The 109,083-nt window shown below is 47.8% G+C and overlaps 1 protein-coding gene and 1 long non-coding RNA gene across 6 annotated transcripts; both read right to left on the reverse strand.

Annotated features, from left to right (window-relative positions):
• Nucleotides 1-21,167: 21,167 nt before the first annotated feature.
• LOC133214072 (uncharacterized) lies at nucleotides 21,168-22,214 on the reverse strand. The gene is made up of 2 exons (XR_009725974.1): nucleotides 22,170-22,214; nucleotides 21,168-22,131 (listed from the first exon to the last, which is right to left on the reverse strand). It is a non-coding gene; the product is annotated as an uncharacterized LOC133214072 (long non-coding RNA).
• Nucleotides 22,215-28,892: 6,678 nt separating this feature from the next.
• On the reverse strand, nucleotides 28,893-92,771 carry GABRA3 (gamma-aminobutyric acid type A receptor subunit alpha3). Of its 5 annotated transcripts, none has more exons than XM_061356748.1 (10): nucleotides 92,621-92,771; nucleotides 83,405-83,533; nucleotides 79,572-79,693; nucleotides 54,870-54,937; nucleotides 51,128-51,348; nucleotides 44,994-45,076; nucleotides 41,139-41,282; nucleotides 39,381-39,533; nucleotides 36,923-37,134; nucleotides 28,893-29,389 (listed from the first exon to the last, which is right to left on the reverse strand). In XM_061356748.1, the coding sequence occupies exons 2-10, from the start codon at nucleotides 83,491-83,493 to the stop codon at nucleotides 29,060-29,062; spliced, it is 1,422 nt and encodes a 473-aa protein (XP_061212732.1). In that variant the 5' UTR covers nucleotides 83,494-83,533; nucleotides 92,621-92,771; the 3' UTR covers nucleotides 28,893-29,059. The 5 variants fall into 5 exon arrangements, with proteins under 5 accessions (XP_061212732.1, XP_061212733.1, XP_061212735.1 ...); XM_061356749.1 differs by lacking the exon at nucleotides 92,621-92,771 and adding an exon at nucleotides 88,474-88,492; XM_061356751.1 differs by lacking the exons at nucleotides 79,572-79,693; nucleotides 83,405-83,533; nucleotides 92,621-92,771 and adding an exon at nucleotides 66,688-66,825.
• Between the last annotated feature and the right edge of the window lie 16,312 nt (nucleotides 92,772-109,083).

Genomic DNA, 109,083 nt, shown 5'->3' on the forward strand with positions numbered 1-109,083 from the left:
AGTGAACTTGTGGTGCTGACAGATAAAAAAAGTGTTTGAAGCCTGAACAAGCATGATGTGAACATTTCCCAAGGAGAATGAAGGGTGTGGGAGGACAGCATGGGCCGCAGCAAGAGCTGGTGCAAACTGTCCCAGAGGGTGACAAGAACACTGACAGGAGCAAGAGCTTTACTTTCATCCTCTGCTGCTACATCAGGCCAGGCCTGAAGGAGTCTCCACATCCCTTCCACTGTGGACAGTCTCTCTTCAGAAGTAGTTGATTGCTGGGAAGGGATCACCAAGCTGATAGGTGAGCTGACCCTGCATGTCAGGGTGGTTCTCCTGTCATCCTGGGTATGGGAAAGATGCCATTTCCCATGTTTTTATGGTTCTGCTCTTCTGGCGCTTTCCCTAGGTCAGGGTTTAACATTTAATATTCCTCCTAAGGAACAATACATGAAAAAAGAAAACATACACAGGGACTGTAATGATAGGACGGGGGTAATGGGTTAATTTTAAACAGGGGAAGTTCAGATTGGATATAAGGAGGAAGTTCTTTACTGTGAGGGTGGTGAGGCACTGGAATGGGTTGCCCAGGGACGTTGTGAATGCTCCATCCCTGGCAGTGCTCAAGGCCAGGTTGGACAGAGCCTTGGGTGCCCTGGTTTAGCGTGAGATGCCCCTGCCCATGGCAGGGGGTTGGAACTGGATGATCTTAAGGTCCTTTCCAACCCAAACCGCTCAATGGTTCTATGATTCTATGAAAAGGTTGGGGAGGGGAAGAGAATTAGCAGCATTTGACAAAAAAAAATGGGAAAATCTCAGCAAATTGAGCTCCAGGTGTTTCAATACTATTTCAAATGGAATTCACAGCTATGCCATCTGATGTCATCCACCCAGTACAGGACCATGAGCTGGCAGTTTGGTGTGTCATCCCCAGAATAACTCCCAGGCAGTACATCCATATTTTAAATACCATTTAACTGCTGACACAAACTTTGGGGACATGCAGCTGCGGGAACAGGAGCAGCTGCTTCTCTTCACTGTAGAAATGTGGCTGCTTCTGGATGGAGATGCACTAGCTCCTCATCAACCCACGCCACGGTGGTTCATGGGAGAGGGAAAGGAGACAGGAAGGTCATGGAGGCAACAAAAGCTGTCATTGGGCTGCAAACTGTATTTCAAACAGTGATTCCTCCCAGAGGTGATCAATAGCTTGGAAAAATGGTCTTGGGGCTCTCTAGAGGACCCGCAGGATTCAGAGCAGGGCCTACACCTACAGAAGGTGGTGCTCACAGCCAAAAACCCCATGATGGACCTGCCTCACCCTTTCCATACTGCAGCTCTGAATGCACAGATGAAGGCACATCACCACCCACTGGCCTCCCTAGCAGGATGTAAGAGACTGAGAGAGAGAGGCACAGTTGCCTTGTACTGTTATACCCATAGGCATTTTTGTCCAGAGGTGTGGGGCTGCTCTCTACACTGGCTGGGGAATGTTTATACACCAGTACATAATGGCAACTGCCCATCTGTGGCCACGTTTAGCTGTTGCAATTACAACTGTTTCTAGTAGCTGATCTGCACCCTTCTTGTCCCAACTGAGGTTTGCCTGATGGTTTGGTGTTTGTCTGCCTGCAGATAACATAGAGCAGTTGACAAGTGGAGAAACCTATGAAAGATGCTTTCCTCCCACAGCATCCCTCCTGTGGCAGGTACCAGATGATCTGGGATTACACAAACTGTGTTGTTTTTCTGCTATGGGACTGACTCCGAAGCCCCAGGACAGGTACCTGCAGCAAGCCCATATTCTCACACCTCCTTCCTTCTTGGAAGCTATAAGGCATTTCCAGGGTCTCTGCTTTTCTCCCCTGTGAAGCTCTGGTGTGCCCCCACCCTTCTCGCTCAAGTGCCTGAACTCAAGGGGGCACATTTTGGAGGGGCTGGGTTTTGCTGTGTTTTAGGGAGGCAGTGCCACCCCAACAGGGCTACATTAGCAAAAGCTCACTGGGGAGGTGAACAGGCTTGGCACATCTTTATGTGCCTGGAGCAGCTCATCAGCTCCTCTTCCACCTCTGGCCCAAAGCATCATTCATTCAGGGGAAAGAGAGCACCCTCTGTGCTGCTATTACCCAGTCCCAAATGAGGGGATGCCTCTTCTTCCATATCTTCTTGGCCCAGATGGGACACAGCAGGGCAGTTGGCCCCCATGGCAGCTCTGAGAGCCCCCCATGGTCATGTCACCAGGACCCCCTCAAGTCCATCGCCGAGCAGAGCTGCTCTCCCAGTGCAGCAGCCAGCTGCTCTCTGCTGCTGGCACTGCCATTTGCACCCTTTCCACCTCCACAACCTTGTGAGCACCAATGATGCCTCTGTTTGCATGTGTGGAGAAATGCCAGCACTTCCTCAGCTCCAGGATCTCCCATGAAACACTGACCTAGATCAACCCTGTGCTGCATACACACAAGCTTGGGCTGTGCTGCTGTGGCTGCTAGGCATGGTGAGCCCCACTCAGGTACCCCCCCTCGGGATTGCACTTTCCAACTGAACAGTTCTGACACCTCATTGAATGGAAAACCAGCCCCTGACCAGGAACACAGCCGGTGCCACAGTGCCCAGCATCCACCATCACCCTCCGTTTTCTCCCTCCTCATCCAGCCCCTCCGGTTGCCGAAAGCAATCAGTGGCAGCTGAAGTGCAAAGAAGCCGACACTGTGAGCTGAGGTTCGCACTCGGTGCCCTCCAGCTTCTGTGCTCCCAAAGTCATCAGAGCAGAAATGCCTGCACACACAGCGTCCCTCTGGAAGAGAGATGCTGGCACTAGGATCTGGTGATTGCCAGCGCATCAGGAATGAGAGATCTCCTAATACTCACTAAGCTCCAACCTTAATCTTGTTTGTCACTGTTAAATCTCAGAGAAGTTGGGCTGATGCATTGAAAGGAGGTAAAATAAAAAGAGGCGGATGAAGTCTCTTCGGAAAACTGAAGAGAAATAATCTTCAAAGGTTCCCACGAGCCTTCACGCCCCGGTCTGGAAGAGAGGAACAGATAAACACTGAGAACAGCAGCGGGAGCCTTGCTGGACTTGTTTTTTAGTCTGCTATTTCGTGAGAGGACAGAGGAGTTAAAGCCGGAATATCAGAAAGCAGTTCTAGGGGTTGGCCCCTTCCCATGGGACCCCATCCTTTGTGGGCTTAGGTCCCCAGGACAAAGCCCATTCCCATTTCCCTACTGGGCGACATCCAGGCAGGGTGTTTGCTGCCCATCATCCTGGACTGTCAGGGTAAGGAGCCAGGGCAACACAGCACCTTGCTCCCACCACCCAGCCTGCGGCTGCCTCACCCCTTCTGCATCCGATTGCCTTGCAGCATCCCTGCAGACAGCCCCGTGCCAGCATACTCTCACCCTCGTACAAGGGACATGCATGGAGGTATCTCCCCTCTCCTTGTATCCTCCCCTGAGGCCTGGGGCGTTCCTGCAGTGGAAGCTGCTTCCGGACTGTGTACTTGTCTCTGCTGCTGAATCCCTTCCTTCAGCTTACAGGTGCTTTCAGCCTCTCTGACAGCCCAAGGCAGCACATGCTGCCATTAAAGAAGTCCCAGTGATGTAAGGTGCTGCTCTTTCACTTTGTAAAAGGATGTGTGTGTGTGTAAGAGACCAAGAATCCCCCCTGGATACTCCAAATGCACCCAACACAGCACACAGAGCACGCACACCTTCACCCCACGCTCTGCAGAGGGATGTGCCGAGCCCAGGCTGTTTGCAGAAGGGATTACAACGCAGAGATGTAGATAAACTGAACCAGATTGTGTCCATGTAAGCAGTGTGGGATCTAATGGGGGTCCTGCACAGTGGGGGCGGCCTGTCTGCAGGCTCTCAGCTCCAGGCTCTGCAGCAAATTCTGCCTTTGTCGTTGTCCATACGTTTGGTGGTCAGAGGACTCCTGTCTTCTAGGAGGCTGGTAGAAAACGCATTTCTACAGCAGCCAAATTCAGCCCCCCCCTCAAAGAGCAAGCCATAATTACACCCACACAGCTCTCCACCCTGTGCTAAGCTTCACTCCACTGTCAGAAATGCACCCGCACCAATAGAGTGGATATGTTGATTAAAAGTCCCCCCAAATGAATAGATCAAGAGAAATCTGCCATACCCCTGCAGCAGGGGTGAAGTGCTTTTTAATTAAGGACAAAGAGATGCAAATGTCCTGAATCATCACAAGCAAATAGCAAAATAGCACCTGTCAGAGTATGAAAAAACAAGCACTCAGCGTTCTCTTGTGATCAGCCTCGAGACGGCCTTGAATGTGGAAAAAATGGAATTCCACCGAGGGCTGGGAAATGGAATAGTCTGGGAGCAAGGAAAATGGCTCGGCAAAACCAAGCTCGGATTACTCGCTGGTGATTCTGGCATGGGAATGTGCCAGTGCAGCTGATGCTCTGAGTCCAGAGCATCCCTGGTCCCACTCTGAACCATGCAGGCAGCACTGACCTGCTCATCCTGGCTATGGGCTCCTTCCCATGACAGCAAACCCCCGCTCCTCCCAGGTGCAACATCCCTGTGGAGACCCTACAAAGCCGGTAATCAGGAGCACTCAGATAGCACCAGTCAGCTGGGAAGAAACGACTTAATGCACACTGAAGTGCTCTGCTGGAGGATCAGCCTCGGGGGCTGCTCCATACCCACCCCCTCGCCGCTGTCAGACCTGCCCATGCTGAAGGAGAGGGGGATTTAAGTCTTTCTGGGTAATGAAGGCAACAGGGTTACATGTCTGAGCCATACAAGATGACCCCAGAAGCTGTTCTCCTTCTTGTTGTGCATCTGTGAGGCAGCCTGGAACACGCAGGAAGGGTCCTGTATGTGCCCAAGAGCTTTATTATTAAGATTGATTACAGGAGAAACTGGCTGGAACGGATGCCTGGGTGCTGATGCTGCTGGGCAGAGCAGCAAGGCATTCGCAGGCTGATCAGGGCAGGCAATCATTTTCTCAGAATAAAAGGATTCAATGGGGAAGTTTGGGAGATTCTTTTGCATTTTGGAGGTTTTCACTGCTTGCTTTCACTTAAAAACGCTTGTGTTCAGGTTAAAACATCAGACATGGAAGGTCCATGCATGCAGCCCCCCTCTGGCCTGCAGCTGCTGGGATGCACCCCAAAAGGGTGGCCTTAAGCACCCCCCAGCTTAATAACAGGGCTGAAGCCACTGCTGTCCCCACTGCTGTACTGGAGCCAGAGGGGGATGAGGGCCAGGAAAGGCAATGAAAGGAGCAAGTGTTGGGAAGCATGGCAAGTGCTCGTGCAGCCCAGAAGCAGTGACAAAGGGCCAGGGCTGTGAAAGGAAGGCAGAGTGCAAGGGAAATGCCTGGAATAATAAGTGCTGGACGGATGCCTTTGAAGGAGACTTGGATCTTGGGTCTCCCGTGTGACCTACTTAAAACTGGCGTAATCTGATGGAGGAGCATCCTCTGGCTCTAAATATAAACTTCACTCCTCTTCGTTTAAATTCCTTCCCTCTGCCACCCAAAGGCAGGACTTTGGTCAACAACTGGGTGCAAGACACTGTATGCATTCCATGGGTCCCAGAGTCCTGCAGAAGGGATTCCCCCTGCCTCAGGAGGCATTGGGAACCCAAAGAGACTGCTGGGCTCTTTTCCTGGGAGAATGGGCCAGGCAGCAGCACAGGGGCTAGCACAGAGCCCAGAGGGACAGCACTGGCACTGCAGGGTTTCCAGGCAGCCTATTTACAAACAGGAGCAAGCTGTAGTCCATTGGGGATTGCCTATAGGGGAGTTCCAGCACGCACTGCTGCCAGGTAGCCATTCCTAGTGCTAGCTGCAGTAAACTGCACATCAGCACCCAAAAGTCAGGGTTCTCCTTGTTTATGTGTGATTTGGAGTCAAAGGATTCTCATTTTAAATGAGCCACAAATCCGATACGCAACAGCCTGAGGCATCTAAACCACTGGCAAATTTGGGCAGCATTTGGCAATTAGTTTAAGCGAGAAGGAAACCAAAGCCAAAGCCACACTCCAAGGAAGGACAGCCACAACCCAAGCACTTTTTTTTCCAGCCTGTTTTGAAATAAAATGCTTTGCTTAAGAATTCCAAATGTTTCATCGATCCATTTTCTAAATTAAATGCTTCAAGTTTTTCCATATCAGCACACCATTGTTCGTTTAAAGCTTGACTTCCTTTAAATAGAAAGGGTAGAAAAAGAGCCCTTGCTTTGGTCTGAACAACACACTGGGATGACAAGATGAATCTTTTTCATTTTTACCATTTCACTGGAAAGCCATATTAAAATAAATAAATAAATAATAAAAAGATGTTTTGATTCAATCTGAACCAAGTTTAATACATTCCTCACTCTGCTCCACAGCAATTTCCATATTGCACTGTGTACTCCCTGGAGAGCTGCTCTCGCTGAAACCCCAGCCCCATGCGCTTCCAGAGCTGGCATGAAGGGGCTCAAGCCGCTGCTTCAAGCCATTGCTCAAGCAATTCAGCAGTGATGAAGTATCCAGCATGGAGAGAGCTTTGAGAGGGAAATAATGACAGTGGTGGTAAAACTCCAGCACGAATTAAGATCCCTGAGCAGTGAGATGGCCAAGGGCAGAGTGGGAGCAGTGGGCATCCCAGCCCCACTCCCATGGGAGGCTCAGCACATCCCTGGCTGAGATGGGGACACTTTGCTGTCCCCAAGCAAGAGCAGCTGCCACCATCCCAGACTGTTGGGCTATAACCAGGGATGCCACATCTCTGCTCTTATCCTTCCTGCAAGAACTATAAAGCCAGGGACTTCTGGAGCTCCAGGTCTTCCTACTGCCACACTGTGAGCAAGGCAGGTTTGGTGATTATTCCCAGCAGATCAGGCTAAGACTCATAATATTGTTTTACCAAGGGCTGTTATCAAGCCCTTACAGCTCCCTAAGGATATAAAATTTCCAGCTCCCAGGCTCTGGGACTGTATGAGCCATTTAGGTACCTTCAGATGCTTTATTCAACTTCCTTGCTTTGGTGGCAAAAAATGTACGTGGGATTAGAAAGGAAAAACAATTAAATTAAAACCCAAGTCATTACAGCAAGCCAGCAAGCTGCACGTCTCAGTACCACCATCAGAACAAGACGAGCTTCTTCCCTTTGTGGAGATAGGCCCCGTTAATTTTCTTGGCAGGATCTCCCATGTTAAAAGCAACAAGGCAAATGTTTGCTTTGACTTTCCAACAGTGTTTGCGAATCCTGGGAAGCTCGGGGGAGGAGGGAGATAAACTCTCTTAATCTGAAATGCTACACACGTTAATTCTTGCAAAGCTCAAATTCGGGGTCAAATCTGAACTGAGTCTTCTTGAAGCAGGAGGAGGAGGAGCGGAAGATATTTGGTGAAGAGAAGAAAGAGGAGACAGGCAAAGTGGATTTTTCTTTAAGCTTGCAGGGAGATACTAAGCTCAATAATCAGACAAGAAAGGCAATGAGCAGCTATCAAAGCAGCAGCCGTTTTAAGAGCTGTGCTCATCTGAAAGCGACTCTTAGTTCTTGTGAAAACTGCCACCTTAACAGCTGTCCCAATTAGAGCCAGCCGGAAATTTCCCAATAAACCAGCGCTTTTTTGTGTGTCAGAAGATAATTCGCTGAGTCTGGAACGCCCCGAGTTGGCTGAACTCTTGTTGAATCCAAAAGCAGGGCTCCAGCCGGGCCCCACGCTCAGCTGCCAGGTTTGCGCTAGGAGCGGCGGCACTGACGGAAAAGTCAATTTTGCTGAGCAGCTGCAGGCGCCAGGAAGCGCCCGGTTCCCATCATTTGTGTTTGGGATTTGGTTTGAGCTAAAAAGGCAACCGAGTTCCTTATGAGCTTGAACTCGAGCCAGCTCGAATTTGCTCATGCCATGATCCCATATGCCTGACCTGCTTTAGGAGCTGCGAGAAGGAGAACGCCCAACTCACAGTGCTGTGGGAAGTCCAATCATAGAATATTTAGGGTTGGAAAGGACCTTAAGATCATCTGGTTCCAATCCCCCTGCCATGGGCAGGGACACCTCACACTAAACCATCTCACCCAAGGCTCTCTCCAACCTGGCCTTGAACACTGCCAGGGATGGAGCATTCACAGCTTCCCTGGGCAACCCATTCCAGTGCCTCACCACCCTCACAGTAAAGAACTTCCTCCTCACATCCAATCTAAACTTCCCCTGTTTAAGTTTGAACTCATCACCCCTTGTCCTGTCACTACAGTCCCTAATGAAGAGTCCCTCCCCCAGCATCCAAGTCCAGTGCTAGAATTGGCATCACCAGGAAGAGACCTCATGGCTCTGCCCATGTCTGCATGACCCTAAGACCAGCAGGGTATCTCCTTCCCTAGCGTGGCCCTAACAGAAGCGTCCCAATTCCACCTTCCTTCTCTTCTATTTTATAAGGATAGTGAAAGCAGTGACTACAGTTATTAGTTTTTTCCAGCTACATCTTTGAAAACTGTTGTGTTACCACTGAATTTTTCTCCAGATGGATCTGGAAAACTTCTAAAAGAAGGAAAAAGTTGGTAAGACTTAGTCTAGGAGACCCTGTACAAAGCTTTGCACAAGCATGGAGAGACTTTAGCTAGCTGTATTTAAATTGTATTTAAAGAACTAAAAAGCCACCAGGTAGAGCAACCAAGACTCCCCCCAACCACCTTCCAAGGGTCTGCCAGGCTCTGAGGCAGCTGCTGCGAGTAGATGAGTCCCTGGCCCAAACTGGAGCTGTGTTTGCAGGGGAAAAAAAGAGCTGTTAATGCTCCGTGCACCTCCTGACCAGCAGGGAAAAGTCTTTCTGTGAGCGGTGATGATTAATTACTAACGATAATTAACCTACAACAACAGTGGCACTGAGAAACTAGAGCAAAGGCACATGTCCCATCACATGCAGCTCTGAATGAAAACAGAGCCTCTGCCCCAAAGGGATTTCTTTTTAAAAGCTCCTAGAAATGATGACTGACACAACTGGAGCTTCTCCCCATGCGAGCTCTCCCCAGGGGCGGTTTGCAGGGCACGGAGCCTGCTTGGAGGTAGCAGCCTCCCTTCCCACGCTGCCGGTTGTTGCTTATGGAGAGGCTCTGCTGCTTCATTGGGTGGCTCTGCAGGTCACCAGTGCACCAAGGCTCCCTGTGCCCTAGGGAGAGGTGCTTCATCAGGGCCCCACTGCCTCCCCATCACCAGTCCCATCTGGTGCCCATCACTCCCTGGCTCCATCACCATGATACTAACGCTGCCCATTGTGCTGCCACTTACAACAGGAGAAAAAGGTAAGAGTATGGGGCTGGAGATAGAAATCATCCCCTTTTGGTTCACTGAAGCAATGCTAAAGGCTTCTTGCAAAGGGCTCTCTGAAGCTAGAAAAAAAATAAAAGGCATCTGCCACATTCTTCATTTCATCTTGCAAGCTGTGAGATCCCACCCCTCTCACTGACTATCCCTGCTGACATCCCTGCTTCCTACAGAGCAAATGGGCTTGAAACTCTGCAATCAAAGTCATCTGCATTGACTTCCATGGCCTGGTTTCTCTGCCTGGATTCTCCCCATCCCTGTAGCTCCCCTGCCTCTTTGGAGTGGGAGCACCAGTGCTTCACCTAGTCTGGGGGGTTGCTGAATCTGTTTCCTTCCCAGAGGAAGAAACCAGAACACCAACACTGGATGCCAGTGTTCACCTGCAGTTTAGCAGCACACACACCCCCAGAGCTGCTTTTACTTGACCCAGCCTCAAGGCAGAGGTGGATGTTTCCCCACACACTGTTTCACATCTCTGTTCCATTGCAGGTCTCATCAGCAGCTTGCCTGTCCATGGGCTCTCTATTTCCTACCAGACTGGCTCACACAGCAGCCCCTCTTCATGTGCCCTAACCAACCTCTCAAAGAGCTCGGACCCCAGTGTTCTTTCCTGTAGGGCCAGTTGCTCCAGTGGTTGGAAGAAAGTGACCCTAACCCAGACACTCTGGAAAGGGATGCCCCTGATTTGTGTCCTGCTTGGAAAAGGACCACAACAGCATCTCTTGCTCTCGAAGAAAAGGTCTCCATGGCAGCTAGAAACAGCACTAGCGTGACAGTAAGTAAGACTTGATTTTCTCTGTGCAAGAACTTGATTTTTTTTTCTCTTAGAGAAAATGCTTCTATTTTTGACAAAAGGCCTTTTTGAGGTATGAAAACCTCTTATGAAACTTCTCCCACATCAGTGCTTTACATAAACTATTTTTCTGTAGTTGTGTTATTCATTGCACACATTTTACACCAGCATGAACTAGTTTATCTCCAGAGAACAGAGCCAGGCTATGGGGCAGGGCATTCTGCAAGCCACATCCTCTGCAGGTCACCTTGTCCAAGCCATGCCTATCCCAAACAACACTCCAGCCTAGTGCGATTCCTCCAAACAGGGCAGAGACATGCTACAGAGAGAGAAAAGGGTCACACCAGCATAAGCATCACCTCTAGCTGTGCAGGCAGAGTGTAAACAGACCAGGAAACATCACATGGATGAACCCTGAGCCACAGCCTGTGCTGGCAAGAGCTGCAAAGGTAAATGGTGTGATGCTGACATACTCCAAAAGAGCCCATGGCCCCAGAGCCCATGCAGAAAGCAGACAGCTACACCCTCACAAGGACTAGCAGTGTGAAGAGTCATCGCATTAGTATCTCAGCTTTTCCTTTCCTCCGAGCCTGAGGTGTCAGGGCTGATAGCAGATAGTTTGTTTCACAGTAGATATACAGCGATAGGTCAGGGGAACAACTGAAAATGCCACCTCTGAGGGGAATTAGATCATTAAAATGTCACAGTAGTACCTTGGGAAGTCAAGCAGAGAGTCCAGGCACAGCTCCTTGCTCCCTCTGCTAGAAGTAAATAACACCTGCCAAGCGAGACCAGGCCTTTCTTCTCTAGAGATTACTATTTCTTTCGTATCACCATTGTTTCACACCACTCCTCCAGCAAGGGAGTTGTGATCTCATTTTCCATTGACACAAAGTCTGGTTTTAGGGGAGTAAAAGCTTTCCCTCTGGCCTGGACTAGAGGCAGAAGGGAGCGCTCTAGGGACAGTAGAGCAGAAGGGAAACCTCTACACCCAAGCTCCCATCACACCTGATGAACATCACATTAACATCAGGGCTATACTCAGGTTATTCCCTTCTCTACCTTCACACCCTCAGTGCTATTTTCCCAGCAGTGATGTGGCTTTGTGGGTTTTTGTTTCTGCTCCCACATCCACACTGCTAGTTCTCATCATTTGAGTGCCCTAGAGACCTGCCTCCCATCATGTGAAACAGTGCTGTCCACTGAAAAATATTATGGCTTGGAGCTGTTTGCAGCTCTAAAGCTGTTGTGGTTGGAGCCTCAGGGATTTCTTGGTGCTGAGCTCCCCAGTGGTGTAATAGAAGAAATAATCCTTATCTTTAGCACATGGCCTTAGCACTGAGGGACACTGTGCTGCTATCATCGACCACTGTCCTCGTTAGAAATTTTCTTTCCAAGTATATATAGGAGACCTGCACAGTAATAGCACATTTAAGAAGAGGCCACAGTAGGAAATGCCAAGTCCTCAATGTGCCTCATGTCCCATCTCCCAGTGGCTGCCCAGAGGAGATGCTAAGGAAAGGAGCAGACATACAGACCCTTCCTGCCTTTCCAGGACCCTCCATGTTTCAGCAAGTCACTTCGCATGAGTTGCCATTGTCTTCTTGTCTCCTTGTCTTTCCAGGCTCCCGCTCCCCCCTCTCCCTTAGCAGGGCTGGGAACTTCTTCCCACACCAGATCAGGATGGAAGTGGAGTCAAAGAATGACTTTGACTGCCTTTGTCAGGCTTCCTTATCTAGATAGCCAGGCACAGGATGGCAGCAATGCCACTACTCCTGGCTTTTCTCTCCTGCTTCCCCTCCAGAGGGCCAGCTCCACAAACACTCCCAAACCTCAGAGCACTCAGCTCCTCCAAGTGCTCTCCCTTTTGCTCTCCCCCTACACAATGCCTCAGCGCCTAATTGCTCTAACAGTTTTGCAAAGGCTTCATTCATCTTCTGCCATAATTCAAGCCTTTGTTCCCTGCTGGGTTGCAGAGGGAATAAAGCATCGTGAGGACAATGGGAAATTAGACACCGAGGGGCAGATGACTGCTTCCCTTTGACCGAGCACACAAGGACTATCAAAGCTACCTGGGTTTTTGTTTGTCAACACCAATCTGCTCCAGGCAAGATAATAACCACAAATGCACAGGGCTGGGGTGCAGAGAATGGGAAGGGAGCACACTATTGTGCCTGCCTGAATGGTTCGACTGTTGGCAAAGCAGAGACTTTTGTCCACTGATTATTTTTTCCTTGCAGATTACTTCATTGGTTACCTTTTGTGTTCCCCCTTCTCTCTTCACAAGCATCATTTTACTCAGTTTGGAGGGTATTTGAGTTTAGGTGTGAACGGGATGGTGCAATTCAAAGCAAGGATCACTAATCCGAATCCCGGCTTCTAAAGGAGGCATCAGCTCTGTCCCAGTGTCTGACTGCAGCAGTAGAATTCAAGTTTTTGGCCTTTTGTTTGCATTGGTTATTTTTAATGAGCCATTTTCAGCTTGTCAGGCACAGATTGACTATTGGGTTCCTCTGTCTACAAAGTGATGTCTGTGCCATGGATCAGCCCGTGAAGCACCAGCTTGTCCTTTCCTGTCTTTGATTGGATGATGGGAAGATTTTTTTAATTTGAAGAATCACAGATAGAAAGTAAATGAAAAGTTTAAACCCCTCACCAAATTCCTATTGATTTATGCTAAAATTCATTGTCCTTTCTGTTTGCAAAATATCTGAGCATCAGGAGGATTGTGGCTGTTTCACAGTTCTCTGACCAGCTCTATCGCCAAGTACAAGAAATAACCTGGAAAGACCTGGAGTCACACCACACAAGCAGGTTCAAGGCAGGGAGACAAACAGAATATATTCACAACTGAGGCTTTGATTCTCCAGTCCTTCTGCTGTTTACAAGGATAGGGAGAGAAGCATTATTTAACTTTGAAACTCCAAAACAGCCTTGGTGTCCACAATGGTTTTAGAGAGTGGATCAAACACGGCAGGAGCCAGGGATTAAGCTCTAAATCCATGTTTTGTACCTGAAAATCTGTCCTGATCACTAATAAAGTGAATTCTGTGCTCTCAAGAAATATTTATTTACATCATGCCCAGCAATAGCAGAGAGCTTTAATGACTGGCAGTTAGCAGGCAGGAGCAAAGCCTAAGCAGCCCTTCAGCTTGAGCTTGAAGCACCCCTGCTGTGCAGAGCAAGGGCAAAGAGAGGGCTGGAATAACTAAGGGATGCTGACTAGGACAGAGGTGCCTCCTCAGAACCACGACAGCAGGGAAGCTGGGGTCAGGGCAGAGGGAGGCTCAGAGCCATCATCCCCATGCTGTCCCTGAGGGAGACATAAGTGGGGGCTGCTGCCCCATTTATGCGAACCTCATTTACCTCAAATGCTGCAGAGGGGAGAGCTGTGCTGTGCAACACTCACTCACCCGGCTCCGGCTAAAGAGACTCTGCTCTTCTCTAACTCCTACAAAGAGGTGGGTACCCCTCAAGTGCAACAAGTTGTGACTGCAGCCTGTAAGACCAAGGGTAGAGGTGATGCCTGCCCAGGGGGAGGGCGACAGTCAGCTCCTGCTACTGAAATTTTGGCTGGGAAGCTACTTTACACAACTGGTGTGAAAACTACAACCTGGACAAGATTATTGGAGAGCTGCAGCCCTTACAGGCAGTAGGAAAGCAATGGAGAAAGGGGAGCAAGCCTGTATGCCACGAGGAGTCATGGCATGTTCTGGGTTTCCCAGGCTGATGTGAACCCATTTAAGTGCTGTTGTAGAAACCACCCTTTGGTGTGCTGCTGCATATTCCAGTGGCCACAGGGAGACCCTGGCATATGGGCTTTGCTTGGAGGAAACATCACCAAAGGCATTCAAAGATGTCCTGTGTCAGGCACCAAGCAGCAGGCACTGAGATATTTAAGATGGGATGTAGTGCATAAAGTTCAAGTGTATAATTGTGAAACAGGCAGAGAATGGACAGGGACCATTCTCTTCTAATGCAAGCACACAAGGAGACATCAAATAGAAGAGGAAAATCATAGCCCCAAACCTAAATGAAGTGGTTCTTTATACCACAATTGAACCAGGAAACTCCTTTCTGCAGGGCACTGTGGACACAGGTGGTATGAATTCAAGGAGCAGTCGGACCGACTCATAGAACAACCACCACCATCAGGAGTTATTAGAATAGATTATTTTCAATTAGAAGTAGTTGGACCTACAATAAGCATCTAATCCAACTGCCCAACTTCATTGCTGGCTGAAAACTAAAGCAAATTAAGGGCATTGTCCAAATGACCCTTTACCAATGACAGGCTTGGGGCATCACCCACCTCTCTAGGAACCCTGTTCCAGTGTTTGACCACCCTCTTGGTAAAGCAGGCTTCCTAATGTCCATTCTAAACCTCCCCTGGCACACGTTTGAACCATTCCCACACATCATATCACTGGGTAACAGGGAGAAGAGGTCAGCACCTCCCTCTCTACTTCTCTTACTTAGGAAGTTACAGAGAGCAATGAGGTCACTCCTCAGCCTCCTTAACATAAGGATAACAGTTAAGCATAAGCATGTGGCTTTTACAGGCAAGTCCCTGAGACACAGATTGCTGGAGGCTGGGAGAGCACCCGGGTGAAGCTCTGCAAGATGTGTGAGAGTGAAAGAGAGCCTAAGATTATAGGAAGCTTCTGCTGCTCGACAGCTATCAGAAATCGGACAGTGTTTAGACAAGGCTTTGGGCTCTCCCGGTATAGCAGCTCTTCTGTGCCTGCAGATTGTGAGCCCAGCAAACACCTGCACTAATGCTGGGTTAATTTTAGGAATATCTGCCTTGTCTCTTGCATGTAGCTGGGCAATATTTTTTAAGTAAACAACTTTGCTTTAAATAAATGCAATTTTGAGGCATACAAAGTGATGCAAAAATTCAGGTCAAATTCCCTGAATAGCTTCCACCACCACAAAAAACAACAGACACTCTGAAAGGTTGAGGAAATCACACGGAAAAGGTTTGAAGTCCTTCAGAAACACTCCTTTTTCACTATCTCCTAAATGCTTCTATTTCTAGCACTTCCCATGTACAGTAGGGATGAGTTCCTTGTGAGCCCGAGAAGCACAGACCCAATTTGCCTCTCCCCTGGGATTACATCCCCCTAAGAGCTCCCTCCTCACCACCACACTCCATCCTGCTGTGGTGATCTGCTGGCACCCTGGAGGGCTGGTGCAAGTCACAGGAGCTGGATCAGGACCTTGAACTGGCACAAGAATTCCCATTCCAGATGAGTTTCATCTCATTATCCTCCTTCCTCCCCAAATCACCAGCTGTACCTGAGCTGAAACACCTTCATTTCCCACATGTCTTGAAGAAACTTGCATTTTCTATGCAGGAACATAGTGTCAAGGGATTATTTTAACTTTGGCAGAAAGCTGCCCCAAATGGCCACCCTAATCCAGGCAAAGGAAGAGACACAGCATTTCAGAGGGTATAAAGGATGCTGAAGAGGCTTTGGTCAAACACTAAAGAGCCTGGTAACAGCAATGCACCAAGTTCTCCTTTAACACTATGATCTGACCAAACAGCTACACTGACTCAACCCTGGATGTCCCCTTGGAGACCATTTACAAGGCTACACAATCAAAGACCCCAACCAAGGTGTTGGCAGGTTTCAGATGCCAAATGGTGCCTTTTGTGGCATGCCTTTGGGTTTGGGCTGATTTTCACTTTGAAAGGGACTCAGCACTGTACAGCTTCTGCAGTTTTTAACAGTTTCTCCAGCCTGGGAACCTCCCTTCGGAAGCCCAGGGTTTCCAGCAGGAAAGGTCTCCCTACAACCCCAGTTCATACTAACTCATCCCCAGAGGGGCTGACATCATCCTGGTTTGATTTGGAGGGAAACCACAAGCATCCATAATCAGATTTCTGACTAAGCATGTAGATACCTAGGTCTGAGTGAGAATCCTGGCTTCCGGAGTATTTTGACTAATCCAGTACTCATTGACCCAAATTTTGGAAACCAAGATGCTTATTCATTCAGACTGGGTAAAACACAACACACTTGGGATGCATTTGAAGCCTGTTCAAGGTTGCTCCCACCAGACCTGCTTTTGTCCTTCTTCATAACGCCCTAGCACCTAGGTCTCCTTACTGGGCTTATCCCTGAGGGCCACTGTTCTATCTCCTCTTGCAGGGAAAGGATCTCTTCTCTCCAGAGCTAAGTTTTGGGGAAAAGGCAGCATTAACGCATTCCAATTGTGTTTAACTCCCATTATTTTTGTAGAGTGCCTCATGAAACCTCAGTTCCTCTAAAAGTGTTTTCTTCAACTAAATTCCCCTCCATTTTCTTCAGACAATAAACAAATTTTGTTTACAAAGTACTTCAACATGACTTGAAATTTCATTTATGGAAAATGGGCCTCAGCCTTCCAAGGCACTTGAAACCATGCTGAAACATGGCAATTTCAAGCACTTACCTGTCTCCTTCCTGCAAGTCTCCAAATCAAAGGTTCCCATGACAACAAAGCCCACTCTCGGTCCAGCAGGATGAATTGTTTGTACCTGGTGTCACCATTAGCCAGGACCCAGCAAAATCACACAAATGAGATCCCCAGACAGCAGGGCTGCAGAGAGCCCCAACAAGCAGCACAACAATTACACTCTAAATTTACCAAAGGAAGGGAAATGTCATCCAACTCCCCTTTAAAGCAACAGAGCAAAAGGACGACCTCCCTGGTTACACCTGCAGGGCTACAGGGGCAGGCCAACTCTGCCCTATCACAAGCTGGTCTTGATTTCCACCCTGGGAGGTGGCATAGTTGCCATCACATCCCAGCAGACAGCCACTGATGGTCCCAGTAGGGATGCTGACTCCCCAAATGGTCCCAGGAAGCTGGTTTACATTAAACTGTCTACATGGAAACCCAAAGAGAAAGAGGTGTTGCTGTTTTGGGTGAAATGCAGCTTCTCACCACCTTGAGCTCCCCATGCCCTCTACATGATGCACTCAGAGCTCCTTTTCCTCAGCACCTGAAGCATCTTTACCCCACATAAAGGAGCTCTCTGCATCTCAGCTCCTTATCCAGACAACCACCACACCAATATAAACTTCCCTAACCAGTTGCTTTGGGATACTTCTCTTTATAATCATGTGCAGTGGATCCAATCTTCTCCTCCCAGTGAGGATGTGAATGAGGTCCTCTGATCCTAGTCAACTGAGGGTTCACACTTGAAAATGAGTGTATTCAGGCAGCAGCTGCTCTCCAGAGGGATGAGGGGGAGCCACTCAGCAATGAATTGCTACAGATGGTCAGTCAAGTGTAATAAATCCTCCTTATCAGCCCTGTCTTGTTACCCCTCATAACTTAAGCTGGGTGTAATAAGGCAGTATGAAGGTAAAGGCTAGCTTTACAGCCAAAGTGGGGATTACAGCCTGGCACAGATATTTAAAGATTCACAATAGCAGAAAGCAATTGTAAGAGGAGCCTAAACAGTTTCCCTTGAATGCCAAGAGGTGGGCTCATGAGTTATGGTCACTTCCTAGGCTAATGTATATCAGAGTTGGGGTCAGACCAGAGATTTGCTGCTCCTGGGTTTCTTGAGCAAGAGTAACACCTGCATGTGCTGAAAAAAACATGTTTCTGTCTACATTATACACATGTTTATATTTTTAACCCAGATCGCTGCATGCTTTTCTTCCTGTCTCTGGATAAACTCAGCAATACCATTTTGTCTCCTGTTCTCTTTAATTCTTCACAAAAGCCCAAGAAGCATCTTTCCCCTTACAAGCATCTTGCCACCCTGTGCAGGAGCCTTTGCTTTCTGATTGCCTCATTAACAAAGCTGGCCCAAAACAGTCCTTCCCAGACCTGAAGCTGATGGCACCATGAAGGGGAGTTTGCAGGTGTGAAAACTTGGCTTCTTTTCCCCAGCTGTAATTAAAAAATTAAAATCTGGGTAATTAAAAATACTGCTTTTTCCTACCAGCCTTGCCTCACTTATATCCTGCATCCATCGTAGGGTGACCTAAATCCTACCTGTGGTACCCATCCCCTGGAGCAGGAGCCACAGCAATGCACTTGCTCTGCTGCTAACACTGCAGGGCTGTCCAAGAATGAGACCCAAGGAGCCTTGCGGTTCCAACACTGGAGATGTCTCCCCTGTTCTGGAGTCAGAGCAGGGCTGGAGCAGGCTCCTCCTGCTTCCCCTGACCAGGGGTGCAGGGAGGCATTCCCTGATGCTGTGGGGTGAAGGAGCTTTGATGTGGTTGCCACTCGCTGCTCCAGGGTGTCATTGCCTGGTCCCCATTGCTTGCGCCCTCCTTAGGGGTGGAAGAGGACAGCTTCATCCCCATGAAGAACACTGAGGGTGTGCAGAAGGTGTTGAGCACATCCATGCTGGCAAAGCAGCCCCCCTTGCTGCTCTAGCTGTTGTTATCACATCACCCATTGTGGAAAGGAAAGGTGGAGGGGGCAGGAGGAAAGTCACAGCCACTTTCTCTGACCTCTGATTGCAGTGAATGCATGCTTGTGGCAGCGAAGCCTGGGATCCCCTGCAAGGGCCCTGCAGCCTGCCAACGTGTGAAAGTGTAAGGGAGAATGAATCCCAGCAAGCCACAAATGTGCCAAGCGAGGGTGTTCTCCATGGAGTAGGGCAACAGCAAAGTCTCAAACCATGCTCCTACTGACAAGCTGCTGATGGATGAGTTCAATCAGGAGGAGCTGCATTTTGCAGAAGAAAGCACTGTTTGCTTACAAAGCATCCTGCATGGATGGTCCTGGGAAGAGCCCTGCCAATGGGAGCACTGGACCTACTCTTCTTAGAGGGTGAAGGAACCACATAAGAGAGGTCCTCCCTCAGAGGGAACCATGCCCTGATGCTGGGGGTTTCTGCTCCTAGCACCCAAATGATGAAGGCTACCTTAGGGCTGGTTTTGGGGCACCTCATGAGGAGGCGGTTTTGCATAAGAGGTTTCTGGAACAACCACTCTGAAGGCAGATGACCACTGTGCCCCAGTGGATCCTTCCCTTCATGGGGCTGTGGGGCTGAGCTGCCCTCACATTACAGCCTGGCATAGGGGACACATTTACCTGTTCTCCATCTTCTGGCACCTCGGGAGCCACACATCAGCAGTGCCCCCTTGCCACTCCAACTCCATCCCCTGCCTGCTCCGACCACTGCTGTAGAACAAGCACCTAATAATAAAACCCGGCTATTGCGTTCCTAAGACACCTGTCAGCCTGAGCACTAAGTGCTGGAGTAATAAATACTTGCTCAGCTCTGCCTCTTCTCTGCCAATTCTCCTGGCTCTGCCTGTTTTCATTAGTATTTCTTTTTCTGTGGACACTGCAATTACACTCTGTTCCTCTTCAGGGCCCTTGTTCCAGGTTCAAATAGAGAAGTGATAATGCAGGGAAGCTTTTCACATCGCTGTTTATTTTTGTCTTCTGAGTCAGGAAGATCTTTTCAGGCTGGGACCAACCCTGTGCAGTTTTGATTGAGGAAGGACTCGAGTGGCGAAAGGGGTGAAAACTTCAGGTTCCAGCTTTTATAGTTTAAACAAGTGGTGGGCTCCTTCCTTGCCTGCTCTTGCTGGGGTCACAAGCTATGCTTCTTCCTTGGGAAAGCATAAGTCTGCAGCCTACACTGCTAAGACCCATGGTAACTCTCCATCTGCCACAGCAGCTGTGAGCCCCGGCACTCCCAAGCCTCTTCTGCCATCCGAATCTCCGAGCAAGGAGGATTCAGCTGAATGCAGCAAATTCAAATGAGTAACTTTTTTTTCAAGGTTGCAATATGTTTGGAGATATTGTCCCGACAGCAAATCCCTGGTGCAGCATCCAGATGGTGCTCAGGGAATCCGGGAAAAGGGGGGAGGGCGTTTCGTTCCTTCTTCAGGCATGGAAAATAACCAGTGATGTCACTGGAGTTATTTGCTTCTCTTGCTATTTCCCATGGTAATTGGGGTGTGAAAGTCCACACTGAATATGGGGGATTTGGCTAAATTATCAATATCTTTAAGTAAAAAATAGTCAAAAAACCGCAGGAAAAAGTCCCAGGGGAGCATAGGCTGTTTGAAACTTAGTGCAATGGGAAAAACTTCAGCATTTGTTGCAGGTGATTTTTCTTCTACTTTTGCATTTGAAGAGGTTTACTTCATTTCAGATCTTTCTACCCACTGAGAAAAAACTTTCTATTAGTTGCTAAATATAACTTTTTGTGCATCCAAGGAAGTGTCCAAATGAAGCTCCTACACCTTGCACTTCCTTGCAGCAGAACACAGAGTCACCCGGACATGTCACGCGTGTCCATCACACTGTGATGTGACATGGCCAGCTACGTGCTATTTGATCTCCAAAACTGGGATAGCCCCAACCAAAACTGCCTTCAGCAAAGGTCTCTGGACCATGGTACATCCCAAGTCATGACTGGAACCTGTTTGGGTGGACCAAAGTGACAGTGGAGTTCATTGTAACAGATGAACAGCTCAGCAGGGTGGGTTGAACTGCCCACAACCTTACCTTGGCACACATTCAATTCACCACGTCCGAAGACATTTGAGCTAAGGGCCTCCATGTCCTTCTCACCACCAGGGTCTCTTTAAGGCACGATTCAACTGGAGAAGCGTATGTGGTGGCTTAGATAAAGCAGCTTCTTGGCCAAGGCCTCTTCTGATTGCCCCATAGAGCAGCAGAAAGCTTGATTCATGTTGTACGTAAAGAATTGCCAAAGACCTCTACAGGAAAAGCAAAGCCTAACCATGGGCCACACACTGCAGAGAAAAAACACACCTCAGTGTCTCCTTCTTACTCACCCATCCCAACACCACCATCCCATCTTTGAATTGGTTCCCAAACTCCCTATCTACCCACCTGCCTTGAACATATGTAGTGTCCTCCACTCCTCTGCCACTGGAAGGGAAAACATTTTAAACGTGACACAATGAGAGCTCAAGCTCTTCTATTTCCCCCTGGAATATCTATTTCTTCATGGGTAGCTTGTCTGCTCATCACTGGGACAATCCCCCGAGCTGTGCAGGTAGCCTGAAGCCCCGAGGACCGGCTCCCCAGGCTCCCCATCCCTTTGTATGTCAACATAATTCAGCTTTGACTGGTTTGGGACAAAACAGTGACACAGATTCTCTTTTTTAATATGAATTTTAATTTGTTTTGATCGGAGTTCGATAGAGTGGGCAGAGTGGAAAAGCGGAGTGATTTCATTCAGTGAAGAGGTCTTGTCCTGCCTTGTGTGTTAGTTAGTAGGTGGTCAGGAGAGTCCTCCTCCATTTGCTGATCTTATTCATGTAGTTCTTGTTTCTGATGGTTTCTGATCTCTCTTCAGAACTTCACTGTGATTTTTGGAGACACTTTTCTTTTGCTTTAACTTATGAAAAAGCTCAAAGCTGAAAAAAACTGCAGGACCCAAAATCCTGCCAATTAGAATGGGCACGTTTTCTTTTTTTTTTTTCCCTTTTCTGGCAAAGGTTGAAAAATACGGTTCAAAAATACAAACAGGCATTGAACATTGCACCAAAAAGCATTTGAAACACAAATCTCAGAAAGAGAAATTGAGAGAGAGAGAGAGAGAGAAGAAAGGTCACAGTTTCCATGAGAAATTCCTTAAGAAAGTGGCTACCAGCTAGTCACTAGAGAAAATAAAACTGACAAAAATAATAATTAAAAAAAACCCCACATTTTCTCTAGTTGTTAATTATTTACAGCTGTAATAACAGGATTGTCATGCATTAAAATGCTGCCAGCTAGATTCTTTCCCATAGTGGAGTAAAGAAAGTCTCACAAGACGGAAAACAAAGCAGAAGACATACTGGGGCACAGGGTGAACCTGAGGCAGTGAAAATGGGCATGTTCTCTGGTGATCTGTTGTAGTGTGCTCTTTCCCATGATGGGCTGCCCTAGCATGATGCTAACGTAACTTCTCCTAGGCATTAGGGCACTAGGGCTGCAGCTAATGAAGCAGCAGGTACCATCACCTTCAGATAGGACATTTGCCTGTGGCCATCCCCAGGTCAGTCAACAGTGGAAATCAAGTTGATGAAGAATACTTGTGGCCACCTGACTAGATTTAGTCAGGTCAGAAATTCCCTTATGACAACTGAGAGGAGCCCTTCAACTCCAACCACAGGCTGGCAAAGGCAATGTGACAAAGACCCAGGTTTCCCAACTCTCAATGTATGATTGCTGTTATTTTTGCTGGGTTCCCAGGAGAAATCCATAGATTTGTCAGGGGAAGCAGAGAGCTGCTTGCAGTATAACAGGAGCCAATGGACTTAAGAAGTTGACAGGAATTTCAAGCTGCAGTGAAGAGAAAAGCCAAGAGCCTTCAAAGACTGTGGGAGCATTCTGGCTTATATAGCTTACATAGCAAACCTGGGAACAGGCTTCCCTCTCTAGGCAGATGGAAGCATTAAAGCAGAAGAGATGTGCACTGGTGTGGACCAGGACAGTGAGGATGAGCAAAGAGTCACTAGAACATCATATTTTGTCCTAGAGCTTCAAGAGCAAAAACCAGCATAAACCCACTTGTGGTGAAGGATGGCAGGTCAAATGTTAGGACTAATCCAAGCCTAAGGCTCTCTGCTGTTTGAAGCAGCACAGATCCTCATGGTGGGAAGCAGGCATAGATGCAGAAAGAACCAGCTTTGTTTGCTTATGGGTGCTAATATCCTTCATCCTTGTGGCTGGGACATTACAATGCAGTGGTGCCACTGACCGCAGCCTTTCTCCAGCAGCAGAGGAATATAGGAGCTACAAATGCTGCTGCAGGATCACTGCCCAAACGTTTCTTCTAAGACAGGGGGAGACAAAAGGCTGACACTGAGGGCACCTGATGCTGGGTACCACTGCAAGGGGCTGCACATTGACCACTTGCCTTGGGCTGCCCAGCATCTGTCTTTGGTCCTGCTTGTGCTGGGGTCCAGGATACAGCAGCAGCAAAGGCTTATGTTTTGCTGACCCCTCCCACAATTAGCACATAATCATCCCACCTGGGATAAAAAATGGCACATATCATCACATCCCACCTGGATGAGCAGCAAGCAGTGGCCAAGTGCCAGCGCTTCCCTTTGCAGAAGAGCCCAAGCTGAAGCACAGCCACTACCTGCAGTGCTCCTCTGGTCAGGCACATCTGGAACGGATCCCACCAGGCTTTGTGCTCCCTCCCGAAGCAGGTTCAGGGTGAAAACCTCACATCCCTTTGCAAAGCTCACCTATATGTTCCCTGGTTGTGCTATGGAGTGAGGACTAATTGCTTACAGCATTCAGCTTTTAAAGAGCCATGCTGCCTTTAACACATCCTAGAGTATGGAACAGGACAAAAGCTGCCTGGGGAAGTTGTGGTATCTGGGGTTAACTTCTCCTGATCTGTGCTGGGCAGTGCTGCCAGCAGTGACCTTGGTCCAGGCAATCCTGCATTGAGACCCCAGGGCAGAGCAAGGCTCTCCTCCCTTTCTTCCTTTGTTCCCTGTGCCTCTCAAAGCCATCTGAGGACCAGCAGAGAGGGATGCACATCCTTCCAGAAGATTTAGCAAAGACAGTGAGAAGGAAGTAAAACAACTGAAGGTGGCCATTTTCTCCTTCAAAGAGAAAGAGGTTTGACTTTTAGATACGAAGAGGTTGTGAGCATAAATATACACACACGCGCATATATATATATGTAAAAACCTTTGGCTGACTGAACAATAACAAGGTCAAACAGTAAATATTTATACCTGGAAGCCATCAATCTCATCTGTGCTGTGGCCTCTTGCCAAAAATGCCTTCAGGAGCAGTTTAGCTTGATATGGAGAGAGGATTGGTGAATTGTTTGAGGTTTTTTTTCCCTGCTTTGACATTAATAGAGCATTTAGATTCTCATGAACGTGCCTCTCACCCTGGCTGAGCCCTCCCCAGCCCCAGCAGCCACCAGGGAGTCAGGGAAATGGTATTTCTTTCCAGTCTGCAATATCCACATGGATATTTCATCGTGTAGGTTAAAGTGTGGCCCCAGAAGCATACTGTTTGTGGGAGAGGGCTTGGGGTAAGGCCTGGCCTGATGCTGCATGGTGTAACAACCCAGTCCCACAGACCCACACTGGCTCTCCACCACCCAAGCATGTGGTAGGAGGGGTACTAGCATGTCCCTCATGTGAGCCCATTGAGACTGCCTGGTCCTCTCCTGTTCATGGCATGCCATGGAAAGCTGGGAGACCACAGTAGCTGTTCTCATAGCCGCTTGCATCTGACCATGATCCTTGCTTTAACAGCAGTGTGTGTTTAACTGCTCTATTCCTTCAGCAGCTGCTAAGAGGTGCTTCTGCAGCACCCTCTGGGAGAGGCAACAGCTCCAGGTTTCTGAAGGTCTCCACCAGGTTGTAGAGGAGCAAAGGGTCTTCCCATGCAAAGTGATCTGGAGCAAGAGAAATCCCTTCCTGCCATGTGATGCAACCCTATAATCCTCCCCAGGGCACGGCTGAAAGGAATCCAAGATATGGACAGAAGAACTTGAGGCAGTGGGTGAGGAAAGTATGCACCCTGTGTCCACAGGATAGATTTGCAGAAACAGGCTGGTTGTGACCTTGTTTGCGTGCACGGCTTATGTCTGGGAACAGCAAGCATGGGGTCTGCTTGCACAGGGGATGTCCTACAGCAAATGAGCTAGGTAGAACCCTGCCAGTGCCCTCGAGCTCGCAGAGATCAAGGTGCAGGTGAGCTGTGCTGGCCACAGCACCTGCCTGTAAAACCTAGGGAATACAAAGCCGGGTTTGCTTATGTTGAGTTTAGTGCACAGAGGAGAACCGGGAAGCTCTGTCTTGAGTGTGTCAGTCCTGCTGGATGATGTTCAAGTTCTCGAGGTGTTATATAGGGGTAACTCCATCAGCCCTTTGGAATGGGTGGCACCAAGGGACCACATGTCTCCTCTCCCTTGCATGTAACCCCACAGAAATGTCACAACACTGACATGGCACTTGCAGTTACCATGCTCTGCCTCTACTGCCGAACCAGCCCTCACCTCCCCAGGGCTTTGCCCATTTGTGTTGTCAGAGGAGACAATGGGCAAAGTTTAAGCGCCAAAATGTCCCTCTGATATTTTCAGGAGGAATGCCACTTCAGGCTTGGGCTGCAGTGTCTGTCCCAGGTGGTGTAAGCTACAGAACAGGAGCACAGACCAAACAGGTCACTTTTATCACTCTCAAAGACTTATAATTCCTACATAGGAGACTCTCATCAAGTCATGGAGGCTTCGGACCTTGCCAGAAGACAAAGAATATTGGAGTACTAAGGTTCACAGTGAAGTGAAGTGCCCATGCTGTGCACAAGTATGGATTAGACTATCAATGGCCACGTACAGATCTATTCCTATACCTGGCTAATTATAAAAACGAAGCCCTTAGACACTATCACAGCAAGCAGAGAACTCCAGTGACTGGTACTAGGTTAGCTCTGGTGTGCTCTTAGAGGAAGCTTCCTCCATCAGCAGCCTCGTGTTAGCTGGGAAGGAAATGTCCCAATTTGAGCCGCTGACAGATTCATAAAAAAAAGAACATTATCTTCTCTGTGATGTCTGCTGGCAGGAGATGCTAAACCACTTATTTATAACCATCTTCTCAAAATGCTTCCCTGCTTGGGAGCCAAACTACAAATCCTGTTTGGTTTGTTGTCTTTAACCAAAGGATGCTGGTATTTCTGCTTCCAGCTGGCAAAAAGATCCAGAGTCAGTGCCAGGCTTTGGTGGGAATAGACTTGGCTTTCAAGGCGTGTTAATGCAGATCCAGGAAGGCAGCCTTTTATCAGGCAGAGAGCAAAGTTTTAGAGTCAGGAAGAGCAAAGATGAGCCAGCAGAAGGGTGTCAGCAGCAAGCCAGATTGATGGGATGTGTCCTGGGGAGGGACAACAGCCTTGGTGTCGCAGGGAGGGAAAGACTGGGGGAAGATACAGGCAGGAGATACACCATGAGAGATCGGATCACCCACAAGAGGGAGGAAGCTCAGATGCTGTCCTGATGTTGTGCCCAGCACCACAGAGAGATCCAGCCCCAGCACCTTGAGCATCACCCTGCGGCACAAAGGCAGCGGCTGCTGAGGAGCAGTGGTAAGACCTGACTTCACGAAGAGCTCTGCAAAGCTGGCACCAAGAGACCAGGAACATGTAGCGGGTGATGCATGGTAGGATGTGGCCTTTGGGGTGAAGGGGACTTTGGGGAATGCCCAGGCTAGCAGGAGACCACCTGTGCGTCAGGGCCAACTTAAGTCAGCCAAGTCACTGATCCTGTATTTGAACTTGCCTTTGATGTAATTCTGTTTGTAAACACAATTACTCTTTGTTACCATTTTATTGTGTTTGGTTTGCCTTTTAAGTGTCTCTATTCCATTCACTTAGGCCTGAGTGTTATAGAGACATGAATGTTTTATGAGATATGCTTCATCCACCTTATTTAAGAAAATGACACCCGAGTAGTTTCCAAAACAGGCTCATGGCCGGTTGGTGTGGCACTTCCCAATGGAAAGCTCAAGGAGCAGAAGGGCAACACAAGAGCTAAAGGGGATGGTGGTGGTGTGGAGGGAGCACAGGGGTCTCGGTGGTGAGGGGTCTGGGGACACAGTGGGCCCTGCTGGGGAGGCCAGGCTGTCAGAACACAGTGGCTGCAGCAGCTGCAGGCCAGAGCCAGGGGGTGTGAAAGCATCAGGGATGTCCCCCTTGCCCAGCAGAAGGGCTGGGGATGGTGAACTCTCCCTGTGCTCCTCCAACCTGATGCTGGGTGCAAAGGGGAGAGCTCCCAAGCTTTCCTCTCCTTGCCACCCAGCAGGGAGCCCTTGGGGATGAAAGGCACTATCGGAATGTTTTGGGGTGCTGATGTTATGGGGGAGGACGGGGAGAGAACCAGTTTCTTTAGCATCAGCTTGAGGGGCATGCCTAATGCTGCCTGCTGGTGTGGATGTGCTTATGGACAGAACACACTGGGGGCTGAGACAAATGTCTTCAAGCTCTGCTCCTATTGCAGCTGTAGGCAGGGGGAGTGACTGCACTGCTGTTGAGCCAGCAAGTTTGGTAAGGGACAGGCAGGACATGCACCAATGCCACCCATATTGCAGGATAAAGTGCCCTGGCCTTCCCCACTCTGTCCTGTTGTCCCCATGGATATTCCAGGTGGGGCAAATCCTATGCCTTGTGCTCAACCCTGCTCCTGCATGGCAGGGGGAAACTAAGCTTGGCACAGCAGCTCAAAGCAATGCTGAAGACATCACCTTTAGGGTGATGAAGGCATCACTTTGGCCTGGCTGCCTGCACCCAGAACATGCTGGGGTAGCTCAGCCAGAGTGTAAGAGGGAGGTTCAGAAAAAATGGGATGTATCCCATCCTGGAAGCCGTGCTGCTGGCAGGATCAGTGCTCTCCATGGGCTGGGAAAGAGAACTTACCAGGCACAAGATGTCCTTTCTTGTGGCAGGACAGCGTGTCCATGGATCCAGGCGCCAGGGAGGGAAGACAAATGGCTTGGATACCACCATCCTGTGCTCCAGCTGAGAAGGGGACAACCATTGTTTCGGGTCCTTGACTATGGTGGCTGGGAAAGGAGAAAAAGCCTCTCTCCAAGGCACTGGAGGGCTTTCCTTGCAATAGTTAAGGATTGGTTGCTACCTCAATGGCTTTGTGAGATGGCACCTGGCTCACATGGCTCTCTGGGACAGCAGTAGCACCCTAATGTTTCAAAAAGCCCGTCTGCTGTTCTCCCTTGGTGCTGAGGATGCTCAGCAAGGCTCAACAGGGGCAGAGTGGTGCTTGGGAAATGGCCATCCCCTGGCTCACCCCCATAGCTGTCAGAGTGGCCTCTGGCGTGTCCCACAGGAACCAGCATCACTGCTGCTCTAATGCACTGCACGAGCTGGACTTGCCCAGGCTGTGCTCCTCCTTGTCAGTGTGCCTTACCTGAGAGGTAGGGGCTTCTCTGACTACATCAGCCCGTGAGCAGTGACATATTACTGGGGGCTGCTGAGTAGCCAAACAAAGATGAATGGGGAGCTGGAAGAAGGTGCTGTGAGAGAGAGGAGATGTCAGGAAGGGTAAGAGGAGGGGACTAAGAGAAAGCAATCTGAACCTATCTGAACATGAACTCTATGGCTTCCAGTCCTGATGCTGAATAGTAGCCTGTAGCTTCCAGTCCTGTAGCCTTACAGCCACTATCTCCTCCAAGGCTCCTGTCTTGACTTCCTGACTGACCCTGAGAAAAACTATTTCTCTGGTAGGAGCCATCCCACTTTCTAACATGAATTGCCCCAAGAGTGCACGGTGGCAGACAGACAAGACATTTCTCACCTGCTTTTGTCCGGGGAGAGACATGGAGGAAACCAGCAGCTGGGTTGGGTGAACACAGAGAAAGAAGCCAGAGGAAGATGTGGCCACCCTGTTCCACCCCTGCAATGGTTCCACAGACCACAGCAGTGGTGGGTTCACCACCAGCGTTGGGTTACAAGCTGGCCCCTGATGCACTGCTCACCTTCATCCACAGCCCAGGGAATACCACTGAACACAAAGCACCAGGCACTGAAGATGTGACTGATGCTGGAGGCCTCCGCATCCCTGAGCCCAGGCCACCATGAGCATCTGTCATGCTAGGGCAGTCCATCACAGAAGAGAAAGAAGGGAGTGGACCATGGCAGCAGCCCCCAGCAGAGTGGAGTGTGGAACAGTAGTGGCATGCAGACTGTGGGAATGGCAGGAGATGGAGGCAGGGAGAAGGAAGCACACGGTGACTCGGGCAGATGGGGGACATCAGACTCACGGTGTTAGAGGCACAACTTGTTATGATCCTTTTTTTTTTTCCTTTCATCATTAGAGACAAAGTAAAAGGAAATTAAAGCATAAGAGGGGGTGAAATTAAAATCACAGTTTTGTTTACATTATAAAAGAACAATCTAAGAGGAATAATAATAATAATGTCAAATAAACAATAATAATTAAGCTAAACAGGAAAGAAGAAAGCCCTGGAGAATTCCTGCCTGGATGGTGCTCACTGATGGAAGGTTTGTGTGACCAGCTTTATTGTTTGGGGATCATTCCCTTGATAGCTGACTCCCGGTTTACGTACGTGGCCCAGTAGACTAAGTTGAATATGGCAAAGAGGACTGGAAAGACGATGCGGGACATCTTGTCTACCTTGCTGACGCTGTTGTATGTCTTCTTACTCTCTGGGAGCTTCTCCTCTGTGCGGGGCATCTTGGGGGGTATGTTGGTGGCAGTAGCAGTGGCACCAGCACTCTTGGAGATGGTGGGCAGGCCAGGGTCCTTGGCAATGTTGAGGGCGTATGTGGTGCCAACAATGTTGTAGGTGTTGTTGGTTTTCTTCGCTAGTGCCACTGGCTCTTTTTTCTAGGGTAGGTGGAAGAAAAAAACATAATAGAGATGAAGTAACTGTAGAACTGCATGGACAACATTTTGTCCTCTGAATTTACCTGCTTGTCCAGATGAGGTGCGAGGAGCAAGAGACCAAGAAGACGGCATTGTGGAGGGGAGGGAAGATGTGGTGAGATGGCCAGAACTCATGACATCTGCCACTTGAGGGCTGCTGTAGCATACAGATGTGCTGGACTACAGTGGACCAGCTACTCCATGTAAGCCCAGCATATATCAAAGAGGTCCTGGGCTGGCAGCTATGTCCTGCTGCAAGCCAAATAACTGAAGCCACATAACTGGGTTTGTTGTCTCCTTGCAGTGGTATAAAAAGGTGTGTGCAGCTGCATTTGAGTAGCAGCTGCGCCAGACAGGTCACTCCTTGACTGACAGAGTGCTACCAGGTCCATTTCGTGTATTGCCAGGTCAGTGCAAGTGACTGCAGGCTCAAACTATACAGACTCTTTGCTTTCTCTCCCAGTTGGGCAATGTTTTCTGCTGCATGCAAGGTTCAGCCATGGAGAGACAATGCAGGAATGTAGTCTTTAGCAAAGAACAGTGCTCTGTCTGGCCATCGTGAGGGAAGAGCTTGATTTTCTGCTTTGCTGGCCTGCTGCCTGGGCCAGGTGAGAGGAGGAGACTTCACAGAAGATTATAGTTCTTGGGGGTTTTGTTGTAGAAATCCAGTGGCTTTAAGAATTTGGGTGATAGCATTGCAATATTTTGCACCATATTACAAGGCCATATAATACACTGCCTCAGCGCCCTGAATACCTCACAGGAATACTTCACAATTCAATATCATGATGTTCAAAACGCCTCTGGGACTCTTTAGAGCACCTCATGACCTACCCAAGGAAGATACAGAACAGATGGAAGGCACTTGCACTAGCCCTGGATTTCAGGATTGCTCAACATGGTACTATCGGGCAGAGGGAAGCCTTTCATCTTGTCTTTGTACCTAGGGGTTGCTGTAAATCAAAGGAGATAAGTGCACACCTCCCACAAGGCTCCAGGGACAGCCATGCTGTCCATGCTGAAGGACAGCTTGCATAGCAAATGTCACTTTTGTGTCAGACATGATGTACTGAAGGATGATGGAAGATGCTGAAGACAGTTCAGATGTTAACGAAGATAAGCAATCAGGAAGATGAAGCTAGGCAATCACGATAGGTGGTTTCATATCGTATCATATAAAGCAACCCAGGTCCATCAGGAGAAGCTTATTGAATGAAATCTGTTAATAAGCAGCCACCAGACACTCTACTCATCCTAGCACTCAGGTACTCCATACAGGTGTCCACTGTAATTACACCAAGAGCCATTATGAGACACAGTAATGACTCATGGTGGGAATCAAATATCTGAGCTCAGAACAAGGTGTGACTTTGGATCTCATTTTTAATTCAAAAGCAGCTGAGACACAAGGTAAGACTCATGCAGGCACTTCCCAGGGGTACTTGGCATGGTCTTGCATGTACATGTGAGGGGACCGTATACAAAGTGATCATCAGGAGAATGGAAGAGTCTGCAGCCAGCAGGACCTGTCCATCTCCCCACCCAAGTCTGGTTTGGGTAGCAGGCAACATCACTGGGTAGCTACTGGGACAGATCTGCCCAGCCTGCTCTGCAGAGATACTCCAAGGGCTCTAGCTTTCATTCGGTACTTCCATTTTTAATGTGCCCACAATCACCATGGATATTTCTAGTTACCTTAGGAAATGAATTTTCTACAGTGATTTTCAGAGGGACACTAAAAGCAGAGTTCTGTGCAATCATTAAGCCCCTCTTCAATATCATAACCAGGCCTGCAGCCTTGTAATAATGCCAGCAATTACAGAAATTAACTTGCTGGTAGAAGGAGGTCTAAATATCTTCAGATTGCAGACCAGACTAAGCCACTGATCAGACCATATTCATGGTCTTTTATGGGAGAGGGTGTTATGATCTTTGATGATTAACTAAGTGACTGATTTCTGCAATCATTAGAGACACGTTAACTTGTACCCCCTGCACAGCAGGTGAACTTTTCCTGCTAAAGAGCTGACAAGAAGCAAATAAAGGGCTAAAGAGGTTTCACCTCATAAAATATTTAAATATGCTTAAGTATGATTACTTATTAACACAGCTACGGGAGGTAATAAAGCAATTGATAATCAGTAATGAAATGAAAAAGATTGTTGTTCTAGAATGCAATCTGAAGTGCTCTGTGATTATTTTAGTATTAATCAGCCACGTTACTTGTTACAGGAATACGATTACTACAAGTGACATGGCATTTTCAACCTGGCTAGCTTTTCTGCCCCAGAGCGTGGAAAGTGGATCTGTCTTGCCTGATCAGAGGCATTAGGAAACAGCAGGCTGAAACAGAATAAATTCAGATGAATATGAATGCTGTGGGTTGTGATAGCAAGCTGCTGCTCCTATTAGTGTGATCCAGAGCCTTCAAGCATCAACCTGGGCTTCTCTGGACCTCAGATCAGGCTGTTCAGGTAGTGCAGAGGCTTGGGAGCCTACAGCCAGGGCCTTTTCTCCACCTGCCTATGGAGTATTCTGCCCTGGTCAGAGCTGGGAGCCTGGGAAGACTTTGGGAAACAACCAGAGCACCAACCAAAACACCAAGGCACGTGTGTGTGCTCTGGATGTGCTCTGCCCCTGAGACATCAGGAGAAATGGGTTCAGCCTGAAGTATACTGTGCTTTACAAGTAAGTGTTTCAGGCAAGATTTTGACAACCAGAGCAAAACGTGCTTATTGCTGTCAGTTGCGAAGTAGCCCCCAGCCTTCCCCCTGCACCTTCATCTGTGAGGAGCACCACGTCTTATTGAAACTGAAGGGAAGAGTGGAGGAACAGGAGGAAACCCCACATTTGCTTTGAAGACTCGTCCTATTTAAAACATCGATGTTGCAAAACAATGCCTGTGTTTATTGCCCAGTTTGGGCACAGGGAAATTGAATTGCTGCACAAAGCTGTCCCTGCACTGCTCTCCTGAGGCAAAAGCTGGTCTAGAGATCAATATGTTCCCTGGATCTTGCAGTCTGACAAGTTCTCCCACAAATGACGTTTTTGTTAAATATTCTTGCCTTCAAGCCTCGCTATTGAGGAGCTAATAACTGAACCTCTAAATTAGGGGAACTACAGGTTCTGCCTATGATCTGCTGGAGAATTACTTCTCTGCACTGCTCCTTGACAAGAAATTTGGGATGGAAGCACTGTTCCTCTGACAGGCCACTCTGAAGGTCACCATCAGTAATATGTGCAGTACTTGAGAAATGCAAGGTATCTACCACTTACCATTCTAGAGAAAAGTCACTTTAATGACCTCCAAACAGCTCTAGTTTCTGACATACTTGAATCCTATAATTCAACGCCCAGCAACTGCAGTTGCTGTTCCAGAAAACATGTCACTCCTTCCTCATGCCAGCCAAAGTTCCCCTCTGCAGTGTGCCAGAGACTTGATCCTATCAGAGAACAGCAGCAAAGTGTTTTACACTGTGATGCCTGTACCCTGAGCAGAGCCAAAGGCTCTGAACAATGCAATCTTGCATTAACAAACAGGCTGTATCAATGCCAGGTTGCTGTCAGCTGCTGGTGTAACCTTTGGCATCACTCATCCCTCCCACCTCTCCATTCAGGTTATGTGGGACTGAGCCCAATGATCTTATGCTCCCCGGATCACCATACAAAGACTCAGAGGTTGGACGGAGTCAGTAATCAGCCCAACATGTCACACAAATAGTGTTGAGAGAAAGAAGGTGAAACGTTGTTGATACATGGACTCCAGTGAAGATGCTGAGAACATAAATCACTTACAGTGCCGTGGAGGGCTACAGGTGCTTGCAGTTGCAGTAGGAGAAAGAATATATGGGCTGCAGAGCATGGTCAGAAAGGGAAAGTGCCAGCCAAAGCATATTTACTACAGTGAGGCAGGAAAAAAAAGAGATGAGCCTGAACCACCACATGAGTCTGTAAGACTTCAAACTGGTTGAAAATGGTGGCCTGTCAAGGCTGGTTCTAGTTCCTCTCTGTTGTCAAAGGGGATTGAATCAAAGATGCCACAACAGGAAAGAAACAAAGAAAGAAGAATTATCCCCTGAATCAAGGGCAAACTTTGGAATTGCTGAGGGTGGGTTGGACAAAAAGTTAGGCTTTAGTCAGTGGAGAAGGCACCTAGTGCAAATGATGAACATGTCTGTCACTTCCAAAATACAAGAAGAAGGTCACAATGATAATATCTACAGAAGCATTTGAAGGATGCTTTGTGGTGACTTTCTCTTAGCGAAAAGACATATGAAAAGTACATGAATAGCCTGGACCTAACCTTCTTGCCACGCACTACAGGATTGTTGTCTTAAGGATGAAAAGGATAAAGATCCAGGACTATTCCTCCATCTAATGTTTTCATGTGTCTGACTGCAGCTACCTGATTGCTTTTGTTGCTTTTTGCCACCCAGGATTTAGGGAAATGTCATACAAACACAGATACAGAGCTAAAGCAGATTTTATGCATAGACATGGCATTGCAGGCGGATTTAAGTAAGCATCTTCCAAAGATCCAAAGCATCTTCCATCCTGAGGAACAGACATTTTTCTTTGCAGGGAATTTCCTGGTAAATGTCATCCTTGGAGACTTCATGAGTTTCCCTTCCCAGTGTTGAAGTCACAATGCTAATAGTTGGCTCTCTGGATTCTCACTCTCACAGCCACTTAGAAAGTGACCTTGTTGGCTCCGTATGGTTGGGATCGGTGGGATTGATCTCACTCTGTTCAGACACAGCCCTTCTGTCCTGATGTGGATCTTTGTAACAGGCTATTTTGAGGATATTAGAGATAGGGAGCTTTGCTGGCTACTGAAATGCCTTTCAAAGCCTTTGGCCTCTCACTCTTCCCCAGCTAATGCCATCTCCCCCTTTCCTCCTGATGATGTTTTTAAAAATACCATCTTTACTAACAGGTTTTCCACATTGGATCCAGAAACCTCTCTCCCGGTTTGATCTGCTCCTCCAGGTTTGTTGCAGCATTCTGCTGCACGAAGAGAGAGGAAATCCTTCATCCACAATTAGTGATTGCTGATGGCTGACAGGAAAGGCTTGGAAAATCTTTGGGTCCAAGAAACGTCAGTAAAATCTCATCAGAGTGTGAGCTAGTGGGAGTTTTTTGTGACATTTATGGTGACATCTGCCTGCCTTTCAGTAGCTCCCAGAACCAGAACCCAGCTGTAGCTATAGCCAGAACATCATCGTGATCATTTATGATGCAGAGATCAGTAACTGATCAAGATGAGCCCATCATGTTAGATTCTACCTGAAAAAATGCTCCATTCCACCTAAATCAGTGGGTTGGCTGAAGGGGAGAAGGAAAGAATGGAACCAATCAGAGAGAGTGAACACACTAGGGGTACCTGTAGAAACCCTCAGCTTTTGCAGGGTAGTGATTTCTCTCCAAAGGGATGGGAAGCATTGCTGGTGCCTACATTTGAGCTGAGGGAAGGGCTGATGCTTATTGATTTACTTTTTTTCCATGCTCATGTAAGGAAACAATCAAACCTGGAGTGAGGATCCTTGCCATCACGTCAATGAAGAACATTCTTTTTGTCTGCAAGGAAGGCTTTCCAGAGACCAGGGCTCAGCCTGGGCTTGTCACGTAGTTTTACTTCTTGTACAAACACTTTAAAATGCCAATAGTTATTCTTCTGCCTCCTCTTTCTTTTGTGGTTTCAACCACCTGGCTTGTCAATCGCTTCAAGAAGAGCTAATTAAAGGCTGAAACTGAGCCAATAGGCATCTTCATTGCATAGCAATTTCATTGCTTGGAAATATTCAATTGAATAAAGATGAAAAGCAAATATGGTGACACATCATATTCCCAAGCTCCCTGAAATCCCACCACTCTTCAAGGAGCTCTCTGAGCTGTGGAGATTGGGAGTGGGTTAGCTTTCTAAGGTAAAGATCAGGGTTAGCTTGAAAAAGCATCCATGAATTCAGAGTCCTTCCTGATTCTCCAGCTTGACACCAATTGCAGCAACCTCACAGGGAACATCCCCTCTGAAACATTTCTGGTCCTGCTTTGTTTTCTTGTTTGATTACCATGTGAGCAAGCATTCTGCATGCTCTTATCCTATTGCTTCAGCACTATTAGCCTTGCAGTGCTGGGTCATTGAATAAATTAAGGAGCACACTGCTTCTGTGACAAACTGAAGCTTTTGAGCCTTTGCCGCTTTTCCAGCTGTGCCCAGTTCACATAATTGCTCAAAGCTGTGTGAATCCTGACTTTTTGCTGATTTGCCAATCCCTGAAAGTAACACGGTTGCTTTGAAGACCTGTTCTGATCCTTCACTCATGCCAGTGACCTGGGAAAGGCTTTTCTCATCTCTAGAGGCCAGATTAGTGTTATTGTTCCCAGTGGAAGTGGAAGACCATCAACTGGCCTCCTCTGGAGCCTTTTGCCATGAGTCTGTTTCTCAAACAACGGCTGAAAAAGCAAACAGATAGAGAGAGTCCAGGAAGCACAAGAGAGACATTCAGCACCCTGTGATGGCTGTGGTTCTCTGTAAGGCCTCTGTTTTCCTGCTTAGACCTCCATACCAGAGAGATGACGGGTTGGTTGTTGTCTTCTCAAAAGTTACTGCAATTCTGCCAGGTGTTTGCATACAGCCCCACCACAACTTTTAACAACACATTAAAATGCAAAGGAGAAAAATATAAAGGCTCCAGAACCAGGAACAAGGGCAAAGCTGATTTTCAAATTGATTCAATAAATATAAACAAGGAACAGCATGCTACAGTAAGCGATTTCTCTGTGCAGCCGGGACTAAATCACTTAGGAAGGAGGGTGCACGAGCAGGGGTAGCGGTGGCTGTCAGGAAGGAAGCTGCCAAAAAGGCTGATCCCAAGCAAGAAGGGAAAACGTGGGTGATGCCAGGCACTAATTTACTGCCAGTTGCTGTTTCTGATTGCTTGCTTCCCACTCACCCTCTTTGCCCGAGCTTACGAAGCAGCAGATGTGGGCAACAGCGGGAGCGTTAGACCTCCCCATCACTGCACCATGCTTGCCCATGTCAGAAGAGACCTACAGTCAGGGATACCAGCTACAGGGGACACAGCAGAGTGGAAACATCTCCATTGGTGAGGAGTGGCATATTTGAGTTTATGTGGCATGCTAGCAACATGAAGCAGGGCATTTATGGGTTGAAGGGAGAAGGCCACCAGCAGAGCAAGACCAATGCATGCACACATTCATGTTTCCACTGGCAAATAGTCATGCAGAGGACAAAGGGGAAAGTGGGCAGTCATGCCTGGATGATTTCCTCCAGCTAAGCACAGCAAACAGTCCTCCAAGCACCTCCTCCGTCAAGAACCGCTTCAGTTGAGACCTGAGCTGGGGACCCCAGTAAGTAGCATCCAGCCTCCGGAATAGCTTTGGTGCTGCATGTTACCCACTCCTGGCCCCGGCGCAGTTCTCTCATGCAGCGTTTCTTCACCACCCCTTTCTCCCCTTGGCCACAGGGCTGACCTTCATCTCTTGGGCCTCCAGCACCTTCTTGCCATCCCAAGCCCAGCTGCGCTTGGTGAAGTAGTTGACGGTGGCAAATTCGATCAGCGCAGAAAACACAAAGGCATAACAGACGGCTATGAACCAGTCCATGGCCGTCGCGTACGCCACTTTAGGTAACGAGTTTCTTGCGCTGATGCTTAGTGTGGTCATGGTGAGGACGGTGGTGACGCCTGTGGAAACACAGCAGGAGGCAAAGATGGTGTGAGATCATACACTTGTACCCACCCAGTTTCTTCTCAAACCACACAGCTGGCATTTCCATCATGTAGATTTGGGAGCTAAAGCCCAAGACATGTGGCTCATATTCTCCTTGTAATTTAGGGAGCCTTACCCAGCACAAGTCTGTGACGCAATTCAGAGAATAATATATAATACAATAACAGCTAGATGGTTGGGAACCTCATGGAAGACCAGAAACTAGCCACACATCCAATGTGGTATTCTTAACACTGTGGAAAGAGTGTCTCTTGACCTGCATGGATGAACACCTGGATCAGGGGTCCTGCCAGCACAGCCAGGACCCCATTAGTAGCCCAAGCTGCCAGAATCAGTGTCACAATGATTTATCTTTAAAAGATGATCTGTTGCAAAATGCCTTTTAAAGCTTTTTTCATTAAAGCAAGCAACCATTGCTATCCATTTTCCCCAATAATGTGCTTTTCAATTAAAAATGCATTAAAAACATTATAAAAATATTGACTAATTTTCACTTCCCTTAAGCCATACTCCTGGTAATTGAAGAGTTTCAATAACATTGTTGACAATACTTTCCGAGAGGCAAAAACCCAGGAATAAATAATTGGAGTTCTCATTATTCTCTTAATAGGAAAGCAAGGCAATTTGGGAGCAAAGACATTTTTCACAAAGGTAGGTTTTAATTTTTCAGCCATTGCTCACTCTGAGCGGCTGCTTGAGGAAACCTGCCTAATTGCAAATCTCAGACAAACATAGGAGGGAATCAAGTACCCCCAGAGAAGAGCTCTCCCCCAGTGTTGGGAGTGCAGGATACTCCAAAACTAATGCAGATGTAAGAGCCCACTGGGGGCATGGACAGACACGGGCTCTGGTGTGCAGTCTGTGGGGTTTAGTTGCAAGTGATTCACAGACAGATGAGTGAGGAAAGTCCATCAACGACTCTCTGTATGTCTGAGCTGGTCCTATTTTCCATGTGATTTCTCTCTGACTTTCCCTCTTTTCCATTCTGTTGGATGAAAACACCAAAAAGTAGGTGCTAAGGGGTTGTACGCTCTCTTCTTCACTGTTATTACTGTTCAATGCAGCTTTTGCATTCTGCATCATGCATAACAGCTTGGTCATACTAACTGCCTAGCTCCCTGGGGATTGCTGTAGGATTTGCCTCACCAGGGAACAGAAAGCAATCTGGTGCTAACAGGAGAAGCTGGGGTCAACTGTAAATTATAGAGCTTGTTCATGACCTGCATTTCACAAGCCCCATTAAACACAAAAAACATAATAATTCCCTTCTAGTTCGTTCAGGAGGGTGCAGAGCCACCCGTGACCCTCTCTGGATCACATTCCAGTCCATAGCAAGGGAACAAGGTCTTGTAGAGAGGGTCCAGAAAGGGAGACAGTAGCCTTGTGGGTTCATGGGAGTACTTCTATCATGACCCTTGCTACAAAGAAAATGCTTCATGATCTTTGAAGCCCTACCACTTTCTTCCTTATTCAGAACCAGAAGCAGGTGGCACCATGTATCCCCTCTCTGCCTGGTGATTTTCCTTCAATATACTCTCTGTTAAGTGGTATCTGCTGGGCACTGTTATTTCTAGGAAATACGAACCTACAGCATCACAGCTGGTCTGTGAACATGTGTGTGTAGATCCTAAGAGAAAGGTCTTGGCAGGAAAACATGAAGCGATTCTGTTATTAAATGTTTGTAAAAGCTATTAATGCATGAGCAATGCCAGCCTGACACCTTGCCTCAGAGAGAAGATCTGAAACCAGCAGCAGGAAATAATAACAATATATTTACCAAGCATTTCTACTGCCTCAGACCAGGAACTTGTTACATGGAGCTCTGACCAGGGGCATGCTAGCAATTTTAGAAGTAGAGCTTTAAATGCCTCCCCATGAATCTATCCTCTCCTCAACTCAGAAGCCAATATAGATAAGCAGACACAGCCAATTGCATATAATTACATGATCAATACCTTGATTACTGTTAATATTTATGGCTTGGCTTGTCGCAGAAACATGGACAAGAGTATTTTTTGCAGTGATTCAGTGGAAGCAGGGACACTGGGAAGACACTGAGAACTATTCTGGGGCATGGCAGCAGTTTCACTGATGCTGGTCAAGGCCTGGAGAAGACCAGCTCTGCTGCTCGCTGTATTTGCCATCATTTGTGGTGCCTTTCTCTCCAACCTGAGAGGGTGCCCCATGCTCCTGGACTCACCAAAAACTGTTCGGGCAGGGACAGACTCCCTGTTAAGCCAGAAGGAGACCTGGGACAGGATGACCGTCATAATGCAGGGTAGGTAGGTCTGGATCACAAAGTACCCGATCTTCCTCTTGAGGTGGAAATGTGTGGTCATGACGACATACTCCCCTGCGGAGACAGCCAGTTAGAGATGCTGAGCCACTGGTGCTTTCCAGGATGGGGCCAGCTGGCCACCAATCCATCTCTAAACCACTAAAGATCCATCTTGAACACGCTTGCAAGTTCTTAGATGAGATGTCAGTGTGTGTGTCCTGCTCCTGGTTGACATGCCCTGGTATTTTATGTTACTGCAGGCCACCCTAACAGCAGTGCAAAGGAAGGATGGATGCTGCAGCATGCTGTTGGCACTGACTCTGCACATCCTGCATACACAGCCAGGTGTGTGCCCCAGTGTAGCCTTAGTGACTACTACACAGCCTTTATCCTTTCAAAACACTTCTCTGGAGACTTCTTTAATTCACTACAAAATGGTTATGGGACAAAGGCAAATCAATGCCAATAAAAAACATGGCAAGAGGCTTTCCCTGTTTTATCCCTGGCACAAGACGCCTCTCCCAACCCAGTTCCCATTCCTTTTCTGCTCCAGCCCAGGGAGCTATGTTGTGGGTAAGATCCCTTGAGCCTAGAGAGATCCTAACAATGCTTCAGCAGAATTCCAGAGCAAAGGATTATGTTTTCTCTGACAATTCTGAAAATATTCCACCTATCCCAACTGTAACCATCTCAGAAATCAGGGGAAGCTCTGTTATTAAAGGTCGGGGCTGTAAATCAAAGAAGCAGCCATCCTTGTTTTCCTTCAGTGCCCTACTCCTCCACTCAAAGCTCTGGATATTTCGCTGGATTATTGTGCCTTTTTGTTGTGAGCGTGGTTTTGCTAAATCATTACACACAGGAGACTTTAGCAGCTTTCTTGCCACTTCAGGTTATTCGTCTGTACGTTTTACTACAATTTAAGCAGGGAGATCGGCCAGATATTATGACATTTAGTTCCCTGGACTCCCCACGTTTCCCCAAGGGAGATGCTATGAGTTGTTACAGACAGACACTATTAAAATCACATGCACCAGAGAGGAAATATCCTCAAATGAAAGAACTACTGATGCATACATAGGGGAAAATAAAAGAAAATAAAAGAAGAAAGATGAGAGACACACATGAGGTAACAGAGGCTGTCAGTACCTGGATTCAGAGGGGAAGGGAGGAGCAGCAGATGGGAGAGAAAGATGATTAATATTGGTCATTAATCAGAGAAAAAATTACTTTGGGATAATCTTTTATTAGCTATGATAATATTTGTGTGAGTGGATGTGGTGAAAATCCCACTGAATATTATTTTGCTTTCACCTCCACTGCCCGCAATGCTCTTCTGGGGGACTGGAATAGGATTCAAGACACATGAACCTGCAGTACCAAGAACCAGCTGGGCAAGGTGGGCAGGTTTTCCACACAACACACCATTCTTAGGTGCTTTAAATCCATTTTCTAGAGGATATGGGTAATAAGGCTCTTTCTAAAAGCTAAACCCTTTACTGCCTCTTAGTTACTGCTCCAGATGTCCCCCAGCCCTATTCTCCCAGAAGACATGGGTTGAGAAATACTTTGGTGCTCACTGCCCACAGGTACTGCCTCTATAATAGTGCCAAATCATGGCATTCAAAGCCCATGGGTCCTGGTGTGCTCAGCCCATGCGTTGCATTATGGTCCCACAAGTACCTGTGCTGGATCGAACCATCTCTGTCCCAACAACATGGCCCAGCAGGTCATACTGGTTCAGGCGAGATCCACCCTTTGCTACTTCCACTGATTTATCCTTCCCCAGTGTCCAGGTGTAGATCACCTCTGTCTTTGTGTAGGCATCTACGGAGGAGAATGAAGAATGAGGTTTGTGCTTCTGCTGACCTAAAATACACCAGAATTAGCCTGTAGCCAAATTAGCCTCTGCTGTGCATTCCTCAGAGCCACATGGCTGAGCACAGCCAAACATGGCCAGAAACCAGGGCTCTTCAGCAACTGTTAAATCAAATGAGCAAAAGGGAGCTTGGGCTTTTGGAAGGGAGCTGGAAGAGGGGGCAGAGCACGGTTGCTGAAAGACACGCGGTCCCCTTGTCATGCTGACTCTGCAAGGGCTGGCTCCAAGCAGAGGCAAGGTAGGAAGGCATCCAGACCAGCAGGCTGCTGGGGCAGCAGGACAGCCACAGTCCTGCCGTGCCAGGGATCCTGCAGCAGCTGGTGAGAAAAGCTAAACACAAATGGGGTTGAATTTTAGGTTAAAAAGTTACAAATCTCTACCCTCACTCAGAAGCAACCCCCCCACAAGCCCCTCAGCTTTGGAGGTGGCGTGCCCTCCCACCAAGATGCTTTTCCCCTGCATGACCCTGTGTTTGCCAGCCTCCAGGCCAAGCCACCAGGCAGCGAGGGAGGGCAGGGCTGAGAAAGCCTGTCCACACATCACAAAAGAGACAGCAGGCGAGTGCTGTGTAACTGCTGCTTAGGGTAGCACTGGGCTTGGGGCCAGGGCATCCTTCCAGGAGCCTGCGAGTTCTCCTCTCTACCCCACCTGCCCAACTCCCCATATGCAAACACCTCTCTAACTCACACCGTCACCATCACCTTCGCAAGCTCTTGTGACCAAACCCCTGCTTGTCCTCACAGCTCTCCCAACAGTGCCTGCATGCTCTTGACTTTGCCAGTCCTGTGGTATCCAGAAATTGAGTCTCTCCAGGCTCTACTAGGGAGCTCCTTGCCCCCATAATGCCCAAGCTTCCTGTCCATAACCACTCTGCACTGTCGCTTTTTGGCAAGAACAAAGTTCACTAAACCAATGTTTTAATTCATTTTTACCACCTGCTTCTCCTATTAGACATTAAGGAATTCTTTGGCTGGGGTCAGGTCAAGCAATGGATCAGGTCTACTACAGAAATGTCTCATCTGCTTTGTAGAAGATTGTGTCCTGAGACGACCAGATTTCTCTGATCTTTTTAAAACAACTACTGTTATCCCTGCACTGAAGGTTCTGGCAAACCTGTTAAATACTAAGCAGGTGCTGTGCAAAGTGAAGGGAGTGGCTTTGATGATCAGCCAGTGTTTCTCAGCACGCCAGCCACTGTCTAAGCGCTTCTGATGCAGGCTGGCTCCTCTCATCCAATGTGCAACATTCTGCTTTCCCAACCCCTCCTTCCAGCTCTCAGCATGCTCCTGGAGACCTCCATCCTCCTTCAGGCTTAGCTTTGTACAACTCTGGCAATGCTCTTATTCCTTGGTGGGCACCACCTTCTGCTCTAGCAGAAGGATTCACCCACCACCACTCAGTCTATGAAGGAAACCTGCCCACGGTTTCATTGCCGTCATCTCTGAAAACCCAGTTGTCTACATAGCTGGTCAGCTGGAGCAGTGTGTCTGGAGTCATGGAGGCATGGAATGGGTGCTCGCAACATATTTAATCCCATGAAGCTGTTTTGGTTCAGCTCAGTGCCTTTCTTGCAGTGCAATCCAGTCCAATCAAAACAAGGACAGCTCTTTGACATTTAGTGGAGCTGGTAACTTCAGCAACACCTCCCTCTAGCCTGGTCCCAGACAGCTGCTGTACAAATGTCCTATGGCTGGCTTAGAAACAGTTGTTCTTTGCTGCATACATCCATCTTCTAGGGAGCATGTGATAGGTAAAGCCATCGCCTTCACTGCACTGTGTCCAAGGAATGATGCATGTGGACTGCATCTGAAATGCCTGATGCCCTTACTTCTCTTGCAGCTCTCTGCCTTCCCATTGTGGGTGGTTACCATGGTGGCACAGGGACAGAAGACAACTGATGAGCCATTCAGCTTGTGGTGATCACTGGAAGATGGTCACTGAGGAGAATTTGTCTATCCTTTGAACAGCATGCATCTGGCCCTGGCATTGTCCTTCTACTTGCAAATCTGACTCACTCTAAGCTTCCTACAAATGAGCAGCTTCCAGCTGCCAATGGATTTTTGGTGCAAACACTAGTTTAATCCTACTCCAACACAGGAGAGGTGAGCTCAGATGGTTTGTGGATGGGTACTTCAGAAAGAGCCATGCTAATGTTAATCAGGGGCAGCTCTCTGAGCTGTTTGTGTCAAAACTCCCATCATTCAGAGGCCAAATCAGTAAGAACTCAGAAGAACCCCAAGGCATGTAGCAGAAATATGTACATTAATCTCTTTTGCTCACCAAGAAACATTATAAGCAATTAAATGTGGAGTAATCTGCCTTCCTGCAAGTCTTGTAATAATCCCAGAATTCAGGCCTGAGGTATGAGACTTTATATCCTTCCTCACAAGGTCAATTAACATTAATAATTCATTCTTCTCTAAGGCTTGCTATTTTACTGGCCTTAGTGATGTCTTGTGGCAATGAGTTCTACATTTAATTAGGTGCTGCCTGAGAAATAACTTTATTTTAGTACTTCTGAGTAATCCAGTTCCATGGATGCATTTTGTCATAAGGCAGAGGGGCAGATGTACATGATAAAGATGATTTCTTCCGGTGTCAATCAAACCTTTCAACTTGCTCCTTAGTTAACTCCCAAATGGCTACAGGAAGGAAGTATCAGCTTAGAAAGGCTGTAATTCCTCTGTTTCCTTAGAGTCCAAAAGGGAGCTTGCTGCTGGGGGCTAATTCTTTAGTCAGAAATGGATGAGTCTTCCATCTAACATAGACTGGGAGTGGTGCTCAGTTCGTTGGACCTGGAGGAAACTCCAGGCAAAATGGGACTGGGAAGTTTATTTCTACATTATTGTGAACCAAGGCTTGGAATTTGGTTCCCACTCACTTTAGGAACAAAACCAAGAGAAATTTAACTTGCATACGGGAGAGAAAAAGGAACCTGTTTCCAAGCAGGGTACAGGAAGCCCAAGCAGAGGAGCAGCTGCAAGCCTGCAAGGCTGGGACTGCTTTCAACTCACCAGCAGCCTCCAAACCTTCTGCAAAACAGGACCCTTGGGGGTTGGGACTGAGATTCCCAGAGTTTCCAAGCCTTTTACTTGAGACCAGCCTGCTTGACAGGCAGAAAGGGAGCCAGGGGTTTGTAAGCTCCGTTGGAGCATGGAGCCAGAGCAACCAGAGATTTCAGGCTCTCTCCAGATGGGCAGTTGTGATGCAGGGAAGCTGGACAGGACACATAGCAACAGACTCTGCTATCTTCCCAAATCTGGTCTCCCAGGATCGCCTTGTGATGAAGGGAAAACATCTCTGAGTTTTCCAGTGAATTTTCCAGTCCTGCTGAGGCTGGCAGTGCAGGAGAGGCAGCACTACCCACCCAAGGCAGAGGCAATGGGAAGCTGCTTTTCCCACTTCCTTAATAAACTTACTGCAAAACCAGAGGTATCCAACCCATCCTGTGAGCCTGAACTGACCACATATTTGCTGCTGCCCATTTCTGACAATGGCAGGAATTGCATGTAGGAAATACCAGAAACAAATTCCTGTCACATTATCATTAGCAATAATTAATAACACTGCCACCAAAATACACGAAAGCATCAGCCATCCAAAAGACTGTTCTTTAGCTCTGTACCCACCTCCTTGCAGAGGTTGATCAGGGTACTTACAGCTCCCAAATTTCAGCGGGCAAGCATGCACATCCATTGGGAAGTCCTCCAGGTGCATGGGGCACTCTGCATGAATCGTCAGCCTACAAGACAAAACACAGGGTATGATCAGATACACACTCCTGTGGAGGATCCCACCTGCCCCCTTCTGCTGTGGTGTCTTTGACATGAGTCCATCAAAGGTGACAAAGGCCTCAGTGCGTTCACTCATCTGTGGGTCTCCAGGCAGAAGGCCATCACCTTTGGAGGGACCAGCAGGCACACAGATCTGGCAATCTTTCCCAGTGTATAAACCCAACCCTACTGGCTGAGTTCATCTTTATCCACTCAGCGCAATCAGAGTATCTGCCAAAGCCCATGTCTTCTCTTTGTTTATGCACAAAGAGAACATTAATGCCTGGGGCCAGGGGACGTCTCACGGACCATGCTGAAAAGCAGAGGGAAAGGGTTTTCAGGGAACATGGCCTGCTTTTCCTAGTGGTCTGGAGGTTGCCGAGGGCAGGCAGGTTATTCAATCAAGGAAGTCACAGTGCTACTGCTAGTGGAACAAAGTCAGTCAGACCCATGAAGTCCCTGCAACTTCAGACAGCCAGAAGTCATCATGTTCACAGGTAACGCATGAAGGGAGCTGGCTTGCCAGCCAAAGGGGGAAGCAATACAGGCATTACCCTCCCAGGTCTTCCCCTTGCCTGAAACCTCTCTTCTTTGCCCCTGTGCATGCCAGAGTGTGCTGGCTCTAATTAGCAGATATTTAAATGAGCTGTGGAATCAATCACCACTCAGGAGAGCACCCACATCCCCTTCTGTTCCCCCCATCCCTCTGGCCTTCCTCATTACCTCCTGCTGCTGCTGCAGGACTCCTAGCACCATACGCTTTGCCTAATGAAACATCAAAATGTCAAACCAGGAGGAATGTCCCTCGCTTTCTAGACAATTGCCACTGTCCCTGCAGCACCGGGCTAAAGAGCCTGTTGCAGAAATTCTCACCTTTACTCCTTACCCTGGGCAAGGGAGCTTTATGGCCAGACAGCCACAAAGACTTGTTTCATTGCTCAGACGACCCATTCAGGTCCAGGCATCTGAGCCCTGAAACGTCATTATAAAGCCTAAAAGAACATGTGTGAAATAGCCAAGCTGCCAGCAATCATACGATCCAGCTGTTATTTCCTTTGGCTCATGTGTCCCAGGCGCTAGCAATAACTTCTGTAGAACTCTTTTGAAATCAAACCCCAACTCCTCGTGTTTTCTCTTCACTCTGCTGGCACAATGGCACCAAAAGTGGAACATCCAGGAGAGAAACCATGTTTTTCTCTTTTAAGTCACAGGAAGTCCTTTGAACTGCTCAACACAATGGCAAGAAGCGTGAATCAGGCTAAACATACCTCTCCCAGGGCTGACGGTACAACAAACCACTTCAGCTTCGTTCTCATGGTTACCAGGAGCTTAGCGAAGCCTTTGATGTGTCATTAGAGCCCCTGTCGTTACCTGCGTTGTGCTGCAGGATGAGCGAGAGTCTCAGTCCAATTTCTAGGACGCAAATGTAATAATCCCTTGGTGTCTGTGTGGTACAGAAACATGACAGCACCCTGCACAGCAGAACCGGCTTTGTTTATGCCAGGGATATTGCTTGAGTTTTGTCCTGACTTCTCCTCTAGGAGATTCATTAACAGCCACAGTCAGGCCAGATAGTGTTTATGGTTTAGGTTGTATGAATCTAGGTTAGGTTTAATTGCTGGGGTTTGAGCTTGAAAGCCAAATTGCTTCTAAGATCCTTGTGCTGGATCTGAAAGCACTGAATTCAGTTTGCATCATCCCCCAGTCCCTGGAGATTTCAGCCCATGATGGCAGAAATTCAGCGAGATAAGGTGATCTCTGAAGATTTCTCCCTCCTGGGACAGCTTCCTTACAAAAGTCTGCCTGCACAAAAGCAAGTCTGGAAACACAGAGCATTCCTGCCTTTGGATCCACTCTGGAACCTGTAAGACAGGGAAAAGCAGCCTGTGCAAATTTCATCTTGCCTATTCATATGCATGTTTAGCAGTTTAGTTTTGGTCTGCTTAGGTCTGTTGTCTAGGGTCAGACCTGGTGTGGGATACAGCCAAATAGCTGCCAGTCCATTCTACCCGGAGGAGCTAGTGCTGGGATGTCCCAGCTGCTGCTCTTGCAGAAAGGAGGATGATGGTTGTACCTCCATCGTGTGGAAGAACTCTGCAAGCTCCAGCTTACACCTCTCACAAGTTGCCTGGGCTTAAAGACTGAAACGACAACCCAAAGCCTTTGCTGGGAGATGCACTGTGAAACTGTGATTTCAAAAAGCAGCCTATGAAACTCAAAGCCCTGAGCATGCTGCAGTAGGTACAGCACTTGATATCTGGGGTTCAACAGCCCTAGAAGGACTGCACGTGTTCTGGGTGCCTCAGCTTTCCTTCCTGCCTCACTCAGGGGTTCACCTACCGTCCTCTCCAAGTGCTCAAGCACTGCCGCTAAGGGCTTCACGTTGTCTTTAGCAATACAGGTTCCCAAGGCAAAGCCTTTGGGTATGCAGCTGAATGTGTCAGCCTGACAGTTAAAGAAAACATCCTTCAAGCGCATAACTTGAGCACATATTGTCTTGGAACAGCTCTGACAATAACTACCAATCCTCAACATGCCACTCTGACCGTGCCTGTGAAGAGCAGGAGAGCTCTTAAAAGCCTGGATTCACAGAGTTGAATCTCATCAGCATAGCATTAGCCTTTCACTATTTCCATATGCTTCAAGGCCAGGAAGAACCAGAATATTATCTATGTGCCCCACACAATTGGAGCTAGAGAGTACATCCAGAGATTGCTGCAGCAGCTGAGTTTTTGTCTGTATCTTATGTAAACCCACATACAGTTCCCAGTTTGTTGTACTCAGGTATGACACCAGATATTTGATGCCCTAGCTGGGCTTTTGTGAACTACTTGGGTCTTGTCTGAGCTCCACAAACAAGACTGCAGTGGCAGGGCTAGATGATAATGCCGTGTTGCCCATGCCTTCTAAGGCAGCTGGAGCAGCACGGAAGAGGCAGAGGGATCAGTAATCCTGTTCATTCCACAGCAGTCAGAAGGATGGGAATAGAGCAATGTAATTTTGTGCTGCGGTCACAAAGGCCATCTTGTTACCCAGCTGCCAATGCCCGAGCCACTGATCAGATCCTTGCACCGTGATGTTGCACCAGTCCCTGCCGTGACTAAAGGAAATCTCTGGATGCTCAGCTACAGCTGGTGTGTGACTCCTTGAAGCTCAGGTCAGTGATAAAGAGGCTCTCTCTGGGAGCTATAAATATTGTCACACAGGTGTAATTCTGCTGGATGCACACGTCAGAGTTGCTGTTTCACCAGAGCAACTTCATCTATAAAGTTGGCTTTCACAGCAGGATAAATAGGAAGAGACATGCCTCTAATTGCACATCAGCAGAACTGATCCCTCAAGGATATTGGCTGGTACAAGGTAAAGGAGAAGGATGTGTCTCAGGAGTCAAACTGCATGGCAATGTACCAGTCTAGACTGAGCCTGCAGAGCATCACCTGGGCAGCCTAGTCAGTGCAGGGGAAACCTGGCGCAGCCCAAACTCACTCCCTAGTCAGCAGTACAGACTGTGCCTCCTTGGGGTTTGCACTTTTCCGGATGTCAGCTCTGCTGGGCTGAGATCGGCTTCATGGTCCTGCTCCTTCCTTTGGGAAGGACACGAGATGTCCCTGGGTGTGGGGGAGAATGGCAAATGTGCCACTTGGACAAAACATGAGTCTCCTCTCAGCCCTTTCCTGGGAGAAGGTTTCAAAACACTTAACAAGCAAGGGTGATTCTGTCATCCCCATCGTTTAGCAGTGGAATTGAGGTATGAGTGCCTACGAGTGGCAGAGCCAGGTAGGATGTGGTCTCTGAGCCTCAGCCTGAGGCACAGTCCTTGATGATGCAGTCTGTGCCCTTGCATCTTCCTCTCTGCACCCCATTAAAAGACCCTTTGTGACCCTGGGCAAGCATTTACGTCAGCAGCAAAGAGAAGGGCAAATATCAGATGTACCAGGACAGATATCCTGGATGTGTTGAACTGTAAACACAGAGGAACCTTGCTTTACCCCAACACACTGTCCTGTGCAGTGCGCAGTGCTTTCCAGATGATCATCTGGCCACCCCTAACCACATCTCCGTACATCAGGCAGGTCCAATACTGCTCCGATCTTCACACACATCTGCACAGCAGCAGCCTGTGCTGGGTAAGGAGCAGATCTCCATGCACTACAGCTCCTGGTACTGTGCCATACATGACAAAAGGCCTCATATCCAGTCCTCAACCCTTGGGTATGTCTGAGTGGGCTTTTCATTTCTTACAAAGCCTTAGAAATACATTTAAGGAGCACCTGCAAAGGGAGCTCAGATTCTCCTTCATCCCCCCCTTCTCTGGGAGGCAGTGAAACTGAAGGATGAGTTGCATTTATCTAAAAAATCCATGACTCCATTTTCTTCAAGAAGCTCATTCCCAAGAGCCTTGTGATGCTGCTGCCATCCTGGCACCTGCCCAGTCCAAAGCAGAGAAGTAAATGCAATTCTTTCTCAGTCACACAAAGCTTGTTGAAGCTAATGGCTGTTTGCTGAATAAAGAAGTGGAATGATGTGAAAGCCCTGAAATTGAGTCCTTTTTTTTGCCGTTTTATGCCAGTAGCTCCTATAATACTTTACAGTCAGACAAAGACACAAACGGGGGAGTGTTAGTCATCCACATGCAGGTCAGAGAGCCGGGAGCAGAACCGAGTCCTAAGGTCAAGTTGGACTTCTCCCTTCATTTACCCCATCTGCCTCAGTAACGTGAGATCACTGATGTGTGGAGACTTAACTCCCCAGGGCACTGGCAAGATTAGCTCATATTTGAGAACTGCTGCACAAAAGCAGAACACTGTTTATCAATGTAGGCTGTAAAACTTGCTGATGCTATGTAGATTCACAGCCAGCTCAACTATGAAGAGATGAAATTCTGCCTGGTCCTCCAAAAACAGAGGTGAAAGTGCAGCATCTCAGCACACAGAATCCATAGTGAAGCCTGTTATTAGTAGGATCAGCTTGAAGATAGAGGCAGAGAAAATAATTTATGAAAATAAATCTTTACACCTTCCCAAAACCAACTCCGTACCTTTCTTGTGCATCTATGAGCAGCTTGCTGTTTCATTTAAAAGCCCATTTACCTCGGAAGGTGAATTAGTGCATCTACCCCAGGTGGCAAACAGTATTTACATGGGTGAAGACTTTACAAGCATACAGGAGCATCTGAATAGTTGCAGAACAAACATACAATTAACCCAAAGGCATTTCTCTTAATGTTCTCCATCTCTTGCAGCTTAGTGGTAGATGTATGTACCAGGGCCATTTGTGAGAAATCTAGAGAAGATGACTGCCCAAGCATGGCTCCCCAAGTGACTCATGTTTTAGAAGGAATGCCCCAGTTGCTGGAGCTCACAGTGGGGCTGCACAGGCTGTATCACTGCCTGGGGTCTCATGCTGCAAGGCAACCTCATGTTTGGGGTTCCCACTGAACGCTCAGTGATTTTTTCCTAATGATGTGCATTCATGACACAGATTTGGATTTTTGATTCCATGAAATAGGAAACCCCCCCCCCCCCCCCATTCAAACAACAAGCTTGGTCTCATTAGATGTTTCAAATAGCTCTGGTGTAACATGCTGAACAAATGTACCTGCTGCAGAATAACATATTCTCCCATCCTAATGTTCCCTTACCAGTACTGGAAACGTAACTTCATATCTCATCAGAGCTCAGGAACAAAAATAAAATGGGTGGTGCACCAACTCCACAAACTATAGATCTCAACACTCCTACCTCATCACATAAAAGAGAAAAATCAACATGAACAGTGAGGAAAAAGCTACCTGTAAAAACATGCTTAAGTTGAGGATCAGTGATGCTACATTGGTAGGAAGCAAGGATAGCCAGCAAAGCAGCAGCATGAGAATCAAGTGTGCTAACAGATTCAATGGAAGTCTGCACAAACCCTGCTGAAATGCAGAAGGGACCCTGAGGATGGAACCCTGAGGTCCCATCCTTGCCTGCATGTGCATATGGACCTAGAAGACCCTGTCCCAGGAGATACAAACTTACCTCATGGTGTACAGGAGGGTGCCATTGTCCACGAGGCGCAGCAGCTTGTTGGGTGTTGTCATGTTATGAGCAACAGATTTCTTCCCATTGTGGAAGAAGGTATCAGGAGTCCAGATCTTACTGGCCAGCAGGTTGTTCAAGGGAAGTATTTTCATGGGACCATCAAACTTCAGCCTTTCATCTCTCCAGGACTGCCGGAAAAAGACATCAATAGTGTATTCCTTTGTGGAGAAAAAAGAGGGAAAAGAAGTCTTGTTTTATTCAGCCCTTTGTTGCAAACAAGCTGCTTCAAGAAATGATACACCTTTTTGGTCACTGAGCTTGTGTTTGGTCACTGACACTGTGTTTTAGAAGGCTCTGGTTGACACGAAGTGTGATGCAATAAGAAGTGGGGATTAGTGGTGGCGGAGAAATCTGTGGAGGAGAGAGGGCCTTTACCACACTTTGTATAATGACTTACATATGATACACATTTGTGTTTCAGTGTTTCTGACCATGGCAGACAAGCAGCAATACATCCTCCACTGGCCAATACTCAGTCCTGGGGCAGCCCTGATGCATCACCACCTTTATCCAGACGTTTCAGGGGAGGAAGTGTCATGACACTGTCTTAATGTTATTTTGGTCCCCAGACCACCTCTAGAAAAGCAACGAATCAAGGACCTCGCAAACTTGCATTACAAGATCCTGTGGCTTTTCTTTTTTTCCCTATTTTTTCCCTCTTTCTTATTTATTTTCTTCTTCCTTTTTCCTTTTCTTCCCCTTTTTCTTTTTATCAGCTGGTGTAGAAAACCATTTCCCAGGCCAAATTCCAGCTGGGGCAACTGGAAGTCATCTCATTGAGATGTGGCCAGGGCCAGCCCCTTGCTTAGTGCACGCAGCCTCAGCAGCCACTTGACCAAGCAGCAAAGGCACTGCCAGCTCCACAGCCACCCTAGGGCAAAATGAAACCCATCTGCCCAGTGCCTGGCATAAAGAGCTGCTGCTCCTTATGAGCCATCCAGTGCCCTTTGAGGTTTCACGTCCCTTGAAGGGAAGTCTTAGCCTGTCAGCACGGGCTGCAGCACTGCTCACCTCTGCAGCACACACCTCCTCTTGCTAATGAAGGAGCTCATTAGCTCATGAGGCTTTCAGGGAGAGACAGGAGTTTCAGCCGATCTGTGTGTCCCAGCTGTTCTTCCCCTGCCGTTGCAGACTCATAGTCTTTATTTACTGGTTCCTGGAGGCTGCAGGACCGACTAAACTTATCATTGTGAGTGATTTCTTTCCTGCAGCTCTTCTCAGCAGCATTTAAAAGCAGCTGCGCATCAGTTTCCTACAGGTCAGAGGAATTCCTACAGGTTTTGCAGCAGATGGCAGCTGAATGAAAGCATCTTGGTGAAGAAATTCATCCCTGCTCCCAGGCCACAGAGCCACCGCTGCTCAAATGTGAAGTTTCTGAAGCCTGTCTAGGGGAAGGAAAGAGAAGATCCTCCATTCCCACAGGCTCTGCCCTAGATAAGGTATTCTGCCCTTCATGGAAGTGATCTTCACTTTGTGGTTTTAAGCTCAGTAAAGGAATGAAACCAAAGGAATGAGCTTGCGTGCAGTCCCAGGAAGTAGGTTTGGGAAAGGTCTTTATCAGAAAAGCCAAATTACTTAACTAAGCTCCTGTTCCAATTAAACAAACAAACAAAGAAGCAAAACTTTCATAACAACTTCCCAGGGTCTGTTTTCCTTCTTTTATGCAAAGGAATTATTTCCTAAGGAATAAGAAATCATGTTCAGATTCTTCTCTTTTCTATACTTTCCATGAGAGCATCATTCCCAAGTTACCCTTTCCAAGAAGCACATTTTGTTCTACTTTATGCACCTTCTACTTCTCCACCTTATAGAAGTGATCAGAAACATCAAGACCTAGTCTGTCTCCAGAGTCCATGCACCAGAGTATAAAAATCCCTTGAACTTGGTTTCTCCCTTTCAATTTTCTGTGGGCTGAGGCAAAGCTGCAAGAGCTCAGTACCAAAGATTCAGGTATGTGTCAAGTCCTACCAGGCTCTCTTTTTCAACCAAACTGAAAGAGAGATTAGAAGTCGCTTGGAGCATCTCAGGGAGAAGGTCTACATGTCCTCCTCCATGCTTTAAAACCAGCTGCTCTCCTCCGCTCTCCACAGCAGCTTTACCTGCCTCTCCTCCATCATCATAATTACAGTCTCTGTCTGCATCAAGATGTGCAGGAGCAGCTTTCCATCACAGTGAGTAATTACTGTGGGAGGGACAGGAGCAGGATCACCAGGCAGAGGAGAGCAGGGAAGGAGGAACTTCCCCACTTCCCAGATGAAAGGAACCACTGAAGAAGAGCAGGCTCTCTCTATGCCTCCTGAAGTTTCTCATGTTTCTGAATGTACTTAGCACCAGAATGGCAGGCTAAAACACACTTGCTATCCATTTGTAGAATACATGGAACTAAAGCACATGAAATAATTTATTATTCTTTAACTGTCTTCCTGATTTCAAATTCATTTTGTCAAATCACATTGCAGAGAATACCTTCCTCTCTTCAATACCTCATATTTCTTCTTCACAGTTCATTATACACACTCCCTTAATCAAATATGCTCCACCTTGGAAGTAATTATCAGATACTCCCCAAGGGCTAAGATTGCTGAATATATTATGGGTCTCTGCTGCAGTCGGAAAGCAAACGAGATGGAGGGGGAGCTGAGATGAGATTAATGCTCTTGGTTACACTGACATGAACTTCTAACTCTGGAGGGAGTGGTCTTTCCAAAGAAGATCATCCAGTTCATTTTCCTGACCCTGCTGCTGAGAGCAATGCCTGCTCCCTTTCCCAAAGTGTGCTTCCTCCAAGGCCTGGACTGCCCAGAGCTGCCCTGGGCTATGTATGCCAGTCCTAGGTCATGTCTGGGACGGGATGTGCAGGAGGCTCTCAGTCCTGAAGGCACAGCCAACTCTGTGCGCCTGGGTACGCAGCGTGTGGAATGTAAGCTGCAAGAAACGCTCTTGAGAAAGCTCACTATTAATTATGCTCCACAGTCCTATTTTAATTAGGAGACAAACTGTTGTGGGAATACAAGCCTAAATTCAGACCTCAGGCCTTTTCATTAATAATTTTCCCTGAACATGTCAAAACATTGCAGTCAGTTCACCCTTTTTCTTTTCTCTTTTTTTTTCTTTTTTTGCCTCCCTTATAGTTCAAGCACGAGGGACACTTTGATGGTGAGCTGTTCTCTTCTGGCACCACGAGCAAAACAACCCAGGTCCTGATATCTCCCCCTCTTCCCAGGTAGCATCCTCCTTCCTCTACACAGTGAGGTCAAGGAAAGCTAGCCGCAGTGTAGGTGTTTGTCAAGGCATGTAATGGGTGGTGCATGCTACACACGGATCTTGGTCCTGTGGGTAGACTTCCCCATTTCATTAGGCTGCACTTGCAAGAAAGAAGAAGACCCAAAACTGCAACGTGTGCTTGAGTGTTACAAAGGCACTGACCCTCCAAGGTTGGGTTCTGAAAGACCAAAAGCATCGAGAAACAACCTCGTCTACCACCTGCATTTCCGGTGTTCAAGAAGATGATGAGGAGTGCTCGTGCCTGGGCAGACAGCTGGGATGCTTGCTCATGTTCTTGTCAGTTAGGAAAATCCCACTTTTGCCCAGGTTGTCCATGGATGAGGATAGGGCATCTCCACTGATGCTGCAGGAGAAACCATCATCCCCCATGAGGCAGCCAGCCAGTGGCACCTACCATATCCGTGTCTGAGACAGGGCCGAAACTTGTCACGTAAATGTCTGTCTTGACTTCGGTTACACTGTCTGGGACAAAAAACAAGAGAAAAGAGGGGAAAAAAAGCAATTAGAAAACTGATTTTGCTTGTACAAGGAAAGGGTTTGGTTGTGTTACGTGGTGGGTTTTCCTGCCAGGCGCCTCTCTAGTGAGCCCTCAGCAAGCTGGCATCCTGCTCTCTGCTGTGCCCTGAACAATGGCCAATTTTATCACTCCTAATTGGGCAAATTAATCTCTGATGTAGCTCTGCTCCCTTCCGTGCTTACACTGAGGATGAATATGCCCTGCACAGCCAGACAATGCATATTTACAAATTGTATGTGTCTACATGATACATAACACGGTACAGAGCCACTCATTTTCAATACAGAGGTAAGCCCTGATGCTTTGAAACGCTTTTTAATCTGAAATGCCTTTGTGTCTCCCAGCCTGATAAACAGCCTAGCAATGTACCAGCGGTTTCAGGAAACCCTGGCTTTGTTACAGCTTCAGGCTTATCGGTATGTAAAAGGAATCAATATTCTGATTGCCTTTCACTGCCGTTGTGTTTGCTGCTCTCCTAAAAGCCTTGCTCTGGTGAGTGACTGCTCTTGCAAAGCTGCTGCTTGCCTGCATCACACTCTCCCTGCATCCCAGCATGTGCCACCCTCCTGGATGCTGAACAGCAGCCTCCCTGCCCCAGTCAAACTGCAGAGCCCCAGGTCCTACCCCAAGCACTAAAACCCAGGTGAAACCTTAATCACAGGCCTTCAGGTAAAGATAAACTGAAGTGCTTTGCAGAACAGAGCCACCAGCGTGTGTGCTGAACAGCACATACAGCTCTTGCTCTTGACTTCATTACAATTTTGGCATGTTTCCTAATTGAAATCTCTGCTGCTGTCCCATTTTGCAGGGAAATCAAGGCACAGTGAGTTGCCAGATTTCTACACTCTGCCCACTAGGCTGTCCTGAAAAAATGATGGATGAGGTGCATTGACTTTACCATAAATCCTCACCACTTTAGGGATAGTTCATGCCATTGTGTTCCTTCTGCATTGCATTAGCTGGCTCAGAGCTGCTTTCCCAATGAAAGAGCCAATTTAGAGCCCCAAAGAATTCATGGTTTACGCACATTACCTCATTTTAGCCACTGCAGCAGCTTTCAGTAGCCTGGATGGCCTGTTGCTCAATTCAGTTAAGGAAATCCTTCTGTCCCCTGACAGTTATCTTGCAGTACTATGAAGCTTAGTTTTGTGCTTCAAAGTTTTGTATCCAAAAATAAGATAATGCATTCTGGCAGGGTTTTCTCCTTAATGGCTAAAATATACATATACATGCCTTTAGTTATTATGGCTGGAAAGCTTCTGACGCAGCCTTTGGCTGATATTACTGTGCTATATAAGTAACCCTTGATCTCATCTTGATGTGATAAAAAAGAGGTTAAAGAGAAATATGTATGCGGTACACTTTCCAAAACACCCAAAAGCCTACAAGACATCATCCTGAACAAAATTAGTTACTTCTGAAAGACTTAAAACACTTGGGGTATTCTTTCCATCTCCAAACAAGTCCCCAAATGAGATACACAGCAGACAAGAACATTTAGTGAAGCGAAGCTCTTTCTGCTAACACATGCAGTGAGAGAAAGCTAATTATGTTTTAGAGAAAACACAAACTCTCTCTCCCTTCCCCTCCTCCCTTCTTGGCATTCAGTTTGCCCAATATAATAATCTACAGCCATGGTTATCAGATGGGGATTGATGCTTGTCCATGGCCAGTGAAGCCAGTCCTTGTGAGGTGCAGAATGATTTGACCATTGCACCTGAGGGGGCAGAGGGATCCACGACAGGACCCATGCTTTACAGTGCAATCTTGGGATCCAAGGGAAGGGATCCAGGAAATGATGAGGAGTTAAAAAGGCAGAACTAGTTTTGGACATCTTTTGATATGATGCTGCTATCTTTACCTGAGCCTTTATGTCCGTATCCTGCTGTCACAGAGCTTGAGAGACCCTTTACCATCCCTTCAATCAATTGGCAAATCCAATCAAAGATAGTGGCATTAAGAAATTAATTCACTAATTACAGCCCAGGTCTGAAGAGGATCCTCATTTCCAGACTGCAGATGTACCCCCTGGGCCAGGCCATGCAAACCCGCTGAACTCGGTGGGACCCTTTTGTAGGACCGTTCATGGCAAAAGCCAGACTGAACTTTTCCAGTTCATATGTGCTGCTAAGACACATCCCAGAGGGATTTCTGAAATCCAATCATTGTTGCACAAGTGGAGATTTCAGCAGAGCTGGGAAATCCAGAGGTAACTAAAACACCAGCAGAACAGAGCAAAGTCCAGCCTCAGAGATGTGCTTCCTTTGTGATCCTGCAGCCAAAGAGCACCTGCACTGCTTGCAGCTCTGCCCAGCTCTGTATTAGTGAGGTGATCTCCTCCAGAGAAATCAGGAGTTCCTCAGCCAGCCTCCCCTCTCCTTACCCTCACACCTACACACCCGGAGCCTATACAAGAAGAAACTGCATCTACTGCAGCGAGAGCAAGGTAGAGAGGAGCATCTCCTGCGTCTGCTCACAGACACGGCAGGGAAATGCTCATCCTTCTCCATCCACAGCCATTCTCACTGCAGCTTTGTTGTCTTGCCCAGTTCTCACTAAAGATTTAATAGTTACAGACTCTACAGTAGAGAATTAGGCACTTTCCCTAGACCTGCTGAGGAACATTAAATGGCATTTTCTTCTCCTAGCATCATCCTTCTCTGTGACTCAAAGTTTTTTTACATGCACAAGTGAGTTGAGCATTCGAGCCTGCCGGGGTGGCAGGCAGATGCTGCCAGTCCTGTTTTATAAGTGGGGAAGCAAAAACAGGAGAGACTTGGTTCAGGTGGGAAGCTGGAGTGGAGCGAGGACCAGAGCCCACCTCTGGTTGCCACAGGGAACGGTGCATTGTTGAGTCTCACCGTGCCCCAAGTTGCTGCCACCTGGAGACTGTCACAAAACAAGAGATTTTCAGGTTCAGTGTTTAAATATGGGCAGAATGTAGAGACCTGAAGGGCATGCCATGTTCCCAAGCCATTTGTCTGAGGCTGATTCTCTTTTCCCATTTATAGGCTCAGTTTATCGCCAAGCTTCAGCACATCTTTCTTTCTAAAACCATCTGGAGCAAGCGCGTGAGCAGGGACAAGGTGCTGCAGGTCAATCAGAGCCGCTACTCTCCCAAAACAGCCCAAAGCCCAGTCCCTGCCAGGCAATGTTGCCTTGCTCCTGCCTGCAGAAATCCCCCACAGCTGGGCAGATCTGCAATGCAAATGTACAACAAAAGCTGTAACATCCCTTCCCACAGTGTTACCATGGCACTCCCTACACCTGCCCTCGCTTTAAAAGCTACCCCTCTCCTCCAACTATTCGCTATGCCAGATCTAGCTGCTGGAGCAGGTGATAAACATCCCTATTAGCTCTGCAGAGGGCAGATCCTGCCACCAGGATCCCACACCAGCAGCATCAATTGCTTCGCTTGTGCATGCAGAAGGTGTAAAGCAGCAATTGCTGCTGCTGAGGTGCTTCAGGGTTTCCGTTTTATCCTCCCTTCCCTACTCCAAGTCCCCATGCCCCATCTTCCTGGCCCTGGCTCAAGGCAGACATCCCCTCTTCCCGCAATCTCCCTTTTAAATGCTCGTGACTCCCTGCACCCGTGAGGAGATAGCTATTATTTACACAGTGACGGAGTGCTATTTTTACTTGCTTCTTGGAAGCACTGGGAGCATTAGCAGAGCTGGAATACAAATCACACTGCCTCGCTGCCTCTCCCCTCACCAGCTGCGGACGGTAGGGCTGCCTCTACAAGTGATTATGAGAGGTGGGGGGCACGGGGGGCTGAGGAGACTCTTATAAAACATCCCGCTGCACTCATCAAGTGCTGTTTATTTAAGAACCTCAGCTGTAATATAATCGACTCGGCCGATTGTGTTTCAGCTCTTGAGGTTTGCGGATGTGCTGAACACAGTCACGTTTCCCAGGCAGGGGTTCCCAGAGGCTATGCCGCAAGCTGGCACAAATAATGTGCCTGCATCCAAGCGTTGGAGGCTCCCAAACCATGTGCACTATTAAAACAGGGGCAAAGCCACTGCGGCTTCATGCAGGGGATTCCTGGCTGCTGCACTGACGTCAGAGAGGCTGCACAGCCTTATCTTGGAGATGAGCTGGATAAGGGAAGGGATGGGGACCTTCTGGAGTCTGTGCTCCTTGTGGCAGTGCTCCAGCTCTACCCCAGGTATGTACAGGGATCTGAGGTTGCTCAGAGGCAATGAGCCCATTTGTACTGGTGTTTGTGTGTGTGATGGCATGGCTGAGACTAGAAAGGAGGACAGTGCTGTTCAGGCTCTTTGGCACCCAGGGGTTCAAACCCTCAATCTGCCCCAAACCAGCTCCTAGAGGTAGATGTTTCCACACTGGGCTCCTGTTGTGGTTTAAGCCCAGCCACATAGCTGGTCTCACTCCCCCCACTTCCTCCCCTTGCTCCAGAGGGATGGGGAGGAGAATTAAAAGAATGTAACTCCCACAGGTTGAGATAAGAGCAGTCCAGTAACTAAGGTATAACACAAACCACTGCTGCTACCGATGAGAATAATGATAAAGGAAATAAAGAGGGGAGAGAATACAAGCACTCACACCCACCAACCGATACCCAGCCCGACCCGAGCAGCAATCTAACCCTTCCAGGTAACTGCCCCCAGTTTATATAGTGGGCATGACGTGCTGTGGTATGGAATACCTCTTTGGTCAGTTTGGGTCAGGTGTCCTGTCTCTGCTTCCTCCCCTCTTCCCCTCCTCCCTGGCAGAACATGAGGCTCACAAAGTCCTTGGTCAGGGTACACATCACTGAGCAGTAACTAAAAACATCGGTGTTACCAGCGCTGTTCCCAGGCTGAAAGTCAAAACCACAGCACTGCACCAGCTACTGAGAAGGAGAAAAATGACTGCTACTGCTGAACCCAGGACAGCTCCCTATAACCTGCTCAGAATTCCAGCCAGTCCAATATCCCAACTCCAAACTAAAAAGTGTATTAACAGCTTGATAATACCCCTAACACCCTCCTAAACTGCAAATGCATTTATCCTCAGCTCAGGGGTTTCTCAGTTTGATGAGATAACCTTATTTCAGTGATCCTTTTCCAAGGACCTATCCGGTGTCCTGTCAAATGTACAATACCCCTTGGGAAGGACTCCCATTAGCCTGCACTGAGGGTAGTGTCACTGTGAAGAGAGCAGGGATGCTGCATAGCTCTTTCCCAAACACAAAGCAAGCACACCAAACAGGATGGTGCTTTACAGCTGACTCAGCGTCCCTGAGAAGGGAAACACAAGAAATTAGTTTGTACTACCAAATGCCACCTCGTGCCTTCTCCCAAATCCCTGCCGTGCCTATTAATCATCAGCAGAAGGTAATTTTTGAGGCTGTACATGGAAGCTTTTTGGGTGTTTCATTCTTTGGTTTCTCAGCTTTTCACTGGGGTGACTTAATTTTCCTTCCAGTTTTAGCCTCTGGAACAAAAGAGGTTTCCATGACCTTTACTACATGCCTCATGAGCCCACTGGAGCCAAGCTGCACCACAACCCAAGGCAGCCTTTGCCTTTGGAGGTGGCACAATGCAGGCCCCCAGCCAGAAACTCCCTCTGTTCGCTCCTCTCTGACAGCTTCAGTTCTATCACATCAGGGCTGTTGCCTTTGCCTTGGTCCCTACCTTGCCGAGTTCCTACCTTGGTTTCTCAGATGGTCTTTTAACCTGTGGTGTTGCCTTTTTCTGGGAAGTGGGAGCTCAGTTGTGTCTCCTTTAAGTGAGCACAGAGGCATTGAAGAATGAAGGGCACATCTCTGGATGGGTGGCATGCGGTACCGCCTCTGTGACTTTGCCCTTGGGACTGCCATGCCAGTACTGGGAGAGGGGTAGGTGCCTGCGGGGAGCGGGTAACCTTGCCTCTCCCCACAGCGTCCCTTGAAAGAGCTGCAGAAATGGAAACACATCATCTTCTACATCACCATCCACACACAAAACCCCTGATGTAGCTTCACTGCTGCTCTCCTGCAGTGGGGCCATCAAGGCTCTCACATATGATGCTTTTCTTGCGTTTTTTGCTAGGGAGCTGAGGAATAGAAGGAAACATTTCAGTGAACATCACTGCAGTGCAGTTAATGCCTTGTGGTCTTGCCCAGCCCAGCCAGGGGATAAAGCTGACTCCAAGGACATAGACTGATGGAGCTCCTGCCACCCAAATGTCAAGAAAGCAGCATGAGCTATTGCCAATGTCAGGACCACAAACATCCCTACTGAACCTGGGATGCTTCCACAGCAAGTATCCTGGGAGAAGAGACTGTGTATGGGTTAGGAGAGGAAGGCTGTGGAAAAGAGACAGCAAAGAAACCCAAGGAGGTATTGGCATTTCCTCCGGCATCTGTGAAAGGCAGAGTAGAACTGGAGTGCAGGTCTCAGCACCACCTTTTCTCTCTCCTCAACTGATTTTGACTTGGGGATCTTAGACAACATACAGAGAGATCACAGACAACCTCTTCAAACTCCCATTCCAAAGTGGAAATACTTACTGGCTTGCCTTTTAGTGACCCGGATCCTTGAATATGAGATTATTTGTTCAAAAGCAAAAGCCAAGTCTCAAACCACAGACATTCACCCATGTTTGACAAGTTCAGCCTTAGGCATCTTGCCCAAAAGTGGACAGCAGCGTGCGTATGTTCTTCTTAGAAGAAGAATAAGCCAGAACATACACAGGGTCTCTTGGTCCTGTCATCAGCCTTCCTTACATAGGAATAAACTGTAACGGCCTCCATATATAGAACTGAAGCAGTTCAAATCAGTAAGAAGCAAAGGCTTTTTGGTAGGTCACTACACAGCCCACAGAAGTCAATGCTGAATGCTAGTGATGATGGCCAAGAGTGCCACCAGGAGGGGCTGGCGGCTGGCCCAGTCCTTTGCAGGCCAGACAGAGCAAACAGCAGCATCAGGTTTAATTCCCCAAACTTCCTTAAACACCACCATGTCTCCAGGAAAATGCACTCGGGCAGAAGCATCAAGACATAACACAGACCTCACTGGCCCTATTTTGTCTATGGGGAAGAGTAACCCCAGAAATAGGTCAGCCCACCCTGACTGACTAATGGTACTTGACTCTCTCTTGCTAGCATAAAGATGAGGGTGACCATGGCCAAAGGCTGCCCTTAGCCTCATGCTCCTATCTGGGACAACATGGTTAAAGATGACAGGACGCTCATCCACTGCAAAGTGGGGTCAACCAGGGACGTAACACTGGGAAATTTGTACTCCACAGAATAAACCACATAGTAAGGAAAGAAACAATACAAATGTCTGAAACAAATGTCTTATCTCAGCAAAAGCAGGGGTGAGTAAAAGCCTGCAGGGGGGTGTAAGCAAGACCTTTGGATCAGATCCTTATCTAGCTGTGCCTATGTGTCAAAACCTATTTGTCTAATGCAGATTTGCTTGGCTATTTGCTTGCTTGCAGAAGTGCTCTCCCTGTCTTACTCGTAAAACTGAAATAACTCAGTCCATGTAACAGATCTGACCACCTCAGTTACACTCCCAGCGACTTCTGCAGAGTGACGATCAAAAAGGAACATTTCCATTTACACAGGAAACAAGGTTATCTGCTGCTCTCCATGAAAGCATCCAGCCTTTCCCTGCTGTCCTGGGGTGCTGGGCATCTTTTCACAGGGATTGGCTTATTCCCTGCTGCTGCTGCTCAAATCCCCTGGGACTGCCAGCATTTTCTGTACAGCCAGTTCCCAAGTGAGCCACAGTGATTAATCGCTACCTTCTCCCTAGTGTGATAGTACATCAATGTCTACAACTGCATGTCCTCCAGCCAGACTAGAGAGAAGTCAGAGAATCTGTAAACACAGATATGCATGTGCTATCACTTCCAACTGTGTCCTCTCTCCTTTCTCCCCCCAGATTGGATATTTCAGCATAGGGGAGCAAGGAGTCAAAGAATTTCAGGGTCTCTCTCAAGAGACACCAAAACCACTCACACATGATGAGAGAGATCAGCATGGTCTACAATTACATGTGCTTAATTTCTTAGCCCAGATGAAGTGAGATGATGCCTGTCAAATCCCTCAAAGAGACAGCCTGGCTCTCTTTCTCAGCACGGACATGGGAGAGCTGATGCAATGAAGAGATTTATTCCCTGTCTCACACAGCATGCCGCATACGCAGCTTTCTAACGCGGCTGCATCCAGAGTCCTCTGCAGAAACTAGATGCAGGACCATGAAATGACCCAATTATCACTTGAGCATGGCTTGTCTAGGATTTATGGCACACTGTAATGCCTAGATGGATGTCTAATTCCTAGGTGAGCCCTGAGGCAGAAGTCACCTGAGGCACAAACTCCTTGAGGGAAGATCAGCTTAGTTCATGGGATTAAAAATCTCCTAAACTGTCTCCAAATGCACTATACATGAGCTCTGACCCAGGTCTGAGCTCTCTCCATGCCTATGTACCACGTTGGCTATGGAGTTGGGATCAAGGCATAATTACTGCTGAAAGCAGAGGAGTCGGGCACATCTTGTTCCTCCTTGCTGCCAAGTGAGCATTATCTCACATTTATCAAGAGTAGGGGATGCAGGCTAGAGCTCTGTCCAGCAAAACAGCCTGAGAGAGATGCTGCTTTAACAGTAGTAGATCCAACAAACCCTGCTTTCCCACAGATCAGCTTTTCCTGCCTGTTTTCCTGATGCCTAACACCACTTCATCCCACCTAGTTACCTCTCTCTACTTCGGGTCTTTTTCCACTCAGCTGCATAATTCCTCACATCTTGCAGGGACTTAAAATCTCTGAGATACCTTTCTGTCAGGTTGTGCTCAGATCAGACAACAAGCTCAAAAGCTTTTGGAAAACAAAAGGCAGAAGGAAAGATATGATAAGCCTTACTTCATTAGGAGCCCAGGCAAAAACATAAACCTTACTGCACCACTCAGAAGAGCTATGCATTTGGCTCATGTAGTTTAATTTAGCTTTCCCTCATTACCACGTGCAGGCATGCATATGCATGTATTCTTATTACTGCATTAAGTGTCAGAGAACACACATCCAGAGGTTAGAATCAGGATGTGGTGCAATTGTTAAGTCCAAGCAGAACAGGAGAGTCAGATAGAAGAGAGTCAGAAGGAGCAATTGCTGGAAGGTTTGCAGTCATGAAGGCTTTACGCACACCCCTCATTCTCACACATACAGACTACAAACAGAGACTACAAATTACTTGTGCTATTTTTACTACAGACAGAAAAGACAGAATGAACAAAGCTACTGTAGTTACTATTTTAAGGACTTAGGACACCCTCAGATGCCATGAAGACAGAGGAGGAATATATATGTATGAGCATACTTTCAGAGATTCTACAGAGCTTTGAGACCCTGTGGTAATGGGAGAGAGATGCAACATGTTTGTTATATATTATAAATACCATGAGAAAATGTGTGAATATGAATTAGCATGCATAATTTAACATATTCAGTATTAAAGCTGTCCTTGATGGCTATGCCAGAAGCACTGAGGAAAGGGAATCCCTGCTGCTCCCAGTGGACAGCGGAAGAGCATTTAGACAACGCCGTGTTGCTGGCTGGTACACATGGCTGTGGCCCTAATGAAATCAAAGCCAGGGGAATTTTGCTGACCACAGTTCTGCAGGGTGCCTGCATGGCTATACACATGGGAAGGAGCAATGAGATAAGGGCAAAAATGCCAGACTGATACTTCAGCATCAGACAAACCTCTCCATGTTCCCTACAAAACACCCATGTTTTGTGTTGGACCTGCCTTCCTGACCTCACCTGCAGTTCATTTCTCTCTTTAGGGGCCAGTGAAGATGCTCCTGTTGATCGCAGCAAGGGATTTTGGTGCACAGCATCATCAAGGAAAGACTGCAGCAAGTCCTGTCCTCCAGCACTGTGACTAACCATGCACATATACAAAAGAGAGAAGGCACCAGAACAGAGCAGCCATCAGCTGCTTTTGCTGTATCCCTTCATGTGTGTGTAACTTGGCCAAGAGAGTCAGTCATTCAGCCACGCTTAACCACAACCTGCATGGACATGGTTCACCTCTAAAGCTTCTCCATCAGGGAGCCTGCAGACTGGCTCCAGTATGTTATTGCTTACTCCATTTCCTAAAAACACCAAACCTTTCATTATCTCATTCTCAGCAAACCTTTCTTTAACAGAAACCATCACCTCCCAACAGGCTATGTGTGCTTGAAGAAGAGCAGAGCTGCAAAAACTTCAGATCAGTGACAGTAAAATCCTTAGCATTTGTAAAGCAATTACTGAGCTCTGTAATTCATCACAGATCAAGGCATATCCCCAGGAAAAAGATAAGCACAAGGGTGCAATACAGAACCGCAATTGCCAACCTGTTAATCATTGATACATGGAAAACATCTGGAAAGATTGGAAAGCCAGGAAGCAAACAAGGAAATGCAAGAAAAATCAAATGAGAGACACACTGCATTGCATCAACTTTATGTCATTGTGGAAGGCGAAAGAATAAACAAGATGTCTCAATCAAATGCATGAAGTTTGCAGGCTGAGCTCTGAGCTCCAACCCATCACTGATGCTAATCTGCGCAATGGCACTGAGCATGCAATGTGTTTCTGCTGTGCCTAAGTTTCCCCATCTGCCTTTTAGCCTTAGCGCTGCCTGCCCATGCCTCTGGCTCTATCTTGTGTTCCAGGCTGCTCTGCAGGCTGAGGAATGCCAGACCATATGATGGACTGTAGTGTGCAAAAGAGAAAAAGAGTGGTGACTGGGGTTTGTGGTAGAGCTGCAAGGAAGGGTCCCTTTAATTCACAACCTTGTCCCTTGAGGCTAACGCCAGGTACTGAGACAAAGATACAAGAAAACCATAGCAGGGTGCAACACAGTAATTTGCACTCTGGTTCCCTTATTCGTTAGCTCCTGGCTGGCATTTCCTTCAGTGAGAGAACTTAATCAGCTCCTGTGACAGTGTTCCTCTGGTGACGCTGCTGGCATCCTTCACCACCACCCCCAGGGCAATGCAGACAAATTCATTCCCTTCCTTGCACACCACAACGTGGTCCTTGCTTGTGTGAGTGCTGTGTGCAGAGCCAAGGTCCTTATTGAGCTGTATCTTCCCCGTCATACGCAGATCACTGGGCTGCATGGCCACTGCTCATTTACTTCTCAGCAATGCCAATACATCATACAAATCAACGTATTTAATTCATATGGCCTTGTGCTGGTCAATTTAGCACTTCCTCTGGTGCTGGAGTCCTGCTGTACAGCACAAGCTCTCCTTACTACTGGCTCACCCAGCTCTTTGTGCTCCCTTTGCTTCCAGTACGGCAAGAAACTCATTAGACAGCATGGACTGTGGTCCACCTCTGCCATGCAGAAATAACCCCTCCTGTGATTGCTGTCCTAGACAGCAAGGGTAAATGGAGACTCTCCAAAGCGCAGGATAAATCTCGTGCCCCTCTATCGCATCCCCTCTCATCTGGCTTCCCTATGCCTCCCAGGGAAGTCCCTGGCTGGCAAATGGGAACAGCAAACCCTTGGAGCAGCAGGGTGATCCACCCACAGTGAGATGGGCTTATTTGTGTCCTCGGGCTGTTTTAGCCCCAGGTGAGCAAAACCCTTTTAGAGGAAATTCCATTATGGCTCTAAACCTTCCCCTCCCCAGCACCGTTCAGGCACAAGCATCATCTGTCCTGCGGACAGAAAAGCTTTTTATCACAGTTACTCACAAAAATCCAAGCACCAATATCACATTTTCTCTTCTGCCCACTACATGACTTATGATACACTGCGTAACACCCCGATGCTCCCAGGGACAAGAGGAGGGCAGGTGCCTCCAGATGTAATTTTTAATTTCCTTTGCTGGGGAGAATGTTTTCTTGTTTTAGCGACGTGCGTTCAAAGCGTTCCAGTTCCCATGGCAACTCCCTGCTTCCACGGGAGATGTCATTTTTCGTGCCATCCTTTCAGAATTAGACATCTCCCAGCAGAAGTTTTGAAGAAATGTCTCTCTTAAATATATATTTATTAGAGACAGTGCCTGCGAGTGTGCTTTATTGACACGTTTCTTAGGTGACTCAGCCTACAGAGGAGAAAGCTGTCTTCAAGAATATGCTGCCTGACAATCTGCCTTTTCTCAGCTTCTGTTTTCAATCAGAACTTGCCTCTCTTTTTCTGCCACACACATAATACCCAGCACCTGCTCCCCTTTTTAGTCTTCCTAATTCCTTTCTGTTCTGTTCCCTTTCCCCCCAAGCCCATTGTCAGCCCAGCTCCCCAGTAATGCAGCAGGGGAATGCCCAACCAATTCAAAAGATGCTGAAAGCATCTGCACCCATTTACTGCCTGCTGGCATGGGTGCTGCACAGAGACGCCCTCTTCTCCTGCAGGCAGAGACACCTCATGGGTACATTATACATTTGCATGCAGAGAAAAACCAGAAATACTGCAAAATAGAGACCACTATGAGAGCCTCTCAGCCTCCAAAGGCAGCATCAAGTGGATTTGCACTGTCTCTCCCCCCAGCTGCTTTCCATATGCCATATGCCCCTAGCCCACTGAGCACCACGTGCCCTCTAAGAAAGAGTGAGAACTTCAGAGCACTGATCCTGCTCCCTGGTGCAGAAGCCTGTGCATGGGGCTCCCACACTGGCTGCAGGAAGAATTTGTGCCCCAGGTCTTGGTTATCTGGTGCCACTTGGGCACCACTATTGCAGTGGTTCACAGCGTTGTGGTACCTTTCTTGGCTCCATGTGTGTGGAGCTGAGGGAGGCAGAGATGGACCTGCCTCACACTCCTTCTCCCCTATGGCACCAAGGCACACCACCCACCTCCCTCCACTCCTGCACAGTCCTCACCGTCACACCCCAAACCCCTACATCTCTGACTCAGAACACCCCTGCAGACAAAGTGACACCTAACACCCCATCCACAGCAGCTCCTAAAGAGTTTTTGCAAGACCCTCAAGGACAGTTTCTGTTCAGGCTGTGCAGGCAGCCCCCAGCCCCACTGCCTTCCAGGAGTGCAGAATTCCTCCTCACCACAGGGATTTCCAGGCTCCCCAGCACCCATGACCCTCACTTGCACCACATGCAGCATCTCCCACCCAAGCTCCTGACAGCTAATTGGAAAGAGGCAGCGCCAGCCATGGCAGGTGTCCCAGTGGGAAAGCATCCTAGAGCTCTTTAATAGAGCTGTAACATTACAGCCTCAAATTGCCTTCCTTCAGGAGACAAATCCAGGTAAATTGGTAGGAGCTGAGCGGATCCACAGGCTGACGGAGCTAATCCCAGGCATGTTTAAATTCAAAGGCCCAGGGAGCCTCACTCAAACCCGACATGATCGCTGAAGCTCACTGCTGTGCTTAATTCTCAGGTGCAGCCTGCTCGGAGGGGTGTGAAAAGCAGAGGAAAAGGCACACACCATCCTCAAGGGCAGGGAAGTCAGCCCTCAGCAAAGCCGTGCACCAGCCGAACAGCAGCACAACAGCAGCTCCTGCTCACCCCATCGTGGAAACGACATGGACAAACATTGCTGTTCTCTCTCGGAGAACGTTGAGAAACATTTTCTTAGCGCAGCCTCCAGCAGGGACACCGAGGCTCAGGGGACACTTCTTGCTGACTCCAGACTTCACCATAATTGTGCCATCCTAGCAGCCATTAATCAAACGTCTTCCACTTGCATTTTTATTGAAAATCAATTTAATAAAGTAGGTGGGAGTCCACATGCTTCCATAATATCAGATAAATATTCATGGGAGCTTGTGCTGCTTTAGCTAAATGAGTTTTTTAAATTTAACTGGTGCAATTTCCTTGTTCCTTAATATATAGCTTGGCTTGCCCTTGTTCGGGAACAGAGAAGAGGTGGGATTCAGCCCCGCACTGGCCCACCCTCAGGCACAGCAAGGAACAATCGTTTGCTATCATGCCAACAGCAAGGATATTGTCACCTGTAATTGGAAATGCACTGATCTGCTGGGGTCAGCATCACTGGATGTGAATCCCCAGAGCCAAGGCCGGATTCAGAAGGGCCATTTGGAGCCAAAATCTCATTCCCTGTCACTAAGAGTGGGGCCATCATTTCTATCTCCACTGGTGTGCCGTTTGATTTCTGCTTTTCCCTTCCTGTTTTGTTCCAACAGCAAAAGATAATGAAAGCCATCAGAAAACACATTCCCTACTGCTTGCTGAAGGGGGTTAAAAGGCTTCCAACCACTAAAATACACAATGCACCAGCGAAGGAACCAAAACACAACCCCACAAAGCTTCAGATTCTGTGGGGCACATGAGTGCTAGAAGCAGGAATGAGCACCAAGCTCATCCTCACTGAGATAACCTCCATCCACAGCCATGGCCATGAGCATCTGCCCTGTGGCTGGCACATAAACCCCTTGTTCCCAAAGAAGGCTGCAGAGCAGAGCAGCCACCGATGCTCCTCAATGCAGTCTTCCTCCTCACAGGCGGTTATTAGAGTCCAGACTGAAGAAAGGCAAAATCTGACACATTGATCAAATTTAGTAGAGAGGCAGGATTCAGACAGTCCTTATCAGTGAGAGATTTCACAGCGCCTAACAGCCTCTTTGTTAACTGGAGCAGTGAGGAGCTGCAGCTTCCAAAGAGCGGCAATGCAGGCCAATTCAAGCACTGCCAGGACTCTTGTCACATTATCCTGGTGATACCCTTCTCATGAAAGGCAGTGCTTTAGAAATCAAGCGCATCATCATTCTGCCTTTGTTATTAACGCAAACTGACTTGTTTTCATCGTTACAGCCTCGACCTAATTCCCCGTGAACACGCTCCCTACAGCTGCTCAGATCTCTGGACAGGATTTGCTTTCCCTGTGCTTTAATGACATGAAGGTTGTGACTAGCCCTCTGGGCATGCACAGATAGCTGGAGCCCAGGAATAGGGTGCAGCCACCCCCCCCCCCCCCCCCATGCACTCCCGCTCACAAGCTACTGAGGGTGATGTCTCCTACTCTTGCAGCTCCAGGGTATATGAAGACTACTGGAGTCCATGAGGTGCCACCATAACCATTTCCCCTTCATTCCCAGCAGCTGCCAATGCAGCAGAGGTGGGCAATGCCCACTTTCTGATGCCATGAGATAGTCCAGTCTCTCAGTTCCTCCCAAAACACAGCATCAGCTGCAGGGATAGTTTTGCAAGCCTCTGAGCTTACTGATTTCCCTCCTATGAAGAGAGCAGTCCTGCTTCTGAGAGATCATCCTTGCTGGAGACAAACTGCCTGTCACAAATAGCATTAAATACAGGGTATCATATTCGATGGATAATGGTATGCTTTTATGTTTTTCTCTCTTGGATGCAGGTCACACAACTAATGTCATCTCCAAATGCTGAAATCCTAGATGTGAAAAGGTAAAGCTTAATTGCCTTGAACAGCAACCCTTGTATTGACTCCAACATAAGGCCCATAAATATTAATACAGCTATATTTAGCCCCTTTCAATTATACATACAAAATTAAGCATCTTTCTGGGAACAAATCAGTCTAGATAGGGTTTGGGTTTTTCTCCTTTTCACTTTTTAATGCATCCTGCATCAAAATAGTAATAATTTTAACAGAGCTAAGGCTTAAAAAAATAAAACCAAAACACCAAAAAGATGCAGTGGATGGAGGGAGCCTTAAAGATGCTTTCACGTGGCTCAACCAACTTGCAGGTGTTCAGAGGCACTTGCATACCTCACCCCTTCCCCACCTGACTCCACTCTTGTTCTGCTCTTTTCTGTCTATCATCAAACTGGGACCCACAAAAGGTGTATACACAGAGAGCGGCACACAAGTGGAACCAGCCTGAAACAGGATCTCTGGGTCTCAACATCACTGCTGGGAGGGGGATGCTCAAGGAGGATTCCTTCCCAGCCTGAGAGCAGAGATCCCATCTTCAGCATGGCCATGCCCACACAATGCCTTCTGCAGTTAAAGACCTTCTATTCTGTATAAAAATCACATCTACTTCCCTGATTTGCAAATTAATTATACATCGCTTTCCTTGCCAAAGTGGACTTAATGGTATTAATGTTACATGACAAAGAGAAACTATCAGAAAGCTTCTCTCATAATGATGGCTAGATTGATCAGGAAAGAAGAAAGGGGATTTCATCCTTTTGCTCTTTAACCCTTCCCCACACAAACAAAAGGGGCCCTTTTCTAGGAAAAGGCTTTTTCTAATTCTCAGGCAAGCCCAGGTTCATCTCTCCAAAAGGAAGAGCATTAATCTTTCAAGCATAAAAGCCTCTAATTCAATTCCCGCATGACCCTTTACAGAAAACACAACTTGTGGAAAGAAGTTTGATCTTCATTTTTGCAAGACAGGGGCTTTAACTGGCTAAAGTGACATTCACAGCTCTCCAGGAGACATGTCTTCAGGTACGTAACAGGAATGTAGGGCTGCAGGAATCTGATGTATTCTATATGGGTACAAAGGGCTTCCTTGACCGGAATCCAGATGGGTGCAGTAAGCCTTGCTCAGAGCCTCTGTCACCTCCCTTTCTGCAAATTGCTGCATCAGTTTTTGTTTGTTGGTTTGGGGATTTTTTATGGTCATCAAATCCTTCCCTTGCAGTTTCTTGTATTAGAGCTGACCCTTCCAAAAAAGAGGCATCTGAAGCAACTTTTGCAATGTTGAAAATAGCATCCTGAGTTTTCAGACATGATTTTACTCCAGTCATGAACCATTCTATCTACTAATTCAGGCTAAACTTTGTCACCAACAGGATTTTCCAGCAGGTTTGGGGGGAAACAAAATAAATCATATTCTTTTTCCATGCCAGTTGTTTTCATCACTTTGGTTTGAATGTTCTTCTTCGAGAAGGTAAAGTGAATGGGGAGTCCTTTTCTCATAATGCACAGTGCAGATTACAAAGTTCTCTAGGCTGTTCTTCATGCTTAAAATTGCCAGCACTCCACAAAGACTTTATTTTTTAATAAACATTAAAAATCTGCCTCGGAGGGTCAAACACCTAAAGCTGCAGGTTGTACGTACAGACAAAGCAATCATTACATGAAATTCCTGCCCCACTTCAGTGAGAGTTTTGTCATTTACTGCAATAGGGTGAGAATTTCACTCTGACTTTTAGCAGCACTTGGTTAAGGCACACTGCATGATTTAGCCTCATAATCCTGCAGCATCTCACTCCCTAAAGCCCCATGCATCTCTCAGAGCCTCATGAACACTCCAATATTTTTATTTAATCAAACAATAACCTTTAAATAAATGAAACGGCATTAACAAGCTAACAGGTCTGAATCAGCAGCATTAATCCCTCTACCACAGGGGGCCCAGGTAGATGTGATTTGATTGCTTCTTCCAGATGGAGCAGGGCTAAAATTCACCACCAACATGATCAATGACTTTACCTCATCAGACATAATCAGTGCCTCTGTATAGGCACATCAACTGATGAAAACATTTTATCCTCTAGCACAACGAATAAAATAACTGCTGTTTCCTCAATATTTGGAGGGCTGTTTTACCACCAGCTTCCCAGAATAAAGCAACTAACATGGGTTTTAAGCTCTATAATATATAACAATAATAATAATAAAAATCTTATTTCACAATCCAGAAAGACAAGCTATAAATCCTCTACATGGGACTAAATGAATGTAAATTCTAATGAGTAGCTGCTGTGGTCCAGCAGATCAATAAAGACATCCTTACAAGAAGTTTATAGCCATCTCTAACATCATCTACTAATGTTCTTAAAACCATCTAACACATGTTCAACATGCTTAAACACCAGCTCCCTGCTTCCAAAGCTGTTATAAACAAATAGCATCTTCTCACCTCTGACAGCTTCCCCTTGGGCAGCGATCACCTGCCTAACAGTCACACTGATTCACTGCAGGTCCTACCTACCATTCAAGCTGTGGGATGTTACTCCAATACAAAAAATTCCTCCAAATGGATTCACTTTCCTAGAAAAAAAAATAAAATCTCATCCTTTGGGAAAAGCCTTACTCCTTGCCTATAGGTGTGGATATGCGGACTCCTCATTGGAAACATACACAGCAAGCGAAGGCATCATCTTAAAAAAGGCATCCAAAGAAGCACCTTCCTCTCCACAACCCTGGCGGCCTGGGGACTTGGTTGCAGCCCCTCTGAAGAGCACAGCCTCATTGCTGGTGACTGGCAACACGACTGCCCCATGTAAAGGGTGGCTGGGCAGGGACCCATGGTGATGGCCCACTCCTTCCCATGGCCCTGCAGGGGAACAGGCAGCCCTCAGAGGACCTGGTGCTGACCTGAAGCCCAGGCACCGTTTCACACCAAAAGCTATGATTCTCTTTTCACAATGGGTTTCTGACCCCTCCGGAGTGTTTGTGATATCCCTAAAGCTTTGATACAGGCTTGTTGCCCTAAGCAAATTCATAACTTATTTAAGAGAAGACTTTCACCCTTAGGCATAGCTGTCAAGCTCGTATTCCTCAGATGCCTTCTGATGTGTGCATGCCTTTTCACACAGTTTCCCCTCCCTGTACACTGTGGGTTTAAACAGCAGTACAACTGGGATTCCTGAGGAAAGGAGGAGAGCAGTGGGGCTGTGCAAATCCATGGCAAAGCTGCCTTCAGAGAGCTGCACCCAAGGGGAAGACAACCTTTAATTTGTTCATAGATATTAACTTCAGAAGTTTGATGAGACAGAGCAGGGTCTCCGCTGCCCAGAAAGGTAAATAGAAGAAAATGCTGTTCAAGCAATGCTTAAGCTTCAAACTAAAACTCATCAAGGAGCCTCCGGTTTTTGTCTTTGTCTGAGATAAGACATGGATTTTGTTTTTTCTAAGAAAGGATCAAATTCCTCCCTGGAGTAATCAATACAAGGCATGAAGTCAGATCAGAGGGAAGAGATGAGAAGTCAGGAGAGGTGGAACATTAAGATGGAAATAGAATAAACACAGTCCTGAAACCCTGGAAATCACAACACGCCACAAAGGACCACTGGGTTTGTTATCTAACGCTTCTCTTGCATTAACAGCTGACGTAGGTGATGTACATGACAAACTGCAGGCAGCTTCATCAGGCGCAGGTGAAAAAGCTGCAGAAGAGCTCAAGACCAGATCAATTCCCGGTGACAGTGCTGCAGTGGGGAGCAGGACACGCTGCAGGACTCTGCCACCACTGCTCAGGTGTCCCCACAGCAACAAGCACCACCTTGATACTTCTGCTGAGGGACCACCTGCCTCCACTGAGCACCCAGAAGCTGGGCTGCTGCATGTTGTGGCTTTACATCACCCGAAGGGGTTGTGAGGGCCCTACCTCAGGGCTTTGCAGCCTATCTGCAGAGGAAAAGGACAATTTCAAGATTTTGTCCAGATTTTAGTTCTTCAATCTGAACAATTTAACAATTTCTACCACTATTACAGGTTACTCTCACTGCAGTCAGATTTCTCCTTGCCAGGCAGGTAAGTTCTCACTGTTTCAGCTTGAAGAGCAATGTACTTTCGAGAGAAGGCAGCTCTATAATTTAATTATTTCAACTATTTCAGCCCCTCTGCCTTCATGTTCACATGAAAACAGCCAAGCCCTTACCTGCAGGAGGGCAGGACAAAGTGACAGATGCATTGAAGTGTGATACATCAAGCACCTCACAGGAGCATCTCAACCTAAAGGGAGCTGCTCTGAACCTAAGTCCAAAACCTCCTGGCCATCAGCACTTGCATCAATGATATTCACATGGCAAGACAGGGATACAGAAGTTTCTCGCTTGCTCAGAAGCCATCCTACCAAACTACACCATCATTAAAAAGGCAGGAAGAAACACTGCACCACAGAAAGAAGAGACAGGAAAAACTTCAGCCAAGGAGTGCTCACAAAAGAGTAAAAGGAATACATCAGCAGGATAAATATTAACAGGTGGCAACAGATCAAAACCATTAGCAGGGCAGAGCTGACATAGTGAGGCCAGATGAAAGGCACCATAGGTCCATGCTGGGCATCCCTGATTTGAGTCTTATTGCGAGCAGAGCCTGCACCAAAACATGCTTGATCCCAGTGTGGGCAGGGAGATGCCGACACTAAGCCACGAAAAGCAGCCCAGTGGAGATGTGGAAGAGGAGGCAGCCGCCAGCCTGGATTGCTTTTACTCTCTGGATATGCCAGTTGTGAAGGTACGAACAGCGGCTTGCCCTCTGCCTGCATAGGACCCTCTTAGTGCCAACCCTGAGGACAAGGATCAGGCACCATGCCCTGTCCCCAAGGAATAATAAACCAAAGGGGCCAAGTGCCTTATTCTGCCTAGCAAATTGCATTGCCTTAGTTCAGCTGCCTCTGTTTGCTGGTCCCACTAAACCCCATGCCCTGTAAACTTCAGTAGGCTCCTAACTCACAACTGTCTAGAAGCACATCAGTGGGGCCAAGTCAGCCTTTTAGGGACTCCAGAGACATGTGGTAGAAGCTTCAAGGAAATACTGCGAGTGGTAAACTAAGCAATGCTGCATCCAGGAGGGATAACACCGATTGATCTTCGCCTAGCTGCTTAACATGGTACAAATTGCTTTTTAATTGGAGTCGGAGAAACTGGCTTATCTAGAAGGTTCACAGCTCATCTTGAAAAATCCTTTCCTCCTCAGCATCCCCTGGAAAAGGCCAACAGCTTTCTGGAGTACAGGTCTCCCCAGACACCCAACAGAGAGACCTTGTCCATCACAGCTCCAGATACCCTCTGAGTTCCTCATTCTTAAGCCAAAAAGCACCTCAGATACACCCTGTCCCCCAGGATGCAGACAGTCTGTGGCTGAACTGAAAGAAATCCCTATCCTGTTGTGCAAACAGCTACAGAAAGGCCCCATGTGCCTCCTCCCTGAGCAGTAAGATGCTCCCCAGTCGTTTTGTATTGCCAAAGCATGTTAAAAGGATTCTTGAGGCTGTAAGGATAGAAAAGGCTGGGGAAAGTCTGGAAACCTCTCTCCCTGCTTTTCCCTCCCCAGGCACTCATGAGGTGGTTGTGTTTGGGTTGCAGTCCAATGGACCCAAACTTCATCAGATAGTAAATAAGGCTGCAGCAGGTACAGCTGCACAGGGACCATCACTGAACCTCAGACAACCCAGCCACCTACCCCTCTCGTGCACTGGGCATCACTGGGCCTGTGTGAGGATTGCAGAGCTCCACTCATTCTTCAGAGTAAGCAGCACAAGGATACGCAAGGTATTTTTGTGCATCAGTCATTCTTGGAGGATCGCTCATAGCTCCATCACTCACATCCCACTCCTTGAGCGTCTCTGCTTTTTGGGTATACGATGTCTGTCTCTTTGTCAGCCAGTTTTCTCTCTTTCTCCTGGCCATATCTCCTCTCTCCTACTTCTGCAAGCAAGGCAAGCTCCAGGTTCAAAACTGAATGAGGCCTCTCCATACACCAGCTCTGTAGGAAGCCCCAGCAAAGAGAATTTGAGAGCTATAAATAGATGCCCCTAATCACAGCCCCTGCAGGGCTGGGCAGAGGATCTGTGCAATTGCACAGCTCCAGATCAGGAGTGGAGGCCAGTGCTGTCCGTAAAAACTCTCTCAGTAGGAGATTTTCTTATCTTACAAAGTTGGCCACTACAACAGATGTCTCCATCCCCTCGGGGTCCATTTCTGTTCCTCTTCTGACTTAATAACCAATCTGCCTTGTGTTTTCCTAAGGGAAACAAGGGTTATCTGCTGATGGTTCTCTGAGTTCTATACACGATGTTTATGCAGCTACTCCTTCCCTAAGCCCAGACTCTATTTTAGTGGTATGGGGCCAAACAAAAGACTAATTTTTGTCCTAAACACAGCCAGTCCTAGCTCACCTGGCAGAGACAGGGAGAAACCTGCTACCAATCATGGAAGACTTCTGTGACACCAATGGTAGTGTACTATGTGGCATGCCTGCAGAATGAGGGGTCTGACAGCCACCTTCCCCATTCCCCCACCTTTCCTCTTCTAAGATATCCTGGAGTATGCTTGCAAACCTCTACTTGCCGTCGAGACTAGAAGGACTCCTTGCTGGAGAGCCCTGGGAGGCAGGAGCAGCAGCAAGGCAAAGGAATACCCTTGCCTGGAACCTGACTCTGCAGCACAGGGCACTCCTGAGCAGCCTTGTCACTGGTTTGCTTCAGTTTGTGTCTGCAGCATCCTTGTAAGAAGAGGAGCTCTGGCATGGGAGCTATTAGAGTGGGTGGCAGCAGATGGTGAAAGCAGAGGGGATAAGAAAATAAATACAAAGAGGCTATCCTGAGGGGAGAAGTCGCCACATCAACACTCTGTTGCTTACACAGTCTTTTTTCCCAAAGCCTAAACAAACACTGCTCGGTTCCCAGTACACAAGGAAAGGGCTCTGGCCAAGTGCTGGGGACAGGCACCTGGGCACACGCAGCCCTGAGAGGTGCTGCAGCCCTCCATACCCCAACTCAGTGTTTTGGGGGGACCTGTCTCATACAGAACAAGGAAAGTGAGGCCAAGAAGGGGGGCTGCATGCCCTGGTGATCCATAATTTAGACACCTATTGTCTGTGTGTGTGTGCAATACCATCACGTCTGTCCTTTCCACAGACACCAAGGCAGGACTGTGTGGTGCTAATGGATGCTCTCATACCTTCAGAAAAGCAAAGGAAAGATATGCTTGATGGAAATGGGGAGAGCTATCTCTGGATCTAGAGGGACTGCCAAGTGCTCTCTCAGGAAAACCAATATACCCTGAATCACACAGCAGCATAGCTGCTGATTTGAAGCAAATTGATCCCTCTCACAGATCTCACGTAACCCATCACTTGCTATCACCCCAGGCCATTTGATTAACCCCTAAGTCTGGAGTCTGCAGCAGGACCATTTCTGCTTCTTTGGCCACCAGCAGCATGGGGGAAAAGCCTTTCCCTCTAATGTTCTTCCTGACGGCAGCCCTGACGGCCCTTCTATTCCAAGGGATAAAAGACTTGCAGTAAACATGTCCAACTAGGGGGAAAGCCTGGCTCACCAGGCGGCCCCATGCACATACACTGAGGACAACTCATTACCAGCCAAGAGCCCCCAAAACCTGTAGCCCTTGTTAAAACTTCCCACGTGGGTCCAGAGGAGTGCTCCATGAGAGGGAATCAGAGGTGAAAGCAGTCTTTAGACATGCAATGTCAGGCTCAGGCAAAGGCAATTTATTATGTTAAACATGTTATTAAAGGATCTAAAGCAACAGAGTAGAGATATTCCAACAAAGGTTTTAACTCCTCCAGCAAGGGGCTCCTGGGAGTCCTCTTGTTAATACTTTGCATGGGGTTGTCTGCAACCAAGCCTACGGTGAACGTAAATGCCTCCTCAGTCCCCTTTCAGAACTCATTTCAGTTAAATCAATGCAGCCATTGGGGAGACTTGAGGAAGCAAAGCTATTAGCAGGACTGCAGTTAATTCTGGGGGAAAGAAACAAGCAACAAAAGCAATAAAAGTGATGGGTGGCTTATGCAGACACAGTAACCCTTTCCTGCTTGGATCCTATCAGCCCATCAGAGGGGAGGTGCTCACTGGAAAAGCCCTCCTTCCCATATTTTGCATGGTTTCTGTTTGAGATCAAAGTGCTCCTAGACTTTGGAAGGGCAGAGGGCCAGAGTACAGAGGTGAACATGGGCCTGGGAAGAGACAACAAGAGGAGGGGTGGGAGCAACTCCAGGCTATCACTGTATCACCAGAGCCCTCATCAGCATGCAAGAGGTCATGAAATCTCATTCCCAGCTTCCCTTGGGAGCAGGACCTTCCAGAACAGTGGAGCACGCAGTGACTGCAGCTTTGGGTGGGAATCATGGTCCAGCAGCACACCTTTGCAGCTGAGCAGGATTGCTCAGAGCAGTGTAGGGACATCACCCCAGCAGCCCCCATGGCACACAGCTGCCAGCACCTGAGAGGGGTCCCCATCTCTGTCACAGCAACAGCCCTTGACAACAGCACACCAAGAAACCACACAGCTCATGACTCCCTCATCTCACTAAGGAAGCTCATGTCTGTCTTCCCCACACATCTCCCTGTTGCTTCTGCCCCCTTACATCCCACTACGTGTGTGCCATAAGCATTGGGAAGGGAGGGTACTACTGTGATTTTGCTTTCTAAAGCACCTTACACAACTGTAGGTGCTTGGAGACAGTCAGCAGCAGAAGCTCTGATAGCAGCAATGTTAAAAGCAGCTCAGGGGACAACAAAGCCTGGCTGACTGCCTGGTGCCCAGACTAGCACACACAGAAGAGCTTGCCAAGCTACATGGGAAATAACTGAGATGTCAAGATAGAAGCTCTGCAGCAAAGCCCACTGACTAACAACCAACAGCACGAGTTGAAGGTCCTGCAAACTGGTAGTTTCATCATTTCTGAAGTGGTAATGCCTATAAAAGCAGAAATAAGTTTAATTATATTTGCTCCATCTACAGGCCTATCAATGTAATGTCATAGAAGACCACAGCAGTCAGACTTGTACCTCTCATCTCATAAACCATTAAACAAAGTAGCACAGACTCAAAACAGGGAAACTGACAACAGACTGACTATGGCCCTGAACCAACCTCCCCTGACTGCATCAGCTTTCATAAGAAGTCTTCTGTGCAACCTCTCATTTCTAAAGCTACACAGCTGTGGAAAACATCATCTGTCCATCCCAACTGACCTCCGAGTCCGGGTCTGAGGCGGTTGTCGTATCCATCCAACAGCCTGTCCAGGATGCGGGTGAAAATAGTGATGTTGTCTTTGCTGTCATCAACGACGTCTGAAACATGTTTCTGAGAAAGCCTGGCATATAAAGGGGGGAAAAAAAGGAGATAAAAACATCATCAGCAGAGAAACCTACTCTTTCCATGCTCTGAGCAGTTACTGGAAACAAAGGGATGTCAGCTCATGCTCCAGCCTGTGCTGCAGTGGGGCGTGCATGCTCATAAGGCAATGAAACCAAACGAATTTTCATGTTCCTAACTCTGCTCAATGCAAGAAGCCTGGAATCCTCCAAGGAAGATGAAGACCTTGGGGCATTTGCTGCCCCAGGTGGACTAAAATAAGTAGTAAATTTCTCAAGAAAATCTGATCTTCCTAAACAAAATTCTCAGTGCAGTTTTGCAAGCCCAAGGGGCACAAATAATACATTTGATTTGATATTTGCAAATAATTTGCATTTTGCATCTCCCTTTCAATCAACAGAGAAGGAGCCTGAGAATGCTTCTGAAACTGGCTTTCCTCAGAAAGAAATTTCAGACTACACAGAGGACCAGTGCTGTGGCTCTAAGCACAGCTTTCCCCAGCAGAAATAGCTGTTAGGACCAAAACAAATGGAAAAGCAAGAGATTAAGTAAGAGCAAAACAAAAGAAAAATCTATAGAGATGCGGAGATTGCAAGGAAGATGGAAGAGGAAATAAAAGAGACACCAATGAGGCCAAAGAGAGATTAAGAGGCACAAACGGGCAGCAGGATTGCTAAGGAAGCCCAGCCAGGCAAGGCAGGAAAGGCTGATAGAGCAGAGGGATCCTCAGCTATGGTACCAGCTAGCCCGACCAGCAAATCAGCCTTGTGTCACTAAACAGGGAGGTGAGTGATGGGGGAGCACTGCCCATATGAAGACCACAGACACAGCAAACTAGAGACACTCTGGTGGTGTGAGATGTAGATGCAATTGCCAGGCAAGGATGCCTGGATGTAGATGCAATTACCTACGCTGCACTGGAGGAACAGTCCCCACAGCTGGGGCAAGAGAAGCCCTTAGATTGTTGGTTTCTAACACTTCTACCCCTTACCTTCTCCTCCCACCTTTCTTCCCTTCTCCTGCCCTTTCACTTGCTCCAGTTGGTGTGTGCAGCCACTGCTTTAAGTGTGCCCAGAAAGTAATTGATGGGAAAAAAACCCACAAAACAACAAAGCAAAAAACCCCACAAAAACCCCTAAGCAAACAAAACCGATCAGAAAGAGAAATATCATTTATGGAGTTTAAAGCTTAATCCTGCTGCATCCTATCTGGTTAGACTCATCGCCCATGACACTGTGGGTCTATTTGTAAATACCCTGTGAAGGGTCAGTAGGGTGACAAGTAGCAGAGCTGGCTTGGAGCTCTCTATCAGAATGTTCTCCCAGCAGAAACCCCTGCTTGTCTAAGATAAATTAGAGCAAAAAGTGTTTTCTAGCAAAAGAGGAAAAATCGAGAGCAGGGTATGAGTATTTTTAGAGGCAGGCGGAATCAATACTATCCAGCATGTGGCAGCTAATTGAAATATTCCATTTTGGGCAATTTTGACATTAATTTGCGTTGGCATCAATAACTAAACACTCTGGGAAATTGCATTTCAAGTGCTTGAGGTTTACTTCTCCAGGGATTGGATCCCATCTCTCACAAGGCTCCTTAGCCTCTGGTTTTAGCAAACCAATACCTGGTAGCATGGGAGAAGAGGTCAAGCCAGTAAGCTTGGCTTTTTAAGAGCCTGAGAGGGTAATAAAGTGCTTAAACTGCAGTTCCCATAGGGGATGGGGAGTGAGGTATGGTAGGGAAAACACCCATTCTCCAACCCTAATGCCACCTGTCAGATCAAAACCATCAAACCACCGCTGATATTACAAACTGCATCACAGCCTTCAGGCCTTTGCATTCCAATCAAAACACTGGTTTTGGTTTTCATCTGGACTTGAAATATTTGAAATAGCTGAACTCCCTGCAGAAAAAGCAGAATTTTGGAGAATTTAACAAATGCCTGCTGTAATTAGTGACTTTCAATTGTAACAGCTTTCAGTAGATGTCATGCTTAAAAGCAATCTGTACCAGTGTCTGCTGATGGGTATATAACCATCTATAACTTATGAATAGCTACTGTGCTCATGAAAGCTCATTCATTAATGTTTTATAAGCTATCTTTAAAAATCACCCGCAATATAAAGAGCGGGAGGACAGATTTTTGTGAAGGAATTCCTGGCGGAGGCTCAGCGGTGATGGGGAAAATGAGTTTACAAATTTCAAAGCCGTTTTACTTAGCCTGACATTTGAGGTTTCAACTTCAGTGTGAGCAGCATGGGATTCACTGAGGAAGAAAGAGCAGCATGGGCAGGGCGACGTAAGGGTGCAGGCAGCACCTCTGTCTGGCACTGACTGTGGCTAATTCCCCAGTCAGCCAAGGTCTGGGGCTGGCTCACCTGTAGCCTTAACATCAAGCTAAAGCTGCCCTGTAGCAAGGTGTAAAGGAATTCAAAAGATACATGGGGATCACGGTTTTAAGGCAATTAAAAGCCTTTAGGCAGGGAAGGCAAAGGTTTACAGCAAATTTAATGAGGATAGGCTTGAGGAAAAGTCATTCCCTCACCACCCGTCCCTGTGCACACGCTCTCTGGAGAGCTGGCTGCCACATCAGCTCCAAACAAGGGTACCCTTGTATGCAATTTAGCAAGCAAATCTTCCTGTGGACCAGAGTGACACCCGCATGGCAGGCAGTGAGGGAGCAGCAGCATCATCAGTGACTATGTTATGGGAAGCAAAAGGGCAGCACTGGGGAAGGCAGAGGCATGTAAAGGCATGCTTGGGAAGCATTTGTTTATGCAGAGTTAGATCCAAGTGGGTGAAGTGGGGTGGGCAGGACAAGGCAGGAGCATGCATCTGGGCAAACAGCTCCACGCAGAGGGGTGAAGTACGAGTGACAGCAATGACATTATTTCATGCACAGAAATCCCTGGTTGCTGCTGGACTTGTAACTCATCAGCAGCAGCACCTCCATGTCCATACCTGGTGCTCTAAAGACTTTCCTAAGTTTTTCATAGAAGTCATGTGTTATTTGCATTTCGCTCTCTCTGTACAAAGCTCATCCCTCCCCGTGGCTGTGTTGGTGGTGTCTTCGCTTCCCTTTCTTGAAGGGCTCTGTGAGCTCCCCAAGCCCCAGCAGAGGCTCCAGTGGGATGCAGAGGAGGGCTGCAGAACCTGTCAAACGCTAACAGGCTTTTGTTTTCTCCTGACAGCTCCCAGAGGCTGGCAGCAGCATTCCCTGTGCTGGGATAGCCTCGACACAGTACAGAGTGCCCAGCCAGGGCTGGCCAGTCCTGCCCCATGCTGCAGCACATCAAGTGTACGGCCCACAGGTCCTTATACCACAGAAAGCCCAACAACTGAAGCAGTTTCATTTTCTTTTCTTTAAAAGTATTCAGAAATTAAAGGGGGAGAATCTCCCTTCCAAGTCCTTGCCCAGAGTGAATTGTGAAGAGGACAAACTGAAAACTGGTTTTGTTGCAAAAAATGCTGACAACTGTCCTTAGTGAGAGGACCTCAGATAACACTAATGTAATCAGTCAGCTCAGCCATGAGGGACTCTACACTCCCTGGGGTGAAAGGCATGGGGATAGGGACAAGTGGAGGGTCAAACACAGCAGAGACACTTCTTAGCGCTTTGCCCTGGACTACTTCACATAGGTACTGGACCTGGGATATTTAGGCATAGCAAGAGGACTGCAGCTTTGCCCAACAGTCTCAGCGTTCACCACCTTACCCAGCGTCAGCAGGGAGAGCCAAAACCAGGACTAGGACTCCAAGGCTAACAAAGGCGAGTGAGCCTGTTCCCAGGAGCCTCAGCGCCATGGTATCAGCACGCAGTGACAGTCACACAAGCCTCCAAGACCTGCCAGGGTGGGCACAGAGGGGAAGGAGAGAAGAGAAAATAGGTTTTATTTATTAGGAGAAAAGCAATCTGCTCAGCTGACTTTTGCCCAGCAGCTTATCTGTGCTAACCAGCAGTCTGTATTGCTGGGGTGCTGTATATGAAATCCCAGAGACCCCACCAGGACCAAAGGCAGCAGCATCCACTGCAGTGCTGCTGGCCCTGGGGAAGTCCCAGCATGGGGTCAGAGCCACGCATGTACATACACACACAAACCCTCACCCCATTTTCATAGCGATCCAGCAGCTTCCCAGGTGCTTCAGCAAGTGCAGAGCTCCACTTCCAAAATGACAGCACTGTTGGTTCTTCCAGCCATCTCTTCCTTCTCAACCCATATCCTCACCTCACAGCAGTTCCCGGCCTCCTGCTACCTGCGCTGCCTTGGGGACACCCACGGAGCAGAACCACTTGCAAAGCCTCAAGACCCATTTTTTTCCCCAAACATCTTTTTCTGAACACTTAGGCCCTCATTTAATTCTGGTAATGACACTGCCAGAAATTGTTATTAAGTTTGGGCACTGAGGCCCAAGATAGTGGGAGTGCTCGGCTGTGCTGCACTTAGTGTGCTCAGATTTTTCATTAATGCTCAGTTTTACTTTTATTGTGATGTTATTGCACATTTAACTGCCTTCCCCTTTTATGTATCTCATTATGTTGATGCACCTTGGAACAGCACTGCCAAGCAACAGCCTGTATAAATACAGCTTGTCGTGACGTCTCCCCAGCACGACACCATGTCTGGCACACAGGAGATTTAGCGCAGTAGCAGCTCAGCACCTTGGTAGCCAGGCACAAATGGCCAGTGTGAGCCTCCAAAGCCATAAATGAAGGCTCACTTTGATCACAGCCTGCAGAAAGGGCACGATGCTGTTGCCAGCCAAAGCTGACTTCTGGATTTCCCCACTCAATAGGCACCAATACTGCAGAGCCTCGGGCAGCATCTTCCAGCACAAAGGAAGGAGATGCTGGGTTGAAAGCCAAACCCCACCACATGAAGGGCATTTCTCAGCTGTCAGACAGTGCTCAGGATGAAGAGGGCAGGTGAGCTCTCAGTGCAAGTGCTCTCAGTGAGCAGGGGCTTCTTCACATGGACTTGGAGGCAGAAACCTGCAGCATAGATCCCATGCAGAGAGCTGGGAGCTCAGCCCCAAGCAGGATTCTGCATCTAGCTAACCCTGGTTACCCACATCATTTTGGCCCTACGGTCTTCTGGATGCTGTGTCTGATCCTTGTTTTATAGCTCAGTACAGCTCTAATAGGACATAAGCTGCCACAAAAGCAGAATGAAAGAGACAGACACTACAAGTCTTTATCCATCCACCTCAGCTTTTGTTCTGGCAATATGCTCACTTATGGCAGGCACAGAAGGAAAAAATAACATTGCCTTGCATAAAGCATGTTCATACTTCAGATGCATTACCTTTATCTTCCTCCCCATTACTGAAAATCCTTGCAACTATCAGTGCATGGATTAATTTTGTGCATGAGATCATTTGTAGGTGTTCTCAGGCCTTATTTAATCAGGATGCTATCTAGGGAAGCACAGCCTTCACACCAAAGGAGCACACACCAGAGGCTGCAGGAGCCTTCTGGCATAGACTCGCCTACACCTCTGGTGAGACAAGCCCTGATTTGGGATGGCTCCTCTGGTTCCTGCCACCCTCCAGCTGAGAAGGGACACACAGTCTTGGAAATCCATGTATTTGCTGATGAAGCACAAATTAAGAGGCTGAACATCTGTTCTGTGGGAAATTCCAACAGTTTGGGGAGACTCATTCCAAATCACAACAAGGACAGCTAAAATGTTGATGTTTTCTACAAGGCAAATTCAAACCTCCTTCAATTAGAAGCTCCTCAACAGATTTCCTTTCAACATTTCCCTTTCATTTCACTTATACTTGCAAATTATACAATAGGATTTGATTTTTTTTTATTAAGGCGATTTCAAACATGAGCCAAAAGCCAAAATCCCACCATTGCTGTTTCCCTCTCCCCTGCCCACACCACCACTGAAAAACCTCACTGAAATCAACACTTTCCCATTCAATTGCTGAATTCAATAAATAGTTTGTTTTGGCAGAATTTGCCCTGCCAGCAGCTTTTGAGCAGAGATACCCATACAAATAGGAACGCTTCGGGTTTGCAGCGGGTGCTTCCTGGGTCTGCAGGAACCCTTCTGACTCCTCTAGAAGGTTTTGGAGCATCTTTATTAGATTTGGTGAGACCAGGGACTGGGGAGATTACACACCAAAGGGGGCACAGAGGAGCTGAAGGAAAGAGGACCAGAAAATGGAGCAGCAAGATAACTCAGACAGAGATAGGGCCAGGAACAGCAACAAAGGCCAGAAGCACACTTTTCATGTAGGTGTGTGTAAGACATGCCTGTCTGTGCCAGGAAGCTCTAAACAACCACATTCTTACCAAACCCTTTTTTAATTCCTTCAATATTATATGGAGATGAAGGGCTAATTTTCTACTTGGATAATTCTATTGAGGAAGGTGCTAGCCAAGGATAACAGGGCTGGTCAAATAAAGTTAAATACATGCTTAAGTCTCATTTCAAGCATCAGAACCAGTTCTGTACACCTGCACTGGGAGGAAACATCTTGTTTCACTACTTGCCCAAGTGATTACTTTGCCAGCAATGGCTCAGTTTACTGGTGCACAGAATGCCCCCCAAATGGGGTGTGAGAATACATGCATGGCTGGTTTGCTATGGCTGCATTTAGGGACTCGGGAAGGACAACACAGCATGGAAAATAACTTGGCACTGTTTCCTACTATTTTCCTTTGGTTCTTGTATTTTTCCCAGGAAGCTGGATACAAGAGAATGCACAGCATTTTCCGTGGGTTTTGCCTCCTTTGATTCGAGAAGCAGATCTGGTCCTGAGGACTGTGACTGGCACTCCTGATTAACACAGGGGCTTAAATTGTCAGTGATGAACCCTGGTAGCCTTGTGATATTGAGCCAGGGCTGGCTTGGGAGTACTGGGGCAGCACCAGAAGGAACAACCCCTTTCCAGCACTGATGCTCACTACCCTATTGCCAGGCAAAAAGCATTCCTCTGAGGGATGTAAGGAAGCTTTTGCAAAGGAAGTGACTTCATCTTTCATACAGCTCAAGGGATCTTCCAAAGCTCCCCACAGCCAGAGGCTAGTGTGGTCCCCATGGCACAACAGCTCTCAGCGTCACCTCTCCCCTTTCCTGGGGCTTTTGCTCTTCCAGGCCAAGCACCAGCCACAGGGACACACAGAATATCAGCCAGAGCAAGGGCTTTATAAGCCTAATAGCTACTGCCCACACAGCCTTTCTAACAAAAAGGTTTCTGGGCTGGCAGGTTTGTAAAACCGGTCCTGGTTTCAACAGCCCAGTAATGGAGCTCCTTAGATTGCAGCACAGAAGAGTCACCCTTGCAGAGGTCTGTCTGCCCCACAGCAGTTACTGTGTGGAGAAAGGGGTCCCTTGGTCTGCAACACCCTTTTGAGCAAAGGAAAGGAATGGAAACACCGAGGGAAAGGAAAACTGGGGCTACTCCAGCCTGAACTATGCTGCCCTTGCAGCAAGGGTGCTGCCCTTGCAGAAGGTGCTTAAGCAAAATGTTATTTAGCTGTCACTTACCACTGAGGAAGGCACAGAAACAGACAATGTCTTGATCTGAATACTTTCAGGTATCCCTGCTCCTCTTGGAAGGGGGGGGAGGATGCAGGCATCACACTTGTAACTGCATGTAAATGAGTGAGGGGTTAGGAATGTTAGTTGGATGGCAATAGTCCCAAAGAAGGAAAAATAATTCAAGATTTCTTACTAGGTCTTGTGGAAAGGAAACAAGCACAGAATCCATTCAGAAAAAAAGCAGAATACAAAGATTTATCTGCTTGGAAAACAGTGATACGAATCAAACTGACCCCTCTTTCACATAAGGTAAAGAACATCACTCTCTAGCTTCTGGTGCTCATCTATGCCTATGCAAGATGGAGCCTATAGGGATTGTATGTGTTCAAAAGAGCTCTGCACTTCCTTCCTCCATCTGTCCATTGCTCATTTCTTAATGGCACAGTTAGTGAATGCATTCATCACTATTTCTGCAGTTGCTGGTAACCTCCACAGCTGAATCCAATGCAGATTTTCTCAGGAGCCCAGCTAACACTTTTCAGCTGGAATCCAGCAATACTTGAGGTTTACAATTCTGTGCACTCTGGATTTTGGCAGGTGTCTCTATAACCAGATACTAAAGGCATCATAAACATACCCACTCCTCTACAGCACACTCAGTCTGTCCAATCTCCAGAGCATCATAGCGTAACAACACTCCCCAGAAATACAGCCTTCCTGTTGGATGAGCAGTTTTGGAACGAGGATTTGGAAAACCTTTATTGTCCTCAAGACACTAACATGCTTCAGCCCCTGTTCCTACTGAGGTGGGTTCGGGAACCAAGAAAGTGATGACACCTTCCAGGTCAGCGTGGTACCCAAAGTTAACACAGTTACTAGGGTACCTCCTGGCTTGTCATAATGAGCTTGATAATTTCATAAAACCTTATTCCATAATGATTAAATATTCTGAAATGCCTTCTTAGGAATGAGTGATTAACACAAGCTTCTGCTGACAAGGGAAAGACAGATAGAGCTCTGGAGGTGGAGAAAAGTAAAGTTTGCAATAAAGGCTGGGAGAACAGCAAGTGTCAGAGGGGGAATGAAGAAAGAAAAGACACCTAAACCTAACTGTGTTTGCTCGTGAGAGCCACATCAGTACCTCTCTCAAATTATTGCCTCCTTGGAACATGCACAGCCAAGGGAACAACCTGATTCACTTAGCAGTAGTGTAATAATGCAGGCGGCATTCGTGAAGCAGCCCAAAGGACATTTTTATCCCATTGCTGCACCCAGAGGTGCTGTGTACCTGCAGTGTCAGTAGGTCAGCATGCCCACACACCATGAACCAACACCAGTGGCACCAGCTGAAAGAGTGCTGAGCTCTCAGAGCTCTCACTGAGCCCCCAGCCCCGGCAGCTGCTCCACTTCTTTGCCAAGCGAGGTATCTCAGAGAGGGCTGTGCAATGAGGAGCTGGTGCTGGGAAGCAGCTGGAAAACGAACTGGAAATTAGAGGCAACCTCAGTGCAAGAGCCCAGCTACAAGCACTTCCATGCAGGGATAAGAGGGTCATCTTGACCCTGGGGATGACAAGCACATCCATCCACCTGCACAGTAACACATCTGAGCACAGCACTATAGGTGACCTCACAACACCTGCATATTTACCCCAGAAGTCAGGCACACTTGCACAGCACAAGAAGCTCCTTAAAGCCCTTCCTCATTGCACTACAGCCTCTGTAAAACAGGTCCCAGGCATCAGGAGAGGTCCTCTGACACCTTTCAGGGATTCCAAAATCATCCAGACCGCACAGACTGTGCTCTGCCCAGCCATCACCAGTCCTCCATGAGCACACCAGCCTTGTGGTGATCATGGCTATGCCTCTTCTAGCACGTCTTTAGGTAAAGCTCCAAGCTCTCTCTGCAGATACAGGCAACCAGCAAGCCCTCAGTGCAGCACCAGTAAATGCAGGCAATGTACATGCTACCCTGTGTCCCTGTTGAGGAGGTTTTGCTTCAGTTCTCAACTTCTTCAGCTTAAAGAAGGGTCTCTTAGAATAAAACTCTTTTTATTTGAAGGCAGGGGTGACAATGGGCAGCCAAGGTTCATCTGGAAGCATGAAAATAATGGTATAAGATACTATGGTGTTTCACAAGACCCTTGCCCTACTGGTTGTTTGTATCCTTTTGTTCTGAAATGAGCTAAACGGGCTGCAGGCATACACTGCACAACACAGGCAGAGACACCCAAGCCAGTGTCTCCTGGAACCAGTCCAGCTGTGCCAGCACCACACTCCACCTGCACTAGTCAGCACAGGGGATGCTTAGTTTGTTAGCCTGGACCAAGGCAAGTGCTCTACTTCCATCATCTGATGTAGCTTAAATTTCTCTGACTTGCCTCCCAGTTTAGCACTGCTTTATGCCATACAGATGCTGCTGAAAGCCAGAAGCTACTACAGTGTTTTGCACGAACAAGAGACAGGCAGCAGTTCCTCCACCTACCTGAATCAAACTTGCTGTTTACAATCTACTTAGAGAAATAGCCCTGGCTCACGGCAAGAGGCATATGGCAAAGGAACCACATAGTCTTCAACTCACAAGCATGAAAATGTTTGTGCTTACCTACCCGAGGGCACACACTAGCTTGTCCCCATAAACACACACACTACACAAGCCATAAACAACCTTCCCATGAATGTGCCACACACATAAGGTGTGAGGCACACGTGATGGCTACCAAATGCGTTGTCTGCAGCTCTGCAAGAGATGTCAGCAGAAGAGGACACCCAGGACCAGTGGCACAAGTTAAAGAAATTAAAGGTTCAGATCCACATGGAAACCTTGGGAGCAAGCCTTAAAGCGGATCTCTTCAGTAGAAAGCTGGTAACAGAGGAACAAGCTCTGTGCCCAACTCCCAACTCAGCTTTAATTTTTCAAAACAAGAAGCTGCTTGACAGTTTTTCCTCATCAAAACAAAATTAATCCCAGTGTTGCATCTCTCTACTCAAAAAACACATCCAGAGGGATTGTAGAGTGATTCACACCCACAACTGCTATGGGAAACCATTTGCACTCAAAGTGTAACAAGCCAACACTGATTCACCCACGTAATTACAGGCAGACACTGATTCACAGCTACTGCAACTGCAGACAGACTGACTCACAATCAAAGCAACTGCAGACAGACTCAGGCTCACAAGCACAACTGGAAATACAACCGTGCTGACAGTACCCAGTCTGCGATCAATCACACTCACCTTTGGAAAACTAGCTAGCACCCTAACCAGTGCAGACACGGCTAGCCAAGCTCTGTGCCTTCTGCTGGTGCTCTTGACCTTCACCTCACAGCCATCTTTCCTTCACTGATGGAACAATATCCACACCTCAGCAACTGTGCCTTTCCTGACAGCGCTCACACTTGCCAAGCATGACTGTCAAAGCCTGAATGCAGGAGCAGAGCTGTATGATGCATATTCAGGCACAGGATGCATACAGGCACAGTAAGTGTACATGGTGCAAGACATCAGCGTACATCCCTTTTGATACCATATATCTGTGCACTGACTTAGTGTTTCCAGAATATAAGTAAATACAAGTCAAGTATAATACAGTTAGCCCATGGGCAAAAGAGATGTCAAAAGACTCACCACTGGGCAAAAGCTTGAAAGGCAGTATTATTTACTACGCTCTCTGGCTGGGTATGTAATTATGTCAGTGTTCAGTCTGAGTATTGTGCTACTTTTTGTAAACAGTTGGCAGGAATACTCCCACTGAGATGAGGGGCTGAGCTGCTTCTCCAGTGCTGAGAGGAGCAAGCTGAAGAGGACACGGTCTACTTAGGGAGAAAGAAACGGAGGTGAAAGAATGGATTAAGCAGGAAAAGATGAAGTAGAAGATGAAGTGGGAGAGGTGACAATTTACAGACAAAGAAAAAAGAGGAAACAAGAAAGAACAGAAGGAGGAAAGCTGTATGATGCACACCTGCAAAGAGAAGCTCCAGAAACAAGGAAAAGCAGTAGCCTCCCAGTGCTAAGTGCGTCTCGCAGCAGTGCGGACAATACATCTGTGTATCCCCATGCATCGAGCTCTGCTGTGCTCTGCAAACCAGCAAGAGACTCCAGAGGAAAGGATGCAGCCTTCGGCCAAGCATGTGCCAAGGAGGTCATGGTGCAACCGCAACCCCGCCAGCTGTCCAAAGCTCTCTTGGAAAAGAGCAGGAGCATCGGCTCATGCACTCTTCTGTCTGTGCATGCATGTGAGCGCACTGCAGGGCACCCTGCCACCACAGGCACAGGCTGAAGGGCAGGCTGGCAAACACAACAGCATCACCACCTCAAAACAGCCCAAAATCCTTTATCCTCCAGGGTAAAGAGAAAGTTAAGACACTACAGAAAGGAGAGGACTTGCCTGAACCACACATAGCATCTCCTAGTTGTAGGCTGGACCTGTCTTGCCACCTGTTATTTACCTTCTTCACACTCCCCACAAGGAAGCTAAGAGGACCTGAGATGAGGGAACAAATCTGCTGCTGCCTTCAGAACAACTCAGGTGAGCTTGCTCTTGCTGGGGCTGGGTGGCTGTTCAGAGCCTCACCAGAGGGTCCCAGCTCTCCCTTTCTGCCTGAGGACGCTGCTGTGTTTGCAGCCAGACGGCAGCAGATATAGGGGATAGACTATGGATGCAATTGGCTAGGGAAATGAACTATTTGTTCAATTATACTTCTCTTGTCCAGATGAGAATTGTTCTGGCAGAAGGCAGTGCGAGGAACAATGGATAAAATGTTGCAGCATGGACTGTCTAATGCTTAGTTTTATTTTATTCTACTCCTCAGTCCTACTAACTCGGGGGGGGGGAAGATCTGGAGCCCTTTTTCCTCTCTCCTGCCCCCCCTGACACAGCATCAGTGCCCATTAGGCCTGGCTGCAGGATTCAGGGAGAAACTTGACTTGACTTTACTGTACCGCTCTCCCACTCAGCCCTTTCCCTGCATTCGCTGTCCGGCTCTAGCATTATCCTCATATAGACATTTTCTATCACAGCCGCTTACACCTATCCCCACTCTCCAGCCGGCAGTACCAGGCTGGCAGGCTGCAGCCCTGAGTGTCCCCAGCGCAGGGGGACCACTGCCCGGCTCGGGCGGCCGCTGTGCTTCGGAGCGGCACGGTCCGGAGTTGCTGCGGGAGCAGAGATGCTCCGACCCTCCCGAACCCCCATCCCTGGGGGATGCGAGCAGGGACAAGCCGCTGCTCCCCGCATTGTTCACCGGCCCTTTGACAATAACCGGCGGGCAGCGCAGCGCCCGGGAGCCCCATCCCCGGCCGGGTGGTCCTCGCTGCCCCCCGCTCCCCATTACCCCCGGGCAGGGCGGGTACCCGCCTCTCGGTGCAGCCGCCGAGGCGGCGCGGGGAGACTCCGGGGGAGCCAGGACGCGAACCGCCGCCCCGCCCGCACTCACCGCCGCGTCGGCTGCCCCAGCGGGGCCCGGCCGGAGCCCCCTGCGCTCCTCGGGGCTGCGTGCCCCGAGCCGCCGTGCCGGGCTGCCGCTGCCTGCGCTCCTGCGGCCGCGGCGAGGGAGGGAGAGAGAGAGCGAGAGCGCGATGGAGGGAGGGAAGCAGCATCCCTCCGCCTTCCTCCTCCTCCCCGCGCGCCGGAGGAGGGTTTACCCACCCGCTTTGTGCGGAGCTGCCCTCCCCGCAGCGCGGCTCGCTGCCGCCCTCCCCTCCCCAGGTTGGGGCCACCACACCAAGCGATGCCCTTTGCCAAACCCCCGGCCACGCAGCATCCTTTCTGCGCAGGAGGATGAGCACGGCTGGCTGCTCCCAGCGTCTACCTGTTGAAAGGAAGGGAGCTTTCCACGGCGCTGGTGCTCTGAAGGGAGATGGCAAGCAGCCCGACGGGTACTCTGTACCCCAGCTCCTGCCAACCTCCTCGCTGCAAGGCCTGGCCAAATCCCAGGTCTGCCAGCGGGGCAGGGAAGTTTGGCCTGCAACTTGGAATTGCCAAGATTTATATCACAATAAAACGGCACAAAGAGGAAAATAAATGCAGAGAAGGGGCGGGAGGAAGAGAGGTTAAAACGCAGCAAGGAATAGGCAGTGAACACAAGGACAGATTCAGTGTGGCAGTGTAGGTATCCCAAGGAAGTGTGATGCAAGATGCACTGGACAGAGCTGGCTGGGCTCTGGGTGCTTTGCAGAGCCACACACCCGTGAAGCTGCGAAGGCGAAACCTGACAGTGAGGTGCACTCGAAATATATTGTCCCTGCAGAGCTCTCCCTATTACACACACACTGCAAGACTCAGCCGCAGCTCTGACTCCAAGGTACATAACCATTCCTCCATCCCTGAGGATGCGGGAGGACATAAGAGGTCATAACTGCAGGCATTATTGACCCCCCCAAATCCCTTCAAAATACTTTTGTCCCTGAATACTTACAATAACATGCTAAGAAACTTCAGGGCAAATGTCCTCAAGGCATGAGTGGTTAAATTCAATTTAACTGTAAGTTCTCTGCATTTTGATATCAGAAAATGGTCCAGTTCTTGTTTCCAGGAGGAAATTTAGGGTAATCGCTGTTCTACCTTCTTCCTACAGACCACAGCTCGTCCCAGTTTTGGTGAGATAGAAGTATTCCTCATGACTTGTTCCTGGGTAATAGGAAGAGAACTTAAGCTCTCTTCCAGAGCAAAATTTCAGCTCCATATGATCTGAGCATGGTCTCTAATACAGGCATCAAGACTTGTATCTGTTCAAATGCCAGTAGAGTTCTTCTTTCCTCTGCTGGACAGGGGTCATAGGCAAGATCTCACATGATCTGAAGTCTTGAGCAAAACTTGAGCTTTGTCCAACACAGTGCCCTCTCGCTCAAACCTGACATCTCTTAGACCAGAGGAGGCAGACCCCTTAGTGTTACTGCAAGACTTGGCTCTCTTACAGGAACTTTGTGACTATCACAAACCATGAATAATCAAAGTTCCTCTAGCTCTCAAGACCACATCCAAGCCTACTTGATGGAGATTAAGTACTCACAGGATAGTTTTAAATCATCAGTTGAGTCTTCAAGTTACTATTTTCTGGTCTCCAAAAGGTATTTTTGTTTGTGCTGCAGGGACCTTCCTTCTGAGATCTTACATGGATAACTAGAATTTTAGTTGCCCTTTGACTGCTCATACACGAATGACAGCAACCAGTAGATGGTGTTGGGCTGTTCCTGTTTTAAGAAGCATAAATTCCTTCTGCTGTAATCTAAAGTATCTCTCAAGACAAGAGGGGGGTGTGTGTGCCAGCAGAGGAGGGCTTTTGCTGGTCTTCACAGCTGGGGAAAATCATAGTATCTTTGGAAAATTCACATTGGAAGACATTTCAGGACACCATAGAGTCCAAACTCCTACACAGAGCATGGTCAGCTAAGGAAAAGTGCCATGAGCAGCACATGTTGGCCATGGTGAGACATTGGCACAGATTGCCCAGAGACATTGTGGATGTCCCATGGAAGTGTTCAAGACCAAGCTGAATGGGGCTTGGAGCAATGTGGTCTAGTGGAAACTGTCCCTGCCTGTGGCAGGGATTGGAACTAGATGAGCTTTAAGGTCCCTTCCAATCCAAACCATGCTGTGATTCTATGATACTCACACTGAATTTCTGCTTACACCTAAGGCTCCTCCAAAGCACATCTTCCATTCCTGATTTACATGCTTGTGAACACAGGAGTGTTGGCAAGGGAATAGGGAAGAGCTCAGGGAGTCCCAAGGCACAGCCATCCACTTAACTAAAAGCCCCAGGAATCTGGTCCAACGTCTTCTCACTGGAGGCCAGTACTCCATTGGAGAATATCACTAAAATGGCCATGCCAAGAGGTGGGATGAGATACAGGACCTGTGTAACTGAAGAACACTGGTTGCCTGGAGGCTGAGAGCAGAAGAGGCCCTAATACTTTCTCTTCCTCCTTTCCAAACTGACTCAGCTTTCTGGCATGAGCTGCCTTGGATATAAGAGGCATGAAACAGAATCAGAGACACAAGCACATCCGGAGACAGAAATTACTCGGGATTTTTAAATGGCTCATATTGAAGAACATTCCAACATTTACAGATTTAAGTAATGCTAACAATAGTCACAGGCAATGGAAACCACGATTTCCCTGAGGCTTGTTCATCCATGAGCAACAGTGGCACAGACTTCCCCAGGAGCATCTCACTCCACTCTGAGGTGCCTGCTCAAAAGACTGACCCCTCCACTCAGAGGTCTCCTCTGACACTGGTAGCAGTCTGAAAGAGGGTTGGGCATGAGGCCCTTTACTGGAGAAGCTCTCCCAGGAGTATAAATATCAAATGAAATCCCTCCCCTTTTAGCCACACCACAATTTCTCCTTACAAAAGTATGGGAAGTGGCCATAATTGGGGTCAGACAGGAAAGAAAGCACAAGGTAAGGAATTAAAAGGGTGTAGCCACGTGAACAGCGAGTTGTTAAGAGCAGAGCAAGAGGTACACAACCTAAAAGGCACCCTAAATGCAGACGTCTGTGTACATTTACATTGCTACACTTCCCATCCCTACAGATGTGCTGATCCACACCATATCAGCTCATACAAATCCTGGGCAGAGCAGGGCACCTGGGCATCACAGCAGGGCCTGCCTCTAGCTACCAAACAGCAACAACCAAGATCTCCACCAGTCAAATCCCTCCTGGATTACAGAGGCTGATACACCAGACAGACCCCAAAGCCTTGCATGGTCTGTGCTCCTTATGATGTGGCTGCAACAGTAAGGGCTGGCTGGCTCACCCCACCAGCTAGCCCTGCAGAAACATCAAGGGAGGCAGTGGAAGTCCTCCCTCATCCCAGCCAGTGCCTAGAGCCATCTGACCCATGAGGGAGGGGAGTACTCCTACCATCTGGATAGTGCATGATGACAGAGTTAAAGACACAAGGACTATTCACCAGCAGCACAGGATGGTTTTGAACATGGGATGCTGTCATGGTGGGGAAGCTTTGGCCAGGGAAGAAGGCAGCTCAAGTAGTCCAGCTTTAGACAACCTTTTCTATGGAGGGTAGGGTTATCTATAGCTGGCATTAGCTAGCTGGAACTGTTTTGATATCTGCTCTGTCCAGGAGGAAAGGGAACCCTGCAATATGAGCATCAGTCTCTGTGGACACATCCATCAATTCAGGAGGCATAAAAACATCTTGTGAAACTTGTAAGCAATTATCTTTTAATGCATCACTCCATCATAAGGCTTTTTATTTCTTTCTTAAAACACATAAGCTTTCACCTCCCTTAACCTGGTGGAACACCTGCCTGAACTCTGGCTTACTCCAGGAGCTGATGGCTTTCAGGCAAAACCTTTCTTATGGGGATCAAAGTTAAAATATGGCTGTCACCATGGTACGGAGGAGTAATATCTCAAAATGGAAGTACAGCAGTTTGGGAATAGCTCACTAATAATTAGCTAAGTCTTCCCCTCCCATCACCTTACCCAACTAGCCAGAGTAAAAGCAGGCTTACAGTGCTACAGTGCCCTTGAACTCAATGGGATTGCAGATTAAAGCTCTGCTAGCAAAGCAGAGCAGGTCCATTCTGAAGGTGCAAGCTGGAGCAAGAACTTAGGGATATGCAGAATAGCTCCAGTACACCCATCTCTTTGGAGGCAAGTCCATGACATTCCCATTTATCCCACCCAGTACCCATACATTTGAAAGAGCTAGCTGCAGTTACATTGCAATGGCTGGGGTGGAGGACCAAGTAAGGGAAGAGGTGACCTTCCCCAGTGCTGAAAGGCAGAAGGGCAGCATGTCAAGGGAGACATGCTCCAGTAACACACTGCTTCACACGGTGATGCAGACCTGCTCTGAGGCTGAAGACACATAAACACAGGGCTTGCAGTTAGAAAGGTTCTGACTGCTTGTGGGCAGCCACCTGCCTTGGCATGGAGCAGGTCCAGTTTTCTCTACACATAAGCCAACACTAAGCACAGCAGTGTCATTTGCACCAGTCCTGACTGAAGCGACCTCTGGAAGCTGGAATCCACATTGCTTTCCCTCGCATGCTGCTGGGGGAAACAGTAAGCCTACAGTCATTAAGCAGGCAGGTGGCTGATACAGGCAGTAGACCAGGACAAAAGACACTTTGGCTGCGCAGGATTCCAACCACTTCACTGAAAGCTGCTGGTCCCTCTCACCACCAAGGAGCACCTTGCTGACACCCTCCTTCCAAATTGCTGAGAGAAGGGACTCTCTTCTCCCATCATCCCTTCCTTTCTCAAAGCACCTGCAACAGCCCTACAGACCCAAGTCCTGTCCCACTTTCCTGCTGCTCCCCTGTTCTCACTCCCCATCCCCACCAGGCCAGCTGCCCCTTCTCCCCATCAGCCTGCTCCTTGCAACCGTAGCAGCGTCAGAGCTGGCTGCTGCCTGGTACTTTATTAACCCATCTCCATGGCAACTCGCCTACAGCTTAACTCAGAGACCCCTATCTCGCCTTGGCCATAAATCAGCCACCCGCCTGCATCCTGGGTTGGAGATGGGGGTCACCGCTCACGATGCGTGACGCTGGGAGCCCTGCTGCCACCATCCCATCCTCCCATATATGTATAGAGATGCTGTTTGCCCTCTGCAGCACCGTGCTTGCATCCCTCAAGCAAGGAGCTTGTGTTCTTACTTCATTGGGCAGGGAGCAGAGCCCTGGGCCAGCCCCCAGCAGATAGGCACAGCACTGAGCTGAAGCAGACAGACACCTCCTTTCCCCATGGTAAGGCATCCTCCTCCCATCCTTGTCCATGGTGAAGCCCTCAAAGCCTGCCAGAATGGAACGAAGAGCCACCTAAAAAGCTGTGCTGTCCTTGCTATGGAGAAATAGCTCAAGAGCAACCTTTCCCCTAGCTCAGTTTAAATGCAAGGCTACCCTTCACAGTGTTCTCTCATCAGGACTGTAGTTTGGGCACCACCTCACCAGTAAACCCACAGTTACTGCCCATGTGCTGGTGAGTTAAAGGTACGTGATTGGTAACAATCTGCTGGCGCCCACAAGAGCAGACTTTCCCCATGTGTTTTTTCCCCTGTGGCATTGGGAAGGGGCTGCAGGACATGGTGGTCTTTTCACCCTCTCCAATACACAGCAAAAAGGTGTTCTTGCTGCTGAAACTGTCCACGTCTAACACTTAAAAAAATAGGGGGAAGTTTTTCTTTGTATCCCATATAGAACCACTTAGGCTCGAAAAGACCTTTAAGATCGTTGATCCCAACTGTTAACCCATCACTGTCAAGCCGCAACTAAACCATGTCCCTGTTGTGCACTAGTGGAAAAGATGATATTTTCCCCACACCTTACCACATTCCCTGAGCAGTACTGATATATGTATATAACCCCAAGGGATGCTTAAGGCACAACGTTTTGTTTCTGTACAAGATCGCATAATCCTTGCTGCTTTAGATAAGGGGTCCAGTGTATCTGGGGTTTTACCCATAGCTTAGACACGCCCAAGGAAATCCAGAAGTGGGCACTGGCATAGCTATATAGCTTCATTATACATAGATGCTCAGTACATATACTCACACAACAACTCAAAGAGCTAAATCACCCTTCCTGCAGGACACTGCAGAGCTCAAGGTCTGCATGTCAGCAGATCCTGACAAAGCAAAGAGCTGGAGCCTTGCTCCTATGACAAATGTCCATCTGGATCTCCAGAAGCCAGGTCCAACTACATGGAGAAGTACCAGAGCTCTCTTAGCAGAGATGGCTGTCTTGAATTTCAAAACCTATATGCTGGCAGAGGAACAAATTCATAAAAGCTAATGGGCCTGAAAGAGACTGTACTTGTCCTGCAGTCCCTTGGCAAGAGCAAAAATAAACCTGGAGAGAAAGACCTGTTCACATACTCTTTCTTCTCTCTTCTGCAGTTACAATAGCAGCATCAGTTCAAAAATGCCCCTGTGGAGCCATAAGGTTTTGGATGCTTCAGCATTTCTATTTCTAACATTGCGCATGCTTATCAAGTCCAGATATGCTTAAGCAATTTAGGTACCTAACAATCATCTAAATCAAGTGCTTAGGAAGGCTGGCTTTAAGAGTCCTGTTTGATTGCTTTTCTGATGCAGGGTCTTTCTCTGCTTGCCTCTGCACCCACAAAGCTGTGAGCTCATTTTTTGTTTCAGAAGGAAGTGGACAGTGGCATGAAGACAAAATCTGGAGCTTGAAAACGGGCCAAATACAATGAGTTTCACATTAGAAATTTCTGGAGTTGATAACACTAGCTGAAGTGTTTGGAAAATGCCCCATGTTCATATTACATGAAGTATATTATTCCAAGTCTTCCATCCCCTCTAGATACCCTCATCAGCTTTCTTTGTCATTCCAAAAATGTCCCTGGTATCATCTTATCTTGATAACTGGGCTTAGTTTATAGCTGCACACCAAATAACAGTGAGCATCCTGGCACAAAGATGTTGGTGGTTTCAGGTGCAATGATGATGATGAGAATAAATCCCAAGGGAAGTATTAACCCTGGTGCACTCAGGGACCTACCATAGCTGGAGACTTAACTGTACAGACGGTTCTTCAAAACAGCAATTTCAGGATCAAGACAGGTAGTTGGCCACATAGTAAGGATGTGGATAGAACCTGTCAGCATGAAAGCAGAAGGTTCCTATAGGCTTCAGCTGAACCTGCTACTTTAAGAGGAGCTTTAAGTGTCACCCCGTTGCCTGTGCTTTGGTCCCTGAAAGGATTAATATCTTGTCGTGTTTGGTAAACTTTACAAGGACCACAGGAAGCTGAAGGACAAGTGAGTGTCTAACACTGAGTGGATCTCGTCAGCTCTAATTAGCTGAAACAAAACAGCAGAGACCCAGGTAATAAGAGCTCTTCATGATATTAAGGTGAGTGGTGGCTGCAGGAGACAGGACACTCCAACTGCTGGCTCCTGGAGGTAGCCTCATGGGAAGCTGAGGCTGAGACAGAAGCTCAGTAGTCAATAAAAGGAGGAACTGCTCAGAAAAGGTTCATATGTTCGTGTTGTCCTGGCACGTGGCTGGGCACAGAGAAAGGGGGCAGTTCAAAGCCCAAGGGCTGTCTCCCTGTCACTCACACAGCATCTGCACAGGTAGTGCCAAGGATGGAAGCACGCTTATCCACCAGTCCAGGTCCTGCCCACCCCTAACTTCATTAGGATTGACAGTGACCCCCACTCTCAGAGACACCTTGAGACACATGCATTGGAAACCACTATACCAGCTGTCTGTCAAAACTGAGCCAACACTGAAGCAGGCATTAGCCTATGGGACTCAAGGCAGGCATCCGGGACTCCTTGTCACAGTGCTTTGGAGAATCCAGCTGTAGTTGTGCCTACGAACATACCACCAATAACCAGTGCTCTCCCAGGGCCTGTCTGCTTCAGGAGGGGTTTTTAGTGTAAACAGATGAGAGACAAGCAGCAAGAAGAGTTGTGCACTTGATGATAGGAAGGCACACGGCAGAGCAAAGCAGCTAGGCACAGGAGGAAGAGCCACAGGGCAGAGACAGGCAGATGTTCTGCTGCTGCTATCAGCTGTCTGGCAATGGGACATGGAGCCTCTGGAAATGCAGTCAGCCTCAGCCAAATAGGAAAACACAAGACTAGGGAATTAAAGGACACTCAAGATGAGAAAAGAGATGCTGTAATTGGGAAATTTGAAACAGCAACTCTTCCTAAGTGTTCTCCCTCCCACACCAGCTGAAAACAGGCAGAACAAGACAGTCCTATAATGGCTTGGTCAAACACCTACCAAAGATTCAGGTTAGTTATTTCCTTCATATACCTGCATAGTCCCAGGTCCTGGGCAGCAGCCAGTCAGAGCCAGTGCTACCCCCTGTTACTTTGAGTTACACCCAGTGCCAGTAAGCTTCATGTGCAGGGCTGGACTTGGACCCCAGTTGTTAGAGGGCAGCAGCTGCAGCACCCAAGCATCAAATTTTGCAAGATCTACCAGAAAAAGCTTTACTTTGTTCCAACTGATTGGAAGGGAGAGGATAACAACTAGCAGGATCCATTCCTCTTTTCCTAGTCCAGCCACCCCCCCATTAGGGAGGGGAGCTTCTGTCTGGGAGCCACTGCACATGCCACCCTCTTGATTTATAATTAATGGAATAAGACTGCTCAGTCAGCTGGGAAATCTGCCTGAGTAAATGACATCCTCAAGTGCTTTCTAATCTGAGGAAGGCAGCCTCTCGCTTCACTGCTAATGGGCTGCAATGGGGAGCACCAAAGTTTCTGCTGTGGAACCACATGCACCCAGGAACACTTCCTTAGCTCATTCCCACCAGGATGCATGCCAGGCACCTGGGAGAACCTGCTAAGTCTTGCCAAGAGCTTGTGTGAGTAATTAAACTGCCTCAGTCTCACAGCATTTGCTCCCTCCTCAAGGCATACACTCCTTAAAGGAATAGTTCAGTCAAAAAGGTCAAGGAATAGGGGAGCTATAGAAAGCTCAGAGCCAGGTTCAAGGACAGCTGCAGTCCTATTTCCATGGGCTTTAGAAGTGAAAGAGCAGTGATTACTGCTCAAGACAGAAGCTGCACAGCACCTGGCAAATCACACACTGGAATATTAACTAAAGTAACCTTCTGCCTCATCTCTTTTACATTCAGATGCACAGGGGAATCCATCAAGGTAATTTATGGTGTGTAGCTGCTGATATGCCAATCAAAGGAAGCCCAGAGTAACAAGTGTGTTAAAAGAGACCTCATTGATCGTTATCTCCACAAACACAGGCTTAATTCCTTCAATCCCAGTTAATCAGGCTACTTTGTTATATTTCTTATACAAAAGGGTAAGTGATCAGTGGGAAGCATTAGATATGCAACCCCCAGATAGCTTCCCTTGTCTGGAGGGAGGCTGTGGAGGTGGTGTTTAGAATGTGTTTAGGTAGTGTTTAGTAGAGCACATGTTCTGGAGCAATTCTGAAAGGGCCCCAGCCAGAGGTTTTCAATAGGACATTTGTTTCTTTCCCAAGTGGAAATTTCTCCGTGTACAAGTCCCCAAGATTTTGATGGAAACCTGACAATTTGCAGTCCTAGAGATCTAATTAGGAAGGCAGAAAGAAAAGAGCTTTGCTAAATTCCAGGGGCTCACAATCAGCTTACACAGAGGGAATGAACAGAGTGAGCAGCAGAGTGAACCTTTCTCTATGGATTGCAGATCTGGAGCCATCCAAGGTGCCAGGAGCTGTGGCAGGAAAAGTACCACTACAGCAGCTTCTCCTTCTGTTCGACAGCATACAAAGGTCTCCTTCTAGGTCTGATACTTTTGTTCTTTGCTTGAAAACCAGATTGGTAGGGACCTTCTTGCATGGAGTGATGTGCTACCGCATTGCTGTAACACCACATCAAACTGCAACGTGTTGAGAGAGCAGGAGGTAATACACATGTCAGGACTAGATCTTATTAGATGTAATAATTACTGATCTGGAAGTGGGAATAAGCATCACATTAATTAAGATTGAAGAGGATCTGAAACAGGAGCTGCCAATAACAAAATTGAAAAAAGCATATAAAGAGGAGGGATGAAAAATCAGGTGTGAAGAAAGCAGAACCCATCAGATAAGGAAAGGACACCAGAGAAAGGCTGGGCAGGGGGAGGTTCAGCCCTACCTCACACCCCAATAACCCCATAAGTCTCTACCTTTTTCCACAAAGGCAAAGCAGCCCCCAGGCAGAAAGGGCTTTGGTGCATCTGTAGGCAGACAAGTCCCCCCGAGTACTATTACGAGAGAACGATGGAAGCTTTGTCCCCAGGTAAGATGGGAAACTCATACCCACTTTTAGCAGAGGACCATTATGGAAACTGAAAAGATTCACCCAAATTCAAGTCTCTTGCAACAGGGCATGGCAACAAATCGCAGCATCCAGCCTCACACACAGGCCAACACAAGGTAATTGCAAAACTTCACCCCTTCCTAAGGATAAAAATGGGAAGGTTTGGTTGGTTGTTTTTGTGTGTGTGTGTGTGGTTTCTTCAAGAAGTTCAGAAGCTACAAAAAGCTTTTAGTGAAGCAGTTTTCAGATGCCAAGGAAGCCAAGGCAAGGCTGCAGTGCTGAACAGCAGCATAAATGGATGACTCTTCAATCTCTGCAGGACAGAGATATATTCAAAAAGCTGAAGTGAGTACCCTCAGAGAGGCACAGACACACACTCTTCTATCAAGATGCAAAACAAAAGGGCCCTGACAGTGGCAGCATGTCCAGCTCTGCTATGGCTGTCTGAAAGTTGCTGCACATTATAAACTTTAATGCAGATTACTTTGTTGAAGATTATAACACCATCCAAAGGTGATGTTTCAGCTAATGGGATGACATCACCACTAAAGGATCAGCAGCTTCTGTCCTTGGCACTTGTCAAGTCCCCTGAATTCAAAGCACAGCAATCAGTCATGTATTCCAGCAGGAAATGCCACCTTCCTTTTCTCTTGCATTCCCTCTCCTATTTCTTGCTTGCACACATGCTCTGTAGTTGAGCTGCTGAGCCAACCCAAGCATCCATCCACAAGGAAAATAATCACATGGCATTTCTTGAAGTCCATATTTGCCCATCATTACCCCTGATAGGATGTCAGCCAACATCAGTATTAACAACAGCAGAAATGCAAAGGACAAAGAAATATTTCCCATACTCCAGCACAGAGCTGGACTCCACTCAGCTCCCAAGCAACCTTTCTTAATGCCCTTCGAAAAGCAAGGGCATGAGCACAAATTGAACATGTACAATAGGAATTCCAAGCTAAGAGGGACAAGAGGGAGAGTTCAGGGGCTGACAGCTCTATCCATCTAGTCAGGGATGTTGGGTCTGGCTGGACAGGTAGGAGCAGCTGAGATAAGGCCACATTGGTCAAACGCTGGACTGAAGACAGAAGACCCTGGACCATAACCAGCAGCCAAAGCATGTGGGGAGGGAACCATAGCCCATAAACAGTGCTGTATCCCCAAGTGTCTGCTGCCAACAGTCTGTGAAGCCTCTTCAGAAGCAATACCCACAAGGCTGTAGAGTCAAGCACTCAATCAGGAGCACCAGAATTCAGAGCAGCCCTGATGCCCTTACATACAGATAAAAGGGCAGCAAATTATGATCGTGTTTAATTTTATAATCCTATTACTTCACTACAGGACTTCCAGCTCTTTCAGCCAGCCAGATGCATCTATCCCAGACTGAATTAGCACAATGAAGTAGCAGCAGTTCCTGTTTACAGGGAATTGCTATTTGTTGCCCATAATGAGGGACAAATAAAGCTGCAGAGAGATAGAGGATGCTCATCTTGTGAGGGCACATTGTGGGAGCAGGTGCTGCCTCTGGCTCTTACAGAGTACCAACAGAACCACTCAAGCCCAAGTTTCCATAGGGAGCCTCTTTGGTTCCCAGTTATATGAGATCTCCTGGGTCTGCCTTACAGATGTGCCAGGCACCCACTACTGTTAGTCAGGAGCAGCTGCACTGCAGAGAGCCCCCTGGGGTTAAGCATTCCAAAATCACGACCCTAAATATCTTCAGTTTGACAGCCAAAAGCATTCACTGCTTTTTTGCTTGAAGCTCTGCATGTGAATTCTCACAGATTTAAAGAGAGGATAAAAATAACCTGTCTTCCAGTAGTGGTGGTGTGAAATTAAATTCATTACCATGTGTGAAGCAGTCTGATACAATAAGGATGAGTACTACTGTGCAGCAAAGCAGTGGATCCTACAATAGGCAAAAGAGAAAACCTAAAGGCTACATGGAATGCAAGCACTGGGTGTCCCATGCACTCAATGAGGCAGAGGTGCTTCAAGAGAAGATCCAGGGGGGTCAGGTAATTGGCCTGTACTGATGCATATGCACAGCATGGGGTGAGGTAAGGTAAAAAGAGAGCTTTAGTTTCAATACCCCAACTCCTCAACATCAGGCTTCACTGACAGCACATTTCAGCACCATGAGCACACATAAAAGCTTGGTTCAGAGCAGAAGGTTAAAATGAAGCTAAGAAAAGAAGAAAAAAGTTTGGCTTAAAAGACTCATGAAATCAAGGTGGAGAATACCAGGTCTGCAAAAATGCTTGGCTGCTTACAAGGAAACACAACTTCTTGAAAAGGCTGATCTAAGAGCCAGTGCTTCATTCACTCTACATAAACCATAGCTACAAAGAATTACCTATACTGTAGAGGTCACAGGAAAGGGAATGTGGGCAGGTAGAAAAGTCTGCATCTCTCAGTGGGAAGGCACACACAAGAGCCTTTTTCTACCTGGCTAGAGGGGAGGTACAACTGTCTTGTTTTTCCCCTCCTCAATCTGAGTTTCCACACCAAAGCTTAAATGAGTTTTTGGTCTAAGTTTCATCTTGCCTTCACTTCAAAGCACCTCTATGGGGCATGGCACTGAAGAAGTTCTCCCGATGCTTTTGGGGCATGAAGGCAAGGCCAACAGGTAAGGATGCTCCAAATCCCTTTGAAGGGGAGAGGAAGGGAATTGGGAGGAGGAGACATGGTACAAAGGCACAACGGAGATGAGGAGCTGCTGCCAAGAACCAAACAGACCTCAGTGCACATCAGCTGCATCAGGCTTCAGCACTGCTCTGCTAGTAAGAACCAGAGTTACAAGGATACGGTGTTGGCAGCCCTTTAATTTTAAAGTGGCTCCTGCTGAATTTTCTATCTTTTTGAAAAAACAACTTTAAAAATGCAAAATGAAACTTTGGAAAACTACATTTTTATTCAAGGTCTTACATTTCCACTTTAAGCTCTCTACCAGCCAGAACAGCAGCAAGATAAATGAATTTTTCAGAGGCAACAGAACAATCTCAGCTCTTTTCTCCTCTTTATCCTTCTATCTTCACCCGTGTGAAAGAGAAATCAGAATATTTGAGCAAGTAGCTAATGCCTTAGTCCCTTTATTCACTCCCATTTTACCCACAAGAAAAGTGATGAGGGGTTTCCATCACTTTGAGGGAGGTGGAAAGGCCTGATAAGTCTTCCCAGTAGGAAATAAAAAAAACAGAACAAAAAAGCTTTGTTAGGTGAAAATGGATGAGAACATTCAAGGAAAGAGAAGGTCCTCACCAAGAAACCACCCATTTGAACCAGCTTCAACTCTTGTGCTAAGACACTTCTCAAAGTGGAGACTTTGCAAAGCAAAGCCCTGTGATGAGATAGTAAAGAGAAACAGTAAAGATGCCTTCGGCCCTTCACAAACAAACCTCAGAGCCTCCAGAGCCAGGCAGTGCTGTGCACTGATTGCCATGCTGCAAAGAACAGACCCAGACCTGGTCCTGGCCATGAGGACAGGGTCAAGGGACACCACCACAATCTGCAAGAGGTGTTTTGCAGTGGGATTAAACACCCGCGAAGGTTACTCAGGTATTGGGAGATTATAACCTGCAGGAGAAGAACTGCACCTTTTCCTAGAACACTGAGGGGAAAACAAAGACACAACTGGAGTGATGCTGGCTGTGCAGATCAGGACCTCTTTCTAAAAGGGACTGTGGTCCTTCAGCAATGACTAGCACCCAAATATCCTGGTTTGGGAGACCTAGAAAGAGGCATCCATAAAAAGGAGGTTACAGAGGGATTCCCTCAGCTATTCACACATGGAGATATCTGGCACAACACTAGCTCTGGAAACTGCAGAGATACAGATGCTGTGCAAGCTCCCTCTGGGGCTTTTAAAAAGTGTCTGACTCAAATAGAAATCAATGAGAGGCTGAAGTCAACTACTCTGGAGAGAAAAAGCTCCATCCAGAGCCAAGCCCAGGCCAGTCCCTTTGCACTGCCCTCCAACCAAGAGGCAGCATCCCCAGATGTAAGCAGGGTCCTAGGCTGGTGGTGAGGGAACAGCACACAAGGGCAGCCCAGGGGTTTGCACCAAGACTTCTTTTCACCACAGCACTGAGTTCCCCCCCACAGCCCTCAGTTTACCTCCCTTCTGCACTTTATTTTCTCAGTCTCTACCCACAGCCTGTGCTGGTCACACTCCCATCCCTATGCCTGTGGCCAGCAACCTGCAGTGGCGGCAGCAAGGATACAGCAGAACTCCTCCTGGGCATCAGTGCACAGACAGACCAAGGGCTGGGAGATTTGTTTTATCAGAACCAACCACTTCCCTCCCATGCCCAGGAAGGCTGGAAGGGGGGATTACTTGTAATGCAGGGAAAGCTGTATCAGGAGCCATGCTAGGAGGGTTAGCCAGTCCTGCCATTATAGAATCACAAATGGTTTGGGTTGGAAGGGACTTTCCAAGTCCATCTAACTCCAAGCCCTCTGCTGAGGGATGCTGCTGACTGCCAACATGGGACAGAAATGCATTTGTTCCAGCTGAAATCCTGCTGTTTTCTATGGCTACATACCAGCAGAAGGCTCACTGCAGACAGCACAGACCCTTTCAGCAGGCACAGAGATGAAGGCAAGAGGCATTGCTGGCAGCAGCAACATCTGCCTGCAGGCTTGCCCAGGGAAGGAGCTTCGATGAGCCCAGTGGATGAGCCCGGCCGGGCTAAGGCACCACCAGTCTGCCCCTGTCCCCAGCGCCGCTGCACATCTGCCTCCGCACCTCACCCGGGCTCGCAGCCTGTTCCGCGGCTTCTGCTGCCCTCTGCCAGCCACGGCAGGGAAGCGCCGCGGCTGCCGGGCCGGGACCGGGGCCCGGGCCCTGGGGACTCCGGCACAGGGCATGGAACGCATCCCTCCGCTAAACCAGAGCGGACCTCGGAGCAGCACCCTGCAGGGAGACACCCCCGTTCACACCCCTCCTGCCAGTGCTGGAGCTTGGAGAGAACCAACCTCAGCCCGACCACAAGCACTCGTGTGGGTTTCAGATAGAAACCTCTGCACCTCCACTGGTGGTAGTGGATTGCTGGATGAGCACTGCAGAGCAGAAGCAGCAGCGGTCTGGGTGCAGAGGTACGGCTTGTTTTGTTTATGCATATTTATTCCTGCAAAGAGTGCTCAAACAGCAGGCAGGGAGCTCCCTGGGAATGTCTGTGTACACCAGCACCGGGTTCCTAGGGAGACTGGTTCAAAAGTCACTCTTTGGACCCCAACAAAATCCAGGCAGCTCTCTAGTTAGATGGACACAGTCCTGTCTTCTCAGAGGCTTCTCTCCCTGCTTTTACACAGCCTTCTAGCAGCCCTTAATGCATTGTTCCCGCAGTGCCTTCACTAGGCTGAGCTGCTCACATGCTAAGAAAAGCTGTAAAGCAACAATAGTGTCACCGGCAGACATGTGCCACAGCCTTTCAAGTCAACCAGTGCATTTCTGATAAGTGGACATGTCCATGGGAGACCTCTGCTTTCCCAGATGAATTTCCATTTTAAACTGAAGCTTATTCAAGCATTTGCATTCCAGTGAAGCATAAAAGTGCCCTTCTGCAGGTAAGTGACTGTAAGATGGCATTTTAGTGTATCTGGGCTTTTTTCTAAGTTGAGCTATGGATAGTAACTGAGTCACTGCTTTTCAGTAGAGCTTGGATTTGCATTTCCAGCTCTACCTCACCAGACAGGCCCCAGCCCGTAAACCTACCCAACAAGGTAAGGAACAAAGCCATGGGGCTGAACTGCTACCCAGCAGGTGCCAATCTGCAGGATCTCCCTGCCTACACAACTGTCCCAGTTGAACATATGAGGAATCACTGGGTTTGGTTTAGAGGGATTGGGAGCTCAGGCTCCCTGCACCTCTGTTAACATCCCATGGACAAGCTGGCAGCACCTCTCACCCTGGCTCTGCTGGGAGAAAGAGCTTCAGCACAAACAAGCTTCATCCCTGCAGTTCCCAGCCATAGCCTGGAACCAAACATTCGCCATCTTATGCTACTGCAGACATACAATGGGCTCACTGCAACAGGCTCATGCCTCTCCTTCAAACTCCCCTTGCCAAGCAGGCAGCAAGGCCCATCACGAGACATGTCAGTTCACAGCCCTTGGGGTAGTCCCCC

Source organism: Neopsephotus bourkii, unplaced genomic scaffold, assembly GCF_033783945.1.
Source record: "Neopsephotus bourkii isolate Nb327-2 ecotype Australia unplaced genomic scaffold, CSIRO-AGI_Nbou_v1 NB_867, whole genome shotgun sequence".
In the NCBI taxonomy this organism is placed as follows: Eukaryota; Metazoa; Chordata; class Aves; order Psittaciformes; family Psittacidae; genus Neopsephotus; species Neopsephotus bourkii.

Coding starts and splice junctions, on each gene's coding strand:
- GABRA3 (XM_061356748.1), bottom strand. CDS start 83,493: ATGGCGCTGAGGCTCCTGGGAACAGGCTCACTCGCCTTTGTTAGCCTT. Junction 79,694..83,404: donor GCTCTCCCTGCTGACGCTGG/GTAAGGTGGTGA, acceptor TTTATATGCCAG/GCTTTCTCAGAAACATGTTT. Junction 29,390..36,922: donor TGGAGGCCCAAGAGATGAAG/GTCAGCCCTGTG, acceptor CACCTACCCTAG/AAAAAAGAGCCAGTGGCACT.